Source organism: Balaenoptera borealis (assembly GCF_965194805.1).
Source record: "Balaenoptera borealis genome assembly, chromosome: 19".
NCBI classification, from domain to species: domain Eukaryota; kingdom Metazoa; phylum Chordata; class Mammalia; order Artiodactyla; family Balaenopteridae; genus Balaenoptera; species Balaenoptera borealis.
In genome coordinates this window covers 62607112-62749161 of record NC_138878.1, presented here as the reverse complement: position 1 = coordinate 62749161, position 142050 = coordinate 62607112, and the positions used below count along the sequence as shown (strand labels likewise).

At 47.1% G+C, this 142050-nt stretch overlaps 4 protein-coding genes across 28 annotated transcripts; 3 read left to right on the top strand and 1 right to left on the bottom strand.

The window, feature by feature from the left end:
• The first annotated feature begins 27886 nt into the window (after positions 1 to 27886).
• IZUMO2 (IZUMO family member 2) lies at positions 27887 to 45888 on the top strand. 4 transcript variants are annotated; one of them, XM_082367664.1, is made up of 7 exons: positions 27887 to 28708; positions 28908 to 28982; positions 33344 to 33430; positions 33670 to 33690; positions 34592 to 34672; positions 37398 to 37521; positions 39697 to 45888. In XM_082367664.1, exons 1-7 carry the CDS (start codon positions 28477 to 28479, stop codon positions 39737 to 39739), a joined length of 663 nt encoding a protein of 220 aa, XP_082223790.1. In that variant the 5' UTR covers positions 27887 to 28476; the 3' UTR covers positions 39740 to 45888. The 4 variants fall into 4 exon arrangements, with proteins under 4 accessions (XP_082223790.1, XP_082223792.1, XP_082223791.1 ...); XM_082367666.1 differs by lacking the exon at positions 28908 to 28982; XM_082367665.1 differs by lacking the exon at positions 33670 to 33690.
• Positions 45889 to 45936: 48 nt separating this feature from the next.
• On the top strand, positions 45937 to 68525 carry LOC309616723 (uncharacterized protein). Of its 3 annotated transcripts, XR_014237578.1 has the most exons (6): positions 45937 to 47905; positions 54165 to 54253; positions 55202 to 55328; positions 57838 to 57939; positions 61053 to 63150; positions 66650 to 68525. XR_014237578.1 is itself a non-coding variant. In XM_082367612.1 (5 exons), exons 2-5 carry the CDS (start codon positions 54221 to 54223, stop codon positions 62897 to 62899), a joined length of 2109 nt encoding a protein of 702 aa, XP_082223738.1. In that variant the 5' UTR covers positions 45937 to 47905; positions 54165 to 54220; the 3' UTR covers positions 62900 to 66643. The 3 variants fall into 3 exon arrangements, 2 of the variants coding, with proteins under 2 accessions (XP_082223738.1, XP_082223739.1); XM_082367612.1 differs by lacking the exon at positions 66650 to 68525 and having other exon boundaries at positions 61053 to 66643; XM_082367613.1 differs by lacking the exons at positions 45937 to 47905; positions 66650 to 68525 and adding an exon at positions 48076 to 49619 and having other exon boundaries at positions 61053 to 66643.
• Positions 68526 to 68619: 94 nt separating this feature from the next.
• On the top strand, positions 68620 to 135050 carry VRK3 (VRK serine/threonine kinase 3). 17 transcript variants are annotated; one of them, XM_082367621.1, is made up of 16 exons: positions 88801 to 88926; positions 90247 to 90309; positions 96982 to 97160; positions 98384 to 98520; positions 103635 to 103784; positions 105111 to 105305; positions 112917 to 112981; positions 114304 to 114370; positions 115723 to 115807; positions 116083 to 116188; positions 117840 to 117932; positions 120433 to 120565; positions 121772 to 121892; positions 128116 to 128174; positions 131735 to 131871; positions 134709 to 135050. In XM_082367621.1, exons 4-16 carry the CDS (start codon positions 98385 to 98387, stop codon positions 134727 to 134729), a joined length of 1368 nt encoding a protein of 455 aa, XP_082223747.1. In that variant the 5' UTR covers positions 88801 to 88926; positions 90247 to 90309; positions 96982 to 97160; position 98384; the 3' UTR covers positions 134730 to 135050. The 17 variants fall into 17 exon arrangements, with proteins under 17 accessions (XP_082223755.1, XP_082223756.1, XP_082223745.1 ...); XM_082367620.1 differs by having other exon boundaries at positions 88852 to 88965; XM_082367622.1 differs by lacking the exon at positions 88801 to 88926 and adding an exon at positions 88989 to 89005.
• ZNF473 (zinc finger protein 473) lies at positions 75169 to 88623 on the bottom strand. Of its 4 annotated transcripts, none has more exons than XM_082367592.1 (5): positions 88119 to 88621; positions 85319 to 85474; positions 83028 to 83154; positions 79744 to 79833; positions 75169 to 78463 (listed from the first exon to the last, which is right to left on the bottom strand). In XM_082367592.1, the coding sequence occupies exons 2-5, from the start codon at positions 85325 to 85327 to the stop codon at positions 75900 to 75902; spliced, it is 2790 nt and encodes a 929-aa protein (XP_082223718.1). In that variant the 5' UTR covers positions 85328 to 85474; positions 88119 to 88621; the 3' UTR covers positions 75169 to 75899. The 4 variants fall into 4 exon arrangements, with proteins under 4 accessions (XP_082223718.1, XP_082223719.1, XP_082223720.1 ...); XM_082367593.1 differs by having other exon boundaries at positions 88332 to 88621; XM_082367594.1 differs by having other exon boundaries at positions 88293 to 88307.
• Positions 135051 to 142050: the final 7000 nt, after the last annotated feature.

The window sequence follows — 142050 nt, the reverse complement described above, 5'->3', positions numbered from 1 at the left end:
CAAGCAGTCTGGCCCCAGAGCTTGGGTTGTGGATCCCTATGTGAAACCACCAGAATGTAGCTGAGACCCAGGAAACCAGGTCAGAAGGAGACACTCTGCTGCCTCAGAGCCCTCCATCTGGCCTCCATCCAAGTCTGCCAGAGAGGGTCCTCAGGATAAAACTTCAAACTCATTCCCTTGGCGGTCAAGGCATCCCCACCATTCATCCATCTCTTCACCCCAGGCACTGGGTTTGTCTCCACTAAATTGTGAGTCCTTGGCTATGAGGGACCAGGTCTGATTCCTCTCTGGGTCCCGAGGGTGCAGGATAAACTGCAGTAGAGAGGGAACTCGGAAAATGGGGATGGATAGAATACTGGGATAAATGTGTATAAGAAGAAAAGGAAATAGGAGTGTGGGAGCTTTCTCAGTTCCCAGCGGGATTCCTGCCAGCTGGAACAGCCCCATTATTCGTAACTCATAACTACCTTGTTATGCAGAATGTTAGTAATGGGCAGCACAAGTGTGGGAAAAAACCCAGCAGGGAGCTAAGTTCAGGTACAGAAACGAAACGTTGGAGCTGAGACGGGAGGAGACAGGAGAGTCAGGGAGGGGGCTTCTCTATGGAAGAGGGTTAGGGGGATTTTTTAAGTGAGAAAAAAATGGGGGAGCAGTTTCCATGCCTGGCAGGGGTTAAGGAGCCCCAAGTCTTAATAGAGAAAAAGAAAGGGACGAAGAGTGTGCCAAGTTTCTCTGTGGGTCCTGACTGTATTCCTGCCTGGGCAATTCCTCTGTGGCAAAGATGTGATTGGTTCCAGTATTTTATTTTTGGTCCCTGGGCTGTTGTTTTCCTGCATGTGACTGGAACTGGCTTTGAGACAAGAGTAATCTGGCAGCCTTGTGTGGGTCACAGATGAGTGGACAGGCTCAGTTATGCGACAACAAATATTTACTGAGTGCCTACTATGTGCCAGGGCTTGTTCCTGACCAGGGGTCTGCACACTTTTTCTGTAAAAGCCAAACTAAATATTTTCAGCTTTGAGAGCCAGATGGTCTCTGCTATAACTACTCTACTCGGCAGCAGAGAAGGAAAGCAGCCATAGATAATATGTAAATGAATGGGTGTGGGTTTGTTTCAATAAAACTTTATTTACACAAACAGGAAGTGGGAGGATTTAGCCTGTGGGCTGTAGTTTGCAGACCCCTGTTCCGGAAGCCGAGGAGATGGAGTGAACAAAGATGTAGTCTCATCCCTCAGAGAACTCAGATATTAATCTACTCCTATATGGCAGGCAGAAGAAAGCTGTTCACATCTGAGTTAGATCTTGTCCCTCCTCTGCTCAGGGTCTACCCCTGGGTCCAGTCTCAAAGTTAAAGCAAAGTCCTCACCAGGTCCCACAGGCCCTATACCAACAGGCCCTCTTTGTCCCCTCTCTACCCACAGCTCCCACCCTCTCCCCCTTGATTACTTTGCTCCAGCCATGCTGGCCTCCTCAATGCTTCTCAAATACACAGGGCTCAGCCCTGCCTCAGGACCTTTGCATATGCCATTCTCTCTCTACTGGAATGCACTTCCCTTAGAAAACCACTTGGCTCCCTCATCTCCTTCCAGTCTTTACTCAAATACCACCTCCTCCATGAGGACTTCTATGAGCAACCTCTCCTTTGGACCCCTGATACCCCTCACCTGTTCTGCATTTTCTTTGACCACAGCACTCAGCATTCTCCAACCTGCCAGTAATTTACTTATTACACTTATTGTTTATTGTCTGAAGCCCCTGACTAGAATGTCAGCTCTGTGTGGGTGGGGATTTTTGTCTGTCTTGTCCCCTGCTGTGTTCCCAGTGCCTACAACAGAGCCTGGCACTCAGGAGATCCTCAACAAATACTTTCTGGGTGGTGGACACAGACACCAAACAAGTGAACACATAATTACAGAGCACAGTGACAAGTCAGGGTAAGTGCTACAAAGAAATAGCAATGGAAAGTAAGAGAGGGAAGGGGTTGGGGATGTTCTTTCAGAAAGGGGGTCAGGGAAGGCTCCCTGAGGAGGTGACGTTTGGATTGGAAAGATCATATGACCGTGGACACTGATGAATAAACACATGAATGGATGGTTGTGTAACTGGTGGAATAAATGAATGAATGAGGGCATAGATGTTTGTTTGAATGGATGGATTAATAAATGAATGCATGGAGGTATACACAATGAATAAATAAGTGGGCAGATGGATGGAAGAATCAATGCATAAATGGTGGAACAGCTGGACAAATGGACGGAAGGACTGACGTCCATGGATGGACGTCATGGATGGATAGATGGATGGATGGATGCCTCCGTACCTTTGCACATGCTGTGCCTTCCACTCATTACTCCTTCTCTCCATCTCTTCACCCCAGGAAACTCCAGGTCAACTTCTCAAGGCCCCCTCTGTGCTGAGTGTGTAGAGGGCTTCCTGGTCTCACTGCATCCTATGCCCCACAAGAGTTTGCTCACTCTCCTGTTGATGCTCTGATCACACTGGATGGGAATAATGTCTGCAGGTACCTTTATAGACCAGCATCCTCCAACTCATTTCCCTAGCCAGATGTACCCCTGGTAATATTTTGGTGTGTGTTCACAAAAAGTTTACTATGTAATTTTATGAGTTTCCTGACCCACAGAAACTATGAAATGATAAATATGTGTTATTTTAAGTCACTAAATTTTTTGTTATACAGCAATATAAAACTGTCTTGGGTATTAGGCTCAGAGAGGTGAAGCAACTTGCCCCAGATCAAGGGGCAGTTCCTGCTCTGTCACCCAGCGCCTGGGGTCCTTCCAGTATAGCCTCTTCCCCAGGTGAGGGCACTCACCTGTCTATCTCCCCCGCTGGGCTGGGAACTCCTCAAGGACAGGGACCAGGGTCGGTTCCCCTCGGGTTCCTCAGAGCCCGACACAGCGGCCGGTGTCCCTCGGGCCTCCAGAACTATCTGCCCACCTGAACGAAATGCAGGTTGAGAGGGCAGATAAGGCAGGTGTATCATTAACGAATATATAGCAGGCTGTATATGATAATAGCCTGGTGACAGGGTGGAAGCCATATGTGCCAAGAGTCCCCATCTGGTTTCAACTTGCCTCCTGCCTCCTCGCCTCCCCCTCCTCTGCATTCCAGCCTCCTGGGGGCACACCGGTCCCAGGACCCACCTCTGAGCCCCAGCCTGAGCCCATGCAAGGACCTCTCCTTGGAATGTCCTTCTTTTCCCTTCTTCCATTCCCACTGTGACAGGTGATTCAGGCAATGCCCACACCTCACCCACATGAGCTCACCTTTCCACACCAGACAAGCCTTCCTTTGTCGTGGATCCCTTCAGCATCTGATAAAACCTACGGACTCTTTCTCAGAATAGTTAAGTTGGGTTTATGGAGGTATAATTTATAGGCAAATGTACAATCATATCATAGATATACGTATAATTTTCCTAGGAAAATTCATTCTTTCTAATGTATAGTCTGTGAAGTTTTGACAAATGCTGACAGTGGTGTAACCACCGCCACGATCAAAATACAGGGCAGATCCATCACCCCTGAAATTCCCTTGCCCCTTTTGTAGTTTCTGTTGCCTAGTTCTACAGGCAGCGCTACATTTGATCATATGTCCTAAAAATTTCTCTGTGTCAGTCCATTCATGTCTTTCTCATTCAAAAAAAAAGGCAGCACAGAATTCCATAACACAAATGCATCACGGCTTATTTTACACAATCCCCAGTTGATGGGGTTGATGGACATTTACATTGATAGACCTCCTTAGATTGTTTCCAGCGTTTTGCTATTATAAATAAGGAAATGGGAGAATGGTGAATGTTCTCATATATGTCTCCTTATGAATACAGAGCAATTGTTTCTCCCTAGTGGATACTAGTACTAGTACTGGTAGATCATAGGGCACGTGCATTGTTCCCTAATTTTTTACTACGAAACATTTCAAGCATATAGAAACATTGAAAACAAGTATGCAATGAACACACACTTAGATCCCACAGTTGTACCATTTTACTGTATGTGCTTTATTACAAATGTATCCCTTTTTCCTTCGCTCTATCTCAGTGGTTCTGAACCAGGAACAAATTTGCCCCTGAGGGGACATTTGGCATTGTCTGGAAGCCTTTTTTTATTGTCACAACCTGTGTGTGGTGGGGAGAATCTTATTAGCATCCTGCAGCCCACAGGACGGTCCCCCACAACAAAGCATTCTCTGGCCCCAAATGTTAATGACGCTGAAGTTGAGAAACATGGCAGTCTGCCCATTCGCTAAAATAATTTGCAGACATCAGTCCAGTTCATCCTACACACTTCATCACACACATTATCAGCTAGAGTTTGTTATTTCTTCAATGGTTCTTTCTTTGAGGTAAAATGTATATACAGCAAAAAGCACAAGTCCTAAGGATACCGTTCGATACGTTTTGACAAATATATACCCAACTATGAAAATATAGAGAACGTTTTCATGCCCCAGAAAGTTACCTCATGCTCCTTCCCTGTCAATCCCTGACTCCACCCCGCCCCTCACCGGACCCCAGGCAACTACTGTTCTGATTTTTATCACCATCGATTAAGTTTTATCTGTTCTAGACCTTTTCATAAACAGAAACCTACAGTTGGTAATGTTTTGTGTCTGGTTTCCTTCACTCTGCAAAGTGCTTTTGATATTCATCCATGTTGTTGTATGAATCCGTAGTCTCTTCCTTTTTATCACTGTGTGGTGTCCCATTGCATGGACGTACCCATTTGTTGATCCCTTCTCCTGCTGTTGGACACATATTTCCAGTTTGGGGTTATTATGAATAAAGCTACTATCAATACAGCTGCATAGCACTGGGAGATCAGCTCGGTGCTTTGTGACCACCTAGAGGGGTGGGATAGGGAGGGTGAGAGGGAGGGAGATGCAAGAAGGAAGAGATATGGGGATATACGTATATGTATAGCTGATTCACTTTGTTATAAAGCAGAAACTAACACACCATTGTAAAGCAATTATACTCCAATAAAGATGTTAAAAAAAAAGATACCCATGAAAAAAAAAATAAAATTATTATAGAATTTACCCCCCCCAAAAAATATTCTTTTACCAGTCTTTTCTGTGGGTACATGTTTTTATTTCTCTAGAGTGGAATTTCTTAGTCACAGAGTGGATGTGGGTTTAATGTCTAAGAAAATGCCACATCTTTTCCGGAGGTGGCTGTATTAGCTTCCTATTGCTGCTATAACAAATTGCCACAATCTTAGTAGCTTAAAACAGCACAAACTATATAGTTCTGGAGGTCAGATGTCTGAAATGGGTCTTACAGGTCTAAAATCAAGGTGTCAGCGGAAATGTGTCTCTTCTGGAGGCTCTAATCCATCCCTTAGACTGAGTTTTAGGATCATGCTGCCCAGTATGGTGGCCCACTAGTCACATGAGTCTGTTTAAGTTTAAATGAATTAAAATTAAATAAGATTGAAAATTCAGTTCCTTAGTGTCGCTAGCCGTATTGCAAATGCTCAATAGCCACACAAGGCTTGTGGCTACCACGTCAGCAGCACAGATCTGGAACTTTAATTTCCAACCCTTCTCAAGGCTGCCTTTATTCCCTGGCTCCTGGCCTCATCACTCCAACCTCTGCTTCCATCTTCCTCTCTGACCCTGACCCTCCTGCCTCCCTCTTACTAAGTCCCCTGTGATGACTTTCAGGACCCACCTGGATAATCCAGGATAATCTCCCCAACTCAAGAGCCCGAATTTAACCATATCTGCCAAGTTCCTCTTGCCACGTAAGGTAATGTTCACAGGTTCTGGGGATTAGGATGTGGACATCTGTGGGGGATATTACTCTGCCTGCCGTTTACATTTCCGCCATCAGTGAATGGGCATTCTGGTTGCTCCACCTCCTCATCAACATTTAACACTGTCAGTTATTTTAATATCAACCATCATGGCAGATGGGTTGTGTCTCATTACAGTTTCAATTTGTACTCTCCTGATGATGAATGATGTTGACCATTTTTCCATGAGCTTATTGGCCATTTGTATTTTCTCCTTCATGAAGTGTCTGTTCAGATCTTTTGCCCATATTTGAATTGGGTTTTTTTGTCTTTTTCTTTCTGAGTTCCAGGAGGGATATGTGCCTTTTTTATTTGACTGATTCAATTCACCCTCCTGTCATCCACTTAGAAAGTTCCCAATTTGTCCCTCTTTTTTATTCTTCTATCTCTCTTATCTCCCCTCCACTGCCACCTCAGAAGTCCTTGAGGCTTTCTGTGTCTTTGAGGAAAGCAGGGTACATTTTTACACTTCCTGGGGAATAGGTTTAGTTTTAGGACCACTTTGCCCAACATGGTCGCCACTAGTCACATAAGTCTGTTTAAGTTTAAACGACTTAAAATTAAGTAAGATTGAAAATTCAGTTCCTCAGTCCTGCTAGCCATATTTCAAATGCTCAATAGACACATGAGGCTGGTTGCTACCATGTTGGCAGCACAGACATGCAACATTTCCCTTTCGTGGAAAGTTCTAGAAGTATCTACAGGGAAATAACCTGTCTCTTGCAGAAGTGACTGCCTTTCTTAAGATTACACAAATGTGTTATTATGCCAGACAACTGCCTTCCCAGTGGGGGTGAAGAGAAGAAGAAATAAAAAAGTGGCAAGAATGAGAAAAAAATCCAACCATAATAATCATTGTCTGGCACTTTATAAGCACTCATTACATTAAAAAAAATACACACTTAATTACCATCTAATGAGTATTTACTGAGTGCCAGGTGCTTTCTTTTTTTTTTTTTTTTTTAAGATATATTTTTTATTTTTTAATTTTTATTTATTTATTTATGGCTGTGTTGGGTCTTCGTTTCTGTGCGAGGGCTTTCTCTAGCTGCGGCAAGCGGGGGCCACTCTTCATCGCGGTGCGCGGGCCTCTCACCATCGCGGCCTCTCTCGTTGCGGAGCACAGGCTACAGACGCGCCGGCTCAGCAATTATGGCTCACGGGCCCAGCCGCTCCGCGGCATGTGGGATCTTCCCAGACCAGGGCTCGAACCCGTGTCCCCCACATTGGCAGGCGGACTCCCAACCACTGCGCCACCAGGGAAGCCCGCCAGGTGCTTTCTTGACTAAGTTATCTGACATATGTTTATTCCCAGAGACATAAAGGAGGGGCAAGAGAGAAAGACACTCCAGCCAAGCCCTTTCTTTTCCAAATAGCAGAGGGATTAACTCTTTAAATTCCATACCTCTTGGGGCCAGACATCCTGGAAGGAAGTCTCTCATAAATGTTCTGTGCACTTACCCTAAAACAAGACTCATTATCTTTCCTGCCAAACCTGCTCTAATACCTGTATTTTCTCTCTTGGTAAATGGCTTCTCCATACATCCAGTTGTCTAGGTTAGATAACAGAGGCACCATCATCACTGCCTCTCTCCTCCTTGCACCTCCCCCACAGCTGGGCCCTCTTGCCCCCATCTCTTACCAAGCCTTTCTCTCCATCCCCATGGCTACAGCTTCAGTTCAGGCTCTTACCCCATCCTCCTCCCAGGCCTCCAGGTTTCCCCTCTGGCCTGTCCCCCATGTGGTCCCAGGTCTTTCTACACCCAGAACTCATCCTCTGCTCAGTCCTCCCAGGGCTCCCCAGTGCTTCTAGGACAACATCCCAGCCCTTCAATTTTCATCTCTGCATGAGCACTGCCCCCTTTACCCAGAATTCCCTCCCCCTCTCTCCCTGGTGAACTCCTATTCATCCTTCAACACCTAACTCAAATATCCCCTCTTCCAGGAGAAGAGACATGTGTCTGGAACTGAGAAGGAGGTTAAGTGTCCTAGAGATGCAAGGTTAAGATGTCTGGGTTAGGTGTCCTAGAGATGCAGCACCCTTTAATACTGCATGCCACAGCCCCATAAAACTAACCTGTGCTTTCTTCTCTGTGTAAGCCCAGTGGTTTCCTGCCTCCTTACATTTGCCCAGTCTGCTCCCTCACCTTGAATGCCCAACCTCTCTCTTCCACATATCTGAATTTTACCCATTTGTAGTAGTTTGCTAGGGCTGCCTAGAACCAAGTTCTACAAACTGGGTGGCTTAAACAACAGATGTATTGTCCCACAGTTCTGGAATGTAGGAATTCAAAATCAAGGTGTAGGTTGGGTTGGCTCCTTGTGAGTGCTGTAAGAATCTGTCCCAGGCCTCTCTCCTAGCTTCTTGTAGTCTCATGCATTCCTTGCCTTGTAGATGATGTTCACCATGTCTTTACATCATCTGCCCTCTGTATGTGTCTGTCTGTGTCCAAGTTTCCCCTTTTTTATAAAGACATCAGTCATATTGGATTAGTGTCCACTCTAATGATCACAACTTAACTTGAGCGTCTGCAAAGATCCTATTTCCAAATAAGATCACATTTACAGGTCCCTGGAGTCAGGACTCCAACATCTTTGGTGGGGCGGGGACATAATTCAACCTGTCAAGACTCAACTGAAATCCAGATTCCTCCTTAAAGTGTTCCCTCATTGCCTAACCCTCACTACTCTATCTCCTAAATCTCCAGAACCTTGTCCTCCAGACTCATTTCATGCAGACTTGTCTAGTTATTTTTGTCTGTATTTTGTAATTGTCCTCTTAGGATGGGAGCTCACCAAGGGCAGCATCAATGCCTTAGACACCCTCTCTGTCCACACAGTGCATTGATACAAAGAAAGTGCTCGCTCTACGTTTTCAAAATTAATGAATTAATTGATTCAACAAATATTTATTGAGCACCTACTAATGACAATCTCTGTGCTAGTCCATGGTGATGCAGGAGTGGACAAGACAAACAAAAATCCTTACCTTCATGGATTTTACATCCCAGTGGGGAGAGAATAAACAAGGTAAATAAGTCAGATGGTGATGCACACTGTATTTGTTTTCTGGTGTGGCCATTAAAAAATGGACCACAGTGGGCTTCCCTGGTGGCGCAGTGGTTGAGAATCTGCCTGCCAATGCAGGGGACACGGGTTCGAGCCCGGGTCTGGGAGGATCCCACATGCCGCGGAGCAACTAGGCCCGTGAGCCACAACTACTGAGCCTGCGCGTCTGGAGCCTGTGCTCCGCAACAGGAGGGGCCGCGGCGGTGAGAGGCCCGCGCACCGCGATGAAGAGTGGCCCCCGCTTGCCACAGCTGGAGAAAGCCCTCGCACAGAAACGAAGACCCAACACAGCCAAAAATAAATTAATTAATTAATTAAATTAAAAAAAAAAAAAAAAGGACCACAGGGACTTCCCTGGCGGTCCAGTGGTTAAGACTCTGTGCTTCCACTGCAGGGGTCATGAGTTTGATCCCTGGTTGAGGAACTAAGATCCCACATGCCATGTGTGCAGCCAATGTATAAATAAATAAATATTAAAAAATAAATAAAAGTACCACAAACTGGATGGCTTAGAACAATAGAAATTTACTGTCTCAGGACTTCACTGGTAGTCCAGTGAGTAAGACTTTGCAGGGGGCCCAGGTTTGATCCCTGGTCAGGGAACTAGATCCCGCATGCATGCCGCAACTAAGAGTTCACATGCCACAACCAAGACCTGATGCAGCTAAAATAAATTAAATAAATAAATAAATATTTTTTTAAAAAAAGAAGAAATTTACTGTCTCATGGTTCTGGAGGCCAGAAGCCTGAGATCAAATTGGCAGCAGGGCCATGTTCCCGCTGAAACCTGCAGGAAAGAATTCTTCCTTGTCTCTTCCTAGCCTCTGATGGCTGTCAGCAATCTTTGGCACTCCTTGGCTTGCAGTTGCACCCTTCCAATCTCTAATTTTGTCATCACATGGCATTATCCCTGTGCATCTCTGTCTATACATAGTGTTCTCTTTATAAGGACACCAGTCACATTGGATTAGGGGTCCACCTTGCTCCAGTATGAGCTCATTTTAACTAATTACATCTGCAATGACCCTATTTCCAAATAAGGTCGCATTCTGACCTACTGGAAGCTAGGACTACAACATACCCTTTTGAGGGGCACACAATTCAACCCCTCACACTAAGGCAAAACACAAACAGAGAAGGGGGACAGGAAATGGTGGGGTGAGGGGCTGTTCCCTTAGATAGAGTGGTCTGGGAAGGTCTCTCTGTCACTCGAGTCATAGCCTGAAGGAGAGGAGTTGACTGTGTTCTCCTATGAGTAACAAATACAAATTTCACCGCCTGGTGCTTATGACATTTCCCTTGGTATCTTGGAGGTGTTTAATTTGTTTTTTTTCCTGCTCATTTCCTGGTCTGAAACTGGTGAGATTAAGAGGGAGTAGACTCATGGGGGTGTGGCTCTCGTAAGAATCTGAGAATTTTTACACCGTGTCGAATTCACTCTGTCAGCGTTTCTGAGAAGCACCGACAGCTGTGAGCCTGCGAAGCCGTCAGATCTCTATTCCACTGAGAGGTCAGGGGGCCTCTAGTGAGTCCCAGCTGCTGTATCCCAGCCATTGCCCCTGCCAGCTTTATTTACAATAATACGCACACAAAAGGGGGGCTCACCCCATAGGTGTACAGCTCAATGAATTATCACAAAGCGAGCATGTCCAGGAAGCCAGATTAAAAAATCAGGATAGCCTTCCTTGTGCTCCTTCCCCCAAGGGTCACCTTTGTCCTCACTTCTATTACCATAGATTAGTTCCTCCTGTTCTTTTTCTCTTTTCCTCTCTCTCTCTCTCTTTTTTTTTCTTTCAGTTCTTCCTGTTCTTGAATTTCATATAAATGGAATTGGACAGTCTGTACCCCTTTCATTTAACATAATGTATCAAGGTTCTATGTTGTGGATTGTTTATTCTCATTGCTGTATGGTGGGTGTTGGCAAACTACAGCCTGGGGGCCAGAGCCAGCTTGTTGACTGTTTGTATAAATAAAGTTTTATTGGAACACAATCACTCCCATTCATCTACTGTTGTCAATAGCTGCTTGCATACCACAGTGGCTGTGCCAGAGCCCATATGGCCCAGAAAGCTGAAAATATTTACTATTTGGTCCTCAACAGAAAAAGTTTGTCAGCCCCTGCTGGATGACATTCCATTGTACGAATACAACACTGTCTATTTATTCATCCAACTGTGAATGGGTATTTGTGTAATTTCCAGTCGGGAGTATTACAATAAGGCTGCTAAGAACATTCTAGAACAAGAGTTGTCAAACTTTTTCTGATCTTTTTCTAATTAGATCAGTGATTCTCCACGGGGAGCAATTGTGTCACTCAGGAGACACTTGACAATGTCTGAAGACCATTTTGTTTGTTGCTAAGGTCTGAATGTTTGTGTACCTCCAAAATTCATATGTTGAAATCCTAATCCCCAAGGGATGGTATCAGGAGGTGGGACTTTGGGGCGGTGATTAAGTCATGAAGATGGAGCCTTCACAATCGGGATTAGTGCCCTTCTAAAAGGGACCCCAAGAACCCCCTTACCCTTACAACCATGTTTGGATATAATGAGAAGTCTGTGACCCTCACCCAACCGTGTTGATACTCTGATCTTCAACTTTAAGCCTCCAGAACTGTGATAAATAAATATCTGTTGTTTATAAGCTACCTGTCTATGGTATTTTGTTACAGCAGCCCAAACAGACTAAGACAATTGTCATGACTGGTAAGGAGCGCTGCTGGGTAGAGCCTACATCCTACAATGCACGGGGCTCCCCCACAACGAAGAATCATTGGCCCCAAATGTCAGTAGTGCAGAGGCTGAGAAACCCCACCCCAGAACCTTACTCTGGAAGTGCGATCCATGGACTGGCCGCATAGCAAACCTGAGAAGCTTGTTAGAAATGTAGACTCTCCAGCCCCATCTCAGACCTTGTAAATCAGAATCTACTTTTGAACAACCTCCCCCCAGAGGAGTTATATGTTCATTAAAGTTTGAGACCCAGCCTACATAAAGAAGTAGCCAGGGCTTGCATGGTTAACAATGTACGGATAACAATCAACATGAAAGCAACAGCTATAAACCCAGCCTGACACAGGGATATGTATGAAGTCAAAAACCAGGAGATACTTTGCTGTCAGACGTGGGATTTTTTCCAAAATGGCGGTCAACTCTTCTGATGTTCCCAGTAAGTGGAGCAAAATCTCTCAATTTACATGCCAGCCACATCCCTGGAACAGTTGGTATAACTCAAACTGAGCAAGAAGTATTTTGTGTTTATGGGCAAAACAGAGTTAAGTTCCAGGGTCAGATCATTATAAACAGGTTTTCCATCTACCCAAATTCTCTTCCCCTTGGCTGCCAGGACCCAGGAAGCTGATGTTCCCTGACCGAAGCCGCACCGCCAGGATTCTAACCCTCCATTCCTATCTTCAAAAGACAAGCACATGTCCTGGTTACTCCATTCCTGCATTTACTCATTCTTTCATGCATTTATTCATCATTCATCCAGTAAATATATATGCTGGGTATCTATTGTGTGCCAGGTGCTGGGGATACAGCACTGAACAAAACAGAAGTCCCTGTGATCCCAGGTGACCTCAGCCTGCAGCGGCTTGAAGCAGGATTTCGGTTCCCCAGCCAGAGATTGAAGTCAAGCCATGGCAGTGAGAATGCTGAATCCTAGCCACTAGAGCACCAGGGACCAGTGGCCAGTGCCAAGGCCCTGGCCCATCAGCTTTGTAGAAATGAATTCCCACAAAGAGACGGAAAGTAGTGAAACAAGTGAATTGTTTATTAGGAGGAAAAAGGGTACGTGTGAATAGACTCACATGGGTGGGCTCAGAGAGGGAGTCGCGCCCTCATGGTAGTTTGAATCACTTATATGGGGCAATTCTTCTAGGTTTCCTTGGTCAATCATCTTGCCTTGCCTGGCTCTGAGTCCGTATTTGGTATATCTCAGGGTCCTCCCCTGCGTGTGCGCACATCTCTTAGCCAAGATGGATTCTAGCAAAGAGGCCTATGGGTAGGTTGACATCACCTACTAAGGGAAGGCGCTCCCTCCCTTTTTGACCTCCGAGGAGCCTTTCTATGCATGTGTAGTTGGGAAGGTCTCCTTGACCTTGAGAATGAGAAATATGTGGTCTCTTTATCTCTTATCTGCCCAGGGCTCAGCTCCTCTCTCCTGCTATTATCTTCATCTTGGAGTATCTGTCCGCAGGGGACAAACTCCAGCTGCTTAGCCTGCAGCCCGGCCTCACCTGCGTGGTACGCCTTTCCTTATCTCGCCCCTGCCTTTGCCTAGAGCTGCAGCGTCCGGAAGATACAGAATGCAAGCCCCATATATGATTTCAAATTTTCTAGTAGCCACACTAAAAAATAAGTAAAAGGAAACAAGTGCCATTCATTTCAATAATATATTTTATTTAACCAGATAGATCCAAAGCATTCCCATTACAACATGTGATCAGTATAACCAATTATAATGAGATATTTGACACATTTTTTTTTTCACGCTAAGTCTTCGAAATCTGGCGTGTTCCTTCACTCACAATCCACCTCAACTCGGACCAGCTGTGTTTCAAGTGCTCAAGAGTGACAGATAGCAGGACTTCCCTGGTGGCGCAGTGGTTGAGAATCCGCCCACCAATGCAGGGGACACGGGTTCGAGCCCTGATCTGGGAAGATCCCGCATGCCGCGGAGCAACTAAGCCCCAGTGCCACAACTATTGAGCCTGCGCTCTAGAGCCAGCGAGCCACAACTACTGAAGCCCTCGAGCCACAACTACTGAAGCCCGCGTGCCTAGAGCCCGTGCTTCACAACAAGAGAAGCCACCGCAATGAGAAGCTCGCGCACCGCAGTGAAGAGCAGCCCCCGCTCGCTGCAACTAGAGAAAGCCCGCGTGCAGCAACGAAGACCCAACACAGCAAAAAGTAAATAAATAAAAAATAATAAATTAAAAAAAAAAAAGAGTGGGAGGTAGCAACTGGCTGCCACATTGGACAATGCAGCTTAAAAGTGGAGTCCTCTTAGGTCTGGACGAAGCTTCCACTCTCTTGGCTGGATTTCCTTCTCTTGGCCAAGGTTATTATCATTCTTTCTCTCCAAATCCGTCTCCTTCTCTCCCTTCACACCATCCCCAACCCATACTTCCTTTGCCAAAGGGCTTACATTTATCCCTTCCTCTCTGAGTCCATGGCTGTCAGTATGCATCCTTGTTATTTTTGTCATTCATACATTTGCTCATTCATTCACTCATCCAACAAATATTTATTGAGCGCCTACTGTGTACCAGGTGCTGGTCTAGATGCTGGGGGTACAACAGGCAGGAAGTTCTTGTCCTCATAGAGCTTCCTTCTTATGTAAAATCCCCTCCGTGCCGAGGGCTTCCATGGAAAAATGCATGATGCTCTGAGAATATATAACAGAGGGATCTGACCTTGTTGGGACCATCCAGAGTGCTTCCCTGAGGAGGTGTCCTCATTGAGCTTTGACTTGAAGAGTGAATAGGAGTTATTAGGTAGAATGGGAGGGAAAGGTGGTCCAGGCAGAAGGAACAACATAGGCAACGGTCCTGTAACAGGAAGATACAAGGTTCACGCAGAAGACAGAAAGGTCAGTGCAGCTGGAGAGAAGCAAGCAGGATGGGCTGTGAGGTGAGGCTGGAGATGTGGGCACGGCTCAGTGGTGAGGAGTGTGGACTAAATCCTGAGCTCACAGAGAGCCTCCGGACACTTTAAGCAGAGAGGACAGGATGGGATTTTGTATCAGAAGGGTCCCTACAACAAAGAATGGAGAATAGACTGGCGGGGGCGGGGTAGGGAGAGCAGGTAGGGAGCCGTTGATCACTCTGGAGTGACCGAGATGACTTCATTCATTCATTTGTTCACAACAAGACCTCTCCTCTAAACCCCAGACTTACTTACCCACCTATCCCCCTGACATTTCCCCATGGGTGTCAAACAGACATTTCATCCTTGTCCCGAACCGAACTCCTAACCTCTCCCCCTCTGTCTTCGTTCCCTGTTGCTGCTGTAACCGATTCTCACACATTTCATGGCTTCAAACAACACAAATTTATTTTCTTCCAGTTCTGGAGGCCAGAAGTCTGTCATCAGTCTCACTGGGCTAAAATCAAAGTGTCGACAGGGCTTGTTGGCTGGTTCCTCTGGAGGCTCTGAGGGGAGAATCTGTCTCCTGGCCTTTTCCCAGCTTCTAGAGGCTGCCTGCATACATTGGCTCATGGCCCATTGCAACCTCTGTTTCCATGGTTACATCTCATACTACTTACTGCCTTTGGTCCTCCTGTGTCCCTCTTATAAGAACGCTTGTGATGATACTGGGCCCATTCAGGTCATTCAGAATCATCTTCCCGCCTCAAGATCCTTCATATAATCACCACTGCAAAGTCCCTTTTATCATGTAAAGTCACATACTCACAGATTCTGGGGATTAGGCCCTGGCCATCTATGGGGGGGGCGTGTCATTATTCAGCCTACCCCACCATCCTTAGACCTGCTGCTCTCTGTCTCCCTGTCTCAGGGGAAGGAAGGTCCATCCTTCCAGGCCAAAACCTTTGGAGTCATCCTGGATTCCTCACTTTCTCTCACATCTCATAACCAACAAGTCAATAGATTCTGTAGCCTGTACCTTCAAAAATATGTTCCAGTTCCCACCACTCCCCATTACCCATCTGCCACCACCCTGGTCCAGCCCACCATCACCTCCTGATTTATCTATTGCCTCCTTGCTGGGCTCTCCACTTCCATCCACAGTCTATTCCCCATCTGGCAGCCAGAAGAATCCTGTTAAAACCTCAGACAGATCTCATCCCTCCTCTGCTCAAAAGTCTCCCAATATGGACTGAATGTCTGTGTCCCTCCAAAACACATCTGTTGAAGCCCAAAGCCCCCAGTGTGACAGTATTAGGAGGTGGGGTCTTTGGAGATAATTAGGTTTAGCTGAGTTCATGAGGCTGGAGCCCCCAGGATGGGATTAGTGTTGTGCCCCTATAAGAAGAGCAAGAGAAACCAGAGCTCGTGTTCTCTCTGCCGTAGGACAGAGGGAGAAGCCACCGTCTGCAAGCCGGGGAGACAGCTCTTACTGGGGAAAGTATCTGCTGACACCTTGATCTAGGACTTCCCAGCCTCCAGACTGTGAGAAATAAATTCCTGTTGTTGAAGCCACCCAGTCTATGGTATTTTTTATGGCGGCCTGAGTAGACTAAGATACCACCCAGCTCTGACCTCACTCAGAGTAAAAGCAAACTTCTCACCATAAGCCTTGTACAACCCACCCCATCTCCCCTCTGACCCTGTCTCGGATCTTCCACTCTTTCCATCACGCACTCAGTTGCTATCACACTGGTTTCTTTACTGTTCACTGAAAATGCCAGGCACGTTCGCACCCCAGGGCCTTTGCACTTGCTGTTCCCGCTGCCCAGAAAGCTTTCCCCTGGGATATCCCCATGACTCACTCCCTCATCTCCATCCAGACTTCACCTTCATCAATGAGGCCTCCCCTGGCAGAACTATGGAAATTATCAACACCCCCCCACACACTCTCATTCTCTTTTCCTGCTGTATTTACTTCTCTGTGGTGCATAAGACCATCTAATAGGTTACATGTTTTAAGTGTTTATTTTATTTATGGTCTGTCTCCCCCTTTAGAACATAAGCTCCAGGGGTTTGTGTCTGTGTTGGTCACTGTTATAGCCTCAGTGTCTAGAAGAGTGCCTGACATGCTCTGTCTCTATGAATGAATGAATAAATGAATGAATGGATGAATTCAACAAATATTTCTGCTGTGCCCCTAGGACAGGGGTGGAGGCTGGTTCTGGAGACCCACAGAGCTCAGATAAGGCTCCTGCCCTGGGAGTTCAAGGTCTGGGTGTGGGGAGAGCTGGACCCCTAAAGGGAAAGAGAAACCAATATCACAATATTGTCTGATAAAGACTGTGAGGGAAATGAGTTTGGAGGCTGGAGGGGCATACAAAGCCTGTAAAAATAAACAGTTGCCTCTTCTTCAATGCTAATACATGGGTCAACTATGACCCACGGGCCAGCTGTCTGTTATATTAAATAAAGTTTTATTGGAACACAGCCTCGTCCATTCTTTGACGCATCGTGCTTTTGTACAATGATAACAGAGTTGAGTCATTGCAAGAGAGACCATATAGTCTGCAAAGCAAAAAATATTTACTAACTGACCCTTTACAGAAAAAGTTTGCCAACCTCTGCCCTAACGTTAAAAGTTCACATTTTCTGAATATTTATATTTATATATATGGTTCCCCCCCTCATGTTTTGTTATGTAATCTTCACCTCAACCTTTGAGATTATGAATATCCCATTTTATAGACGAGGAAATGGAGGTTCAGGGAGGTGAGATGATTTTCCCAAGCTCACACAGCAAGCGAGGGAGGGGCAGAGCACAGAATACGCTTGATTTTGCACCTTGTGTTTTTCCCTTAGTAACATATTTGAAGAGAATTCTGTCCGTAATTGTGGGAAGCTATCAAATTTGTTTATTTTACAGCCTCCTCCTGGAATCTATCTGAAGTCCCCTCCTGATGAACATTTAGGTTATTTCCCCTCTAATCTGCTAGGATTAGCAGTGCTGAGGTGAATATCCATGTGCTTGGTTCTTCAAGTTCATGTGTGATTGTTATCTGAAGGCTGAACTCCTAGACTGGAGTAGCTGGTCAAAGGGCATATGCCAGGCTGTGACTCGGGCATGGAGTTGAGTCCACTGGGCAGGTGGGGAAGGAGAGAATGGGGAGGGCATTCTGGGCAGAGGGACCTGCCTGGACAAAGTCTGGAGCTGTGAGTCAGACTATCCCCGAGTGCCCACATCTCGTGGGCATAGGTGATATAGACGTGCAAGAGAGGGTGATGCCAGGTGTCTCCAATGAAGGGCTGGACGCTGTCCTGGGGCCACTGGGGAGTTATGAGAGGGCTGTGAGCAAAGGAGGGGCAGGATCAGCTCTGGGGTCCTGGAGGGAATGGGCTGGTTGGAGAGATTGGAGGCAGGGAGGCCAGGGAGGAGGCTAGGGGAGTGGACAGAGTCTGAGTCTTCCCCAATCAGAATTTCTGAATAGATTAATGGAATACCTCTCCTGCTGCTTTCAGCTTATGTTTATGGGGGTGATACTTGCATCTCGTGGATGGAACCCAGAGATGCAGCTGAACATCCTACAGTGCACGGACGGCCCCCACAAGATGAATCATACAGCCCCAAATGTCAGTAGTACCTCAGAAATGCTGATATTTATTGATAAACATAACAGTTAATACCATAGAAGTCTCATAGCTCAGGGTTAGGGGTCAGGCCAGGTGACCTGCATTCAAATTCTGGCCCCACCACTTACTCACTGTTTGATTTTGGGCAAGTCTAGCCTGTAAACCTCAGTCTCCTCATCTGTAAACTGGGGGCAATACCTTACCTCCTTTATAGGGATACTGTGAGGGGCAAATGAGTCGTTATGTCTTAAATCTTAGCCCAGGGCTTGGCGCAGAGTTGCCAGTGTTGGCTGTGATCTTGATTGAGCACCAGCTGTATACCAGATGCCCTTGGGACACGTGGTAACTCCCTCCAGCTTCACATCAGCCCTGCAAGTGCCATGGTACAGATGAGAAACTGAGGCACAGAGAGGCAAAGGCTCTTGCCCAAGGTCACACAGCAAGTGTGTGGCTCCCCGAACAGAGGTTAAAGGATGGCAGGAAGGAAAGAAAAGAAAAAGTAAGCCAAGAAAAAGGAGAGACACAGGAAGATGGAGATCTAGAGATGGAGGACAGAGACCAGACAAAGGGAAAGACAAAAAGAGAGAAAAACAGAGTGAGGGACAAAGCTTGAAGAACAGGAAGGACCTGGGGAGGGTGTGGGGCGCTCTGGCCCCAGGAGCAGCCTCGGAGCCAAAGTCTGAACAGAAATGTCATAGCCCCCCACCCAGCGTCGGTGACAAGAGTTGAGAGGAAGCTGGCCAGTGGGTGTGACAGTATTTGGAGCCTGGACCTTGTGGGTGTAACAGTGCCCCACCCCGTGGGTGTGAAACTCACTGAACCAGGGCAGAAGTGGCCCCAGAGATGCCCCAGGTGATGGACCCCAGCTCTGCCTCGGGGCAACACCAAGGCCCAGGCCAGGGTGTGTGTGTGTGTGTGTGTGTGTGTGTGTGTGTGTGTGTGTGTGTGTGTGTGTGTGAGAGAGAGAGAGAGACAGTGTGTGCACTATTAATTCAGCAAATAGCACTGCACATTAATTTTAATTTTAATTTTTAAATTGAAGTTCAGTTGATTTATAATGTGTTAATTTCTACTGTACAGCAAAGTAATTCAGTTTTACATATACATGTATACATTCTTTTTCATATTCTTTTCCACTATGGTTTATCACAGGATGTTGAATAGTGGTCCCTGTGCTATACAGTAGGACCTTGTTGTTTATCCCTTGTGCATATAATGGCTTGCATCTGCTAATCCCAAACTCCCAATCCTTCCCTCCCCCACCCCCTCCTCCTTGCCAACCACAAGTCTGTTCTCTATGTCTGTGAGTCTGTTTCTGTTTCATAGATAAGTTCATTTGTGTAATATTTTAGATTCCACATATAAGTGATATCATACGATATTTGTCTTTCTCTGTCTGACTTACTTCACTTAGTGTGATAATCTCTAGGTCCATCCATGTTGCTGCAAATGGCATCGTTTCATTCTTTTTTATGGCTCAGTTATATCCATATATATATGCCACATCTTCTTTATCCATTCATCTGTTGATGGACATTTAGGTTGTTTCCATGTCTTGGCTACTGTGAACAGTGCTGCTGTGAACATAGGGGTGCATGTATTTTTTTAACTGTACTTTTGTCTGGATATATGCCCAGGAGTGGGATTGCTGGATCATATGGCAACTCTACTTTTAGTGTTTTGATGCACATTATTTATTTATGAAGTTTTTTTATTGTGATATATAACACACATCCAGAAAAGGACATAACACATAATGTCAAAGCAATCCACGTTTGCTGATGGATGACTGGATACACAAAATGTGGTCTATCCAACCAATGTAATATTAATCAGCCTTAAAAAGGAAGAAGGGACTTCCCCGGCGGTCCAGTGGTTAGGACTCCACGCTTCCACTGCAGGAGACATGGGTTTGATCCCTGGTCGGGGAACTAAGATACCACATGCTGCTGGGCACAGCCACAAAAGAAAAAAGAAAAACAAGGAAGGAAATTCTGACACACACTACAATGTGGATGAACCTTGAGGACATTAGTGAAATAAGCCAGTCCCAGAAATGCAAGTATTGCATGATTCCACTTATCTTAGATACTTAGAGTAGTTAAATTCATAGAGACGGAAAGTAGAATATTGGATACCAGCGGTTGAGGGGAGGGGGAAAGCGGGGTTAGTGTTTAATGGGTACTGAGTTTCAGTTTTGCAAGATGAAAACAGTTCTGGAGACAGATGGTGGTGATGACTGCACAACAATGTGAACGTACTAGATGCCGCCACATTGTACACTTAAAAATGGTGAAAATGGTAACCGTTTGTGTTGCATGTATTTTACCACAATTTTTCAAAATGTAAGTCAGATCACATCATTTACTTACCCTTACCCTCAGAATAAAATATATAAATGAGTTTTTAACCATTTTCTAATTGAAGCATAGTTAATTTACAATGTTGTGTTAGTTTCAGGTGTACAGCAAAGTGATTCAGTTATACATAAATATATATATTCTTTTTCAGATTCTTTTCCATTATGGGTTATTACAAGATACTGAATATAGTTCCCTGTGATACACAGCAGGTCCTTGTTGTTTACTTATTAAAATAAAATATATAAATGATTTTGAAGATCATAATTTGCAGCTTCATTGATGACTATAAAATGAATCCCTGTAGTTGCTACCCAGTCAAGAAACATAGTCCCACCAGCCCCTCCGTCACAGCCCCACCCTCCTCACTTCTCCATCACTTGCCCGCTTTTCTCATCAGTTTATCATCCAAGCAATCTGCCCGACCCTGTCATTTGCTTTGGCCTGTTTTGAGCTTTCTGTCAGTGGAATCGTAGATCACGTCTTCTTTTGCGTGTGACTTCTTGGGCTTAACGTCATGCGTAAGACATGCATTGGAGCCAGTGTGCGTGTCTGGAGATCATGCATCCCACTGCTGTGCGAAAATCAGCAGATCGATGTGCCAGTGGGTTTGTTTGTTTGTTTGTTTGTTTGTTTTAATGATTCAAGGATTAAGTCATACAACCAAAACAGACCGCTCCTGCTGTTCATTGCATTAGCAAAAGCTCAATGGAAAAACACCCCACATTTCTGCAACTGTCAATTTAAAAAATTGTGTTCTAACCGTTGAAAGGTCCAACCCTGTATTCTTGCTACTGGATAAGTGGTACGGAGCTCTGTTAGCAGCAGAAGGGGGTTGACATCACAGATCCAAATGAACATCATTAGGCAGAGCGAAGACAGGAAGCGTGTGTCCATGTGGGTCTTGTGAAGAGGAGGGTCAGTAACAGTCTCAGTACAGAGCTGGTGATCTGGCAAGACAGTGATTTTTTTTTTTTTTTTTTTTTTTACATCTTTCGTTAGATTTATTCCTGGGATTTTTTTTTTTTTTTTTTAACATCCTTATTGGAGTATAATTGCTTTACAATGGTGTGTTAGTTTCTGCTTTATAACAAAGTGAATCAGTTATACATATAAGATAGTGATGTTAACAAGGTTCATGGTTTAAGAATACGGTATCTAAAATATTTTATAAAGACAATGTCAATGAAAAAATAATAATAAAATTAAAAATTTTCAATTAAAAGTATTTAAAAAAAAATTTTTTTTAAACCGTAAAGCTGCAACACCTGATTTTTACACCTAGTTACTAGAAAACAAAGGGAAGCACTTATTAGTTTTAACTGAAAAAAAAAACAAACATGAAAACAGCAATGCACTTTAATCTATCAATACAAAAAACCACAGTGGGTTTATCTAGTGAGTCTCCTGTTGACGGACATTTGGGTGGTTTCCGGCTTGGGATCCTCACAAAGAGTGGGGACTGTGGGCATTCGTGTCCCCTGGCGGCCGCGTGCACCCATTTCTCGCCGGTACACACAGAGGAGGGGACACGTGGACGGCCAGCTCTTGCAGATCCTGCCAAACAGTTTCCCAAAGAGCTTGTCCCAATTTCTCCTCCCACGGCAGCGCTAGGAAACAGGCCACTGTTTCTGCAGCCACGCGATGTGGACTGGGGAGGGGGCTGGGCACGGACAGTGGATGGTGGGAAACAGCCCCCCTCCCCCATCCCCACCCCAGGCGCTGGCACCGCCTCTTCTAATTCCACCTCCTCCTCCACTGGGCTCAAAGCCAAATCCCTCCAACCGTTTCCCTGGCATTCTTTTCTGCCTGCCTCACGCCAACGCCAAACACGGCCATTAGTGTTGCCCAGCGGGGCTCATGGTCAGGACCCCATCCTGGTTGCCCGGTCCGACTCCTGCTTCTGTCTCTACCTGCGCGACCCAGCGCAAGTGGCTTGACCCTGCTAAGCCTCAGTTTCCACATCTGTCAAATGGTGATTTTTTTTAAAAAAGAGGCATGCCCATTAAATGTGCTAAGTCATGCCTTCATTTGGGCAATACACTATTTTATGTCAATTACTTTACAAGGTTCATGGAGCACAGTAAAACCTCTGAAAATATCTGAGCAGCGGACACCATTTTCACAATCACAATGTGCGCATAAAGCATAAAGTCTTTTCTTTATAATACAGAGTTGTGTTCTAGAGCCTGGACCCTGGAACCGGACTGCCCAGATTCAAAGCCCAGCCCTCCCACTAATTAGCTGTGCCACCTTAGAATAGTTACTTAACCTCTCTGATCCAGTTTCCTATTTATCAGTGGGAGTCAAAACAGTACCTGTCTCACTGAGTCGTGAGATTAAATGAGTTGATATACGTAAAGCACTTAGGACTGTGCCTAACACTTAGTAAGGGCTCAATAAATGTAAGGTATTGTTCTATGACCTCGTGTGGTTGTCATGAGAATGACTTGAATTAACATATATGAGTAGCTAGGAAGATGTGTGGTACTTAACGCATGCTCAAGGGGAGATCAGATTTTGGTGGCAACCAGCAGTCTCTGCCCCATTTCCTTTGTGCCCCTGAGCCTATAGGACATTTATGAAGCCTTCTGATGGCCAAATGCACACACCACCATTCCACCATACGGCAGCCAGCGGTCGTTTTAGAACATATCCACAAATTCTTTGACCCTCGTCCCTTCAAAAGGTGGAGACTGATTCCCCTTCCTTTGAATGTGAGCCAGACTCAATGGCTTGCTTCTAACAGAATATACTAGAAGTAATGGTGTGTGACTTCAGAGGCTAGGTCACAAAAGACATGACTACTTCCTCCTGGCTTTCTCTTGGAATGTTCACTCTGGGGGAAGCCAGATACTATACTGTGGACCTTTGAGAAGCCTGTGGGGAGGCCCACATAACAAGGACACGAGGCCTTCTGCCAAGAGCCAGGGCCAACTTGCCAGTGAGCCATCTTCGAAGCAGATTCTCCAGCCTCAGTCTTGCCTTCTGATGGATGACTGCAGCCCAAGCTGACGTCATGAGACACTGAGCCAGAACAGTCCAGCTAAGCCACTTCCTAATTCCTGACCCACAGAAACTGTGAGATAACAAATGCTTATTGTTTTTAGGCAGTGTTTTTTTGCGGGGGGGGCAGTACTTTGTTACAGCAGTAGATGACTATTACACTACCCCACCCTGATGGCATGAGGGAACTTCTCTGACAGGTTTGTCTTCTTCCTGAGCAAGCCCCAGACTTTCAGGATGAGTTTTCTCAGCAATCAGGTCCCTAAGTTTAAAGAGGGTTTTGAGCTGGTCATTCAAGCTGCTCACAAATATTCCAACTCTCAATCCTTCTGGGCCCATAAAAGATCATTCTTCCTCACTCTTGTGAAGTGTGATGTGGCCTTGTGACTCAATTTGGCCAACAAGCAGGTGTCATTTGAGGGTGGAAGCATTTAAGAACAACTGTGGGTTCTCCTCTTTTTTCCCCGCCCCAGAGTTCTGACCAGCCAACCGTAATGACACAGCAAAAAAAAAAGTTTGTTGTTTTAAACCACTGAGATATTTGTGCTATTTGTTACAGCAGCATAACCCAGCCCACACTGAATAATACAGCATGCATCTTTCATGTCGTCTCACCTCTGCCAGACTCAGAAGGCCCCACATTCACATCCAAATTTTTTACTTTCTCTTTCTCGCATCTCTCTCCCCTCCAGCTCAGAGGGCCTCCCTTTTCCCTTACATTTCTAACAACCTCAGGTGCAGAAGATTAAGTAAATAATCTTCAGTTCTTAAAACGTATAAAAAATAGCCAGCAGTTAATAGCACTTGCTATGTACTATGTAAACTCTTTATACATTTTATGTTATTTCATTCTTGTCGGGACGACCCCGTAACGTAATGTCAGGACTCCTGTTATCCCATTTTATGGATGAGGCAGCTGAGGCACAGAGAAATTACCTAATTTCACTGAGGGCCCCCAGTAATTAAGAGGCAGAGCTTAATTTTAATTAATTAATTAAAGTGGGCAGTCTGACCCCAGAGGTACACTTAACCACCTGGTTTACACAAAAGCCAGTGTTAGTTTTATTTATTTCTTATTCATTTACTCCATTTTGCCCTCACCACCTGCTTCTTTTTCCTTCCCAGCCAGAGTCACTATTTTATCATGTTTATTGTGGTTCTTTCGTTTGTAGGTGCTCTTACACATTGTGTATTTTTGTTTGGGACATATGAATTTTACATTTATATCAACAGTACTGGGTTGTTTCTTACTATTTTCACTCAGATGCATTCTTGCTGTGTGCACAGCCTGGTCTGTTGCTTCCCACACACAGACTCCTCCGTCCTGGGCCCCCACCCTCCCCCGCACCTCCTCCTCCCCAGTGATGGACACCAGCTTGCCTTTCACCCTCTCACCCCCGCGCCCCCACTATAAACAGCACTGGGATGAACATCTTTGCCCCTGATGGGCGAGTGTGAGAACCTCTTCAGCCTCTTCACCAAAGACAGTGGAATTGCCAGGTTGTGAAATCTGCAGGTAATCAAGTTAACGAAGTTTTACCAAATGGCCCTTTAGCGTGGCTACATCATCAGAGAAACAAAACCGGTTCTGCTTCCAGATTCTTCCTGCCTCCCACCTGGACCTGAGGCTTTGGGGCTTAGAAGCGGAGGAATTTGCAGCCTTTGTTTCCCCACATTTATTTTCGGTCCCATTCTGACAACTCCTTACCTTAGGGCAAATAGCCCCTTGACTCACTGCCTGCCTGCGGCATGGTAATGGGGGAAGGGGAAAGGACGGGCAAGTTCATATCTCGGTTCGTATCTCAAAGTATGGTCTGCAGCGCATTAGCTATTATTATAAGTGGCTAATTCTGGGAAAGGTAGGCGAGGGCAGCGGGAAGCCAAGAGTGAGATTTCTCAGGTGGGAAAAAGAGAATTTCACTGGGGTGTGAGCACCCCCTTGTGGTCTAATCTCCCCATTACAACTTGAGTGATTTCCCCCATTAACCCCAATTACTTTAATCACACCTAATTCAATTCAAATGATACCTATTAGGCACCATCTATGTGCTAGACCAGCGATGTCCAATTTAAATATAATTCGAGCCCCACATGTGATTTCAAACTTTCTGCTAACCAAATTAAAAAGGTAAAAAGAAACAGGTGACACTAATTATAATATTTTCTTTAACTCAATAGGCCCAAAAAACTATCACTTCAACGTGCAACCAATATAAAAATTACTGAGATTTTTTTACCTTTTATTGTACTAAGCCTTCAAAATGTTCTCAGGACAGCCCAGGTCAATGCGGACACTAATTTTTTCACTAAAAACATTTGATCTCTATTTAAATTTCATAACATTTACAGTAGAAGAGGTAGATCCCATACTTAAGTTGTTCCAAACACGTTTAAAGGGTTCCCAATAACTGAATTGAGGCTCCATTTTTTAAAATCTAAGTTTAAATCTATTACAAATTCCCTCCTAGGGGTTGGGGACATACTGGTGAACAAGATACATGTGGTTCCTCGCCTCAAGGGGTTTATTGGATGATATAGGAGAAAGACAAAAAAAGAATTATAAATTGTAATTAAAGCTACGGCAGAAACTAACAGGATAATTAGAGTTAATGGCAAACCATGACTCCTCAGCTGAAAATGGCTTTTACATCTCTAAAGGGTTGAAAAAAGTCAAAAGAAGAATATTTTTTGACACGTGAAAACTATATGCAATTCGAATTTCAGTGTCTATAAATAAAGTTTTATCGGAACACAGCTGCATCTATTCGTTTCCATATTGTCAGTGGCTGCTTTCCTGTTACAGTAGCAAGAGAACTATGGACCACAAAGCCGAAAATATTTACAACCTGGCTCCTTACAGAAAGTGTTTGCTGATCCCTAAAATAGAGAATAAAGAGGCAGGCATGGTTTACAGGGAGGGCGTAATCTGGGAGGACGTCTCAGAGGAGGTGATATTGAAGCAGAGAAGAGTCAAGAGGCATTTACGAAAGTCTGAATATGGTTGAACCGATCAAGCCAGTGTTAAATATCCTGAGTGTGAATTTAACTACTCTAGAAACTCTCAATACCTCATATGAATGGAATCATACAGTATTTACCTTTTGTGACTGGCTTTATTTCACTTAGCATAATGACCTCAAGGTTCATCCATGTTGTCGCATATGTCAGAATTTCCTTCCTTTTTAAGACTGAATAATATCCCATTGCATGTATATACCACATTTTGTTTACCGATTTGTTAATTGATAGGTTGCTTCCACATTTCAGTTTTTGTGAATAATGCTGCTATGAACATGGGTGTACAAAGATCTCTTCCAGTCCCTGCTTTCAGTTCTTTTGGATATATATCCAGAAGTGGAATTGCTTCATCATATAGTAATTCTACTTTTAATTATTTGAGGAATGTCCATATTGTTTTCCATAACGGCAGTACCATTTTACATTTCCACCAACAGTGCACAAGGGTTCCAATTTCTCCACATCTTTGCCAACACATTATTTTCTGTTTTTTAGATAGTAGCCATCTTCATGGGTGTGAGGTGGTAGATCATTGTGGTTTTGACTTGCATTCCCCTAATGCTCAGTGATGTTGAACATCTTTTCACGTACGTATTAGCCATTCTTATACCTTCTTTGGAGAAATATCTATTCAAATCCTTTGCCCAATTTTAATAGAAATTAACAATCTCTATATAGTATATACATAGAGACAGAGAGAGAGATACAGTGGATGCAAGTGTTAATAAGGCATATTCAAGTGTTTATTGTACTGTTCCTGCAACTTTTCTCTAGGTTTGAAGATTTTTCCAAAAAAAAAAAAAAAAATCCAGGGAAAAAACAGTGCGTTTTCCTCTTCTGTGGATTCACTGAATTCGATAAATATTTTTTGAGCACCTAGGACATGTCAGGCATTGGACAAGGGCAGGGAACACAAACCCTGACCTCTGGGCACTAGCATACCGGGAACTCATGATATATCACATGGTTTATTTACTTCCCAGCACTGAATGCGGTTTGTCATGATCTTATTTACTAATCTGTTTACTAGGTTTTACATTTCTCTCCCGTGCACATCCTTCCACTCCTGCTAGAAGGAACCCCATGAGCAGGAACTGTGTCCATCTTATTCAGTCTGTCTCCAGTGCTCCGCTGGAGATAGTGGTTGCTCCATTGAGAGTTCTTGAACTGTAAACTCCACGTGAGCAGAGACTGTGTCTGTTTGCCTCAGTTCTCCATCAGGCGCCTAGGACAGGGCCCGGTACACAGTAGGAGTTCAGTAAATATTTGTTGAATTAAAGAATGTAAGTTCTGAAAAGAGCAGGGATCTCCTGTTTTTCTCAGATCTAACCCTAGCTTCTGGAGCAGACCTGGCACATAGTAGGTGCTCAATACACATAAGTTTAAAGAATGAATGTTGGGGCTTCCCTGGTGGCGCAGCGGTTGAGAATCTGCCTGCCAATGCAGGGGACACGGGTTCGAGCCCTGGTCTGGGGGGATCCCACATGCCGCGGAGCAACTAAGCCCGTGAGCCACAATTACTGAGCCTGCGCGTCTGGAGCCTGTGCTCCGCAACAAGAGAGGCCGCGATAGTGAGAGGCCCGCGCACCGCGATGAAGAGTGGCCCCCACTTGCCGCAACTAGAGAAAGCCCTCGCACAGAAACGAAGACCCAACACAGCCATAAATAAATAAATAAATAAATAAATAAAAAGACCTTATAATTCTCCTTGGGGCGTCGGGGAAGTTTGGAGGACTTTAAAAAAAAAAAAAAAAAAAGAATGAATGTAAGATCCAAGAAGGCAGGGCAGACCTCTGGTTTTTGAAATTCTCTCCTTAGCTCCCAGCTCCACGCCTGGCACAAAGTAGGTGCTCAGCAAACACGCGCCTGCGCACTCACGCACTCACGCACGGAGTGTTTCTCCCGCGGCCTCCTTGACTCCGCCCCTGCCTGGGGGCGGGGCCGACTGGGTTCTCTGTGAAGTCACAAAGGCCGTGCTATGCTTCTGGCCTTGGCTCTTCTGCTGCTCTTGGACCTGAGCGCCCGCCGAGGCTGGGGCTGCCTGCAGTGTGACCACTCGGTGCGGGAGGCCCTGAGCCAGCTGCGCGTCGCCCTCATCCCCGACCGCTTCCATCAGGAGCAGCTGCAGGCCCGCGCTCAGGCCCTGCTGCTGGGCATGGAGGGGCCTTTCTTCCGGGACTACGCGCTGAACGCCTTTGTGGGGAGAGTGGGTGAGTGCTGGGGAGGAGAGGGTGCCTAGCACGGTGGAGAAAGGGACCAGTGGGGTAGCCCAAGGCTGGGCCGGGAGACCGACGCTTTGGGGACCACGCCCCCAAGAGAGGGAGGGCGGGGCCACTCTCGGAGGGAGATGGAGGGGATCACGTGGCTCTCGCAGGGACCCACTGGAATTTCCTCCCCTCTCGCCCCCAGGGAAAGAGCACCTGGACCTTGTGGCATCCTTTATCAAGAATCAAACAAACAACTTAATGGTTAATTCTCTTAGAGGTAGGAGCTAAGAGGGAAAGCCTTTTTCCAGCCCCCTTTCCCTTCCTCCCTTTCCACCGGTTCACCACGCCTTCTCTTGATGTAAAAACAAAAGCAAACACACTGTACAGCCTTTACTGTGTGTCTGACAGAGTTCTAGAAAAGTCTAGGACAGGTCATCGAGGTGGGCGGTATTGTGATCTGCCCTTTACAGAGGGGGAGGCTGAGGCTCAGAGAGGTTAGGCGACATGCCCAAAGTCACACAGCTAGGAATAACAGAGCTGAGGATTTGAACCTGGGACATCCAGCTTAGACCGTTATATTCCTAACCGTCACCCCATGAGATGTCTCCTGGTTTTGTATTCAGCGGCTCCTGGGACGCCACTCTCAGGGTTGGTCCTTGGAAATCATTGTGGTCGTTAAGACAGTTCCCACGGGAGGGCAGTAGAGGGTCCCGTGGACTGGGGTGGGAGGACGGATCTAAGCCCCAGGAACCTCACCCCACTTTGAGGGATGGAGCAGGGAGAAGGGCACCACGGAAGAGCCCACCATTTTTTTTTTAAAGATATGAGATGTTTGTGTGTGTGTGGTTTGTATAAAGCGAGCCCTGAAAGAGGAATGGGGGTGGGGAGGTGGGTAGATTGCCAGAATACTGGTGTCGGTTGTCCTAGGATAAGGGAACAGAAGGTGATGTATGCTTTTCTTGCCTATGCTTGTCAAATTGCTGTGTATTTCAATTTCCTTTTCTTTTCCCCTCCCTCACCTTTTTAATAACGAATATGTAGTAGTCATAGAATCAGGAGGAAATAACAATCATTTTAATTACATTAAAAAATTAAATTTTATCTCAATTTTTAGAGCTGCCCTACCATTTAGTGAATATGAAATTTTAAAAAACAATGCATACTAAGGAGTGCAGGGCTTTTGGTGGGGCAGGGAGAGGTAATGAATATTCTAAAATTGTGGCGATGATTACATAACTCTGGGAATAATCTTAAAGCCATTAAATTGTGTACTTTAAATGGGTTAATTGTATAGTATGTGAGTTATGTCTCAGTAAAGCTGTCCAAAAAAAAATCCAAATGTGTATAGTCTCCTTTGACCAGGCCCCTTCCTGGGAACTTTAAACACTGGAAGTTCTGTTCTCAGCTGGCGGACAGAGAGGGAGGTTGTGTTCCCATTCTAGACCTTTGAGAGAGGTGTAGAAATTACAGTGGAGGTCCTGAGGGTAGACTGCCCTGGAATCAAAGCCTGGCTAACCTTCAGCAAGCTAGTTAACATCTTTGTGCCTCGGTTTCCTCATCTGTAAAATGGGAATAATAGCACTCACCCCATAGTCACTGAGAGCCATAAAGAGGTTTGTGAATGTGCATTTAGCACACAGTAAGTGCTCAATAAATGTTAGTTATTAAGATGATTATGCTGCATCTTGCGTCTCTGTCTAGAGCAAGGATTGGCAAAATATAGCCTGGGGGCCAAATCTGCAAATAAAGTTTTATTGGAACACAGCCACACCCATTCATGTATGTACTGTCTATGTTGCTTTTGCTCTCCAAGGCAGAGCTGAGTAGGAACAATGACCATATGGCCCTCGAAGCTGAAAATATTGACTGTCTGGACCTTCACAGAAAAAGCTTAGAGCAGGAGGTCTCAACTCAGGCTGCAGGTTGGAATCCCCTGGGGAACTTTTAAGACAATCCAGGAGCCCAGGCAGCAGCCCATGCCAATTAAATCAGAATATCAGGGGGCGGGCCCTGAACATCAGTAATTTTTAAACTCTCACCTTTTAAAAAAAAGTGATTTTTATATTTTGAAAAAATTCAAATGGATAGAAAAGTGGCAAGAGTAGTACAATAAACACCTATACACCATTCTTAACATTTCACTATATGGTAACCTATTGCCACATTTGCTATGTGTGTGTGTGTGTGTGTGTGTGTGTGTACCATTTGAGACTTAGTGACATTTCAACCCCAAATTCTTCAGCAGGCAATCTCCTAAAAACAAGGAAAGACATTCTCTTACACAGTGAGTGTACCTAGGAATTTAACATCGATTCCATACTATCCTCTATAATATTCAAACCTCATTAAAATGTTCCCAACTGTCTCAATCATGTCCTTCATGGCTAGTTTTCTTTCAATCCTGGATCTGTTCTGGGAGCACGCATTGCATTCAGTTGTCTTTTATGACGATGACACTTTTGAAGAGTCCAGGCCAATGATTTTACCAACTATTATTATATTATTGGGGTTGGTTACATAGGCAAGGAGCACCCAAGTGGCTGATCTCAGTTATTCTGTCTCCAGCCCCACCAGAGGTCAAGCTGCTACCATGTTGGCCCAAGGCCACCACCATGAATCACTTTGTTATCACAGACTACGTGGTGTGACCCAAGGCTTCCAAGTAAAGAAAGACACACTTAACAGGCAGGATATTCCAAGGACTTAGAGGTTACCTCCCAGGAGCCAGGCAAGAACCAAACCTTTTTTTTTTTTTTGGAATGTGCAGGGTTTGGAAAACTCAGACCTGCTGAGTTAACCCTTTACTGTACAATATAACATGTCAAATGGGAACAAATACTACGGAGAAAAAAATAAAGCAGGGACCAGTGGATGGAGAGTGCTGGGAATAGGGGCAGGGCTTGCAGGTTAAAATAGGACAGCCAAGAAGGATGTCACTGAGAGGTCAGCACGTGAGAAAAGATGCAGAGGAGAGGGGGAAGCAGCTATGAGAGGGTAGACGTCTAGGCTAGAAGGCTGTAGGCAGAAAGAACAGCAAGTGCAATGCCTGAGATGGGAGTGTGATTGGCATATTCACAGAACCTCGAAGAGGCCAGGGAGGCTGGAGTGGAGAGAGAGGGAGAGATGTAGAAGCTGAGGTCCTAGAGGTAAGGGGGAGGGGATGGGTAGGTTGGTACCCATCCACTGGAAGGGATTTATAATGGTAAGGACTTTTGGCTTCTGCTCTGGGTCACATGGGAGGGTTCTGAGCAGAAGTGTGAAGCTAGTGAGATGCCTGAAGTTTTACTGGGGTCCCTCTGGCTGTGGAGAACAGATCTAGCAGGGCAGCAGGGAAGGCTGGGGGACCAATGAGAAGGTTGTGACAATGGCCCAGGCAAGAGATGATGATGGCTGGCACCAGGGAGTGGAGGAGGTAAGAAATGTTGGATTCCTGGATCTCTCTTGACTATTCACGGACAGGATTTACTCACATGCATGTGGACAAGTTGCATGTGAGATGTAAGGAAAGAAGAATCAAAGCACCAAGGATTTTGGCTTGAGGAACTAGAAACATAGCATCTCCATCTATGAAGATGGAGAAGACTTCACTTTCTATGAAGATGGAGAAGACTTCACTTTCTATGAAGATGGAGAAGACTTCACTTTCTATGAAGATGGAGAAGACTTCACTTTCATAGGACGTGAGTTTGGAGGAGGATATCAAGGTTCAGTCTTGGACTCACTGAGTTTCAGCTGCTTATTAGACATCCAAGTGGAGATCCTGAGTGGATAGTTGGATATATGCATCTGGACTTCAGTGAGTGGTCTAGGTTAGTGATGCCAATGTAGGAGGCACCAGTGTGTATAGAACAGTGCTGTCCAGTGGAAATATGTGAGGCACAAATAGTCACATATGTAATTTAAAATTTTCTGGCAGTCACATTTTTAAAAAGGTAAACAGAAGCAGATGAAATTAATTTTAATAGATTTTATTTAACCCAATACCTAAAATATTACCATTTCAACAAGCGGTCAAAATAAAAATTATTGAGACATTGTACAGTTATTTTTTCATACCACGTCTTTGAAATGCAGCATACATTTTATATTAACAGCTGATCTCAATTCAGACTAGCCCATTTCCAGTGTTCAATTGCCATGTGTGCCTAGTGGCTGCCATATTGGACAGTGCCTTTCTAGATAATGTACAAAGCCATGAGGCTGGGTGAAATCATGGAGTGAGTGTAGACAGAATAGAAGAAAAGAGAGCAGATTAGGGAAAAGGAGAGGAGAGGTGACCGAGTGTACCCTTCTACCACTTACCAGGTAAGGAAACTGAGGCCAAAGGCTGGTGGTTTAGCCTGGGTCCCTGCAGTGGATCAGAAGGTAGATGTAGGACCTCCCTGCCATAGATTCACCTAGTGGACCCCGAGGAATAGCCAGTCTTGCTTAGAAAAGGACTTTCCTCATCACTTCTCTTTTTTTATTTTTTGGCTGCACCGCAACCAGGGATTGAACCCACACCCTCGGCAATGAAAGCGTGGAGTCCTAACCACTGGACCACCAGGGAATTGCCCCTCATCCCTTCTCTTTGAAGCTGCTGGTGGGGTGGGCTTGTTGGGTGCCTCCCACCCCAGGAGGATCCCTTTTTCTCCTCAGATGGGCCTCTGCTGGATGAACTGGTGACTCTTAGGGAGAGGGTGATCAAGGAACTCAAGAAAGTTTTAAGATCATATGAATTAAAAGGTGCGTCATTTCTCTCCACCAAGCCCCCTTCTCCCCTTCCCCGTTATCACTTGATCCCCTTCTCCCACCCTTTCTTCCAAACTCCTCTTTCACCTCCCCTATGACTCAGCCTTCTCTGCCTCTCCCCAAAATTCCCTTCTCTCCTTTTCCAGACTCTTTCCTCCCTCTCCCGGTCCCTTCCCATTAAATTCTCAAATTGCTGACCCAACTTAACTCACCTCCACTCTTTTCTCTTGCAGCCTGCGATCCCAAAATTTGCCGTGAGTCCTGGGTTTACTGTCTGTTCTTCCTTTTGCTACCCTCCTACCCCTTTTTACCTTGTCTCCCCCAAATCAAGCCCTGTTGTTACACCTACTCCATCTGGTGGTTCCCCCACCCCAAAACTATGGCACCGAGGGATATCTGATTTTTGAGGGCTTATGAAAGTGATTTCAACCTGCAAAAAAAGATTTTGGGGGGATGTTAGTCAGGCTAGGATAGGCTATGTTGCAGTGACAAATAACCCCCCACATCTCAGTTGTTTAACAAACGAAAGGTTTATTTCTCTCTTGCCAAAATTCCATTGGGAGTTGAACATCTTCCAAGTGGTGACTCCAGGATCCAGGCTGCACCTGTGCGGTGGCTGCTAGGCTAACTTCCGAAGGGAAAGTGAATAGGGAATCCTACAGGGCCTTTTGTAGCTGGCCTGGGAGTGACATACATCGTTCTGTCCACCTTCTATTGGCCAGAACTTGGTCACATGGGTACAACCAACTACAAAGGAGCCTGGGAAATGTAGTCTTCCTGTGTGGCGGGAAGCCGGGGAGACAGATGAGGGAGCAGGCAGCCAGTCTATGCCACAAGGGGCAGCAAAATAGGAATAGAGAAGTGTAAACATTCTGTTGGTAGACATTAAATTTAAAATTAATTTAATGTAATCACATGTCTACCAACAAAATGTTGGGTCAAATGCACAACTGAATTCCACTTTTCAGTGATTATATACAAATTATTTTTAATGTGAGTCATCAGTGCATTTTGCTCAGCTAGCTCTGCTGCACATGGACCTCCAAATTCAGGAGGGCCAAGGGACTCCCTCTCCTCTTTCCCCTCTGCCTTCCTCCCCCTTGCCAGTCCTCTGATATATGCCCTCATCCCACTTCTCCCTTTCCTCTTGTCCAGGCTTGCTAAAAGAAGAAGTCTTGGATTGTTTACATTGCCAGAGGATCAGTCCCAAATGCATCAAAGAAAAGTACTGTTTTGGTAAGTTCCTGGCATGGGGGAAGGCATGGGACAGGTGCATGAGAGGTGAAGACAACCATATCCCAGTGGATATGACTTTTGAGGTCTCCCACATGCAGCCTTAAACCCTGCCCTTTCCATTTGATTACACAGTGGCCCAGAAGTTGCTTCCACATTCTGAAATTCACTTTCCCCCTACTAACTGGAAGACCCCTCTGTAACTTTACAGTGCTTCTAAGGCCAGAATGGCAGGTGCTAGAAAAACATTTTATGCTTAGCCAGTGCCATACCAGGGGAGTCTGAAAGGATGTGCTGAATTCACTCATTCATTCAGAGGTTTTAAAAAACATACATCCTTATTGCACAGAGAATAATACAGTGAACCCCTATATATCCATCAAGATTGAATAGTCATGCTGAACATTTTCACATACTGTTCCCTCTCTCTGTCACACTGTTCCTCTCACTCCCTTACTTCAGTAAAGTCTTCAAGTCCCCCTCCTCAGAGAGAACTCCCTGATCATACTTTCTAAAGTATCACTTTCTTTTTTTTTATTTTTTATAAATTTATTTATTTATTTTTGGCTGCGTTGAGTCTTTGTTGCTGTGTGCGGGCTTTCTCTAGTTATGGCAAGTGGGGGCTACTCTTCATTGTGGTGCGCGGGCTTCTCATTGTGGTGGCTTCTCTTGTTGCGGAGCATGGGCTCTAGGCGCGCGGGCTTCAGTAGCTGTGGCACAGGGGCTTTAGTAGTTGTGGCTCACGGGCTCTAGAGCACAGGCTCAGCAGTTGTGGCGCACGGGCTTAGTTGCTCCACAGCATGTGGGATCTTCACAGACCAGGGCTCGAACCTGTGTCCCCTGCATTGGCAGGCGGATTCTTAACCACTGCTGCCACCAGGGAAGCCCTCTAAAGTATCACTTTCTATCAAATTATGTTGACAATGAACATACCTCCACATTTGCTTCACTTTGTTTATTGCCATCATATTTTAAAAGAAATCAGGCATCACAAGATTTCACCCATAGTGTGTACCTCTAAAAGGAACACTTCCTACATAACCACAATGCCCTTCCCAATGAACCTAACAATTCTTCAGTATCAAATAATTCCAAGTCCCTTTTCCAACTTCCCTAATTTCCCCCAGCATATCTTCACTGCTGATTTCATTCAAACCAGGATTCAATGAGAGGACTTCTCGTATCATTTAAGTGTTAGGTTTTTTTTCACTTTTTTTTTAAATCTAGAGGAATTTCTCTTACCAGTTGTTTTCCCCTATGACATTGACTAGTTGAAAAGGAAGGATTCATCTATTTGCTCTCTGAGGATGATGTTTAACTACAACAAATATTTTGAGCACCTTATAATGCCCCAAACTGAGGATCAGCAGAATGGGAGACAAATGTCTCATAGAGCCCACATTTTAATAGCGTGAAGGGTTAGCCTAGGTTTTCTCAACCTTGGCACTATTGACATTGGGGCTGGATAATTCTTTTTTCTGAGGCTGTCCTATGTGTTATAGGAATTTTAGCAGCCCCCCTGGCCTCTAACCGCTCAGCGCCAGTTAGTACCCTCCAACCAAAGTTATGACAATCATTTCCAGCCTCCAGACGTTTCCAAATGTCCCCTGGGAGGTAAAATTGTCCCCCGCTGAGAACCACTGTTAGATGATAATTACATGAACAAATAAATGGACTAATTCCAGACAGCGATAGTGCTCTAATGAAAACAGAACAGAACAATTTGATAAAAAGTGCCTGGGGGAGGGACGGTGCTACCCTAGAGAGTGCGGGTGGGGGGACCTCTCTGAAGAAGTGATGTTTGAGATCTAAAGGAAGTGAAGGCGTGAGGAACAGTGTGAACGACAAAGGGAACAGCAGGTGCGAAGATCCAACGTGGTTGAGTAATAAGAGGGAAGCTAGTGTGGCCAGAGGCGAGTGAATGAAGAGGAGGGTAGTAGGGTGGCCACATAGTGACCAGATCGTGCAGGGCCTGGTGGACCATGGTGAGGACTTGGGCTTTGATTCTAAATGAAACGAGAGCCACTGGAAGGCTCTGAGCGGAAGAGGGACGTGAGCAGACTTGGGTGTTATCGACGCCCCCTGGTGGCCAAATGGGGAACTGTAGGAGAAGCAGGGAGCCCCTTCCCTTGAAAGGAGTGATGATGAGAGCTGGACCAGGTCCGCAACCCAGGAGGTGGATCAGATGCTGGTTTTGAAGGTCGAGCCAAGAGGCTTGGCTGACAGAATGAAAGAGGTAGGGGAGGGAGCAAATCGAAGTTGCAGAATGGGACTCCCCAGGCCACCTTCAGGGTCACCAGCTAAGATGCAGCCTGAGATCGTCAGCATTTTGCATCCCCCTCTCACGTTTGTGGGTAGTTACCAAGTCCTCCCCTCCATCCCCGCCGCCCCCGCTCCCATCCCCATCCAATGAGATGCATTTGGCGCTGGGCTCTTCGCTGTCACTGTGCTGTGCTATGTAGACTGCTCCTTCAGGCCAGGGAGGTTTGCCAGCGGAGTTCCCAGCGGTATCCCAAGCACCTAGAACGGTGCCTGGGACACAGAATTTGAGGAACCGATGAAGGAAAAGTCAGACCCAGGAGAGGGCAGGGGCCAAGTAGAGAGAAGGGAGAGAGAGGCCCGACCCTGGCTGGGCTGCCGAGTGAGCAGGTGGGTGTGGGTACAAGCCCGGGGAAGGGTGATGACTTGGAAGTCGCGCTGGCTCCCACCCCCACTGTCCACTACCCAGTCGACGGGCAGCCCCGCATGGACCTGCGGTACCAGGACAGCGGATCCCCGCGGAATCGGGCCCTGTTCGGCAGCATCATTTCCGTGTGTTTGGCTGTCTTGGCCTTTGGTGTCATCGTGGCTTCGTGAGTCATCCCTGCCCCCTCCTGAGGTCCCCAAATGCCCCCCTGGGCCCCTGAAAAGTAGCATTGCCCTGGGTCCGTCACTGTGTCGTTTGGGAGTCTCCTCCCCAGTCACTTTATGCCTCTCTCTCTGTTTCCCTCTGTCTCTCTTTCTTTCTCCTTTTTTCTTGGTCTCTCCTTCCCTCTTGCCATCTCTTTTCTCTCTCTCTCTCTCTCTCTCTCTCTCTCTCATGTCTCTCCGTCCATCTGTCGCTCTCATCTCCTCTTCCCCCCACCCCCTGGGCCACATTATGTCTTTCCTGGGTCCTCATCACTTTGGCCTTCATGGGTCTCTTCCTCCACTGAAAAAACACTAAAAATTATATTTCATGTATGAAGACAGATATAATCCAATCTGGGCTCGTTATTATATATCCATCATCCTCATCATTGTTATATTAATTTATTTTCTCCTGATTTTCAAAGTGTTTATTTATTTACTTATTTTAATTGAAGTATAGTTGATTTACAATGTTGTGTTAGTTTCAGGTGTACAGTACAGTGATTCAGATACACATATATATATATACTTTTTCCGATTCTTTTCACTTATACGTTATTACAAAATATTGAGTATAGTCAAAGTATTTAAAATGAAAACATCTCCAGGGCCCCAAGCACTGAGCCCATGATGCTCCCACGAGGGGAGAAATCACCCCCACCCTCCTTTCTCCATCTTGAGCGCTCCCCCCGCCCCTGTCTGCTTGTCTCTGGTTCAGCCCCCTCTCAGCCCCTCTCCTCTTCTCTCTGCCTCCTCTATCTGCCCCTCACCCTCCTTTCCCAAATGCCTTGGTATCTTCATATTCAACTGGGGATAATCCCAGTACCTCCCACTTAAGGGTGGTGGTGAGAAGTAAATCAGCCCTTAGCCTAAGGAATCTCCCCTTCTCTCCCCCTCTCAGCCTCTCCCACTGGACTTTCTCCTCCTTTCCTCTGTCCCGGTCCCAATTCTGCCATCTCCCTCTTCCCCTTCCCTGCCCGCCATGTTGAATCTGTGTGTCTCAGTCTCTGTGTCTGTCTCTGAATGTCTCTCCCCATCTCTGGGTCTCTGTTTCTGACTCCCGTCCCTCCCACTCCACAGACTCTGTCCCTATCTGTCAACCTCTCTCTGCTTCTTTAAATCTCTCCCTCTGTGACTCCCCTCTTTCCCCTCCCACCTTCCCACCGTTCCCTCTCCATCTTCTGGTCTTCATTTCTGTCTCTGTCTGTCTTCCCCTCTCCCATCTCTGGATTTCCCTTCCCCATCTTGATTTCTGTTTCTCTCTCCCTCAGCCTCTGTCTCCCGTCTTGATCTCTCTAGAGCAGAACTCTCTCCCTGTTCTCTCCCCACTATCTCCCTGTGTATTAGTTTCCTCTTGCTGCTGTAGCAAATGACCACAAACTGGGCAGCTCAAGGCAACAGAAATTTATTCTCTCAGAGTTCTGGAGGCCAGAAGTCCAACATCCACGGGTTGGCAGGGTGAGTTCCTTTTGGAGGTTCTGAGAGAGAGTCCATTCCATACCTGTCTCCTACCTTCTGGTGGCGGCTGGCATCCGTGGTATCCCTTGGCTAGTGGCCTCCCTCCAGTCTCTGCCTCTGTCTTCAATGGCTTTGTCCTCAGTATCTGTGTCCCAAACCTCCCTCCCCTTTCTCTTGTAAGGACACCAGTCTTTGAATGTAAGGGCCAGCCTAAAACCAGAATAATCTCATTTTTACCTTAACATAATTATATCTGCAAAGACCCTATTTGCAAGTAAGGTCACATTCACAGGTACTGGGGTTTAGGACTTGGATATATCTTTGGAGTGGGGGGACACAGTTCAACCCAGTACACCTGCTTCTCTCTTTTCCTCATTTCTCTTTCTGTCTTTCTCATCTCTTTGAGTCTCTCTCCCCGTGTCTGTGTCTCTCAGAGTCTCCTGTCTTTTTCCATTCTTTCTGTTTCCACATTTCATACCCTCAGTCCCAGTCCCAACTTTTCTCTCCTCCCTCCTTATGTTCTGATTGGCTGAGAACCCTGGAGATCTTCCCAGAGACCCATGATGTCACTGGCTGAGCCAAATAAAGCCAATGATTGGAGGGAAGGTTTTGGGTGGTCAGTTGACCTGGAGGGGTCTGAAGTTCTTTTTCTAACCTGCAGACTTTTTCTCTCTGACCAGGGCTATTACATATAGGCGAAACCGAAAACTCCTGCTTCAGTAGGGCTCTGATTTTGAGGTTTGTAAGGGGAAAGGAAAAGAAGTTTAATAAAGTCTGTGACAGATTCCTCAGTGTCTGCATCAGTTTCTGGAGGACCCTGCCCCAATTGGTGTCCCGCTCTGGACACCTGACTGGGTGCTCCTCAAGGGGTGGGGCCACGTCTCACTCATCTGTAGATTCCAAATACCCTAATTAAAAAGTAGAAGTCGCTGACGAGCCAGGAGGTGGGAGGCGGGGGCCGCGCGGCAGCTGCTGCTGCAGTGGGGCAGGTGGCGGTGACTGGCGGTGACTGAGGTGGCAGTGAGCGATTTAACCCAGAGACTGACTTCACTATAGAAACACCCACAGTTGTATCAATGACTAGGGAAAGATAGTGGCAACAGGCAAAGGAAAAACATCTCTGACATACTAAGGACAATGAGTATGCTAAAACCAAGCGGGCTTAAGGCGCCTACCAAGATCCTTAAGCCTGGAAGCACAGCCTTGAAGACACCTTCTCCTGGTAATGCTTTATGTTTCTCCTTATTAACAGCAAGTTTTTAATCCTATGTGAAGACTTCTATTTGAAAAATTTAAAAAGACAATCTTATAAAACTTCATATTCTTGAAAATACTTGAAAAAGTTTCAATTAAAAGACATAGAATTTTAGAGGGGCGGAGTCAAGATAGCATACTAGGAGGACACAGAATTCGCGTCTCCTCACAACTAGGGCACCTACCAGGCACTGGTTGGGGACCACAGACACCTAAGGGGACGGGAGGAGCCCCCAGCAACTGGTTGTTTCAATTATAGTTTTATTTTTCCTAATATATGTTTTATCTTTCTAATTTTATTTTATTTTTTATTCTTTGATATTGTACTGCTCCTTTTTTTCTTTCTTTCTTTTTTCTTTTCTTTTTTTTTTTTTAAACTGTGCCACGAAGCTTGCAGGATTGCAAGTTCTTGGTTCCCAGGCCAGAGGTTGGGCCGAGCTCCTGTGATGGGAGCTCTGAGTCCAAACCGCTGGACTAACAGAGAACCTCAAACCCCAGGGAATATTAATCAGAGTGAGGCCTCCCAGACGTCCTCATCTCAGCACCAAGACCCGGCTCTATCCAACTGCCTGCAAACTCCAGTGCTGTACATCTCAGGCCAAACAACAAGTAAGACAGGAATACAGCAACATCCATCAAAAAAAAAAAAAAAGAAATGACAAAAAAATATGTTACAGACAAAGGAGCAAGGTAAAAACCTACAAGACCAAATAAATGAAGATGAAATAGGCAACCTACCTGAAAAAGAATTCAGAGTAATGATAGCAAAGATGATCCAAAATCTCAGAAACAGAATGGAGAAAATACAAGAAATATTCAACAAGGATCTAGAAGAACTAAAGAGCAAACAAACAATGATGAACAACACAATTACTGAAATTAAAAATACTCTAGAAGGAATCAATAGCAGAATAACTGAGGCAGAAGAACGGATAAGTGAGCTGGAAGATAAAATGGTGGAAATAACTGCCAGGGAGCAGAATAAAGAAAAAAGAAAAGAATTGAGGACAGACTCAGAGACCTCTGGGACAACATTAAACACACCAACATTCGAATTACAGGGGTCCAGAAAAAGAAGAGAAAAAGAAAGGGTCTGAGAATATATTTGAAAAGATTATAGTCAAAAACTTCCCTAACATGGGAAAGGAAATAGTCAATCAAATCCAGGAAGCACAGAGAATACCATACAGGATAAACCCAAAGAGAAACACACCAAGACACATATGAATCAAACTATCAAAAATTAAATACAAAGTGGGGCTTCCCTGGTGGCGCAGTGGTTGAGAATCTGCCTGCCAATGCAGGGGACACGGGTTTGAGCCCTGGTCTGGGAAGATCCCACATGCCGCGGAGCAACTAGGCCCGTGAGCCACAACTACTGAGCCTGCGTGACTGGAGCCTGTGCTCCGCAATAAGAGGCTGTGATAGTGAGAGGCCCGTGCACCGTGATGAAGAGTGGCCCCTGCTTGCCACAACTAGAGAAAGCCCTCGCACAGAAACGAAGACCCAACACAGCCAAAAATAAATAAATAAATAATTAATTAATTAAATACAAAGAAAAAATACTAAAAGCAGCAAGGGAAAAGCAACAAATAACATACAAGGTTATATGTTAACCCCATAAGGTTAACAGCTGGTTTTTCAGCAGAAACTCTGCAAGCCAGAAGGGAGTGGCAGGACATATTTAAAGTGATGATAAGGAAGAACCTACAACCAAGATAACTCTACCTAGCAAGGATCTCATTCATATTTGCTGGAGAAATTAAAACCTTTACAGATAAGCAAAAGTTAAGAGAATTCAGCACCACCAAACCAGCTTTACAACAAATGCTAAAGGAACTTCTCTAGGCAGGAAACACAGGAGAAGGAAAAGACCTACAAAAACAAACCAAAAACAATCAAGAAAATGGTAATAGGAACATACATATTGATAATTACCTTAAATGTAAATGGATTAAATGCTCCAACCAAAAGACATAGACTGGCTGAATGGATACGAAAACAAGACCCGTACATATGCTGTCTACAAGAGACCTACTTCAGACCTAGGGACACATACAGACTGAAAGTGAGGTGATAGAAAAAAAAAACATTCCATGCAAATGGAAATCAGAAGAAAGCTGGAATAGCAAGTCTCATATCAGACAAAACAGACTTTTAAATAAAGACTATTACAAGAGACAAAGAAGGACACTACATAATGGTGAAGGGATCAATCCAAGAAGAAGATATAACAATTGTAAATATTTATGCACCCAACATAGGAGCACCTCAAAACATAAGGAAATCGACAGTAACACAATAATAGTAGGGGACTTTAACACTCCACTTTCACCAATGGACAGATCATCCAAAATGAAAATAAATAAGGAAACACAAGCTTTAAATGACACATTAAACAAGATGGACTTAATTGATATTTATAAGACATTCCATCCAAAAACAACAGAATACACTTTCTTCTCAAGTGCTCATGGAACATTCTCCAGGATAGACCATATCTTGGGTCACAAATCAAGCCTTGGTATATTTAAGAAAATTGAAATCATATCAAGTATCTTTTCTGACCACAAAGCTATGAGACTAGATATCAATTACAGGGAAAAAAAAAACTGTAAAATACAAACACATGGAGGCTAAACATTACCCTACTAAACAACCAAGAGATCACTGAAGAAATCAAAGAGGAAATCAAAAAATACCTAGAAACAAATGACAATGAAAACACGACGACCCAAAGCCTATGGGATGCCGCAAAAGCAGTTCTAAGAGGGAAGTTTATAACAACACAACCCTACCTCAAGAAACAAGAAAAATCTCAAATAAACAACCTAACCTTACACCTAAAACAATTAGAGGAAGAAGAACAAAAAAACCCCAAAGTTAGCAGAAGGAAAGAAATCATAGAGATCAGATCAGAAATAAATGAAAAAGAAATGAAGGAAACAACAGCAAAGATCAATAAAACTAAAAGCTGGTTCTTTGAGAAGATAAACAAAATTGATAAATCATTAGCCAGGCTCATCAAGAAAAAAAGGGAGAAGACAAATCAACAGAATTAGAAATGAAAAAGGAGAAGTAACAACTGACACTGCAGAAATACAAAGGATCATGAGAGATTACTACAAGTAACTATATGCCAATAAAATGGACAATCTGGAAGAAATGGACAAATTCTTAGAAAAGCACAACCTTCCGAGACTGAACCAGGAAGAAATGGAAAATATAAACAGACTAATCACAAGCACTGAAATCGAAACTGTGATTAAAAATCTTCCAACAAACAAAAGCCCAGGACCAGATGGCTTCACAGGTGAATTCTACCAAACATTTAGAGAAGAGCTAACACCTATCCTTCTCAAACTCTTCCAAAATATAGCACAGGGAGGAACACACCCAAACTCATTCTACAAGGCCATCATCACCCTCATACCAAAACCAGACAGAGATGTCACACAAAAAACTACAGGCCAATATCTCTGATGAACATAGATGCAAAAATCCTCAACAAAATAATAGCAAACAGAATCCAGCAGCACATTAAAAGGATCATACACCATGAGCAAGTGGGGTTTATCCCAGGAATGCAAGGATTCTTCAATATACGCAAATCAATCAATGTGATACACCATATTAACCAACTGAAGGATGAAAACCATATGATAATCTCAATAGATGCAGAAAAAGCTTTTGACAAAATTCTACACCCATTTATGATTAAAACTCTCCAGAAAGTAGGCATAGAGGGAACCCACCTCAACATAATAAAGGCCATATATGACACAACCACAGCCAACATTGTTCTCAATGGTGAAAAACTGAAACCATTTCCTCTAAGATCAGGAACAAGACAAGGTTGCCCACTTTCACCACTATTACTCAATATAGTTTTGGAAGTTTTAGCCACAGCAATCACAGGAGAAAAAGAAACAAAAGGAATCCAAGTCGGAAAAGAAGAAATAAAACTGTTATTGTTTGCAGATGACATGATGCTATACATAGGTAATCCTAAAGATGCTACCAGAAAACTACTAGAGCTAATCAATGAATTTGGTAGAGTAGCAGGATACAAAATTAATGCACAGAAATCTCTTGCATTCCTATACACTAATGATGAAAAATCTGAAAGAGAAATTAAGGAAACACTCCCATTTACCACTGCAAAAAAAAAGAACCAAATACCTAGGAATAAACCTACCTAAGGAGACAGAAGACCTGTATGCAGAAAACTGTAAGACACTGATGAAAGAAATTAAAGATGATACAAACAGATGGAGAGATATACCATGTCCTTGGATTGGAAGAATCAACACTGTGAAAATGACTCTACTACCCAAAGCAATCTACAGATTCAATGCAATCCCTATCAAACTACCAATGGCATTTTTCACAGAACTAGAACAAAAAATTTCACAATTTGTATGGAAACACAAAAGACCCTGAATAGCCAAAGCAATCTTGAGGAAGAAAAACGGAGCTGGAGGAATCAGGCTCCCAGTCTTCAGACTATACTACAAAGCTACAGTAATCAAGACAGTATGGTACTGGCACAAAAACAGAAATATAGATCAATGGAACAGGATAGAAAGCCCAGAGATAAACCCACGCACATATGGTCACTTTATCTTTGATAAAAAAGGCAAGAGTATACAATGGAGAAAAGACAACTTCTTCAATAAGTGGTGCTGGGAAAACTGGACAGCTACATGTAAAAGAATGAAATTAGAACACTTCCTAACACCACACACAAAAATAAACTCAAAATGGATTAAAGACCTAAATGTAAGGCCAGACACCATAAAACTCTTAGAGGAAAACATAGGCAGAACACTCTATGACATAAATTACAGCAAGATCCTTTTTGACCAACCTCCTAGAGAAATGGAAATAAAACCAAAAATAAACAAATGGGACCTAATGAAACTTAAAAGCTTTTGCACAGCAAACGAAGTAACTGACAAAGGATTAATCTCCAAAATATACAAGCAGCTCATGCAGCACAGTATCAAAAAAAAAAAAAAAACCCAATCCAAAAATGGTCAGAAGACCTAAATAGATATTTCTCCAAAGAAGATATACAAACACATGAAAAGATGCTCAACATCACTAATCATTAGAGAAATGCAAATCAAAGCTACAATGAGGTATCAGCTCACACCAGTCAGAATGGCCATCATGAAAAAATCTACAAACAGTAAATGCTGGAGAGGGTGTGGAGAAAAGGGAACCCTCTTGCACTGTTGGTGGGAATGTAAATTGATACAGCCACTACGGAGAACAGTATGGAGGTTCCTTAAAAAACTAAAAACAGGGCTTCCCTGGTGGCGCAGTGGTTGAGAGTCTGCCTGCCAATGCAGGGGACACGGGTTCGAGCCCTGGTCTGGGAAGATCCCACATGCCGCGGAGCAACTGGGCCCGTGAGCCACAATTACTGAGCCTGCGCGTCTGGAGCCTGTGCTCCGCAACACGAGAGGCCACGACAGTGAGAGGCCCGCGCACCGCGATGAGGAGTGGCCCCCACTTGCCGCAACTGGAGAAAGCCCTCGCACAGAAACGAAGACCCAACACACCCAAAAATAAATAAATAAAATTAAACTTTAAAAAAAAAAAAAAAAAAGAGAAGGACCTAGTTAGAATGGTAAAAATTAAAAAAAAAAAAAAAAAACTAAAAACAGAACTACCATATGACCCAGCAATCCCACTACTGGGCATATACCCTGAGAAAACCATAATTCAAAAAGAGTCATGTACCACAATGTTCATTGCAGCACTATTTACAATAGCCAGGACATGGAAGCAACCTAAGTGTCCATCGACAGATGAATGGGTAAAGAAGATGTGGCGCATATATACAATGGAATGTTACTCAGCCATAAAAAGAAATGAAATTGAGTTATTTGTAGTGAGGTGGATGGACCTAGAGTCTGTCATACAGAGTGAAGTAAGTCAGAAAGAGAAAAACAAATACCGTATGGTAACACATATATATGGAATCAAAAAAAAAAAAAAAAGGTTCTAATGAACCTAGGGGCAGGACATGAATAAAGACACAGACGTAGAGAATGGACTTGAGGACACGGGAAGGGGGAAGGGTAAGCTGGGACGAAGTGAGAGAGTAACATTGACATATATACACTACCAAATGTAAAATAGATAGCTAGTAGGAAGCAGCTGCATAACACAGGGAGATCAGCTCGGTGCTTTGCGACCACCTAGAGGGGTGGCATCAGGAGGGTGGGAGGGAGACGCAAGAGGGAGGGGATATGGGAATATACGTATGCATATAGCTGATTCACTTTGTTATACAGCAGAAACTAACACAGCATTATAAAGCAATTATACTCCAATAAAGATGTTAAAAAAAAAAAGTAGAAGTAGACTTCCCTGGTGGCGCAGTGGGTAAGAATCCGCCTGCCAATGCAGGGGACATGGGTTTGATCCCTGGTCCGGGAAGATCCCACATGCTACGGAGCAACTAAGCCTGTGAGCCACAACTACTGAGCCCGCTTGCTGCAACTACTGAAGGCCACATGCCTCGAGCCGGTGCTTGGAAGCAAGAGAAGCCACCACAATGAGTAGCCCGCACACGGCAAGGAAGAGTAGCCCCTGCTCACCACAACTAGAGAAAGCCCGCTCACAGCAACGAAGACCCAACGCAGCCAAAAATAAATAAATAAATTTATTTTTAAAAAAAAGAACATAGAACCTAGACTGGTTGAAACCAGAAGATTGATGATGCTTGAAACTTCACCTTGATGCCAAGCAATCCGAGAACTGTCCACAAGCTGATCACGCCCTGCTCCTTGAACACTATAAAACTCCTCATTACCCCCTCCAGGGTGGGTCACACAGTCTTGAGGGCATTAGCCCCTTATGGCCCCTTTGCCTGGCAAAGCAATAAAAGCTACTCTTTTCTACTTCACCCAAAACTCTGACTCCGCATTTCTATTCAGCACCGGTGAACGGAGTCCGAGTTTCGGCAACAAGATTTTATTATTTTGATATATTAACAGACGAATTTATAATAACCCAATGCATCCTTGCATTCCTGGCCATCTCCAGCTCCCACTATAAGGGTTTGTTTCCTTTACCACGCTGCCCCTTAAGAGGTGATGGATGAAACTGAGCCAAACAGGAAGGCGGTTGCCCAGGGAAATTGAATAATTAAGTAACAGAGGCTCGATTCATTCACCATCAGTTTAGGTGGTGTCTTGAAAACTTTTGCTTTGGTAGGAGAAATTTGAGTTAGATGGGTTAACTGGACTATGACGTCGCCTCCTGTGGAGGGCAGTGAAAAACTTTGGCTATAATGGAAATATTCACGGTGCCAGTACAGCCATACAGTTGCCAAATACCATGTTTCAGCCAGCTGCAAAGTAGCTGTTTACAGCACTTTTTCTCCCGCCCCACTTTCTACTCGTGGACTCCATTTCCCAGCATTCCCCTGCCCTCAGAGACCTTAGGCCTAGAGGAGCGTGAGCCGCAGTGGTTTCTGGGAAATGCAGTCCAGCTGCGGAGCGCAGTTTAAAGTATCAGGACTTGAGGTTCCGAGACAGCGACCGCGCAGGCGCTTTCCGGGGCCCGAAGGAGGGCGGGAAGGCATGGCCGCCGTGCACCACCCGCGGGGGCGCACAGGTGAGTTCCGAACTGGCGGACACGAGAGGTTGCTGTTGGGTGTGGGCTGACCGAGGCAGGCGCGCAGGAGGCGGGCCGAGTCTGCCTGGGTGGGAGGGGAAGGGTGCTGTGGGCGGCTCCCCGCCCCCTCCTGTCACTCGTGAGGCTGCCTCAGAGCCCCAGTGCCCCAGTGCCATCGACTCAGCGCACAGGAATTGGGCACCCGCTGTTTTCCAGGAGTCTAGCCGAGTGCGGATCTGCGGCCATTTCCCAGGAGGGAGAATGTACCTTTTCCTCACTTAGCAGGTGAAGAAGAAACAGGCAAGGGAGATTCATGGCTTCTTCCAGATCACAGTGCCGATGAGTTGTCGACATGGTGTGAACCCAGGGATGTCTGACCCGAAAGCCCTAGCCCCTCTCTCTGGGTCTCATCTCCCCTCTCTAATCTCCCACCACCACCCCAACCCCCATTCTGCCTCTCTCTCCCTGGGTCTCTGCTTCTCTTTCTCTGTGTCTGTCCCCTTCTCTCTGGGCCTCTGCGTGCCCCCAGCCTCCATAAGTCTCTGTGTTTTTTCTAAAAACAGTCATTTTCTTCCAAAACCATTGCACTATGCTCACATCAGGAAATGAACATCCATACAATACTATTGATTAGCTAATCTGCAGGCCTTTTTCAGATTTTGCTAATTGTCCCAATAATGTCCTTAATGGCAAAAGAAAATCCCGTGTCATGCACTGCATTCGTTGTCGTCACTTTAGTCTCCGTTAACCTGGAACAGTTGTTCAGTCTTTCTTTGACCTTCATGATCTTAGCAATTCTGAAGATTGCAGACCACGTACTTCTAGAATGTCCCTCAGTTTGGATGTGTTGGTTGTTCCCTTGTAATTAGATTTAGGCTACATGCTTTTGGCAGGAATACCTTAGGAGTGAGATGTGTCCTTAACAGAGCAGGAGCCTGTGATGTCCGCTTGCCCATCACTGGTCACATTGGCCTCAATCACTTGGCTAAGGTGGCATCTGCCAAGTTTCTCCACTTTAAAAAGTTATCCTCTTCGTTTTGTAATTACAGTAGATCCCATTATCCTCGGAGGGTACATTCCAAGACCCCCAGTGGATGGCTGAAATCTTGGATAGTACTGAACCCTCTATAAACTGTTGTTAACCTAAAGAATAAAGCAGCGGGTTATTTTTACCAGCAAAATGGGCTTATTCAGGAACAGCAAAGAATTGCAATTCGGGACAAGCAGGCTATAGCAAAAGCCATAGGAAGTCCAACAAACAATAGAGGAACTTTATCTTATGGAGAAAAAAAACCCAGGAAATTGAGAGGAGTTCTTTTGAATGAAAGTCCATTGGAGAAAAGTGAGAATTCAGAGTGGTGATGGTTTCTCATTGGCCTAGTTGCTGCGGTAGTTGATTTCTTGTAGGGGATGCAATGTACATCTTTTCTGGTTGGGGCCTATAATAGATGGTTCTTTCCTGCTGAAGCTTCTTCCATTAGGGCCTGTGATGGATGTGGAGTGGTGCTGCTTGAGAACTCCCCCTCCTGGCCTCCCAACTCCACTTTTTAAATAATCTAATCTAATTTAATTTAATTTAATTTTTGGCTGCGCCACGCGGCATATGGGATCTTACTTCCCTGAACAGGGATCGAACCCGCGCCCCCTGCATTGGAAGCATGGAGTCTTAACCACTGGACCGCCAGGGAAGTCCCCCAACTCCACTTTAAATGAGGTTCGCCTTTATTAATTTTCACACTGTTTTCTTCTAAACACTTATACCTATGATAAAATTTCATTTACAAATTAGACACAGTAAGAGATTAACAATAATAACTAATAATAAAATAGAACAATTTTAAGAATATACAGTAATAAAAGTTATGTGAATGTGGACTCTCTCAAAAAATCTCATTGTACAAATTTAATGCCTCTTCTGTAAAGCACTTATGCTTATGTGCTGTGGCTATAACTTTTGCAGTTTGTTGGGGGTTTTTCGTTTTTTTGTTTTTTTGGCCACGCGGCTTGTGGGACCTTCCCCGACCTGGGATTGGACCCGGGGCCATGGCAGTGAAAGCGCTGAATCCTAACCACTGGACCGCCAGCAAAGTCCTGAATTTCTTTTTCTTTCGTCGCAATTTCACAGACAGACGATGCATTCTTACCATAGATCTTAGCAACCTCAGCATATGATTTTTTTTCTTTTGTTTTTTTAATTTTATTTATTTTTGGCTGTGTTGGGTCTTCGTTGCTGTGCGCAGGCTTTCTCTAGTTGCGGCGAGCGGGGGCTACTCTTCATTGCGGTGCGCTGGCTTCTCATTGCGGTGGCTTCTCTTGTTATGGAGCATGGGCTCTAGAGCGCAGGCTCAGTAGTTGTGGCGCTGGGGCTTAGTTGCTCTGCGGCATGTGGGATCTTCCCGGACCAGGGCTCGAACCCGTGTCCTCTGCATTGGCAGGTGGATTCTTAACCACTGTGCCACCAGGGAAGTCCCGGCAGGCAGATTCTTGACCACTGCGCCACCAGGGAAGTCTGATATTGTTTTCTTTCTTTATTGAGGACTTTTACCTTTTCACTTAAAGGAAGCACTTTACAGCTTCTCTTTGGCATATTCGAATTACCAGCATCGCTACTCTTGCACTTTGGGGCCATTACTAAGTAAAATAAGGGTTACTTGAACACAAGCACTGTGATACCGCGACAGTCCATCGAGACAACTACCTAAGTGACTATTGGGCAGGATACGCTGGACAAGGGGATGATTCATGCCCCAGGTGGGATAGAGTGGGACGGCGCAAGATTTTATCACGATACTCAGAATGGTGTGTGATTTAAAACTTGTGAATTGTTTCTTTCTGGAACTTTCCATTCAGTGTTTTTGGACCACAGTTGACCTCAGGTAACTGAAACCGTGGAAAGTGAAGCCGCGGATAAGGGGGCGCTACCGTAGTTAGTGACTCATGAGGAGGTGGTTAAGCCTCTGTTCCTCATCAAAATTTCACCCACTGGTTTCAGCCCTCAGGTGGGTGCGTTCCTGTGTAGCTGGGTGTACGTGCAGCTGTTTGCCTGGAGGCACGTGAGGCTCTGAGTCTTTATTTCTGGACCGTGTTAGTTTCCCATTTCTGCTCTAACAAATTACCAGAAACTTAGTGGCTTCAAACAACACAGATGTAGTATTCTCTTACAGTTCTGGAGGCCAGAAGTCTGAACTGGTTTTCACTGGGCAGCAATCAAGGTGTCATCAGAGCCATGCTTCCTTCAGAGGCTCTAGGGGAGAATCCGTTTCCTGGCCTTTTCCAGCTTCTAGAGGCTGCTTGCATCCCTTGGCTCGTGGCCCCTTCCTTCAGCTTCAAAGCCAGAGGCGTAGTGCCTTGCCTCTCTGACTCTGCTCCTCTTTACTTCTGTCACATGGGCTTCTCCTCCGCGTCAGATCTCCCTCTGCCTCCCTCTTCTAAGGACACTTGTCATTGCATTTGGGGTCCACCCAGACAATGCAGGATCATCTTCCCATCTCAGGATGCGTAACTTGAGAGGCAGTGTTCCAGGCTGGGATTACAGTCCTGCCCAAAGACTCAAACTTAGTGTTTTTATCTACCTTGCAGTGTATGGGGCTTTCCAGAGCCCACAAACATCAGTCCCTCCAGGCAGCCTGTGGAAAGCTCACATATTTAACTTGGTTTTTCTAAGAACTTGCTGGGGCTCTGAGCTCACAGCCTGGCTCTGTTACAAATGTTACAAGTGGTTGTGATCTGCACACAGCCCGCTCTGCTCTGAGTCAGGAGAGGCTGGCTGCATTCAGGAACTCACCACCCCCCAAAAAAAGCAAAAGAAAGATGCTTAACTTAATCACATCAAAAGTTCATCCCAGGGCTTCCCTAGTGGCGCAGTGGTTAAGAATCCACCTGGGGCTTCCCTGGTGGTTCAGTGGTTGGGGGTCTGCCTGCCAATGCGGGGGACACGGGTTCGAGCCCTGGCCCGGGAGGATCCCACATGCTGTGGAGCGGCTGGGCCCGTGTGCCACAACTACTGAGCCTGCTCTCTAGAGCCCGCGAGCCACAACTGCTGAGTCCACGCACCACAACTACGAAGGCTGCCTGCCTACAGCCCGTGCTCCGCGGCAGGAGAAGGCACGACAGTGAGGAGCCCCCGCACCGCGGCGAGGAGTGGCCCCCACTCGCCGCGGCTGGAGAGGGCCTGCGCGCAGCGGCAAAGACCCAACGCAGCCAAAAATAAAAACAAACAAATAAATAAATTAATTAAAAAAAAAAAAGAATCCGCCCGCTAATGCATGGGACACGGGTTCGAGCCCTGGTCCGGGAAGATCCCACATGCCGCGGAGCAACTAAGCCCCAGCACCACAACTACTGAGCCTGTGCTCTAGAGCCTGTGAGCCACAACTACTGAGCCTGTGCGCTTAGAACCCGTGCTCCACAAGAGAATCCACCAGAATGAGAAGCCCACGCATGCAACAAAGAGTAGCCCCTGCTCACCGCAACTAGAGAAACCCTGTGCACAGCAACGAAGACCCAACAGCAGCCAAAAATTTAAAAATTAATTAATTAATAAAAATTTTTAAAAAGTTCATCCCAGGGATATCTTTTGGGACCATTATTCAGCCCACCACCTGGTCTATGTCCAGGCCTGTCTCCCTCACAGGCAGGAAGTCCCTCGAGGGCAGGATCACATCTCACTCATCTCTCTGCCCTCAGAACCCCAAATGGAGCCTGTTACTCACATGGGGTACAGAGCATGTTTGACGAATGAATGGGGGTGACCACAGTCTGAGCACCAACTTCTCTTTGTAAAGGATTCTTCAACTTCATCTCAACAGCTGGAATCCTCCTTTAAATGACATCTTAAGCAGGAGTCCAGGATCCTTGGATACTGCTTGGATTTTAGGACAGATAGAAGGAGCTCTGCAAAATGTGGTCCATCCACACAATGGAATATTATTCAACCATAAAAAGGAATGAGACACTGATTACATGCTGTAGCATGGATGATCCTTGAACACGTTGTGCTGAATGAAAGAAGCCAGACACAAAATGTCACATATGGTATGGTTCCACTGATATGAAATGTCCAGAATAGGCAAATCCATTGAGACAGAAAGGTTAGTGGTTATGGGGGGGGGGCTGGCATTGGGGAAGGGAGATTCAGGGGTGACTGATTAAGTACAAGGTTTCCTTTTAGGGCGATGATGAAAATGTCCTGCAAGTAGAAGCAGTGATGGTTGCACACCGTTGTGACTGTATTAAATGCCACTGAATTGTATATATTCAAATGGTTAAAATGGTATATTTTCTGTGTTTTACCACAATTTAAAAATTATAAGACACTACTGTATATAAGATAGATAACCAAGAAGGACCTACTGTATAGTACAGGGAACTCTACTCAATATTCTGTAATGACCTATAAGAGAAAAGAATCTAAAAAAGAATGAATATATGTATATGTGTAACTGATTCACTTTGCTGTACACCTGAAACTGACACAACATTGCAAATCAATTCTACTCCAATAAAATTAAAATTATTAAAAATAAATAAAAATTATAAGAAAAAAAGGGGTTGGCTCTGGAGGCAGACTTCTGGGTTCGAATCTCACTCTGACACTTGATGTCTCTATGACCTTGAGCAATGGCCATGGCCTCCTGTGCTTGGATTTCCTCATCTGGGGATAACTGTAGTTACTTCTCTGAGAGCTGCTGTTTGGGTGCAGTGAGCTGAACCCCTTGATTGCTAGTGGTGATCGCTACAGAATGGGGGCCTCGGTACTTCCCTGGTGGCGCAGTGGTTAAGAATCCCCCTGCCAATGCAGGGGACGTGGGTTCGAGCCCTGGTCCGGGAAGATCCCACGTGCTGCGGAGCAACTAAGCCCGTGCGCCACACCTGCTGAGCCTGCACTCTGGAGCCCGCGAGCCACAACTACTGAGCCTGCGTGCCTCAACTACCGAAGCCCACGCACCTAGAGCCCGTGCTCCGCAACAAGAGAAGCCACCGCAATGAGAAGCCCGCTCACCGCAACGAGGAGTAGCCCCTGCTCTCCCCAACTAGAGAAAAGACCGCGCACAGCAATAAAGACCCAATGCAGCCAAAAATAAATAAAATAAATTTATTAAAAAAAAAAAAAAGAAGGGGGGCCTCAGGCACCCTGCCCTGATCCTTTGCTTTGTCTCTCAGGAGACCAGGGTCCTCTCTGTTATGAGGCATCTTTGGCAAAGTGTCTGTCTGTCTAGGCCAGAACTGACCCCCTCTCTGCTCCGTCTTCCTCCTGTAGCTTTGTGGACTTAGGCCTGGTCCTTTCTTCTGGAGGTGCATGCCTGGGACCCAGCAATGGCCATCAGGACCCTGACGGGCAAGGGCCAGGTGAGTCTGGGCTCCCTCTTCCCCAAGATGACTTTGTGGACCCCAGACGGCTTTCCCCGTCTCTGCCTGTGCCCTCAAGTTCTTCTGCCCCTCCCAATACCGGGAGAGATGCGGTGATGGGAGTTTCTCTGGGACTGGGAGGTGCGGGGTCTGGGGGCAGGATGCTCTGAGATGGGACATTACGACACGGTCTAAAAATCAATCATCTAACGCTCAGCAGCCTTTTGGTTACCAGGTGAAGTGGGCAGTGGATGGTTTTGCTTCATCCTGAGCCTTATTCTTGGAGTCAGGAGTGGGGGTTGGGATCAGAGTTGGAGTCTGGGATGGAGTGCGACTTAGGAATAGCTCCGACACACAATGACTTGGTAGTTTTTTTTTTTTTATGGCCGCGCCGTGCAGCATGCAGAACTTCCCCAACTAGGGATTGAACCTGTGCCCCCCTGCACTGGAAAAGTGGAGTCTTAACCACTGGACCACCGGGGAAGTCCGCTAGTTTTTTAAAAGTGTTTCTCAGGGCTTCATATACAGGTGTGTAGGTTACGTACTGCACAAGGGTGCCTCATCTCAGTGGCATGATTTGCATCTTCCACCTCCTACATCGGTATATTGATTATAGCAATTTACACGCAGATGGCAGTCAACTGTCACATGCTAGAAATAATTGGTGTATTATAACAATTTTCTGACAGATGGCAGTAAAGAGTCATGTGAATGCCGGGGGGGGGGGGGGGGCCTGTTCTACTTTCTACCAAGGTGCCTGTGGGCTAACAGCTGCCCTACCTAGACTTTTTACATTCCCATGGGCCGGTTTAATTCAGTCATCCCAAATCTGCCAAGTCAGAACGTTCCAGCGCAGGGAACAAGTGGTAGGCTCTTGACTCATGACCTGTCCCACCCCAGAGTTCTGGAAAGACGTGCCTGTCCATGATATAAAATTGGCCCTTGCAGGAATCGGTGACCTTCAAAGACGTGGCTGTGGACTTCACCCTGGAGGAGTGGGGCCAGCTGGGGCCTGGCCAGAGAGAGCTGTATCGGGATGTGATGCTGGAGAACTACCAGAACCTTCTCTCGCTGGGTGAGGCCCTGCCCCCTGCCCTCCCAGGAAGAGGCAGGATGCCCCCTTCAGCCCTCATCTCCTCCGTGCCCACTCACTGCTTAACTGTGGGCATTCACAGGGGTCCTCTCTGCTCCTCTCACCGGACCCTCCTGGGCGGCCCCTGTCCATCTCTCTGTCTCTCCGCTGGCTTCTCCCGGAGTCCCAGCACCCCCGAGGGCCCCAAGTCCTCTGCCTGTCCCACAGAATCTTCAGCCTGTGCCCCTGCCCTCTTCTTTTTTTTTTTAAATTTTATTGAAGTATAGTTGATTTACAATGTTGTGTTAATTTCTTTTGTATAGCAAAGTAACTCAGGTATACATACATATATATTCTTTTTCATGTTCTTTTCCATTATGATTTATCACAGGATATAAATATATTATTGAATATATTTCCCTGTGCTATACAGTAGGACCTTGTTTATCCATCCTATATATAATAGTTCGCCTCTGCTAATCCCAAACTCCCAATCCTTCCCTTCCCCACCCCTCCCCCTTGGCAACCACAAGTCTGTTCTCTATGTCTGTGAGTCTGTTTCTGTTTCGTAGATATGTTGATTTGTGTCATATTTTAGATTCCACATATAAGTGATATCATATGGTATTTGTCTTTCTCTTTCTGACTTACTTTGCTTAGTATGAAAAACTCTAGGTCCATCCATGTTGCTGCAGATGGCATTATTTCATTCTTTTTTATGGCCGAGTAGTATTCCATTGTATATATGTACTGCATCTTCTTTATCCATTCATCTATTGATGGACACTTAGGTTGCTTCCACGTCTTGGCTATTGTGAATAGTGCTGCTATGCACATACAGGTGCATCTTTTTTTTTTTTTTAATTTTTATTGGAGTGTAATTGCTTTACAATGTTGTGTTAGTTTCTGCTGTACAGCAAAGTGAATCAGTTATACGTATACATACATCTACTCTTTTTTAGATTTCCTTCCCATTTAGGTCACCACAGAGCACTGGGTAGAGTTCCCTGTGCTAAACAATAGGTTCTCATTAGTTATCTATTTTATACATAGTAGGGTATGCGTGTATCTTTTTGAATTAGAGTTTTCTCTGGATATATGCCCAGGAGAGAAACCACATTGTTTTGAACAAACAGTTCAGGCACAGGGAGCCCCTCTTATCAGTTAGAGAGTTCTGGAACCCTCCTGAAACCCAGGTTCCCAGATGCCAGCAAGGGCAACCTTGCAAGCAGGCCTTGCCAAGGAGAGCAGTCAGCCTGCTGTGTTAAACCCTTTTCTGCACAATCTGCACATGCAGATGAGGTCCCTTCAGTCTGTCCCCTGAGCTTCAATCTGTGCAGCTGGTGGCCTGCAGAATGACTCCCTGGGGAGATCCCGGCCCCCATGTTCCCTGTCCCCACTGAGCTCACCATATCCCCCTGGACCCACTCCTTCTCCGGTTCCCGCATCTCAGGGACAGTTTCCACCCATCCAGTCACCAGGCCAGTCCTGGGCGTGGCCTGTACCCACTCCTTCATACCCTTATGTGACCTGGCCCCTGCCAACCTCCTCAATGTTATCCCCTTCCATTCTCTTCCTCCTCCCACTTCTCCATTTAAGGTGGGAGCGATTTTTCAGCATGTTTGCTCACAGGAATGATCATTAGGGAGTATGTTTGTTTCCTAGGGCGGCTGTACCAAATTATCACAAACCTGGGGGCTCACAACAGCAGAAATGTATTCTCTCACAGTTCAGGAGGCCAGGTGTGCAAAATCAAGGTGCAAGCAGGGCCGGGCTCCTTCTGAAGACTCCTGGGGAGAGTCCTTCCTGGCTTTCTCCAGCGTCTGAAGACTCGCGGCATCCTTGGTGTTCTTTGCCCTGTACCCGCATCACCCCAATCTTTGCCTCCATCTTCACCTGGCCTTTTGCCCTCCAAATATGTCTGTGTGTCTCTCCTCTTCTTATAAGGACACCAGTCATTGGATTTAGGGCCTACCCGAATCCAGTAGGACCTCATCTTAACCATTTACATCTGCAAAGCCCCTCTTTCCAAATCAGGCCACGTGCTGAGGTTCCTGGGAGCGTGATATTCCCCCACTGCAGGAAGAGAGGAATTAGTGATCTCAAAGACAGCAGGCCTGAAAAAGTCAAAAGAAACCGATGAGATGAATCTTAGTAATCTATTTTGTTGCACCCAGCCTAGCCAAAATATGATCATTTAGGCACATGTTGACATCATAATCAATCTATGAATTATTAGTGAGATTGTTTCCTTTTTTCTCCATATCAAGTCTTTGAAATGCTATGTGTATTTTTCACTCAACTTGAACACAGAGCTGGAGCCTTAAACAGTGATGTCAGGGCTCAGGTTCTCTCTAGAATGTAGTAGGCACTCAATAAACGAGTCTTGCAGATCTTCTAATCATTAGGTGTCCAGTGTATGCATCTCCCCTGCAGACCCAGGGCTTGAGGCCCAGCCCCGAGGCCTCCCTGTGACTGCGGCACCCATGGCCAAGTCTCGCATCTTTTTCAGGGGCAGGGCTTCCTGAGTCCAAACCCGACGTGATCTCCTGTCTGGAGCGGGGGGAAGAGCCCAGGATGGAGAGGAGAGAAGACCGGCGAGTTACCTGTTCAGGTGGGTGAGGCTGTCCAGCAGGTGCGAGCTGTCTTCCTACCCTCCATGTGTCATGATCAGTGACGGTCGTTCGAGAGTGAGGGAGTGTACCATACCGGCCATCACTGTGGGTACTGGGTTCAAATCCCATCTCCATCGCTTCCTGGCTGTGTGACCTTCAGGCAAGTCATTTAGCTCCTCTGTGCCTCAATTTCCTCATCTGCCAAATGGGGTCAATAATAGCACCTGGGGTTGGGAAGAATAAGTGAGTTAATACATACAGAGGGCACCCAGAACCCCCTGCTCAGAATAGGCTATGATGGGGAGTTCCCTGGCAGACTCTGGGCTTTCACTGCTGTGGGCCCAGGTTCAATCCCTGGTCGGGTAACTAAGATCCCGCAAACCGCGCAACGTGGCCAAAAAAAAAGAAGAGGCTACAATGGTTATCGTTATGATTATTTATTGGAAATCACTTGTGTAAGAGACCCAGAAGTGGGATCTGTCCTGACGTGTTGGGGGACAGGAAGAGGCCAGATTTCTGCCCCTACTGGCCCGTGACCTCATCAGAGGAGGGAACTGAAGCATCCTTTTTTCCGTCACTTGTCCATCCTGTTGTGGGGCCAGTACTTACCCCCTCCTACCCCCTCACTCACCATAGCCCATAAGGCTCCAGTCTTGTCCCTCCTGCCCCCTCTGCCCGTCCCCCCCACCACGCCCCGCCAACAGCCCTGGCTCAGCGCTCAGCGACCCTCACCTGGACCCTCACCCCAGCCTCCTCCCTGGCCTCCCAGCCTCCAGTCTTCTGGTTCATCTCACACACAGCCCCAGATCCCGTCCCTCCCCTGCTCATAGCCCTCCTGTGTCTCCCCAGTGCCCCTGAGACAAAGTCCTAGCTGCACACCTGGCACTCAAGGCCCTGCGTGATCCAGCCTACTCTGTCTCTGGCCTCATCTCTCATCACCATCCACCCGTGTTGGTACCCCACGCCCTGACCTCACTCCCTGAAGTGCCTGTTCCTCCCTGAACTTGAATGTGCGTTCCCACCTTTGGGCTTGTGCACATGCTGTTCCCTCTGCCTGGAACACCCTTCCCTGCTTTGTCTGCCTGGCAGACACCTTCATGATCCTCAAGGCTACAGGTCATCTCTTCCAGGAGGCCTTCCCTGACTTCCAGGCTGAGTGACCTGCCCCTTCTCGGTGCTTTCACGGCTCCTTGCTTGAGCTGCTATTACTGCACTTGTTCATGTGGCAGTTAAGAGTGTGGGCTCTGGAGCCAGACTCTCTGAATTCAAATCCCAGCTCTGCCACTGTCAGGCCATGTGACTGTGGGTAAGTGACTTAAGCTCTTGGTGCTTATCTGTAAAGTGGGGACATTGACTGGGGACACTGATAGTACCCACTTCACTGAATTTCTTTTGGGGACTGAATTAGAGAACTCTGGACTCTAAGACTCAAGTGGATTTCCCTGGGTGAAGACCTCTCCCATGTGTCTCCGAAGTTCACATCAGTAGAGAAAAGCACATCCAAGTGACCCTTGCAGAGAAAGGCTGACATGGAAGCCCGCACATGATCTCTCTAACCTTCACCTACACACATATTTGTTATATACTTTGCTGTAAGAAATTTTAGCTGTGCGTACAACTTGTTGTTGAGTCATGTAGATCCTTCCAGAAAAATCACCAAACTAGTGGATGGTTGTGGGATCACTCCAAACAGAGACATAACAACTAAATGCTCTGCGGGATTTTGAAAATAATTCTGTTGTCATTGGATTAGGCAATGGTTTCTTAGATATGACATCAAAGGAACAAACAAGAAAAGAAAAAATAAATTGGACATCATCAAAATTTAAAACTTTTGTGCTTCAAAAGACAATATAAAGAAAATGAAAAGGCAACCCACAGAAAGCAAGAAAAATTTTGTAAATTATATGTCTGATAAGGGACTGATCCTTCTTACAACTCAATTATAAAAAGACAAATAATCCAGTTAAAACTGGGCCAAAGATCTCAATAGCCGTTTCTTCAAAGACAGACAAATGATCAGTAAGCATATGAAAAGATGCTCAATATCATTAGCACATACCTGCTACATGACCAGCCGTGGTGAAGAACCCAAATCAGGCACCAGATGGGCATCATGAATCTTCCATTTACAGTAAACAATGCTGGGACTTCTCGGGCAGTCCACTGGTTAAGACTCCGTGCTTCCAATGCAAGGGGCACGGGTTCAATCCCTGCTCGGGGAGCTAAGATCACACATGCCATGTGGCCAAGAAAATATTGATTTTTTTTTTAAATCCCAGCAAATTATACAGTAAACAATGCTGACAGCCTAGTACATTTTGACCCATGGTCTTGAGCACACCGAAAAAGATCATTAACCAGTAATTATGTAAAATACCAGGAGTTCAATTCTCAGAGCTTAGCTAAGGGTCATTGCCATGGTTACAGAGATAAACAAAAACTGAGTAAAGTGGACCTTACTGTGTTAACTCTTTCCCTGCACATGTCCACCAACATAGTGTGAGAATGCTTCTACCATGCTCGTTTGCCAACATTGGATATTTTTAATATTTTCCAATGTAAAAAGTGTCAAATGGCATCTGAGAAATTTGACTTTTTGGACTATTACTGATGTTGAGCATGTTTTTCACATATTTATCAGCCACTTGTTTTTCTTCTGCAAAATGTCTATTCACATTCCTGCTTCACTATTTCATTAGATTGTTTCTCTTTTTTTATCGATTTGTGAAAATGTATTACACATATGGCTAAGAAACCACTGTGCATATAAACTGCTTTGCAACTCATTTATTTGCATGTTTAGAATATACTGAGACCATTCTTCTGTGTCACAACATGAATCTATCTACCTCATGCCTTTAGAACTAGCAATATAAACTTTGAAATCTTTCTTTTTAACATTACAATGTCAGGGAATTCCCTGGCGGTCCAGTGGTTAGGACCCTGAGCTTCCACTGCAGGGGACACGGGTTCAATCCCTGGTTGGGGAACTAAGATTCCACAAGCCGCGCGGCCAAAAAAAAAAAAAAAAAGATTACAATGCCAGATCTAAATAACCAGCTTCTTTTGTCCTGGGACAGATGAAGTTCATATTTTCCATTTCTTTCAGACTTGGAGACAAGCTCTGAAACTACTCAGGAGACACTTCCAAAAAAGAGTATTTCCGAAGAGGTGGCTTCCCCAATGGGAAAGATGGAGGGCATTTTAAGGGCAGTGCTTGGAGACACCAAGCTGGGGGACTCCTGGACATGCGGCCGTCAACTGGAAGACCAGGGAAAGCAGGAGAGGCGTTTGAGGTGGTTGTTTGCTACTCCCGAGGAAAACACCCATGGCGAGCTGAGACACTTCAGGCGGACCTCAGCTTTCGTTGGGAAGCAAAGAGTGCCTGGGGGAGAGGATCCTCAGAAGTGGACCAGGTCAAGAAAGAGCCTGAAACACCAAAGGAAACCATTTAACTGCACGGAATGTGGGAAAGCCTTCATCTACCATTCGGACTATGTCCTACACCAGAGAATTCACACTGGAGAGAAGCCCTACAAGTGTAACGAGTGCGGGAAAGCATTCAGCAACAGTTCATATTTCATCCAGCACTACATCATCCACACAGGAGAGAAGCCCTATGCCTGCAACGAATGCAGCAAGACCTTTACCCAGAGCTCATCGCTCACCGAGCATCAGAGGATCCACACTGGAGAGAAACCCTACAAATGCAAGGAATGTGGGAAAGCCTTCACCCAGAGCTCCTCCCTCATCAAACACCAGCGATGCCATACCGGGGAGAAACCCTATAAATGCAACCAGTGTGGGAAGTTCTACTCCCAGGTGTCCCACCTCACCCGCCACCAGAAAATCCACACAGGGGAGAAGCCCTACAAATGCAGTGAGTGTGGCAAGGCTTTCTGTCACACCTCCTCCCTGACTCAGCACCAGACAATCCACACTGGTGAGAAACCCTACAAGTGTAACGAGTGTGGGAAAACCTTCAGCCACAGCTCGTCACTGACCCAGCACCAGCGAGTCCACACTGGAGAGAAACCTTACGAGTGCCCCGAGTGTGGCAAAGCCTTCAGCCACAGTTCGTCCCTGACTCAGCATCAGAGAATTCATACTGGTGAGAAGCCCTATGAGTGTCATGAGTGCGGGAAGGCTTACACGCAGATCTCCCACCTCATGAGGCACCAGAGCGTTCACGTGGGGGAGAAACCCTATATATGTAATGAGTGTGGAAAGGCTTTCGGTCACACCTCCTCCTTTACTCAACACCAGACGATCCACACTGGTGAGAAACCCTACAAGTGTAACGAATGCGGGAAAACCTTCAGCCAGAACTCCTCGCTTATGCGCCACCAGAGAATTCACACCGGGGAGAAGCCCTATGAGTGTACAGTTTGCGGGAGAGCCTACACCCAGATTTCCCACCTCATCCAACACCAGAGGACTCACACTGGAGAGAAACCTTATGAGTGCAGTGAGTGTGGGAAAGCCTTCAGCCGGAGCACCCATCTCATTGAGCATCAGAAGATCCACACGGGCGAGAAACCCTATAAGTGTAAGGAGTGTGGGAAAACATTCAGTCACAACTCATCCCTAACTCAACATCAGAGGATTCACACCGGCGAAAAACCCTACACCTGTAAGGAATGCGGAAAAGCCTTCAATCAAAGTATCCACCTTATTCAGCATCAGAGGATTCATACCGGGGAGAGGCCCTACAAATGTAAGAACTGTGGGAAAACCTATGCCCAGATTTCACACCTCATTCAACACCAGAAAGTTCATATGGGTGGCAAGCGCTATGCGTGTAAAGAATGCGGAGAGGATTTCAGCTGGGGTTCACACCTGGCCGAACATCAGAGACTTCACACTGTGCACGACGGCTACGTCTGCGGTAATTTTGAGAAAGCCTTTGCTTGGAACATGCAGCTTAGTGATCATCAGAGAACTCATGCTGACTAGAGAGCCTGAGAATGAAACAAACTGGTGATTCTGCTGCTGGGTTCCGTTCAGCCTTCATCAACAGTAGAAGCTTCTTCCCAGAGAGGAGCCGTAACACTATATATTGAGAGAGTTGGTTCCTTTTTTGCCTCCTAGAAGGAAGATGGCACTGTTTATCACCAGCGGAGACAGCTTCTGATCATTTAAAGGGCTCCCCCCTAAAATCTAAGCTTCCCCCCCATCTCTCAACCCTACAATGTCCCTGGATGGTGGTAGGTATGGGGTGGTCTACATAGGATGCAACTTCATCTGGAATCTTTAATAAGGTCTCTCTGAGCTTTTTAAATTTATTCATTATGTGTTAAATTGGAGCCTGGAAATTCAAGAAAAAACAAACACAGCTGGAAAGATTCATCTGTTAGAGTAAAAGTCACAAATATATGTAACTAAAGATAAATGCCAGGCGATTTTAGTTTCCTTTAAAACTTTAAGCTACAAATTTCACTGAAAAATCTGCAGTTGGCTTAAACATGGAATATGTTTCACATATTTCCAGCCATTTTTTATGTCCTATTGTTTCTGTCTTTTCCACTTCCAGGGATTCTGCTTTACAAAGTAATTGCCCTGTTAGACATCATTTTCTGATTTTATTCATGCCCAAAAGGAGGTTTTTATTTCCTCATATTTTTGAAACAGTATTTTCTATTAGAAAAATAATACATACACTTTTATAACAGGAAAATTTTTTAAGTAGAATAAGATAAGCTTATTGTAAAGGATAATTTGAAAAGTGTAGAGAAGTATGAACTAAAATACCAATTCCCCATAATCCCACAGCCCAGAGAGACCCACTAGTCATTTTTGGGTGTATGTCTTTCTGGTTTCGTTTCACTCTGTATTCCATATCCATATATTTTAATGTTGAAAATTTTGGATCATAAAACAAAAAGCTATATACTCACCTACAACTTGGCCACCCTCAGAAGTCAGGTTGTTTTGATTTTTTTCATCTTTCCTTCTGAATATCATTTTAAAATAAGTGTTACTTTATTTAATTGTAATCAGAAACAATTTTGGCTTCTCTGTTTTGCCCTCATTATACCATGACATTGTCCTTTGTCACCACGTAAACTCCATCCTTATCATTATTAGGGCTAATGATGTTTCACTGGTGGGCATAGAATAATCTACAAATCCATGCCCCCATTTAGACTTTTCTCTAAGCCCCCGATTGACACAGGTTATTCACCAATTTTCCCAATTATGAATCATGTAATAATGAGCATTTCCATGCTAACTTCCTCTCTCCTTTTGGGGGGATTATTTCTCTAAGTCAAATTCCCAGGATGGGAATAACAGAATCAAGACTCTAACCATTTTCTTGGTTCCTGGAACATATTGTTAAATTGCTTTCTAAAGGGGCTGGACCTAATCTACCTGGAGCAAGCTGGGAAGTGAGGACTACAGTTCTGTTACATTATAACCAGCACTGAACATCAATCATATAATGTTTTCCCATGTCAAACATATAAAATGGCTAGTGATTTCAGTAACTTACTGTGTGCCAATTTTGTGCTAAGTCCTTGGTACGTGTGAACTCCTTTCATTCTTCAAACAGCCACATATGTTCAGGGCTGTATTATCCCATTTCACAGATGAGGACACCGAGGCGTGCTGATGATGTAGACAAAGCCCCACAGCTATGAGGTCATGGAGCCTGAACTCAAGTTCAAGTAGTAAAGCTCCAGGAGCTATGCGCTGAACTTCTATTGGGATTGAACACATTCCACATATAACATTTCCTTCTTAAAATAATGTTTATTATCTTATTATAAAAACCAATACATGCTTTTTATAAAAAATTTACAAGATCCAAGAAATCCAGAAGATTTTACGCAAAGTCCAGTGCTACCCAGAGATAACATTTTGGTATACTTCTGCTATTTTTAAAACTTAATCACAGTATTATAACGCTTTAATAAATCTGGGACATAGTTAATATACAGTTTAGCATACTTCTATGTTTACTTAACTTTATATCACAGGCCCCTATCATTAAATATGATTTACTGATATCATTAAATACCCACGTCATTAAATAATCTTTAACAACTTGATGTTTGGGGGCTTTGCATAGCTTGTGTTTAGTAGTAGCCCTTCGCCTGTTGGATATTTTGGTTGCTTCCAGTTTTTGACTTTTTTTTTTTTTTTAGGAATTCCTTTATTTTTATTTTTTATTTATTTATTTATTTATTTATTTATTTATTTTTGGCTGTGTTGGGTCTTCGTTTCTGTGCGACGGCTTTCTCTAGTTGCGGCATGCGGGGGCCACTCTTCATCGCGGTGCGCGGGCCTCTCACTATCGCGGCCTCTCTTGTTGCGGAGCACAGGCTCCAGACGCGCAGGCTTAGTAATTGTGGCTCACGGGCCTAGTTGCTCCGTGGCATGTGGGATCTTCCCAGACCAGGGCTCGAACCCGTGTCCCCTGCATTGGCAGGCAGATTCTCAACCACTGCGCCACCAGGGAAGCCCAATTTTTGACTTTTATAAACATCCCTTCTGCTGAAGTCTTAGGCTGAGCACCCCACCAGTTCCCAAGTAAAATCCTGGCAGGGAGTCTGTGGGGTCAAAGAGAGAACATTTTAATGACCCCGTGCACGTAGCTAATGGCTTCCTGAAATTTCTGCATCTGATTGGCAGTGGATGGGACTGCATCTCACCAACATCATCACTGGTAGTTAACATGTTTAAAAGTCTTTGCTCAGGTATTTCTTCTTATCTCCTGTGACTTCCTTCATGGTTGACGAAATACTCGTTTATTGTGAATAATTCAAACAACACAAAAATGAAGAACACTATGGCTCTCTATAAATCTTCATTCCAAAGATTCTAGACTCTTTTCAAAAATTCTAGACTGTTTGCTGTTGTTTCTCCCTTTCTGTTGGTATGAAATATATATGTACATAAAATATTATTTATATGGCATAATCACAGACGTGATTTTAAAAGTGACTTTTTTCACTTGATATAATATGAATATTTTCCCATGACAATCCAAAATATATATATAGTACATATTGTACAAAAATATGTACACATGTATATATGTATATATATATGTATCATCATTTGCCACTTTTAACAGCTGCATAATAGTTCATGCTAGAGTTTCTTGAATTTACTTAACCAAATTCTATTAATGGGCATTTGGGTTGTTTTATTTTCTTTTCCATCATTGGACATATATTATTTGACACTTGTGCAAATTATCTCCATAAGATGAATTCCTAGAAGTAAGCTTGTGGGATCATAGAATGTCCATGTTTAAAATTTTGATAGTTATTGCTAAATAATCCTCCAAAAAAGGATGACCCAACTTACACAACTCCTGAAAGTGTACATGAGTGCCTATTTCTCTCCACTTCCTTCACAAATACTGTATTAGTCTTTTATTATTTTTAACATTTCTCATCTAATAAGTAAAAATGTCCTATTGGTAGGGAGATTAATGATCTTCTTATGCCTTTATTGATGTTTTGCCTTCTTCAAATTGCTTATTTGTATATTTTGCCCATTTTTAATTGGGCTGCCTTTTTGTATTGATTTATAGGAGCAAGTCTATGTATTACATATACTAACTCTTTGGTATATACATTACTAATATTTTCTGCCAGTTTATTATTTCTCTTTCAGTTTTGTTTATGGTGTATCTTGCTATACAGAATTTTAAACTTTGTAGGTATTCAACTCTATCTGTATTTTCTTTTATAGTTCTTGGACCAGCTTCACACTAAGAAAAGCCTGCCTCACCCCCCAGGATTATGAAGAAAGTCCTCCTATATTCTAGTACTGTTACGATTTTTTAACAAGTAAATATTTATTCCTTCTGCATTTTTATGGCTTATGGTATAAAATTTCAGTTCCTAGAGGCCACCTGCATTCCTTGGCTTGTGGCCCCTTCATCCTCAAAGCCAGCAGTGTAGCATATTTAAATCACTCATCCTAATATATGCCACCATATATGTAACTTTCTCAGCACACTTGGTCCACTCCCTTCTCGAAGATTCACCCCTCCTGTACTAACATACTGACGTAGAATAATTGAATTCTTAGTCTAAGAGAACCTAATTTTGAATCTTGCCTTTGCCATTACCTTGCTGTCTGATCCAGTTTCTTCATATTTTAAATGAGAATAATAAGCTATATTACAAAAGATGTTTTAGGTTTCAAATAACAGAAAACTTAAAAGAGTTCAAACAAGAAAGACAGTTTACTAGCTCAAGTAGCCAAAAGGACCAAAACAAGACATTCATCTTGTTTATCCTAGTGCTTCAGGATGCCTTCAGTGGCAAGTAAGAGAAAACCCCAACTCAACCTCACAAACACTAGGAAGAAGAAATCTACAGGAAAGGCAAGTTCCACCTGCTATACATTAATATTTCCCTACAATTCACTTGAGATTTATAGGGTTTTTATTTCACAATTATCTTCTCAAATAATTGTATTGCCTGATCACCTTTTCATTCCTATCTCAGCCCCTTCCCTGTTTACTTCATAGTACTTATCATAATTTCCTACTATAGGTCCCCTATTTACTGCCTGCTCTGACTCCCTGAAGGCAGGTCCTTTGTGTCTGTCACCACTATATCTCCAGCGCCTAGAGCACTGCCTGGAACATGGTAGGTTCTCAGAAAATAGTCACCGACTGATTGACTGATTTATTTGAAAGCTGAGACATTCCCATCCCCACTTGCACGGTAAGAGAATGTTAGTTTCCCCACTCCCTCAAGATAGTATATCATACAGCTTTAAATTTTGGCCAGATAGATAAATAAAGATAGCATTTTTCTTTTTTCTCTTCCTGGCGCTCTCCTACACATCCCTCAAAGCCTTATTCAACACCCCTCCCCTGAGAAACCTTCCTCACATCAACTCTTTCAGTCCCGCCCTACCCAGTTTTTCTCCCTTCTTTGTGCTGTAACACGTTTTTCATTAAGTTTTATGAGCAAAGCACGCTGTTTTGTTGAGCATCCCTACTACTTAGAAACGCCTTTAAAGAGGACCCCTTGGGACCTCCCTGATGGTGCAGTGGTTAAGAATCTGCCTGCCAATGCAGGGGACACGGGTTCGAGCCCTGGTCTGGGAAGATCCCACATGCCGCGGAGCCCGTGCGCAACAACTACTGAGCCTGCGCTCTAGAGCCCGCGAGCCACAACTACTGAGTCCGCGTGCCACAACTACTGCAGCCCACGCGCCTAGAGCCCAAGCTCTGCAACAAGAGAAGCCACCGCAATGAGAAGCCCGCGCACCGCAAGGAAGAGTAGCCTCCACTCGCCGCAACTAGAGAAAGCCTGCGCAGCAACGAAGACCCAATGCAACCAAAAATAAATAAATAAATTTATTTATTTTATAAAATAAATAAAGAGGGCCCCTCGCCTAGCGTCAGTGCTTAGACAGTTGCCATGGAGACAGGCTTCCGGGATTGACGGTTGCCCTGACAACGGACGCGCGGTGGTTAGCTTTCAGAACGCAGCCTGTGATTGGTCGAGAGGAAACAAACTGTGTAACCACCTTCTCCTTCTCCACTCCGCCTACGGAAGATAGAAGCCTTTGACACCGCTGTACCCAAAGCGGAGGCCGCCCCGGAACTCCAGGGTTTCCTCCGCCTTTGCCCTCAGAGGACCGTCGCCCTGAGGAGCCGGAATCCCGCGGGGACCTGGGAAATGTAGTTAGGGAGTCTGCGCAGGCGCAGAGGCATGCATCGCACAGGGGCTGCGCACTCCGCGGCGCCGCCTTCCTTCGTGGGGACTATCTGTGGGGGACCCACTCGAAGTCCAAGACCCAATTGCCAGGTACTTCAGGATACGAGTGTTCATGACACTCATTGTGTCCTCCCCGTCTTTGGCCAGAAGAGAGGCTCGGAGCGGTCTCGGAGTCTTAGGCCATCTATAGCAGCGGTCCCTAACCCTCTGGCCGGTGGACCCACCAGTCCGTGGCCTGTTAGGAACCGGGTGGCACAACAGGAGGTGAACAGCGAGCGAGCAAAGCTTCATCTGGGGCTCTCATTACCGCCTGAACCATACCCCACAGCCCGCCACAGGTCAGTAGAAAACTTGTCTTCCACGAAACCGGTTCCTGGTGCCAAAAAGGTTAGGGACCGCTGCTCTAGAGTATAGAGAGGAATGAAGCTGGGTGAGGCTGGGGCATGTCGTCAAGGAGCCTGAGGCTGGACGGGGGGCGGGCTTAGAGGCGAGGCGGTTGTAGGGGCGGGGTTATGAGGCGTGGTTATGAGTAGGACTAGAGCGGGAATTGGCTGGAATGGGCGTGGACAGGAGGGTGACCCTGGAGAAGGGGCGGGACCTCAGGTGGGATTGAGCCAATGAAGCTGGAGTAGGCGGAACTCGCTGACTGTCCTGAGAATCCTCCTATCCAATATCCTTCTTGAGTCCACTGGCGAAAGTGAGGCTCAGAGAAGAGTGGAGATTCGTCCAGGCCTGTTCACTGATCTTTCATTCTTGGTTTAGGGACTCATTGGCTGAATTAAATGGTGTTGAACTAGTTCAGTTTCTCAGTTTCAGTTTCTAAGCTAACTATCTAAGGAAGGTAATTAGTAAATGTTTTGTAATAAGAAATTTATCGTTATTATTGTTTTATGAGTAATACAAGACTGAAGCATGTGTCACTTTTTGGCTCTCACTCCTTGTCGTAACGGTGTAAATGATCTCTCAGGAGTGGAATGGCCCAAGCCTTGTGACGCCGTGTTTTCCTGGTGAGTTTATCAGGTCTTTCTGTCTCTCTGTAACAGCTGAAATTTATCAAGCACGGAAGTTTTCTGACTCAGTGGAGATCTGCTTTTATGCAGCTTATGGTACAAAGGGAACAACTCTTTTCTATCTTGTTGGGATTTCTTTCACCAGCAGATAGGTAGGCCTACCCATAATTTTCAAAGCCAAGCGACGAAATGCTATTAGACAAAAAAAAAAGTCCTCATGTAATAAAGAGTAACTCCATTATTTTTTTTACTTTTTTTAAAAGATTTTTTTGATGTGGACCATTTATTTTTAAGTCTGTATTGGATTTGTTACAATATTGCTTCTGTTTTATGTTTTGGTTTTTTGGCCACAAGGCACATGGGATCTTAGCTCCCCGACCTCCGTGCATTGGAAGGCAAAGTCTTAAGCACTGGACCGCCAGGGAGGTCCCTTTTTTCTTTCTTTCTTTCTTTTTTTTTTTTTTTTTTTGTATTTTTTGCCCACACCACGCAGCTTGCGGGATCTTAGCTCCCCGACAAGGGACTGAACCTGGGACCACAGGCAGTGAAAGCACCAAGTCCTAACCACTGGACCGCCATGGAATTCCCAACTCCATTTTTTTCTATGTTTGCTGAAAACACTGAGCCTCACCCCTCCCTTTTCCCGTGTCCCACATCTGGGGAAGCAGATTGGAAAGCCTGGCTGTGCCCTCTTTTGGTGCCAGTGGGAAGTTCAAGCCAAATGCAGGAACCCTCACCCTGGCCCCACCCATTAACCACTATACTAACCCCAAGCCGGTCCTTGCTCTCTTTCAAGCCATTTTCGAACCAGCTTGGGAAGCCTGCCTGCTCCCTAAAGAAAGTCACATTGTGTGACTAGTAAGTCGTTTCATACCTTCTTGCTGTGTGTGTGTGTGTGTGCCGACAACACTCTGGATGTTCAAAGCAAATTTGTGGGGGGGGAGGGCATCCTGTCTGGCCATAGTTCTTCAGAAGCTCCATACTTGTAACATGGTCCAGGAACAGAGAGCCTAAGATCATCAGATGGAGCACAGAAGTGTCATGTCCTGCATCCTCATGGGTTAGAGCTCAGGAAAGCTGAGCTGAATGACAGGTTGGATTATTGCTCACGTGGTGCTCATTTACACTTAATGGGTTCCCAGCCCTCTTTGCAGATGCTTGAGCAACCGAGGCTGTTATGTCCCACCTGCTGGCCCCAGCCCTGACCTGACCCTTGTGAACTGGGTTCAGACACAGTTCAGACAGTTGAAAGTTCAAAACGTGGGGCAAGATCTCCCACTTTGGAAGGGCTTCCTGGGGAAGATGACCCCCAGAGGCTGCCTCCAGGGTAACAAGCCTTCAGTGATGGAGGGTGAAGCACATTTCTTCATTCACAGCACAGATAATTAGTATATTCTCAGAGTTGTGAAACCATCACCACAAACAAGTTTAGAACTTTTTTCTTTTTTTTTAACCATGCCACGCGGCATGCGGGATCTTTAGTTCCCTGACCAGGGATCGAACCCATACCCTCTGCAGTGAAAGCATTGAGTCTTAACCACTGGACCGCCAGGGAAGTCCCAAGTGTAGAACATTTTCATCACCCTAAAAAAGAAATCCCTTAGCCGGCCTCTCTCGATCCTCCCGTTCCCCAGCCCCTGGCAACCACTAATCTACTTCCTGTGTCTTGTGGATTTGCCTATTCCGGACATTTCATTTAAATAGAATCATACAGTATGTGGCCTCTTATATCTGATCTTTTTACTTAGCATAATGTTTTCAAGGTTCATTCTTGTTTTAGCATCTATCAGTACTGGATTCCTTTTTATTGCAAAACAGTATTCCATTTTATGGATTATACCACATTTTATTTATCAGTTCATCAGTTGATAGACATTAGTTGTTTCCACTTGGGGGCTATTATAAATGATGGTGATATGAGCAATCAGGTACACGTTTTTATGTGGACATGTGTTTTCTTTTCTCTTGGGAAATACCTAGGAGTATAGTTGCTGGGTCACAGGGTAAGTCCAGGTTTAACCTTTTGAGGAACTGCCAGACTGTTTTCCAAAGTGGCTGCACCATTTTACAAGTCCACCAGCAGGGTATGAAGTTCCAGTTTCTCTACATCCTCACCAATACTTGTCTTTTTGATTATAGCCATCCTAGTGTGTAGTATGTCATTGTGGTTTGGATTGTATTTCCCTAATGACGAATGATGTTGAACATCTTTTCATGTGCTTATTGGCCATTTGTGTATTTTCTTTGAAGAAATCTATATTCAGATCCTTTGCCATTTTTAAGTGGGTTATTTGTCTTACTATTGAGCCGTAAGTGTTCCTTATATAGCCCAGCTACAGGTGCTATATCAGATATATGCTTTGCAACAATTTGTCCTCATTCTTTGTGTTGTCTTTTCACTTTCTCCATGTTGTCCTTTGAAGCAAAAAAGTTTTTAATTTTGATGAAGTACAATTTATCTTTTTTGTCTTTTTTTGCTTGTGCTTTTGGTGTCATATCTAAGAATCTATTACCTAATTTAAGGTTATTAAAATTTACACCTATGTTTTCTTCTAAGAGTTTTATAGTTTTAGCTCTTACATTTAGATATATCTCTGATCCATTTAATTTTGTCAATTTTTTATTGTGGTTAAATACACATAAAATTTACCATCTTAACTATTTGTAAGTGTACAGTTCAATGGTATTAAATACATTCATCACTTTGTGTGGCCATCACTACCACTCATCCCCACAACTATTTTCAGCTTGTAAAACTGCCCCTTTCGCCAGCTGCTTGCAACCACCATTCCTAGGTACGATTTTCCTAGAACGGTATCTTCTCAACATTAGGCATCCACATCCCACCTCCTTGGTTTATGCAGAGTGACCCCTTTCCATCCTCCTAAGACGCCACCGCATGTCCCAGGATTCTCCTATTTATTTCAGTCCATGCCCTTTGAAACTTTCAACCGCGACTGCGACTGAACAATCGGTATCACTTGCCATGAATGGAAGTTTGCTGTAAAAGTAAATGCAACGAAAACTGCTATTTGCACATTTTCAGTGGATAGCATTGCCCACCCAAAGGGCAGAGTTTGGGGTCCTGGGGAGAGGCTAAGTGTTAAAGCTACTTTCTCATTGGGGTGACCAAGAGGGATTAACAGACTCAAAAAGGGAACACTGGTCTCTCGGGTTGGACAGAGTAAGATGCCAGCCCCACCCCATTCCCCACCTCTGCCAACCCACAGTGGACATGTAGCATGACATGAGGGAAATAAACAGCTGCCGAAATGTGACACACAACTGTGTGGCCATAGCATAATCTAGTTCATCCTCATGGATACAATTAAGAGTCCATTGGCAGGATGCTAGGCCTTAGCCGAGTGTTCCCCAACCTCATTCGATGACATACCACTGTCAATTTGTTTTGCTGTAGTTGTGTGCCATGCATTTTCCTTTAAATCAGCTTTAAAACAAAACTTAAATCAATTTATTTTTAAAGAGGACTTCCTACCACTACCATGAGTGGGAAACTGGTATCTCTTGTCAGTAGAGGAAAAAGGGGGAGAGGTGAAGTAAAATAAGTATCAGGAGAGCAAAACAATATTAAATTCTAGCAACAACTCTTGCCTGAGCCTGAGGCCTACTGTGTCTTTGTAACTAGAGAGGAATAAACATGCCGTCCACGCTTCCTCCTTGATCAAGTAGGATTGCATGAGAATGGAAAAGTGCCGGTTGATGACGTGCTAAGGACCAACTGAAATTGAGTGGTTCCCTGGTGGTCCTTGCCCCTCCCAGACTTTGGGAAAACAGATTTAACCATCTCATCGTGGGGTGGTTTTCACCATTAGGAGCCCTCCCGTCCTAGAATGTGAGCACTTGGCAGGTAGTGACTGCGCATGCCCAGCCTCTGGCCGGGTGTGTGGCACTGAGCTGAGAAAAGCAACCAACGCTTAGAAACTCAAAACTTTAATCAGAGAACCAACACGCAAACATGAGGGCAGGTGTTTCTACACTGGCCCGCAGAACACAGGTCATTAGTAACATAGATCCTCCACCCCCGCCCCCCCCACGCCCACACACACAATGGCTGCCAACTTTCTACAAGGCCTCTGACCTCTATCTGTGGTGTCAAAACTCTTGGTTGAACATACTTATCAAGTTGAGTTCCCGCCCCTGCCCTGCCCTGCCCCTTAGGTATATATCAGGCCTGTTGCCCAGATACAACAGGTGGGGAGTTGGACGTTTCCGCCATTTGAAAACCAGTACACTCCCCACTGTGGTGTGAACGGTCAGCCAACAAGGTCCCAGTTTCAACGACAAAACCAACCAGCACAACTCAAGGTGCAAGGTTTGAAAATCCTAAGGGCCCAGAGCACAGACTCCTGAACTTTTTTTAGTACCAAAAATATGAAAGAATATTTAAAGTGTCAAGAGTCCAGTGTCTTTGTAAGACTGTGCTTCAGCAAAGAGGTGACTGGGTCACTTAGCAGGTGGGACACAAAAGCTCAGGGCCGAGGAGGTGCCATCAAGAGAGCTGGTGGTGTGGTTCCGTGAGGTGAGACTCAGCTGTAGAACAAGCCTGGCCAAGGTGAGCAGTGAACTTTGGGGCTCCAACAGGAAGGACTGTGTCCTCACCGGGCTTGCCAACAATCCTCGGGGGACTTGCTGTGACATGAGAGAATGTGTATTTTAAGACGTCACTTGGCAATGGAAACGAGGCCATCCATTTCCCTTTGATTCTAGAAGCTTCAAGGCAAGGGCAGGGCTTACCGTATTGGCGTTCCCCACCCTGGAGCCTAGGGTGGCGCCTGGTGAGTGACCAACTTGGACAACTGGTAGAGGAGGAACATTGCAGCAGTCGTTTCTGTGCATCACAGTTTTTGCTACCAAGCACATCTTCTGTATAAATGGTGTGAACCGTGTGGAGACAGCAACATCCAATGCAGCTTTCCTAACTGAATCCAGCTGTTTATGGTATTAACTCTCACGATAAATTGGGTCTCATCATTTAACCAACAACTTTAAATGGGAGGAGATTATAGGAAGGGATGGCATGTGGATATGGGAGGGGGTCCTTTTGAGTGAGAGGTTTGGGAGGTTAGGAGTGGAAAGTTCTTGCCATGCGATGTTAGTTTACGTGTTCTTCTTGGCTTTTTGCGGGTTAAGAAAGTACTAGGACAGGGCTTCCCTGGTGGCACAGTGGCTAAGAATCCGCCTGCTAATGCAAGGGACACAGGTTCGAGCCCTGGTCCAGGAAGATCCCACATGCCGCGGAGCAACTAATCCCGTGCACAACTACTGAGCCTGTGCTCTACAGCCCGCGAGCCACAACTACTGAGCCTGTGTGCCACAACTACTGAAGCCCATGCGCCTAGAGCTGGTGCTCTGCAACAAGAGAAGTCACCGCAATGAGAAGCCTGTGCATCGCAACAAGAAGTAGCCCACACTCGCCGCAACCAGAGAAGAGCCTGTGTGCAGCAACAAAGACCCAACGTAGCCAGATAAATAAATAAATTAAATAATTTTTTAAAAAAAGAAAGAAAGAAAGTACTAGGACAGAGCTGAGAAATGGAGGGAAGAAAAAGGCTAGGCTTTTTTTTTGTTTTGTTTAAGAGCAAAGTACTGGGTTTTTGGATCCAACGAAGCCAAGGATATTTTGGTGGAAAACTTTAAAAATAAAAGCCATGCACATTATTAGTAATAATGTTAACTGCAGTGAAATAAAGATAGAGGGTTGCTTAGTTTTCTCTTCCTTTTAATGTAAAAGAGTATATTTGTTATATCTGATGCACGTTTGTAGCTCACACTTGGTGAGTACTTACTATGTGCTGGGCACTTAGTTCTAAAGTGCTTTACATCTCTTTATCCTCACAACAGCCCTATGAAGTAGGTAGCTATTATTTTGCCCATCTTACAGATGAGGACACTGAAGCCCTGAAAGGTTTCATGACTTTCCCTAGGTCACTTAGGTGGCAGATGGCAGAGCTGGGATTTAACTCAGCAGACTGGCTCCAGTCTACCTCTGACTTCCAAAGCTCCACAGCTTCTCAATGTTTGTGTTTTCACTGTTTTAATGAAACTCATGCGTGCAAATTTTCTAATCAATCTTTATTAATAAAGAGATTTATTACTCTTGGGGGGAGGGGCTTACACTGGGATGGTTTCAACTTTAGGCCTCGGATGAACACATTCTCAGATGTCTGGGATCCGCTGCCACCCAGCAGCCATGGGCAGAATTGCTACCTGTTACTTTGGAGTGTGAACTCACTGATGTCGGCTGAGACCTGAGCAGCAGCACAAGGCTTTCTGACAATGTGGACACTGATGTGGTTTCTCCTTGGTGTGAATTCTCTGATGCTGACTGAGATGGGCTCTAAGGCCAAAGGCTTTCCCACACACATCACAAGCATAAGGCTTCTCCCCAGTGTGAGTTCTCTGATGCTGCATCAGATTTGCTTTCTGGGCAAAGGCTTTCCCACATACGGCACACACATAAGGCTTCTCCCCACTGTGAACTCTCTGATGCTTAGAAAGGCATGAGCTCTGGCTGAAGGCTTTCCCACATTCCTGACAAACATAAGGCTTTTCTCCAGTATGAATCCTCCGGTGTCGGATGAGTGCAGCACCCAGGCTGAAGGTTTTCCCACAGTCGCCACATTTGTAGGGTTTCTCACCTGTGTGAACTCTCTGATGCTTAGAAAAGCACGAGCTCTGGCTGAAGGCTTTCCCGCATTCCTGACAAACATAAGGCTTTTCTCCAGTGTGAACTCTCTGGTGTCGGGTGAGTTGAGCGCCCAGGTTGAAGGTTTTCCCACAGTCACCACATTCATAGGGCTTCTCACCTGTGTGAATTCTCTGATGCTTGGAAAGGCACGAGCTCTGCTGCGATGTTTTCCCACATTCATTTTGCTCAAAGGGCTTCTTTCCTGCCTGAGTTCCCTGATGCTGAACAAGGTGGTTACTGTAGGCAAAGACTTCGTCACACTTGTTAGGTTTAAAGGGCTTCTCTGCAGTATGGATTAACTGATGTTCTGAGAGACATGCACTTTGGCTGAAGGTCATTCCACATTTGTTACATTGAAAGGGGTGCTCACTCTTATGGGTGGACTGATGTTTGGCAAGGGAGGCACTACGAACGAAGGCCTTTCCACAGTCCCCACATTCATACGGCCTCACTCCAGAGTGGATCCTCTGGTGGCGGATGAGCTGTGAACTTTGGCCAAAGGCCTTCCCACACTGGTTACACTCAAAGGGCTTCACCCTGGCGTGAATCCGCTCATGCTGAGTCAGGTATTTGCTGCAGCTGAAGGTTTTCTCACATTTGTTACACTTAAAGCGCTTATCGCTGACCCTTGGAGGCTCTCTCTGCTCTGGGTTCTCATTCAAGATCTTCCTGCTCTTGTCGAGTCCTTGTTTTTCTCTGGTGTGAATGCTCTGGTGGCAAGTTAGGGTCGAATGGCAAATAAAGCGCTCACCACACTCCTGACATTCATAGGGGGTTTCCACAGCATGGATTTTCTGGTGCTGAACAAGGTGTTCGTTGTGGCTGAAGGTCTCCTTGCATTCAGCACAGCTGTAGGGCTTTTCTGTGGCGTGAATGGACAGGTGTCGATTTAGGTGGGAGGGCCGGGTGAAACTCTTGATGCATTTGTGGCACTTGTGGGGCCTGTAGCCCGTGTGAACCCTCTGGTGTTCATTAAGGTGAGTGTTCCGGTAAAAGGCTTTCCCACATTTGTTGCATTTGTAAGGCTTCTCGCCCCTGTGAACCCTCTGGTGGGTCTTTAGGGTCAGGATATGGCTGAAGAGTTTCCCACACTCATCGCACTTATAAGGTTTTTCTCCAGTGTGAACAGACTGGTGTTTGACAAGCAAGGAGCTTCGCCTGAAGGCCTTCCCACACTCCTGACACACAGCGGTCGTTTTTGCAGCATGAATTTTCTGATGTTGGAGGAGGTATTTCTTAAAGTTGAAGATCGCCTTGCATCTGGCACATTCGTAGCGTTTCCGAGTGTGGGTTTTCTGATGCCGGGTGAGATGAAAGGTTTGGCTGAAACTCTCGCCACATTCATTACATTTGTAGGATTTACCACCTGGGGGGGGTTTGTGACGCTCAACAGGCTGTGAGTCGTGACCTGCTGGACCATCACTGTCTTGACTCTTACATGGTTTTTCTTCACTGTGAATGTTCTCATGCCACAGGAGGTGTGTATTCTGACTAGAAGTCTTCCCGCACTTGTTACCCACATAGGACTTGGAGCCTGTGTGAGTCACTGACTGCACAAAAAGGCAAGAACTCTGGTTGACATCTTTCTCATACTCTTGAAGCACAGTGGGGTCCTCCCTAGTGTGAAGAATCCAGTGCTGGATCAGACGGTAGCTCTGGCTGAAGCTCTTCTTACACTGACTACATTTATATGGTTTCTCCCCTCCCTGGATGTTATCCTGCTGGCTCTGGTCTGAGTAGCACCCAAAGTCATTCCCACTTTCCTGAGACTTAGCTGGTGTCAGGCTCCTTTCAGGAAGATCAAGAGTCACAGAACCCGCTCCTGGGAAAAGGAGGGACTTGGGACCAAGGCCTCTCTTGAGTTTGTGGCTCTCGAGTTCATCGCTCTTGCATTCTGTGGGACTTTCCTTGCTGGTAACAATATTGGACTTCAGAAGACTTTCCGGATCTCCGAGCAAACTATCTAACCAGCTCTGGCCTATGCAGGCTTCTTCCAGATGGGAGTTCCAGAGGCCATCCTTGGAAAACATCTCGGTAATCTCCTGGGAGAGTCCTTCTTCCAAGAAGTCCTGTGGCAGAGGAGAGGTCTTGCCCTCAGCGGTGTCTGAAAGAGAGGGCAAGTGCAAATGTCTCCTGTGCCCTGGGGGTTAAAGATGGGAGCTGTACGCTGAGAGCAGACAAAAGGGAGAACAGGTGATGGGTCCTGAGTCAGGCCTATCTGGCAAGGGGATGAAGGAGACAGGGCCAGAGTGGTGATCCAGCTGGAACTGGCATCACAGGAAACAGAGCCCATTTCCAGGAGGATTAAGAGGGAAGCTGGGCAACCTCGAGGGTTCCACAGAGAAGTGGAGGCTCTCAGTGGATATCTCCACCATCACCCCCATCAGCTAAGGCCCACTTCCTAGAGAAGTGCACTCAATGGAAAAGAGGTATAAATGATAACAATGCAATACGATTGTTACCACGTGGTTATCATTGTAACCACATCCAAAGGTGGTTTGCACGTGGTTACACATGCTTGGAACCAGCCTGGATGTTAAGGTGGCAGAAACAGAAATCCACAGTTGCAGGAGCCTGGGCCTACGTGAAAACACCTGTGCGCTCAACGGGAGGCTACAGAAGGTCCATGTTCACAAGCTCACGAGAGGTGAGCGGAGAACAGAGCTCCATGCTGATGGCTGCGGTGCAGGCTGAGACTGAGCCGTGCAGCCTCCACTCCGTGGCCTCTGGTTCAGGGGTCCTTCTCCTCATGTTAACAGCCTAACAATGAGAAAAGCCTCCAGTGCCCCAGGCAGGGCCCTGCCTCTGCTTTTTCCTCCTGGGGATGTCTCGACCAGTGTAACACCTGGGAATCCTCACTGCTTGACTGGATCCCCTGGAGAAACCATGGCCTGGAAGAGGGCAGACCTAAGGCTCTTGGCAGCATTTAGGCCCAGGCTTGAGTTACTAACAGATGGGCCATCTGCTAGGCCCTGTGGACCAGGAAGGAAGGATGGGCCTGAACGAAAGGGGGGTGAAACAGGTAGACAGGGGGTCCACAGTGCTCAAGGGGCACAAGGCAGGAAGGTGGAGAGACCAACTCAGGGAATGTAAGGCCGACCCCTGCTGAGTCTGGAAGGATGTGGAGGGGACAGAGGAAGGGCACCAGGACAACCACGTGCTGAACACAGCGGCAGGTGGAGATAAGGCATGCAGGGTGAGGGTCCTGGACCTAAAGCCAGTGCGAGGCAGAGTGAAGCCCAGAAGCAGGGAATCAAGCTGTCTGGGTAGACAAACTGGGTGGGATGGAGGTCCCAAAGATGGAGGGCCCACAAAGGGCCATGCCCCACGATCCCTCCACCCTCCCGCTCGCTGGGTGCTGGTGGGCCCTCTCTGCCCACTCACCAGGTCCTGTTGACTCTGGGCTTCCTTTCACCAGGGCTGCCAGCTCTTCCCCATCATCTGGATGGGAGGTCAGGTTGGGTCTGGGGGGATCTGAAGGGAGAGAAGAGCACTGTCACCAACCAGATGACAGCAGCATGGAGGGCCATCTGGCCGCTGAGTGGGAAACTCCCGGCTCTCCTGACTATTCAGCACCTTATCCAGCGCACGGCTCCCAAGGGCCAGATGCAGCACTGGGTGACTCCAGGGACGCCTGCCCTACAGGGTTCCCAGTCCAGTGGAGGAGAGGGACCCGGACAGTCACAATCCAGAGTGATCAGAGCTGTGACAACTGGGCCTGGGAACACAAAGGATCTGTAACAGCTCTTGAGGAATGAGCAGAGTGGCCGGGGAGAGGCAGGTACTTCCTCGGCCATCTGCGATTCGTTCATTCACCCATGGACCACACACGGCCAGAGGCCTCCATGGGCCACGCCCCGTGATGAAGTGTGTTGGGGTCCCAGAGCTCAATCCCACACTCTACCCCCTGCAAACTTCCTCAAGGAAGGGAGCACAGAGTTATAATCCCTGGGGAAATGTGCTACAGTGGGGAGAAAGCCACTGCTAACTTCAAAGATGAGAGGCCATGAGCCCAGCAAGTAGGCTTCATCTTTTAGCTGAAAGAGGGCAAGGAAAGAGATTCTCCCCTACAGCCTCCAGAAGGAACCAGCTGTGCCCACACCTGGATTTCAGCCAAGGCAGACCCACTTCAAACTTCTGACCTCCACGGGGCTTCCCTGGTGGTGCAGTGGTTAAGAATCCGCCTGCCAATGCAGGGGACACAGGTTCGAGCCCTGGTCTGGGAAGATCCCACATGCCACGGAGCAACTAAGCCCGTGCGCCACAGCTACTAAGCCTGCGCTCTAGAGCCCGCAAGGCACAACTACTGAGCCCGCATGCCACAACTACTGAAGCCCACGTGCCTAGAGCCCGTGCTCTGCAACAAGAGAAGCCACTGCAATGAGAAGCCCCCGCACCACAACGAAGAGTAGCCCCGCTCGCTGCAACTAGAGAAAGCCCGTGCTCAGCAATGAAGACCCAACTCAGCCAAAAATAAAATAAATAAAATAAATTAATTAAAAACAACCACAAAAAACATAAAACTTCTGACCTCCAGAACCATCAGTCAGTGTGTGCTGTTTTCAGCCACGATTGTGGCATCTGCAAGAGCAGCCATAGCAAACGATTACACCACTCATATATATACACACACAAACGTGTGCCAGGGAGTCAAGGGAAACACATTTCTACCATGGATTGTAATTTAAAAATTGCAGACACTGAGATTTGACCTCCCACAAGCTGCTTCTGTAGCACATTGAGCAGTTTGGAGAAAATCTGCCCCAATGCAATAAAATTACATGAAATGATAGTTTTCAGTGTGTAATCCTTCTTTTCCTTTCTAAAAATCTTTTGGAATAAATTATTTTTTCTGCTTTTGGAAAAGAAAGAAGCAAGGAACTTGAGAAGGGGAAATGAGCTGATCAGGATGAGGTGACACGGATGAGGAGCAGCAAGGCTCCACCTAATGTCTCAGCCCTGCCGTTCCCTCCCTGTGTGACACTGCTGTTCACAGCCCAGGGAAAACGGTTAGCACCGCAGGCTGCCTGCTCTCATTGGAAAGGCCTGCTCGCCAGGCTGGCCCTTGGCTGGTGTCTGGGAACCTGGATTTCGGGGGTGGAGGGTTCCAGCCTTCCCTAACCAATAAGAGGGGCTCCCTGTGCCCAAACGCCTGCTTCCCTTCGGTGAGTCTAGGATTTGGGTACGTGGCAGGCAGAGGGTGCCTATGCGACCAGCCCCCGGTAAAGAACCTGGGTGCTGGGTCTCTAATGAGCATCCTCATAGACATTTCATATGTGTTGGCGCACCTGGTCGCTGGGGGAATTAAGCATGTCCCATGTGACTCCATGGGGTGAGGACTCTGGAAGCTGGCACCGGCCCCCCCGTACTTGGCCCCCCGAGCCTTCCCCTTTTGCTGGCTGTGCTCGCACCCCTTCTCCGTGGTAAGTCATGGCCGTGAGTAGGACCATGCGCTGAGTCCCAAGAGTCCTCCTAGTCAATCACCAAATGTCGGGGTGCTCCTGGGGACTCCCACAGAGCTGGGAAGGTGACTTCCCCTCTTTGAACCTCAATTTCAGGAGGATCAAGAAAACAGGGAGTCAGACTTCCTTGCAGGGTGACTGGAAGATGGGAGGAGAGCATTGTAAGCGCTTGGCCAGCACAAAACCCAGCGCCTGACACAGCGGCTCTTGCTGCTCACTCATCTATTCGGTGAGTCCCCATAGCGGGTACTGGCCGTTCCGGACACGCGGGCTCCACCAGGGAGCAGCACGAGTCCCTGTCCGCAGGAAGCTCCCATCCTGGCAGAGGGAGACAGACCACAAAACGAGCGGTCAGAACATGAAGGAGCAGTGGGCAAGCCAGGCAGGGGAAAAGCAGGGAGTGCTCCTGGGGTTGCAGTTTGTCTTAAAAAAGGGAAGCCCCATGGTGGTGCAGTGGTTAAGAATCTGCCTGCCAAAGTGGGATCCCAATGTCGGCTCCTCCCGGACCAGGGATCGAACCTGGTCCGGGAAGATCCCACATGCCACGGAGCAACTGAGCCTGTACGCCACAACTACTGAGCCCGCAAGACACAACTACTGAGCCCACGTGCCACAACTACTGAAGCCCACGCACCTAGAGCCCGTGCTCCACAAGAGAAGTCACCACAATGAGAAGCCTGTGCACGGCAACGAAGAGTAGCCCCCACTCGCCGCAACTAGAGAAAGCCCGCACACAGCAACAAAGTCCCAACGCAGCCAGAAATAAATAAATTTTTTTTTAAGGGAAAAAAAAAAAAAAGGGGGAAGCCCTGAGTCAGGGAGGGGACAGAGGAGAGCAAATGCAAAGATTCCTAAGTGTCAGCTGGAGGAATTCCTCTACCATGATGAAGAGGAAAGGCAGGGGCCGGATCAGGGTTTCTCAACCTGGGCACTACTGCCATTTGGGGTCGGATAATCCCTGCATTCTGGGATATGTGGCAGCACCTCTGGGCTCCACCTACTGGATTCCAGGAGCACACCCACCACTGCCAACTGGTGACAATCAAAAAGGTCGCCAGGCATTGCCAATGTTGCAGAATCGGCCAGCTGAGTACGCTGGTCTGAGGCGCTCAGGAGGCAGGGGCTCATTCCATGGGTGACAAGAGAGCCACGGGTGATCACCGAGCAGGGCAGTGACAGGCCCTTGGGGCTGGGGTGGACACTCACTCAGCAGGAAGAGGTCCTGGTAGTTGTCCAGTGCCGTGTCCCAGAACAGGTGCCCCTGGTCCAGCCCCAGCTGCTCCCAGTCCTCCAAGGTGAAGTCCATGGCTACGTCCTTGAGGGTCGCAAATTCCTGGAATGCAACACACTGTCAGTGATGACTGCAGGGCTGGGGTCAGGGAGGGGCCAACGGCTCACTCAGCACCCCCAGCCCCCCATGCGCCAGGCCTTTGGCAAAAGTCATCTTGTGAGAACCTTCAGATGTAAGAGACTGGGCATCCCCGTATTTTCTAGGCAAGGACAAGGAGTCTTGAAGAGGAGACGTGAGGTTCCCTCAAGGTCAAAGAGGTGGGTCTCTCTGATCCTGACATCCATCTACCTTGGCTTTTGGTTTTTTCAGTTTGTTGAAGATTTTAAGTTTTCTTTTTTTTAATTTATTTATTTTATTTATTTATTTATTATTTATATATTTTATTTATTTATTTATTTATTTATTTTATTTGGGTCTTCGTTGCTCCACGTGGGCTTTCTCTAGTTGCGGAGAGCAGGGGCTACTCTTCGTTACGGTGTGCAGGCTTCTCATTGCAGTGGCTTCTCTTGTTGCAGAGCACGGGCTCTAGGCGCGCAGGCTTCAGTAGTTGTGACACGGGTTCTAGAGCGCAGGCTCAGTAGTTGCAGCGCGTGGGCTTAGTTGCGCTGCAGCACGTGGGATCTTCCCGGACCAGGGCTTGAACCCGTGTCCCCTGCATTGGCAGGCGGATTCTTAACCACTGCGCCACCAGGTAAGCCCAAGATTTTAAGTTTTTTAAATTAAAAAAAAATTTTTTTAAATTATAGTTGATTTACAATGTTGTGTTAATTTCTGCTGTACAGCAAAGTGATTCAGTTATACATATACATTCTTTTTCACATTCTTTTCCCTTATGGTTTATCACAGGATACTGAATATAGCTCCCTGTAGGGCCTTGTTTTTTATCCATTCTATATAAAATAGTTTGCATCTGCTAATCCCAAACTCCCAACCCTTCCCTCCCCCACCCCCTCCCACTTGGCAACCACAAGTCTGTTCTGTGTCTGTGAGCCTGTTTCTGTTTCATTTACTCATTCCACAAACACCTGGAGGAACTTCCCCGGTGGCGCAGTGGATAAGACTCTGCACTCCCAGTGCAGGGGGCCCAGGTTCCATCCCTGGTCAGGGAACTAGATCCCACATGCATGCCACAACTAAGGAGCTGGCAAGCAGCAACTAAGGAGCCCATCTGCCACAACTCAGACCCAGCGCAAACAAATAAATATTAAAATACAAACAAACAAACAAAAAATATCTTGAGGCTTCCTGTGTGCCAGACCGGTGATGGTCCCTGGGGACCCAGAGATAAGTCCCAATCAGTACCTGTCCCCGTGGAGCGCCAAGTCTGGTGGGGCTGACAGATATGGTCAGGGACACCCCATCCGGGTGGATTTGTGCTACAGCGGAGGCAGCAGGGGTGATATGGGAGACCAGAGCGGGGAGGAGCTGACGCTGCCGAGGGAAGGTGGGGGGAATGAGCTGGGTCTTGAAGGCTGTGGAAGACTCACCAGCCAGAGATGGTGGGCGGGGTATATTCTAGCAGAGGGAGGAGCCTGACCAAAGGCGGGAAGCTGGAAAGTACAGAGTAACATTTTACCACCAGGCCAAGAAGGGAGTACGGCGTGTGTGGGGACACGGAGAAGACAGGGTGGAGGGGGGCAGGACCCAGGTCACGCAGGGATGGGCTCAGAAACCTGGATTTTATCCTATAGGCAATAAGGATTCCTGGAAGGATACTGAGCAGCAGAGCGACAGTGTGAGGGCTTTCCTTTAAGAAGATCGAGTTGGGGGACCTCCCTGGTGGTGCAGTGGTTAAGAATCCACCTGCCAATGCAGGGGATACGGGTTTGAGCCCTGGTCCAGGAAGATCCCACACGCCGCGGAGCAACTAAGCCCGTGCACCACAACTACTGAGCCTGCGCTCTAGAGCCCTTGAGCCACAACTACTGAAGCCTGCGCGCCTAGAGCCCGTGCTCCGCAACAAAGAGAAGCCACCACAATGAGAAGCCCGCGCACCGCATCGAAGAGTAGCCTCCACTCGCTGCAACTAGAGAAAGCCTGCGCACAGCAATGAAGACCCAACGCAGCCAAAAATAAATAATTAATTGATTTTTAAAAAAAAAGATCGAGTTGGGGACCATGATAAGACAGTGAGCCAGAACAAGGCAGGCCAGCTGTGCAGCCTTTGGGGATGATGGGTTAGGATAGGGAGGGACCCTCGACTCACCTCAGCCATAGCCAGTGGGGGCCCAGCAGCCCAGTCCTCCTTTAAGCTCCCCGTCCTGGGAGAAACTGTCCTTTCCTCCTAGGGCTGACTCTGGCCATGCTGGAGGAGCCCCCAAAACGTCCAGAAGCAGGAGGAGGAGTCAGAACATAAGTCTTCCTGCAGGAATCACAACAATTGTATTTATTGAAACCACCCCAGCCCCACGTTTCCCCTGCGCTTCAGAGCCTGCAAGGCCACTTCACAACCCTTCTTAGCACTCACAGTCAGTAAATACAGCCAGTAAATACCCACTTGGGAGAGGTGGAGATTCAGATCTATCACCGTGGCGGAACCTTCTGTCTTGCTCCCCACTGTGTGCACAGTGCCTGGCACACAGTAGGGATTTTTAAAATATTTGTTGACAGAACACATGTGTCTCTAACTGAACCCCTGGGACGATGCTTCTGATATTTCTGATTATCATCTCTAAGACTTGAGTCCAGGTGAGCCTCCAAGACTGTTGATGTTTCTTCAACCTTTTTTTTTAAACCATGACCCACAGTAACACAGACAATATATACCATGACTACTCATTTGCATACATAACTGAACAAAAGCTTCATGAAACAATACTTCATCTTACAAAGTAGGATGGCCTGGGATGTTTACCATTCTGGTTGCTTTTATTTTACTTCATTACAAAAAATTATGGTCACTGCCCCCCGAGTTATTTTCATGACCCATAGTATGCAAAACACTGTACCACTGGTGCGGCCACTGTGTATTTCCTAAGTAGCATATATCTATGGGGTGTCGAAAGCATTCCATATCATGAATCAGCAACGACACAGGTCCACAATTCTTAAGTCTCTGGGGCCAAGTATGCTTTGAATTCAGAAATTTTCAGATTTTAAAAAGATGATCCAGGGACTTCCCTGGCGGTCCAATGGTTAAGACTTCACCTTCCAATGCAGGGGTTGTGGGTTCAATCCCTGGTTGGGGAGCTAAGATCCCACATGCCTCATGGCCAAAAAACCAAAACATAAAACGGAAGCAATATGGTAACAAATTCAATAAAAACTTTAAAAAGTGGTCCACATCAAAAAAAAAAACTCTTAAAAAAAAAAAAAAAAGGTGATCCACCATATACATGGTGTATTTCATTAGAATCCCAATGCAGTGGGGCGGGGGGAGGATGCTGGCGGGAGCATTTCATAATTGAATACTTTGATATTTCTAGAACAGAGATATCAATATTCACTCTAGGTAGGATAATTAAAAGTAATAGATCACAGCAGTTCTAGTCAGTTGTGGGCACCAAATCCATGGAAGAAAATGTTTGGTTTTCAGAGCATTCTAGATTTTTGTGACTGCAGATAAGGGAATGTGGAAGACCTATAATAAGTGCTAACATTTTACCCAATGAGGATTTCCCTCACGACAGAGGTTAAGCCGTGACTTTTTAGTATAATTTGATCCACAGATTTTTAAAATTTTATTTTATTGAAGTAAAGTTGATTTACAATGTTGTGTTAGTTTCTGGTACACAGTAAAGTGATTCAGTTATTTATATATATGTACATACAGTATATGTGTGTATATATATATATTCTTTTTCATATTCTTTTCTATTATGGTTTACTACAGGATATTGAATGTAGTTCCCTGTGCTACATAGTAGGACCTTGTTGTTTATCCAGTCTATATATAATAGTTCGCATCTGCTAATCCCAAACTCCCAATGTGTCCCTCCCCCAGCCCCCCTCCCCCTTAACAACCACAAGTCTGTTCCCCATGTCCAATCCACAGATGTTTTATCTGGTCTAAGTTGGCATAGAGTGTTTTGACAGAAAATTCTTTTAAGTAATCCCAAACTTAAAAGCTGGGAGATTTCACCTAAAAATTTGATTTCCAGCTTCTGAAAAATCCTAGGATTTGGCCACATGGGGTCTGCATTCCCACGAAGCTAGTTTGTTGGAGGCTGTTTAGAGCTACCCCCGCACCCCGCTTTAGATGGGGTGAGCCCTCCCAGATGCCCCACAGCCCTCACCCAGACCTCTTCTCTCCTTTTCCTTATCTGCCTGACGCTCATAGACATCTGAGTTTGAGAACTCTACGTACAGTTTCCAGATCCCGTTCTGTCCACATCTCATACACTCTCAGCCCTGGGAGGGAAGAAACTGGAGCCCTGATGCAAAGCTCAAGGTCACCCAGCCTGTCATAATAACTTGAGACAAATGGGACTGGAAAGCCTTAGGCCCTGAGTCAGGGAGTCTTGCCTCTTCCTGGTGTGGGACCATGGCCAGATCATTCACCCTTTCTGTGCCTGTTTCTACATGTACAAAATGGGGCAGATACAACTCATCCACAATCTCTTGTCTACAATTCTGAAAACGTAAGGCTCTGAAAACCAGAACTTTATTCAAAAATTGGCAGCCAAACTGAACCCGAATTGCCACAGGCTATGTATACTCTTTATTCCCCTCCAGTGTGAATATTCATGCCTTTTCCGGCAGAAATACTCGATTTCCAAGAATTGCCCCAGATCTCGCTTGGGGGTGTTGCCTAATTATGAAACATGCACCCTATTAACTCTCTAAATTCTGAAAAATTCTGATTCCCGAGATGATCCTGGTGGCTGCGGAGCTGACAAGAGAAAATGCGAGGACAGAGCGGCGTCTGGCACACAGAAAACGCCCAAATAAATGGTAAATATCTTGACTTTCTAAGGAACTCCCATTCATTCATCCCTCAAGATCCGACCCAGCTCTGCCAAAGACTTCAGGCAACTCACCCCCTCCTTCAGCCTCAGTTTGCTCACCCAAGAATAAAATAAAATAGAATCGATCCTCTCAGGGCTGCTGGTGAGAGATGGAAACCACTTCAGCAAGATCCTGGCTCGTAACTCCGAACAAGGACTAAAGACTCCACCTAGATACCCACAGCCCAAGGCGACTCGCCCAGTGCCGAAGTCGCCCCAAAAGCATTCCGTCACCTCTCGTCTTCAGCGATCCCAGCCCCGGCGTCTCCTCACCTCGAGACTGCGGTCAGCCGGGTTAAAAGACTCGACCCCAAACGGGTGGGAGCGGAAGACCCAACTCCTCTGACACGCGCCTCCCCGCAGCCACTTCCGGTGCCGGGAGAATCTCTTCAGAGCTACTCCCCACCCAGGAGCCTCCGCGCCAGCCCCAGGACCCTGTTTCCCAGAGAGTTATGCGGACGCCTTATCTTGTCTTCCCATCTCCACCCGCTTCTTCGTCCTTAGAGGCCCCGCTGAGCACACTGCGAAATAAGAGTAGAAAGAGACTCGGCATCAGGTGGCATCTGGGTATTTAGTTCATCCCTCCTTACGATTGGCTCCACGTTGGCATATGCGCAGTAGAACCAGGAAGCGTTCCACAGAAAGTGGAATGGGGTTGGGCGATGAGGGAATAATCCCTCCCCCAGCCCTGAGTCAGAGGGCTGGTCTGCCGCGAAGGTGCCTGGGAAATGGAGTTCTCAGGCAGGCACAGCCCGCGGGCAGTCCGGAGGTCTGTGTAGGCTGCGCCGGCGCAGTCCTCCCGCGAGGGAGAGGATGCGCGCGCAGCGCCCTCCGCCCAAGCGGAAGTTTTCGCAGGGCAACTGAAAAGGTGAGTCCCAGTTCCCCTGGAGGGTCCGAGAGTTTAGCTGTAAGTATGTGCTTCCGCACTACGCTCACCAAATCTAGAGGTGAGGGGAAGGAGAAGCGGAGCAGGGAGAGGTCTCCTGATACTCTAGCCAGAGTTCGGTCGTGGTGCCTGTGACGTCAGCGCGACTTTTTGTGGGAGGCGGAGCCCCTGGGAGCGGGGGTCGGGGGTCGGGATGAGAGAAGCTTCTGGTCTCCGAAATAACCTGACGGCTTCAAGTGTCCCCAGCTTCTTCGGGCTCTTGGTGACAGGCGTAGCTACGACGGAGACGGGCGGAGCTAATGGGGAGTTCGACAGACGCCCCGCCGTGGTACTATGTCATCCCTGGTTTCCGCGGAGGACGGGACCGAGGCGAATCCCGTCACCTAGATGATTAGCCCTCCTGCCCTAAGTTAGAGTATAATCTTTAGCTCTTCCAGGAAGGGCACAGTATTTAACACATAGCAGATATTCAGTAAATGTTTGTTGAGTAAATAAAGAAAATGGGTGAATGAATGATAAAGACTGGCCTGAGTGTTGGAGCTTTGGCTTTGAGTCCTGAGCTAGCCATATGACCTTGGACCGGTGACTTCAACACTGAGACTCCCTTCTTTCTTCCATACATATTTATTGAGAGTTTAGTATAGCTCTACTTCCACGTGACGTATTAAACAGTTGCTTGCTTATGTGATTATTAAACTTGCCTTCCCCCCACTAGAATGAGCTTTGTCGGTCAGGAGCCTTGTTTGTTTCCTTTGCTGCTGTATCCCCAGTAGCAGGCACATATTAGGAGTTCAGTGAATAATTATTGAGCGAATGAATGAATGAACAAACTTAGGACATGTTGGCTACATAGCCAATGCTCAGTAAACATTAACCATTATCTTTTTAAAAAATAAATATTTATTTATTTATTTGCCTGCGTTGGGTCTTCGTTGCTGCACTCAGGCTTTCTCTAGTTGTGGCGAGCAGGGGCTACTCTTCTTTGCGGTGCGCGGGCTTCTCATTGGGTGGCTTCTCTTGTTGCGGAGCAGAGGCTCTAGGCGCGCGGGCTTCAGTAGTTGTGGCACGTGGGCTCAGTAGTCGTGGCTTGTGGGCTCTAGAGCACAGTCTCAGTAGTTGCAGCACATGGGCTTAGTTGCTCCGTGGCATGTGGGATCTTCCCGGATCAGGGCTCGAACCCATGTCCCCTGCATTGGCAGGCGGATTCTTAACCACTGCGCCACCAGGGAAGTCCCAACCGTTATCTTTTACTTACATGTGCAGCAAACCTGAGTCAGCCTCTCCATCTCTTTTCACTTACAGGACACAGTTAAGATGGAGTTTCCAGCCCAGTGAGTCTGAGGGCCAGACCGTGACCCCATAAAGGTACCATCCCCTGGGGCATATGCCCCTTAAGTCCTATTCCCCACCAACGGCCTGCTCCTGCTCCATTTCCTGTGTGTTACTGCTCGCAGACTTCACTCCCAGGAGAAAGGTTATCAGCGGCGTGGCAGTGGTCCAGGCACTTGCCCATTCCTAGAGGCCGTCTTTATCCAACGGCACTTGGCACCTGGGGAAATTCCACTGAAACTGCCTCAAATTTTCAAACTTTTATTTACATAAGTAACCTAGCACAGTCTTAAGTGTATTAGTCAGACTAGGCTAGACCATGCTGCAGTAACAATGACCCCCAAATCTCAGTAGCTTAACCCAGAGAACAGTTTCTCACTCATACAAGATCTGGAGCAACTCTCCAGGGTAGCTGTCCTCTAGACAGTTTTTTGTTTTGTTTTGTTTTGTTTTGTTTATTCTATTTTAGAAAGTTACTACTTGTTAAAAAAAACACCCACCTGAGGAAAAGTTTGGATATAGAAACCAAACAGATCAGGATTTGACTTTTGATTCTGCCTTTTCCTGTTTGTAAAATGTCCTGCAAGCCATTGAATTTCTTTGCATTTCCTCATATGTAAAATAAGGGTAATAATAAAGAATTGCAGAACTTTTGTACTGATTAGAAATAATATGTGTTAGAAGGTAGACATTGATGAAGTGCCGGTTACATAACTAGATCATGAACTGCCAGGGTGTGGAGGCTAATGGAGATTCCTATTTGACTGGGGCTATCACAGTTCGCCCAATTATCCCATGGTAATTACTATTAGCACCGCTTATCATTCTCAAATCCTTTGAGTTGGATGATAAATTACATGATGGCCTATTATAAGCCATGCTAAGGACTTTGGACTTTGTGCCAAAACTGGTAGGATGATACTGAGGGTGAAGAGTGTGCCCCGGGGTAGTACGGCTTCTGAAATTTTCACCGACCACAGGGAATGTCTGCATATGTAGTTAGGTGTGCCTGTTTCAAGAGTAAACAGTGGTACAAACCTAGAAGAAAGAGACTCAAATGGTCTAAGGAAGCACTGAAAGATGAGTCTGGTGATGAAGGGAGACAGGTATGAAGTGAGGCCACCATGGAGCTGAGCTTTGTACAGCTGCCTGCCTCTCTTCTGTTGCTGATTTGTTTGCTTTTTAAATTTCAGTACTGACAAGTATAAAACTGTTTGAATATTCCCAAGAATTCAGATTAAATTGGATTCACTAGCTAATACAGTGTTATTATTAGGGACTGAATCATTCACTCTGAAACCATTATCTGATGCATTTCAGAAATAAACATTTAGTAGATGTGCCACTTTTCCTGTTTTTATTCGCTGGATGAATTTCAAACTTCAAAAGGTCCTATTGCATGTGAAATAGAGGGCAGGATCATCCCTATGCACATAGGCAGACAAGAAAGGGCATCCCCAGGTAAAGATTTATTTCCTCTTTGATTTCTTCAGTGATCTCTTGGTTATTTAGTAACGTATTGTTTAGCCTCCATGTGTTTGTCTTTTTTACGTTTTTTTCCCTGTAATTCATTTCTAATCTCATAGCGTTGTGGTCAGAAAAGTTGCTTGATATGATTTCAGTTTTCTTAAATTTACTGAGGCTTGATTTGTGACCCAAGATGTGATCTATCCTGGAGAATGTTCCGTGCGCACTTGAGAAGAACGTGTAATCTGCTGTTTTTGGATGGAATGTCCTATATATATCAATTAAATCTATCTGGTCTATTGTGTCATTTAAAGCTTCTGTTTCCTTATTTATTTTCATTTTGGATGATCTGTCCATTGGTGTAAGTGAGGTGTTAAAGTCCCCCACTATTATTGTGTTACTGTCGATTTCCTCTTTTATAGCTGTTAGCAGTTGCCTTATGTATTGAGGTGCTCCTATGTTGGGTGCATATATATTTATAATTGTTATATCTTCTTCTTGGATTGATCCCTGGATCATTATGTAGTGTCCTTCCTTGTCTCTTGTAACATTCTTTAGTTTAAAGTCTATTTTATCTAATATGAGTATAGCTACTCCAGCTTTCTTTTGATTTCCATTTGCATGGAATATCTCTTTCCATCCCCTCACTTTCAGTCTGTATGTGTCCCTAGGTCTAAAGTGGGTCTCTTGTAGACAGCATATGTATGGGTCTTGTTTTTGTATCCATTCAGCCAGTCTATGTCTTTTGGTTGGGGCATTTAATCCATTCACGTTTAAGGTAATTATCGATATGTATGTTCCTATGACCATTTTCTTAATTGTTTTGGGTTTGTTTTTGTAGGTCCTTTTCTTCTCTTGTGTTTCCCACTTAGAGAAGTTCCTTTAGCATTTGTTGTAGAGCTGGTTTGGTAGTGCTGAATTCTCTTAGCTTTTGCTTGTCTGTAAAGCTTTTGATTTCTCCATCAAATCTAAATGAGATCCTTGCCGGGTAGAGTAATCTTGGTTGTAGGTTCTTCCCTTTCATCACTGTAAGTATATCATGCCACTCCCTTCTGGCTTGCAGAGTTTCTGCTGAGAAATCAGCTGTTAACCTTATGGGAGTTCCCTTGTATGTTATTTGTCGTTTTTCCCTTGCTGCTTTCAATAATTTTTCTTTGTCTTTAATTTTTGCCACTTTGATTACTATGTGTCTCGGCATGTTTCTCCTTGGGTTTATCCTGTATGGGACTCGCTGCGCTTCCTGGACTTGGGTGGCTATTTCCTTTCCCATGTTAGGGAAGTTTTCGACTATAATCTCTTCAAATATTTTCTCTGGTCCTTTCTCTCTCTCTTCTCCTTCTGGGACCCCTATAATGCGAATGTTGTTGCGTTTAATGTTGTCCCAGAGGTCTCTTAGGCTGTCTTCAATTCTTTTCATTCTTTTTTCTTTAGTCTGTTCCGCAGCAGTGAATTCCACCATTCTGTCTTCCAGGTCACTTATCCGTTCTTCTGCCTCAGTTATTCTGCTATTGATTCCTTCTAGTGTAGTTTTCATTTCAGTTATTGTATTGGTCATCTCTGTTTGTTTGTTCTTTAATTCTTCTAGGTCTTTGTTAATCATTTCTTGCATCTTCTCAATCTTTGCCTCCATTCTTATTCCGAGGTCCTGGATCATCTTCACTATCATTATTCTGAATTCTTTTTCTGGAAGGTTGCCTATCTCCACTTCATTTAGTTGTTTTTCTGGGGTTTTTTCTTGTTCCTTCATCTGGTACATAGCCCTCTGCCTTTTCATCTTCTCTATCTTTCTGTAACTGTGGTTTTTGGTCCACAGGCTGCAGGATTGTAGTTTTTCTTGCTTCTGCTGTCTGCCCTCTGGTGGTTGAGGCTATCTAAGAGGCTTGATGGGAGGCTCTGGTGGTGGGTAGAGCTGACTGTTCTCTAGACAGTTTTGATCTTGTGGCTGTAACATCACACAAGGGTTTCTGGTTTGTCATGGCCTGAAGGGAGAAGTGATGGTGACTCTTCTAACTTAAAAAAATGCTCACCAGTATTTATATCTTTGAAAAGCTAGAGATGTCCGTTTAAGTGTTATTACCAGGAGAGCAAATGATTAAGTCTCACGACCGATCAGGATTACAACCTTAGAGGCTAAAGAACACTTGGCGACAGTTTTGAAATCATATGTCTTACACAACTTGTGTAAAATAACAGAAGGGCAGTTTTATGCCACAGCATGGTTTGTGCTCTTCTGCAGGCCAAGGGGAAGAGAACCCTTTTCTCCTCTGGTTGAGATTTCTTTCATGGGCTGTTTGGACGGCCTGTGTGTTTCAAGGGCAAGCACTGGAATTCCATGAGTTAGCACCAAGAGGAAATGGAGAGACCTGAGAGGCTCAGAACTTAGGATGTGGAAAGAGAAAAGGGAGGAATAGAACCATTAACAAATGGAAGATGATAAGTGGGATACAGGGCATGATAGGGTAATAACAACCACTAACATAAAAGGCTTTCTGTGGGCCGGGCCCCTGTTCTTAGCAATTGATAGAAATGTATTGCATTTAGGCCACCAGCCACTCTGTCAGACAGGAATTGTTAAAAGCCCCGTTTTACCATTGGGCAGACTGAAGCATAGAGAGGTTAAGTAACATGCCCAGCAAGGAGCACATCTGGAGTTCAAATCCAGGCAGCCTGGGACCAGAGCCTGTAATTTTAAGGACTCTACTGTTTGCAGTCGCAACAGAAACCAGTCTTTACAGTGAATAAAGGAAAAGGTTTTAATTAGACTGAGCCAGACACAGAAAGATAAATATGGCATGATCTCACATATATGTGGAATCTAAAAAAAAAGTGTCAAACTCATAGTAGCAGTGAGTGGAGCGGTGCTTACCAGAGGCTGTGGGGGAAAAGAGATATTGATCAAAGGGTATAAACTTCCCATTATAAGATGAATAAATTCTGGAGACCTAATGTATAGCATGGCAGCTATAGTAAATAATAACTAATTGTATACTTGAAATTTGCTGAGAGAGTAGATCTCAAGTGTCCTTACCACACACACACACACACACACACACACAAATTGGAACTATAAGAGGTGATGGATATGTTAATTAGTTTGATTGTGGTGATAGTTTCATAATGTATACTGTTAACCAGACTTTCAGAAACGGAGACTGACTGAAATAAAGAGGCATTCATTTGGGGTTTGTTGGGACTGCAGCCCAGGAGGCCCAGATTCAAGAAGTACTTGAGGGCATCCTAATAAAGAAATAACATATATACGTATTACAATTAAAAAAAAAAGAAGAAGAAGAAGCAACTTGAATTGTGTTCCACTGGACTACAAATGAAGGAAGCTTCCAAAGGCAAAAACTGCAAAGCCACAATTAGTTACATTAGTTGTTTATCAAAAATTATAATTAGATGATACAGCCACTATGGAGAACAGCATGGAGGTTCCTTAAAAAACTAAAAACAGAACTACCATATGACCCAGCAATCCGCTACTGGGCATATACCCTGAGAAAACCATAATTCAAAAAGAGTCATGTACCACAATGTTCATTGCAGCACTATTTACAATAGCCAGGATATGGAAGCAACCTAAGTGTCCATCGACAGTTGAATGGATAAAGAAGATGTGGCACGTATATGCAATGGAATATTACTCGGCCATGAAAAGAAACAAAATTGAGTTATTTGTAGTGAGGTGGATGGACCTAGAGTCTGTCATACAGAGTGAAGTAAGTCAGAAAGAGAAAAATAAATACCGTCTGCTAACGCATATGTATGGAATCTAAAAAAAAAAGGTTCTGAAGGGGCAGGACAGGAATAAAGATGCAGACGTAGAGAATGAAATTGAGGACACGGGGAGTGGGAAGGGTAAGCTGGGACGAAGAGAGTGGCATGGACATATATATATACACTACCAAATGTAAAATAGATAGGTAGTGGAAAGCAGCCGCATAGCACAGGGATATCAGCTTTGTGATCACCTAGAGGGGTGGGATAAGGAGGGTGGGAGGGAGACGCAAGAGGGAAGAGATACGGGGATATATGTATATGTATAGCTGATTCACTTTGTTATAAAGCAGAAACTAACACACCATTGTAAAGCAATTATACTCCAATAAAGATGTTAAAAAAAAATCAAGCTGGCAAGAAGTAGGGTGTTTGTTAAGCAAGGATTGGTTGGGGTCAGAATGGTTGCATCTTTACAAGGGGGAACAACCCTGAGACACAAGGTTCCAGGTAGCAGATGTTGTTTTAAAAATGGTGGGTGTCCTTGGGTTAGGTCTAGTTCACAGAAAGTTCAAGTTCTCAGTGTTGCAGGGAAGTCCTGAGACCAGATCCTCAATGGCTGCCCAGTTCCATTTTTGTATGTCTGAACTGTGATCACTCCATTATAATTTTAATTTGTCATATACACATATATGGCAAATTAGAATTATTTATATATATATATATATACACACACATATATAGACAAGTTGTACACTTTAAATATAGACAGTTGTTAATTGTCAAAGATAAATAAAAGTAAAAAGAAAAGAACTTTGTCTTGCAAGGCAAAATGAAGTCACGAGCACAAGTTTATTTTGACTTCGATTTTGATATCCCAGCTTATAACTGGGACTGTACACTGAATCTTAGAATAAAAAACAAATAAAATAATTTTGCTTTTTTCTTTCGCTATTTAAAATATATTCATTGGAAATGCCTATTGCACTGTCATCCCTGTTGAGCTTCTCTGCTTCATTTATGAACTAGTTTCATCCTGCTCTTATGGGCTAAGTTGTATCCCTCAAAAATTCATATTTTTAGGAAACCCTAACCCTGAGTATCTCAGAATGCGTCTGTATTTGGAGATAGGGCCTTTAAAGAGGTAATTAAAGCGAGGTCTTTAGGGAGGGCCTGCTGTGGTCTGAACGTTTGTGTCCCCCCCAAAATTCATACGTTGAAATGAAATGCCCAATGTGATGGTATTAGGAGGTGGGGCCTTTGGGAAGTGGGTAGGTCGTAAGGGTGGAGCTCTCATGAATGGGATTAGTGCCCTTATAAAAGAGACCCAGAGAGCTCCCCAGCCCCTTCCTCCATGTGGGGACACAGGGTGAAGTTGTCAGTCTGTAGCCCAGAAGAGGGTCTTTACCAGAACCCAGCCACAGTGGCACCTTGATCTTGGACATCCCGGTCTCCAGAACTGTGAGAAATAAATTTCTGTTGATTGTAAGCCACCCAGTAGTCTGTGATATTTTATTATAGCCACTCAAACAGACTACGATGGGCCCTAATCCAATAAGAAGAGGGGATTAGAACACAGACCGAGGGACAACCGTGTGAGGACACAGTGAGAAGGCAGCCATCTGCAAGTCAAGGAGAGAGGCCTCAGAAGAAGCCAAACTTGCTGATACCCCGATCTCGGACTTCTAGCCTCCAAAATTGTGAGAAAATAAATTCCTGTTGTTTAAGCCACCTAGTCTGTGGTATTGAGTTGTGGCTGCCCAAGCAAATGAATACACCTGCTGTATCCTCATTTGTTGTAGGTCTATGTGTGATTTTGCCTTTGATTTTTTAAAGTATTAGGAAGTATTCCAGAAATACACAAGGCTTAGAGGATAATGTAGTCAACACCCGTTATCCCTCTAAGTTAGTCAGGATAGGGTAGGATGTGCTGCAGTAACAAGTAAACCCTGAAGTCTTAGTGGCTTAATACAACGTTAAGTTTATTTGCCCATCATGAGATTGCGACGTGGACCAGGCAGCCCTGCTTCATCTTGTACCTATGCCATCTGGAGTATGGACCATCTGGGCCATCCCTGCAGAGGACGGGTGGACAGAGGAGGTACTCAGGCTCTTAACTGCCTCAGCCGGGAAGTGACTTCCATTCACACCCTATTGGCCAGAAGTAGCCAAAACTAGTGGCCCCAATCTCACTGCAAAGGATCCTGGGAAGTGAAGGGGAGGATGTGGATATCTGGTGAGCACTAACGGTCTCTACCTTCCCCATAATGTGGTTCAAGAAATGAGCATCACAATTACAGTTGAAGACCCTCAGTGCTTCCGTGATTGGAGCAGTTCTGCAGAACTTTTATTGACCTCAAGGCATTCTCATATCTTTTGTGAGCTCTGCAGTTTCATTCTGCATTTGTTCTGCTTTGTACCTTCCCTGGGCCATTAGGGAGAGACAGGTGGCTAGAGGCTGGACACGGGCCGAGAACTCATTTTATTTTATTTTTTTCCCCTTGGCCACGCCATGCGGCATGCGGGATCTTAGTTCCCTGACCAGGGATCAGACCCGCGCCCTCTGCAGTGGAAGTGCAGAGTCTTAACCTCTGGACTGCCAGAAAGTCCCTGAGAACTCATTTTACAAGTGGCCACTTTCTGGGACTTCCCTGGCGGTCCAGTGGTTAGGATGCTGCACTTCCACTGCATGGGGCACGGGTTCGATCCCTGGCCAGGGAACTAAGATCCCACATGCCGTGTGGTGCAGCCAAAAAAGAAAAAAAAAGAAGTGACCACTTTCTGAGAGACGGTATTCCAGGTATGCTAACTTTTCTTCTTTCTGTAATCTCATCATCGTGGGGAACTCAGGTGACTACTCATCGGCAGTGGATTAAGTTTTTCTTTCAGCTTCCTGTCCCCCCACCCCACTTCTGTTTTCTAGCATGGTCTTCTGTCCAGACTGTGGCAAAGGTGTTGAAGCAACTTTCAAATTCTGCCCCTACTGCGGAAAACCTTTGCCTACAGAGGAGCATGAGGGGTCCCAGACCTTTGTCAAGCCGTCTCTGTCATCCTCCCAAGGTAAGAACCAGGGCTTTATGCTTCTCCCTTTAGGAGGGGTGATGTGTGTGCGTTTGGGAAGGAAGGACAGACACCTTTGCAGTCTGCCTGACCCTGCGTGGATACCGGAGAAGCCCAGAGCTCAGGCTCTCCCTATACAGAGTTTCTTGGCATTTTATCGGGCTCCTGGCTCTGAAGTTGACAACTCATGCATTTCTGTCTCCAGCTTGGACTCCTCCCCTGAAATCTACATTCATATATATCAGACTGCCTGCTTGACATCTATTTGATGTCCCTTAAGTGTCTCCGCAAGCCCAGAACTAAGCTCCTGATATGACTGCCACCCCCCACCTGCCCCTTCCACAGACTATCCCATCGAGGTAACAGCAGTTCAGCTTATTCAGTTTCTCAGACCATGGAGTCATCCTCAAGTCCTCTTTCTCTCCCACCCCATGACTGCAGCCCTCCAGCAGATCTCATCAGCTCTCCCTTTAAAAGTCAATGCCGAGGACTTCCCTGATGGCACAGTGGTTAAGAATCCACCTGCCAATGCAGGGGACACAGGTTCGATCCCTGGTCCGGGAAGATCCCACATGCCGCGGAGCAACTAAGCCCGTGTGTCACAACTACTGAGCCTGCGCTCTAGAGCCCACAAGCCACAACTACTGAGCCCATGTGCCACAACTACTGAAGCCTGTGCGCCTAGAGCCCCTGCACCACAATGAATGGTAGCCCCCACTCGCCTCAACTAGAGAAAGCCTGTGAGCAGCAACGAAGACCCAATGCAGCCAAAAATAAATAAATAAATAAATTTATTTATTTAAAAAAAACTCAATGCCGAATCGGACCACTTCCTGCCACCGCCCTGATCCATCTCACCCTCACCTCACTGATATTGTAGAAGCTTTCTTCCCATGGTCTCCCTGCTGCTGCTCTGTTCCCTACAGCTCTCTTCAAGTGGCAACCTGATGGACCCTGTTAAAACAAAGTCAGACCCTGTCATTCCCCTGCTCACCACCTTCCCAGGTTAAGCCTGACATGATCAGCTCCCTGTTGTCTCTCAGAGCTCATCTCCTAACCCTGGACCTCTAAGCTGTTGCACTTGCTGTTCTCTCTCTCTGGGTGGTTCTTCCCTCATCTGGTGCATGACCCCCTCTCTCACTTTCTTCAGGTCTTTATGCAATTGTTGCCTGCCCAGAGAGGCCTTCCGTGACACCTCTAATTAAATTGCATCCTCCTACATGTGACAGCCCCTGTCCCCTGCCCCTGCTTTATCTTGCCTTTCGGTACTTGTAAGTATCAACTGTATTAAATGTATTATTTTACTCATTTATATTTTAAATAAATTTATTTATTTTATTTTATTTTTGGCTGTGTTGGGTCTTCACTGCTGCACGCGGGCTTTTCTCTGGTTGAGGCGAGCAGGGGCTACTCTTTGTTGCCATGAGCAGGCTTCTCATTGCCGTGGCTTCTCTTGTTGCAGAGCATGGGCTCTAGAGCACAGTCTCAGTAGTTGTGGCACAGGGGCTTAGTTGCTCCGCGTCATGTGGGATCTTCCCGGATCAGGGCTCGAACCCGTGTCCCCTGCATTGGAAGGCAGATTCTTAACCGCTACGCCACCAGGGAAGCCCTACTCATTTATATTGCTCCTCATCTTTAAGCTCTGTAAGGATAGGAGTTTATCGTGGTTTGTAAGCTCTGTTGATTGTGGTTTGTAACCTGTTGTTTGCACAGCATCCAGGACTGTGCCTGACACAGAGTTGGGTGCTGAGAAATCTTATTGATTGGTTGACTGAATGAATGAAATATCAGCAGTAGGTCCCGGCCAATGGAAAGCCCAAGCACAGATCCTACATTGGTAAATCGAAGTGGATTTGCTTATCTGAAGGCCACAGAAGGAAGTTGGCATACGTGGCAGAAAGTTCAGCAACATTCATTTTATCATTTGGGATGGTGTTTGGCTGCAAGTAACAGAAAACACTACTTAAAGAGTTTAAACGAATGAATGGGTTTGTTTTTCTTTCTAACAAAAAGTCTGGAGGGGACAGTTCAGTGTAGGGATGGTGTCCCCATGATGCCACAAGGGACCCAGGCTCCCCATGATGCCATAAGGGACCCAGGCTCCTCCTGTCTTTCTCCTCATCCTTAGTGTATGGTTTTGGTTCCCATTTTCATTTCATATTGGAGTATAGTTGATTTACAATGTTGTGTTAGTTTCAGGTGTACAGCAAAGTAATTCAGTTATACATATATATATCCATTCTTTTTCAGATTCTTTTCCCATATAGGTTATTACAGAATATTGAATAGCGTTCCCTGTGCTGTACAGTAGGTCCTTGTTGATTATCTATTTTATATACAGTAGTGTGTGTATGTTAATCCCAAACTCCTAATTTATCCCTCCCCCACACATATTTCCCCTTTGGTAACCATAAGTTTGTTTTTGAAGACTGTGAGTCTGTTTCTGTTTTGTAAATAAGTTCATTTGTATCATTTTTTTATATAAATTTATTTATTTATTTTTGGCCGCGTTGGGTCTTCGTTGCTGCGCGCGGGCTTTCTCTGGTTGCGGCGAGCGGGGGCTGCTCTTCCTGTGGTGTGCGGGCTTCTCATTGGCTTGTCTTGTGGAGCTCGGGCTCTAGGCGCACAGGCTTCAGTAGTTGTGGCACACGGCTCAGTAGTTGTGGCTCGCGGGCTCTAGAGCGCAGGCTCAGTAGTTGTGGCACACAGGCTTAGTTGCTCCGCGGCATGTGGGATCTTCCCGGACCAGGGCTCAAACCCGTGTCCCCTGCATTGGCAGGTGGATTCTTAACCGCTGCGCCACCAGGGAAGTCCTGTATCATTTTTTTTAGATTCCACATGTCTGGTATCATATGATATTTGTTTTTCTCTGTCTGACTTACTTTATTTAGTATGATAATCTCTAGGTCCATCCATCAGAGCCTGAGTCCTTAACCCCAGCCTTCCCTAATGCCAGCCTTGGGCCTCATTCATTGTTCATTCACCCAGTCATCAGGCAACAAACATACCTGGACTGCCTATTGTGTACTTAGGTGCTGTGTTTGTTTCCAGGGATGTAGTAACAGGTGAGATGGACCTGGTTTCTGGTCTCTCAGAGATTTTGGTGGCTGGTAAGGCAAACAGACATTGAATAAACAATTGTTAGTTGAGTGCATGATAACAGAAGGGCAATGGATGGACCACAGAACACACATAAGGGAGATGTGTTTCTGGGAGGGTCAGGGAAGGCCTCCCTAGGTGGGTAATGTTTGACCCGAGATCTAGGGATGACAAGAGTTAGCCAAGTGAAGACTGGGGGCAAGGTGAGGGGGTTGGAACAGGAATTCCAGGCATCGAGGCATGGTATGGGAAAGAGCCATACCTGTTGGAGAAGTAAAGAAGGACAGCTGTACTGGGGGCAGACACGTGGGGCCTTGTAGACCATGGGTAAGGAGTTTAGTAATCACTGATGTGGTGAGGAGCCGTGGAAGAATTTCCGCCAAATGGGAGACACAGTATGATTTGCATTTTGAAGAGACCTCTCTGAATGCTACGTGCGGAAAGTAGATTGGAGGCATGGAAACCAGTTAGGAGGCCATTCCAGGAGTCCAGAGACCAAGTATGCTGGCTGAGGTAGTATCAACTGAAAGAAGACTTCTGGTTTTAGTAATACGGCAGACTAGATGATAAGGAAAAGTCCCTTATGGCTCAGCACACCACAAAATGCTGGATAAAATACAAAGAATATCTTTATATTCATAGGGCTGAATGGTAGGAAAGTAAGGTAGTTACATGGAAGTGAGCAACAATAAGAAAACACCGGCACTTCCCGGGTGGTCCAGTGGTTAACAATCCGTCTTGCAATGCAGGGGATGCTGGTTCGATCCCTGGTCAGGGAACTAAGATCCCACATGCCACGGGGCAACTAAGCCCACGCGCCGCAACTACAGAGCCCACGCGCTCTGGAGCCCTTACGCCACAACTAGAGAGAAGCCCACGCGCTGCAACAAAGAGGCTGCGTGCTGCAACGAAAGATCCTGCTTACCACAACTAAGACCCAATGCAGGCCAAAAAATAATTAATTAATTAAAAAGAAAGAAAACACAGACCCACAGGGCTGAGCAAATGCTATAGGTGGTACTGGTCCTGGGCTGTGTGCTGGTCATTGGTGGCCTTGAGCCTGGGTCTTAATGGGGTACAGGAGACAAAGCACAGGGCCTGAGCAGCACAGGGGTGAGATTGGAAACCTCCTCTAAAATCTGGGACTTTTCAGTGGTAAAAAAAAATTGCTCCACAGAGAAAATATGTGGAGACATTTGTCTGTCTCAGCCTTGATTGTGAGTGAAAAATGTCCTTTCTGAGAATTCCTAACCAAGAACTCACATCCTTACCAGTTAGGGGCCAGAATTCATACTGATCTGTGTGGCCCCCCAAAAATCCAAGCAGAAAAGTTAGTATAAAGTGATGAGATGTGGGCGCCCGCTGCCCCAGCAGAGGCAAATCTTTTCTAGTGGAACATCCTTTAAAGACAGAACTTAGACTTCCAACAGGCCCATCAGCTCCCAACCAATTAACAAAGATACCAGGAAACAAGCCACTGCCGGGAGAAACACAAACTAGAGAATCAGACCTGCAATGACCAGAGACCTTGGAATTAACAGATGAGAATATGTACAAAGCACATTTATTATGTTTACGGAAATAAAAGAAGTAACTGAAGGTACAGTGAAGGAACAAAAGCTAGTTAGAATTGATTAGGCAGGTTTTAAAAGAACCAAATAAAATCTTTGATGATAAAAATAAATATCATCATAGCAATCAGAAACTCATCGGATGGTTTAAACTGCAGACTAGACACAGCTGAAGGAGAACAGTGACCTGGAAGACAGATCTGAAGAAATTACCTAAAGGAGACCACACTGTGATAAAGTGCTTGAGGATATAAAAGAGAGGCTAAGCCTCTCTTAGGAAAGACTGACTAAAACAAAGGAAAGTGTGCTTAGATTATTTAGTAAAACTTGGCTGTGAGGGTCAAAGGGAAGAGAGTGTTGAATATGACCTCAGGGTTTCTGGTTTAATGGTTCCTGGAAAGGACTTCTGTAACTCCAGTCTGCATTCGGTCTTCCTTTCTCTAGGCTCAAGGAGAAAGACGAACTCCAGTTCTGAAATATCTCCCAAGAAAGTGAAATGGCTCAGCTGTACTTCCTCTCCCCCATCATCCCTTCTCTCAGAAGGTAACAGTTCTGAATCTGAAGTTACCTTGAGTCCCTGTGAGAAACCCAAAGGTGAGAGTTACGCTCAATATGGGGAAAAGGAGGGTCATCTGACAATGTTTGAGGCATCATGCCTGTGCTCAGGCATCACATACGCCTGCTTGGACCCTCCTCCCAAGATCCTCCCCCACCTTCCAGCCGCAGGCTCCCCGTCCAGCCCATCTCTACGTGGCCAGAGGTGACCTCACCCCTCCCTGCTCACAGCTCCCTCCCGTCCCCATCGCGCCACTGTCTGGGCTCTTCAGCCTGACCACTGAGACTGTGGTCTGGTTCCTCCTTTAGCTCTCACCACAACCCTGTACACAGAAAACTCACTTTTGGAAACACTTTCTAGGGTTTTCAGCTTCTGGTCTTGGCTAAGTCTGTTCCTTCAGCCCAGGGGCCTCTCTTCTTTCCAGCACTCAGGGTCAGATCTCTAGGAAGCCTTTCCTGAATGCCATAGGCTGGATCAAGTCCACCTCGTCTCCCTCCAGAGCCTCTTTGTCTGGGCTCCCACAGTGCCAGTGATGTCCTCACTTGAGTTCATGTCTCCTCCAGGCTCCATGTCCCTTTCTGCCTCACTTGCTCTACTGAGGGTCCCTCGTGGACTCATTTGTGTGTGCCCTGTGCCAGCCAGCGAGCAGGGAAGCGTGAGGACCATGTGCCCGTCTCCTTCCCACCAGGTCTTTGGATCTGAGGTCACAGCCCTTCGGTGTCTCCTCTTTCTCCCTTGTTTTTCTCTGGGCCCCACGGCCTCTTCCCATCTGTGCCTTGGGTGGGTGGCAGGTGGGAGGAATGAAGCAGGGAATATCTTTTCCTGTGTCCCTGTCTCACCACACCGCCCACATTGTCTTGCTAGTCTAGGAGCCCCTCAAGGGCAGGGCCCCAGTCTAACAAATGTCTGGTCCCTCTTCATGCTCAGCACAAAGCCAGGTCCTGTTTTAGGATGTTTTGGGTTGAATGTCTGGAATGGTTTTTTTTTCCTCCCTGGCAAACTTCTGCTCGTCCAGTAGGACCCAACTCAAATGTCCCCTTCTCCAGAAGCCTCCCCTGACTTTTGCAGGCACAGTCAATCTCTTTCTCATATTCCTCTGTACTGCCCTGTCTCAGACTCAGTTCTGACCAGCTGTGTCCAGGTCAGTCTCCCCCACCAAATTAGAGGCTCCCGAGGGAAGGGTCCAGATCCGACTCATGTCTGGGTCCCCAGCTTCAGCACACAGGATCCGTGAAAGGTCCCAGGAAGCTTTTGTTGAATGGACAAATGAATAAATGAACAGTATTATGAGCACCGTCTGATTACCCACCCAACTTTTCTCTCCCGGATGCCGCCTTCTCTTTCTTCTGACCATCCTCCTGCAGGGTGCTGGAGCAGATCCCCAACCTCCCAGAGCAGCCCTCAGACAACCAGGCAGAGCCCTCAGACGCTGAAGCGGAGCCGGATGACCACCTCGCTCAAGGCTTTGCCAGTGGGGACGGTGCTGACAGACAAGAGTGGGCAGCACTGGAAGCTGAGATGCCTCCAGAGCAGGGATGGCCAGGGCATTCTCTATGAAGGTACACTCTGTCCACAGGTGGGCAGGTGCTGGGCTGGGCTGGGCTGGGTCAGGCCATCTTGGAGCCAAGGCAAAGGGGGAGGGAACCACTTTCTGAGAATGGAGATGGAGCCGTATCCCAACTGCAGACCTGCCTCGAGGCAGCTTTCTCTTAGAGCTGGGACTACAAACCTATGCACCTACAGCGGCTGGGAAGGTAGAGTAGATGAGTGCAGGATGCTGGGAGTCAGGCGATTGGGAGTGGTGGGGACTGTGGCCAACCAGAGCACATGTGCCCTGGATAAAGAGGACACTCTTCTCCACTGCCACCTACTGTTGTCACGTGGGAGTGCAGGCCCAGTGTGGCCGGAAGATAAGGACAGTGATGACTGTTCTGTCTGTCCTGCAGAGATAGGATGGACCCTTCCTCCAAATTTGGTTTGAATGTTGAGACCTATGAGGATACGAAAGGTTTACTGCTTGCGTGATTGAGATCGCTGGTGGGGGGAGAAGCTCTGTGAGAACAAGGAAGAGCACCTGGCCCCGGTTTTTACTGTGGTTAAGGGGTGGGGCTGGGGTGAGGGTTCTGCCTGGGCCAGGGCCTCATGTGGTTTGAATCTCTGCCGTCACCAAAAGAGGAAGCTCCAGGCTTTCTTATCAGTGGGACGGGAAGAAGCCGGGCTGGGCTTAAAAGTTAAACAAAACAATAGTTAAACAAGAAATGCAGCAAGACAACTTGTTACAATGAAGGAAAAAATAGCTGCACTGGAAATGTTAGTATTAATCAAACTAGCATTAACTGAGTGCTTACTCCAGGCCAGGCCTTGTTCTCAGCACTTTATGTGGTTTTATGAGTCACCACCATCTGGTTCCAGAGTATTTCTGTCACCCCAAAAGGAAACCCTGTACCTTTACCAGTTACTCTCATCCCTCTCCCCCCAGCCCCTGGCAACCACTAATCTACTTTATGTCTCTATGGATTTGCCTATTCTGGACATTTCACATAAATGGAGTGATACTCTCTCTGGCCTTTTGTGTCTGGCTTCTTCCCCTCAGCACGATGGTTTCAAGGTCCAGCCATGTTGTCACCTTCGTCAGAACTTCCTTCTGTTTTATGGCTGAATAAGATTCCAGGGTGTGTATATATCACATCTGGTTGATCAGTTTATCAGCTGGTGGATGTTTGGACTATGTCCACTTTGGGCCATGATGAGTAATGCTTCTGTGATCGTGCATGTACAGGTTTTCACGTGGACACATGTTTGCTTTATACTTCTTAACCCGTTTAATTCTCACGACAGCCTCATGACGTCAGCAAGGTCATTATCCCCATTTTCTAGATAAGGAAAACGAAGCCCAGGGGTGTTAATGACTAGACAGAGATGTGGCTCCAGAGAGCTTCCAAGCTTGCAGGAGAAGCCAGAGATCGGGATTTTGAGAGGAAATCTCTGATTTGGAAGCACCGGCCGGCCAGACACGGGTGCAGGCAATTTCGAGCCTCAGGTTGGCCATCCTGCGTTAGAGCCCGGGCAGGAGGGCAGGGCAGCCACATTTGAGACAGACCCAGGCGGGGACTTCCCTGGCGGTCCAGTGGTTAGGACTCTGCACTTCCACTGCAGAGGACCTGGGTTCGATCCCTGGTCAGGGAGGTAAGATCGCACGTGCTGTGCGGTAAGGCCAAAAAAAAAGAAAAGAAACAGACCCAGGTGGAGTCGTGACTTGGCTCTGGCACACTGAGTGAGCCTGGGTGAGCAGCTCTGCCTTGATGTCCCTGTTGGAAAAGTGAGAGATGGTGTCCTGCCCACCTCCTGGGGCTGTTGGTCCCAAATGGTGAGAAGGGACAGAGGCAGTGAGCTTGGAAAACGGTAGAGGGATCTTCTCAGGCCGAGGTAGGTAGCATTAGTCATGGAGGGACAGAGGGCGAGGGAGGGAGAGAGGAGAGCATAAAGCGACACTAGGGAGCACTCACTCCATGCCAGGCGCTGTTCCGGGGCCCATTTAATGCTCCCAGCCACGCTAGGAGGGAGGCACTCATGTTACTTCATCTTACAGCTGGAGCACAGAGAGGGGAAGCCACTCGCCCAAGGTCACACAGCCTCAAAAGTGACAGAGCTGGGATTTGAACCTAGGTGTAATTCGTAACCATTACACCACAAGAGAGGGAGGAGGAGGGAATCGGGGTGAGAAGGAATGAGAGGAAGAGAAAGGATAGAGGGGCAGAACCAACAACAAGAAAGGCTGGGGAGAGAGAAGGATAGGGAGAGGCCCAGAGGGCCGGGAAGGAAGAGGGAGAAGAAAGGCAAACAGGGCAGGAGGCATCTGAAGGAAAAAAACCAGCCGTGTCCTCACATCAGAAACCCACAGTGCAAGTTTAGGAAGGAAATGCTCTGGGCCGTGTGTCTTCACCTTTTGTGTCTCGGGTTGTTTGATGAGACCCCTTCCCAGCCTGCCAGCATCATTCATTCTCCCGCAGATACCTGCCCGGTGCGAGGCCCGGGCGCTGGCTCGGGCACAGTGGGGAGGGGCTGCATGTGGATGTGCCTCAGGGCGGCGTTACCCCAGGACGGGTTGCCTTTGGCTTCTGCCAGTTTGCACCAGTCGGGAAGATGTAGTTGAAAACAGTGAGAGTAAAACAGCAGCAACCAGAATGGTGATTTTTATTATAGCAGCTGACACTTCCAGCCCACTCTGGGCCTCCCTCCACTCCCCGCTAAGTTCTTTATGTCTGTTAACTCACCTGATTCCCATTACAGCCCTGTGAGTTGGCACTCTCTCTTACTGTGTGAAACACTGAATTATAACGTCACCCTCCCGGGTCTCCCTGGCCCAGTTTGGGAGACCTGTCACCGAGGCAACCATGTAAATTCCTGCAGCTGTGGTGTGCGTGGAGAGTTGTTTCTGAGAAGCAACGGGGATTCAAGTCCAGGCCTTCCCCCCTGTGGATGGAGGTTCGGGGCTTGTATTCATTGCCTGTGGCCGCCGTCACAAATCACCACAAACTTAATAGCTGAAGACAGCACACATTTATTCTCTTCTAGTTGTGGAGGTCACAAGACTGAAATCAGTCTCACGGGGCTAAAGTTAAGGTATGGGCAAAGGGACTTCCCTGGTGGTCCAGTGGTTAAGACTCCACACTTCCACTGCAGGGGACACGGGTTCGATGCCTGGTCAGGGAACTAAGATCCCACACGCCGCACGGCGCAACCAAAAAAATAAAATTTAAAAAAAAGAGAGAGATGGGTAGGGCTAGTCCTTCCAAGAGACTCCAGAGGCAAATCTGTTTCCTTGCCTGTTCAGCTCCCAGAGGCCACCTGCATCCCTCGGCTTGTGGCCCCTTCCTCCATCCTCAAAGCACGTCACCCCAGGCTCTGCTTCCACCATCACATCGCCTTCTCCTCTTCTGTGGTCAAATCTCCCTCTGCCTCCCTCTTTATAAGGACCTTTGTAGGATTACGTTAGGTCCCCCTGGATCATCCAAGACAGTCCCCACAGCACAGGATCCTTAATTTAATCACACCTACAAAGACCTGCCATTGGTTCTCTCCACCTGCAGCCCCTTAACACGACGTATTTCTCCCAGCGGCAGCCCTGAGCCTCTCCCTGGTCCTCGGTTTCAGCTGCTCTGGGAGAATGGTTGCCTCCCTTTTCGAGGGGTCCCCCAGGGATCCTTTAGGGCTTGTTTTAAGTACACAGTTAACTCTCGGCCCCGACCCCCTTGGCGTTCATTGTGGGGGCCGTCCTGTGCACAATAGGGTGTTTGGTGGCATCCTCGACCTTTACCCATCCCCTCTCCCAGTCGTGACAACCAAAACTGTCTCCAGACATGGCCAGATGCCCACTGGGGGGCAGAACCGCCCACGGTTGAGAACCACTGAGTCAGGCCGTCCCAGACGTGCCCTCCAACGATGGAGAGACCCTGTCAGCTGGTAACTGTCAGGTGGAATCACTGTTCTTTTATTAAGCGCCTTTCAGCTGTGCCCACAACAAAGGTTGGGCCAGAGAAGGGCAGGCCAGACAGAGGCACGGCACAGGCAAAGACTCAGAGGCTGGAAACACGCGCAGGAAGCGTCAGGATCCTGGTGTTGCTGACGGTGGGGCGTGGGATTTCCGGGGTCCCCAGCCGGGTTTGGGGAGGTGGGAAAGCATAGGCAGACCAGTTGAGTTAGGCTTCTGCCTCTGCCGGCAGCTCGGCAGCTCGTTGTCTGATCTTCCTCGAGGGATGTCATGACCTTGCGCCTCAGTTTCCTCACCTGCAAAATGGAGAGTGTCATAGCACCAACCTCACGGGGTTGTCGTTGAGAGAGTTAAATGAGTAGAACGATGAGCAGGAAAATAGCAAAAGCACCGTATCAGCGCTTCCTGTTATTCTGGTTATGATGGCTCCCAGCACAGCATTGTTGCTCCAAGTTCAATGTCGCCTGTCTCTTGGCCATCCGAGGCTCCCACCTGCCTGCCTGCCACACCCCGTCTGCATTTGTCACACGCAGGGACTTTCCATACACGTATCAGGTTTGCATCAAGCAGGGGTCTCCCAGGTCGCAGGGTCTGGAGCCACATTTACAGCCCGGCTCTGCTGAGGCCCTCGGCCAAGCCCACTGCCCTTCCTCCCCTGTCGATTCCTCTCTGTAATGGGAATTGCCCAGCTGACTCCCCGACAGTCGGTGGGAGGGCCAGTGAGAAGAGTGGAGGGGGAAAGCCCTTCATAATCCGCAGAGCAGTGCAGGAAAAGCATATTTAAATTGCCAGCTGTTCTGCCTGCCTCTGAGTGTCAGGCATGTGGTTCTTTGGTGCTTTTCCTTGGACCTTGAGGTAACTCTGTGAGGCAGGTACTGTTTTTATGCCTGAGAGGTGCCCCGGCCATTTCCTGCATGCCCCTCAAAGATCCCCCCCAAACCCCCTACCCACAGGTGGGAAGGACGCCTCTCTCCCCCAAGATCCATGATCTTTCCACATTTCCCTCCTTTAGGGTAGGCTCAGGTCACCTTTGGCCTTAAATCTGTAAGCCCTGGTTCCTGCCCGGCTCCAGCTGGAGCTTTTTGAAGGCAAGGGTGGCTTCTAGGTAACTTTGTCACCTCCCTGCCCCTTAGCTCCGTGTCTCAGACAACACCAACCTGGATGGTTAGGAAGGGTGGGAAAGAGAGAAAAGGAAGGAGGACGCAGAGAGCCGGCTGGGATGGATGGCGATGGTTCGGTTCATGAGCTCCTGGGAGTGAGCTAGGAGACCTAGGCCAGTGCCGCACTGCCACTTACCAGCTGTGGGCCCTCGGCTGATTATATTTTAAAAGCTGCCACACACTGAGCGCTCCCGGGGCACCCAGTGTGATGCTGGGCTGTGGTGGGGGCGTCATTGAGCAGCTCATACAAAGGGTGAAGCTGGGGACTTCCCTGGCGGTCCAGTGGTTAGGGCTCCGCGCTTTCACTGCCAAGGGCCCAGGGTCAGTCACTGGTCCGGGAACTTAGATCCCACAAGCCACGCAGCATGGCCAAAAACAAAAACGGGTGAAGCTGGCTGTGATTCCTGCTCAGCTGGTACTATTGTTATTCCTACTGACCCCTCTGAATCCTTACATCCAATCTCAGAGGTGGGCTTCATTAGTCCTACTTTACTGACATGGAGCGGAGGCCCAGAGAGGTTTAGCACCTCACACCAAGTCACGGAGTTGATGGAGGGGCTGGGCTTGAGCCCAGATCTACGTGGCACAAAGCCTCCCGTGTCACTTGGCCTCACTAAGCTTCAGCTTTCTCGTCTCATCCGTCAAGTGGAGCTAACAGGGAACAGTTCTCAGAGCTTTCTGAGATGCTTTTCCCAGGTTATAATCCTCAAATTTGGCTCAAATAAAATTTTCCATTTCTCTCTTAAAAAAAAAAAAAATGGAGCTAACAACCACAGCCACCGTAATAGTAATAACAATAACACTGTATTAGACCTTCCTAGGGCTGTCCTGAGCATTAGAGGAAACAATTTGTGTAAAGCCCACACTTAGCACGGGGCAGCAGACTTTGCAGGGTTTGTGATTAAGCAGAATGGGGCAAGCATGCAGGGTGTTCATGAGGAAGTGCCCCAGGGATCAGCACCTGCAGAGGGGAGGGGAAGGGAGTGGTGGGGCGGGTGGGGGGAGAAACAGAGCCGTGCGGCCCAGGGAGCGCCTCGGCTGGCGCCGTGGGGGCTCTGGAGCTGAAGTGGTCCTTCAGTGTGGTTCTGAGTTAGGCCAACATGGCTGGGCCTTTATATCCCCCTCCATCAGCCTTTGGATATGGGCCGCCCTGGGACTTGCAGCTGAGGGCATCCCTGAGGGGCTGAAGGCTGCTGCAGTGGCCTCCCCGGGTTGCGTGGGGCTAGGGGAACAGGTCCTCCTGCAAGGGGATCTGCGTCCATCACACGGTATTTAGGCATTGTTCAAAGACGGGGATATTGAATAGTATCCCCTGAGCTGAGAAGGAACTTTGAGATCGAAGAAAACGAAGTGGACAGCCCCATAAAAAAGTACAGTTACGAAGTTTATTGTGGGTACCTTACATATGGGTAGGATCCGGCGGACAGCAATCTGGAAGCATTTGCAACTGCACTCTGTGCTGCCAGAAGGGGTACAGGGGGATTTAAAGGGGCCAAAGCTAAAGATAGAATCTGACTTCTAAGGGAGGACCACGTCTGCGCCAACAGGAACCGGGTTTTTCCTCCCCCTGGGGGGGTCTCATAACCATTATTCCTCGTGGACTGTGAACCATCTGCGTCAGCAAAAGTCATTCTTCCAGTTTTCAGAGGAAGGCTTAAAGTTAATCAGGAACTTATCTGGCTTGGGTGCGTTCCTCATGAGTAGGCTAGAGCTCTGTCACGCAGAAAGGGGAGGGGGTAGGACAGTGGGCCTGAGATGACCCTGACGAGACGGAGTCAGTGTGGTTCAGCCACACACCCATATATGCAGACAAATGCATACAGCTGCTGAGTCAGGGGCCCCAGGACCACCCCTGGGCTCAGTGATTCACTGGAGAGACCCACAGGCCTCAGCCTATAGTCATACTCATGTCCTAATTTATTACAGCAGAAGGACACAGCACAGTCAGCAAAGGGATAAGGCACGTGGGGTAAGTCCGGGGGAACCAGCGCCAGCTTCCAGAGTCCCCCTCCCCTTGGAGTCACACGGGATGCGTAACAAGGTGTGACATCACACATGAAATGCTCGTTAGAGGGACGCTCATTAGAGACTCAGTGCCCAGGGTTTTTATTGGATGCTGGTCACACAGGCACCCTCTGCCTGGCAGGTACCAAAATTCTACTCTCAGAAGGAAAGCAGGTGTTCAGCATAATAGTTTGGGCACCGGGAGCCCCTTCTATTGGTTAGGAATCCTAGAACCTTCCCAGCTGATTCGCAGACACCAGCCGAGTTTCAGCCTTGCGCGCAGGCCTTTCCGAGGAGAGCAGTCTCAGGGTTAATTACTCTTTGTGCACAGTTGTGTATTAACAGAGAGAGAAAGAAAGAAGCTGTTTGACAATAGGAAGGAGCAGGTCATGAAAGTGGAGAATGCACTTGACCCTGTGGGAACCCGTTGACCGCAGCGGCTGCTTGTCACTCTGAGGACAGTGACCCTCACCTGCCCTCTAGGTGATAACCTTGTTCATTTCGTCCGTCCACAGCTGAGCCCAGCTCCGCCTTTGCCTGCGAGTCAAGTCCCCAGAAACAAAGATTCTCACTGAAACTAGTGAGTGGCCCCCGGGGGGGGCAGCACTGAGGGGAGGGCCTGGGGCGTTAGCAAATGCACCATTGACCTCTGAGCCCCTCCGTGGGCTGGGCAAGCCAGAGAGCACGGCCGTGGCCTGCAAGGAGCGGTGGGACCTTGGGTGGGGCGCGTCCCCCTCTGGGCCTTGGGTTCTTCTACATGGGGCCCCTCAGAAACTGCAGTCGGGTCCACCCATGAGCCCTGGCTCTGATGCTTTCTGGCTGTGTGTCTGGGCAAGCGCCGGAAACCTGGGACGGCTGGGTCGGGTGCCCTCCCTTGGCCCTAGATGGAGGCCGTGTGAGTGGTTCGGAGCGAGTGCTCCTGAACCAGGCTCGCAGATGAGTGATAGCACCTGCTTGCTGAGAGCCTGTCCTGCGCCCAGCCCTGGGCTAAGAGTTTCATAATCAAACCTGTGGGGTGGTTACCTCGTTTCCCATTTAACAGATGAGGAGATAAAAGCTCGGTCGCTTGCCCAGGGACGCCCATTATGCAAATTGCTTTGTTCACTGCTGTATTGACAATGCCCAGAACAATAGTAGGCACATAATATGTGCTTTATAGAAAGAATGAATGAAGGGCAGAGCTGAGATTTGAACCCAGTTCTCTTTGACCCTGTGCTCTTAAGAACCCAGCTGTACTAGTTACGTTTAATTAAAATATTTGGTTTGACTGCTTGGAAAAAATGACCCAATGTTAGTTATGGCTTAAACAAGTATATTTTATTGCTTTTCCATGTAACAGCCTGGAGCAGTGGTCCAGGGCTGATATGATGGTTCCATAAGCCAGGGGCTTACTTTCCTTCTCTCTTGTTGCCCCAGGCCCCTCAATCTGTAACGTCCGTCTCATGGGCTGAGATGGCTGCTCCACCTCCTACCATCTCATCTGCATTCCAGCCAATTGGAACAAGAAAAGAGGAAGGGGAGAGCCTGCCCTAGCCCTTTAAGGGCATAAACCGGAAGTCGCCCGTATCTCTTCTGCTCACATCCCCATTGGCCAGAACTGGGTCATTTGGGCATTCCTCACTGCAAGGGAGACTGGGAAATGTAGTTTTCAGCTGAAGGGTGTGTGTCTAGGGAAAACTTGTAGATCCTATTGTAAAAGAAAAGGAACCCAGGCAGTGACTCAAAGTCTCTGATATGTGTTCACATGGAGCACCCTAGGGAATTTGGTTCTGATGTGCAGGACGTGGGGAACCTGAGTTATTGCTGGCATTACCCTGGGGTAATCCATGGCCAGTGATGACCTTGGAGCCCTTGCCTAAGAGATGCCAGTGTGACAGCTTTTCCCCTCTCCTCCTCCACTAGGATGCCAAGAATGGGCGCTTGTTCATTGAGCAGCACTTCTTCCAGCGGGCTGCCAAGCCTTTGCAAGGTATTCCTCAGGGAAGTGGGCAAGTGGGGGAAGAGTTGGGGGTACCAGCTTGGTCAAAACAACTGGCTTCTCCCTGAAGGTGTGGGAAGGGTGGGGATTAAATTAAAGTCCCATGTTTGCTCCCATCACCCCTCGGGCCTCAGGCTCCAGAGGACAGACAGCGGACAGTGGGCTGAGGCTGGCTCGTCGTACCAGCTCTTGAGCACCAAGTATTAAATTTTCACAAATACTGCAAGCCAGTTATTAAAACATAGCCATCGGACTTCCCTGGTGGTCCAGTGGTTAAGACTCCGCGCTCCCAATGCAGGGGGCCTGGGTTCAGTCCCTGATCAGAGAACTAGATCCTGCATGCCACAACTAAAGATCCCACTTGCCACAACGAAGATCCTGCGTGCTGCAACTAAGACCCAGCACAGCCAAATAAATAAATAAATAAATAAATATTTTTAAAAAAAATAAAATTGCCCTCCAAGCTTTCAGTCATAGCCATCTTAAATAAATAAATAAATGAATGAATGAATAAAACATAGCCATCATAAATTAATTTTATCAATTTACAGTCAAATTAAGAGCAAGGGTAATAAATACTCAAAGCTCATCCCTTCCTAATTATTTGTCTACATTTTCTATCAGCTAGACTTTTTTTTTTTTTTTTTTTTTGGCCATGCCTCTTGGCGTGTGGGATCTTAGTTCCCCGACCAGGAATTAAACCCACGCCCCCTGCAGCGGAAGCGCGGAGTCCTAACCACTGGACCGCCAGGGAAGTCCCTATTATCTATATTCTTGAGGTTGTTTACATTCACCGTGTCTGTGTGGTGGAAATACCATGTGAGGGCACGCTACTGCCTCTCTTTCCAACTCCGTCTTCCATGATACCACATTGGTAGCTTGAAATTGGCCATGCTGGGAAGTATTTACACCACAGAAATCGGCAAACGCGACAAATCAGGGCTATCTTTCCCCAGACAACCAGCTGTTAAACTTTTATCAGCACACCGCTGGATCTGTACCATCCAACTGAGATCCTGGAAGGTGGGCGGACATGTAGTGACACTGTGACCAGTTTAGACACTCCCCGATCTCATTAGCTCTACATGGGAATTCAGAGGTTACGCTGTCGCTCTTACCCCTTCCGCTCACTCCAGATTTGTCAGTGCTTTCTCCCATGTTCACAACCCCTGTCGTCACCCCCCTCGCCGTCACGCACCCACAGAGGCGACGTCACCAACCAGGAGACCCAGTGTGTGGCCTGGGCTTGGGCGCGCTCTGCTTCTGGTCTGAGAACGGGCTGCTGTCCATTGTGGGTGCAGGGCCAGGTGGGCCCTAACCTCTCAAGCCCCTGCCTCCCACAGTGAACAAGTGGAAAAAGCGGTACTCGACCCCCCATCTGGCCATCCCCACCTGCGTCGGTTTTGGCGTTCACCAGGACAAGTACAGGTAAGTCACTTCACTTGCCACTCGCCTCACTGGCCCCTTCCTTTCTCTCCCTGTCACATGCCCAGGCATGGCTGGGACCCTGGAGCCATTGGCCAGATAGTTGCTTCCTTCCTTCCCCCAGCCTTGAGCCAGGCTGGTCCCCCACCAATCCGAACCCTCCATCTCACCCAGGACCGGGATCTGGTAGCCCCCAGCCACACCCCATCCTTGGTGGCCTGTATTCCATCCCCTCCCCTGTCATCTCTCCCACTTGCTGGGACACTCATGTCTTCCAGGTTCTTGGTGTTCCCCATCCTGGGGAGGAGCCTTCAGTCGATCCTGGATGACAACCCGAAGCATGTGATGTCAGTGAGGTCTGTGTTCCAGATGGCCTGCCGGCTGGTAAGCACCTGAGGGTTGCAGGCTCCTGTCCGGAGGATGGCCCCCCGGCTCCTAGTTTATCGGTCTGTTTGCTCATTGACACGTTCAGCCCGCACCTCCCTCTGCTGGGCACTGGGCGAGCACGGTGACCAACACAGCTGAACACCAGGCTGTTAGAACCAGAGTGACAAGTGGGACTTCCCTGGCAGTCCTGTGGTTAAGACTCCGTGCTTCCAGTGCAGGGGGCGTGGGTTCGATCCCTGGTTGGGGAGCTAAGATCCCGCATGCCGTGCAACACGGCCAAAAAAAAAAAAAAAAAACCACAGAGTGATAAGTATTGTCATGAGGGATGTTCAGGAGACAGTAGCAGTTGGAGGAAGGGGCCCAGCCTAAATTGAGGGGTTCAGTTGAACTTCCTGGTAGAGGTCATTTCTAAATCAAGAGTGGGAAATAGCAAGGTGCTGGGTAGAGTAGGAGTGGAGATGCATGGGGAGAACATTCCAGGCCAAGGATATAGCTTAGGCAAAGGCTGGTGTGGGAGAGAGAGCACAAGACTTTCGTTCATTCATTCCTTCCTTCATCCATCGTTTCATTAAATATTTATCAGGTCCCTGCTGGGAATCAGACACTGTCCCAGGGGCTGGGAGTACCATGGGGGGCAGCACAATCATGGTTTTTATGTCTAGTGGGAGAGGATGATATTAAGTCACAGTTGCACAAATTGTGAAAAGTGCTTTGACTAGAAGTGACGAAGAATAAGAGGACCCAGTGTAAATTGCTGGAGGGATGGAAGTGGCAAGGGAGTGACACATCAGGTGAGTCCCGAAGGTCATTACGCTCAGTGTCTGCAGCGTGACGTGAGGAGGGGAAAGGTAACAGCTGAGGTTGGTGTGGAGAGCTCAGCAGTGACCAGGTCACGCAGGACCTTGAACACCAGCCTGGGGGGCCGAGGGCGCCTCTGTCCCGAGGGAGCCGGGGAGCCACGCGAGGATTGGGAATACGGGAAGGACAGGGTCAGCTCTGGGTGTAGAAAGACCCTGTGGGCCGTGTGGGGACGGGCTGGAGGGGGTAGATGGAGGCTGGGTGAGGTCAGCACAGAGAGGACCAGGCCTGAGGAGGAGCTGGGCTGTGGGGATGGAGAGTTTGAACAAGCAGAACTTGGTGGGCAGTAGAGCCTTGGAGTCGACGGGGGTTTAGGTTGTAATCAAGATGTAAGAATACCTGGGCAGTTCAATATATGAGCTCAATGGAAAAGTCAGAGCTAGAGATCAAAATATAAATTACTTAACTAAATGTATTTCTGCTCCCTAGGGCGAATGAGACAAAACCTCTTTGATGTACATGAGTGCTGGGTTTTCTTTCTTGCAGGGGGTCAATAAGTAACCCGCTTCTTCCCCTCCTGAGATCAGCTAAGAGATAGACAGAAGAGGTCAATGGAAAACCAAATATCAGCTTTAATGCTGAATTTTTCAAAGGCTTAATTAGAAGACATGCTTAGGTGTGCTGTCAGGGTGGGCTTCCTGATGCTTCACTTAGGAGTAGTCAGGCTTGAACCACCACCCCACCCCCATCACAAGTAGCACCACGTGACCCCAGGCCCAACAGTGGGGGTTCCCTCCGGAGCTTTGTGTCAGCCTGCTGCTCATGGAGATGCTTGCTTTCTTCCCCCCAGCTGGATGCGCTGAAGTTCCTCCATGAGAATGAGTACGTTCATGGCAATGTGACAGCTGAGAATATCTTTGTGAATCCAGAGGACTTGTGCCAGGTAATAGCCAGGTCCTCCCCCATCCTGGGGGCTCTCTGGGCTCAGGAGCTCACCTGTCTCAAAACCTGCATTTATTTCACAATGCTTACTGCAGACAAAGAATTGCTATCCATCACGTATAAAGAGTTCCTTCAAATAAATAAGAAGAGATAAGTAACTTAGTAGAAAAATAGACAAAGGATAGGAAAAGCAGTTCGTAGAAAAAGAAATCCACAGGTTAGTTAAATGTATGAAAAGATGCTCAACCTCCCTAATAGTCATAGCAATTAAACTTAAAATACACTATTTTTACCCTTTGGGTGGACAAAATTAAAAATAATATCTCTTGCTGATAAGGATGTAAGGAACTAGGAATTCTTTATATACTATTGGAAGTATGAAATGGGCAACCTTTTTGAAAGGTAATTTGAACATAGCAGTCAAAATTTAAATGCATATGTTTTTTGATCCACCGGGTCCTCTTTTAGGAACGTATCTTATCCATATATTCGGAGATACATGTACAAAATGTTCCTGACAACATTGATTGTGACAGTAAAATTGGAAAACCTCAAATATATACTCCCAGCAGAGTACTAATTAGTATTTTAAAGTAAATTCTAATTACTCCTGCTAATGACAGAAACCCAATTTAACATGCCTTAAGCAAAAAAGAAAAAGGAAAAAAAAAAGTTTAGAAAGGGCCAAGTGCAATTTATTGCTCCATGGAGTGGAAAAATCTAGGACTTCACTGGCTTCAAGCATGGCTGAATCTAAGAACTCAGGCCCTGTCATTGGGAAGCTGGCTCTTCCATTCCTGGGCTCTTGTGTTTGCATTGCTCATAATCAGGCAAACTGTCTTCCCTATGGTAACAAAATAAATACCAGCAAATGAGGCTCAAATCCCCTCAGTTTAGCAACCCCAGTGGAAATATAAATCAGGTGAACCCCACCTCAAACACATGGACTGAGAATTGGAGAGGGGTGATCCCAGAGAAAAATCCTGGGACCATATTAGTCAGAGCTCTCTAAAGAAACAGAACCAATAGAATGTGTATGTGTGTGTGTGTGCGTATATATGTAAGAGAGAGAAAGAGGTTTATTATAAGGAGTTGACTCAGACAATTATGGAAGCTGATCTAGGGACCTAGATGTGCAGTCGCCAAGCTGGAGACCAGGAGAGCTGCTAATGTGGTCTAGTCAGAGCCCAAAGGCCTGAAAGCCAGGAGAGTTGATTGTGTGATTTCCAGTCTGAAAGCTGGCAGGCTCGAGACCTGAGAAGAGCCAATATTTCTGTTCACATCTAAAGGCAGGAAAAGGCTGATGTTCGGCTCAAGTGGTCAGGCAGGAGGCATTCCCTTTCACTCAGCCTGTGTGTTCTGCTCAACTGATCCGATGAGGCCCGTGCACACTAGAGAGGGCGGTCTGTTTTATTCAGTCTCCTGATACCAGTATTCATCTCATCCAGATACACCCTCACAGACACACCCAGAATAACCTTTGGCTACATGTCTGGGTACCCTGGGGCCCAGTCAGGCTGACACATAAAATTAACCATCACAAACTGTGACCAGCAGAAAAAGATGCAGGTCTCACATGGCCAAAGCCAACAGTTGTCTACTCTCCATTCGACAGAATAAGATGCAGCCATTAGGGACTTCCCTGGTGGCTCAGTGGTTAAGAATCCGCCTGCCAATGCAGGGGACACGGGTTTGAGCCCTGGTCCAGGAAGATCCCACATGCCGCAGAGCAACTAAGCCCATGCACCACAACTACTGAGCCCGCATGCCTAGAGCTCATGCTCTGCAACAAGAGAAGCCACTGCAATGAGAAGCCGCTCACTGCAGTGAAGAGTAGCCCCCGCTCGCCGCAACTAGAGAAAGCCCGCGCACAGCAACGAAGACCCGACGCAGCCATAAATAAATTAATTAATTAATTAAATCTTTTTTTAAAATGCAGCCATTAAAAAGCTGATGTGGCTAATTTTGTGTGTCTAGTAGATACGGACTTTTTGTTTTAAACTCAGGTAAGCCTCCTAACAACCCTGCAAGGTGAGGACTATCATTATCTTCATTTTCCAAATGGAGAAATCAAAGCACAGAGAAGTTTCATAATTTAACCAAAGTTTATGGCCACTAAAGGGCCAAGCTGGCATTGGAACCTGGTCTGTCTGGCTCTAGAGTTAACACACTATTAAAGTGCAGTGAGCTGTGTGCCCAGCAGGAGGCAGAGTGTGATCCATGTGTGGGAAACTAGAGCCCCTCCCCGTCCACATGTGTTTACTGATTATTTAAAGAAAATGATGTGAAATAACACATAAGCATCTGTATTAGTGGTTGCTTCTGGACAGTGGGTTTAGGGGGGCTGAGCAGTGATGGGGGACAGTTGGTTTGTGTTCTTTTCACACCCTTCTGTACTGCTCGGCATTATGTTTCAAACTGCACCCACGATTGAAATCTCTGACTCCAGAATCCGAGCTCCTAACCTTCAAACTGTATGGCTTCTCCCCACGTCCACACAGGTGACCCTGGCAGGCTACGGCTTCACCTTCCGCTATTCGCCAGATGGCACACACGTGGCGTACACCGAAGGCAGCAGGAACCCACATGAGGGGGACCTTGAGTTCATTAGCATGGACCTGCACAAGGGATGTGGTAAGAGGCCAGAGAAGGGGCTCGGGACCGTGGAGACATGCTTCTCGGACAAGGGCAGCTGTAGGTTTTCACAGCCACGGACAGCAGATGGCCAAACACAGGAGTCAGGCTGAGTGGGGGAGCCACAGTAGGGACTCAGGACCATGGATAGCGCCCCCACACATTAGGGCACTGTGGGGCAGTAGCCCAGCACCAAGGACACTGAGCGGTTGGCTGCAAGGAAGCCCTGCAGGTCCAGAGGTTCACGTTCAGGATCTGTGTAGACTTGGAGCGTCAGAGTTGCCCAAGAGTCATCTAGGAGGGGCTGTTGAGTAAGCAATTGGCTATCCACGTCTGCAGCACAGGAGCGAGGTCTGGATGGAGACTCAGATGTCAGCAGTATCTCAGGAGTTGTCAGTTGAAGCCCAGGGATGGGAATGAAATTATCCAAGGAAGGTGTATGGGGAGAGAAGAGAGCACTTTGAGAAGAAGATTCCTGGAGGAGGTCTCGGCCTCTCTTTCCCAAACCCCTTGATATCATGACCATCCATGTGCCTGCCCGCATCCTCCCACTACTCTAAGCTCCCCCAGGGAAGCGATGGTACCTGTGCCTCCAGCACCAGAGGGCGAAGGTCTGGCACAGTCAACTCTCCGTGTTTGTTGAATGCTTATATGGAGTGTTGTCTACATCATGTGATTTAGGAAGCATAAGAAAAATCAAACCCTGCTGTCTCCTTTGCCCTCCCCTACTGAGTGAGGCTGAGTTCAGTGCCCATCCTTCTGCGTTCCCTTATGCCCTGTTCTGTCTCCTCTATAACCCAGGTGATCCCACGCTATAACTGTCTCTCCACTGGACTGTCAAGGACTGTCAAGGGCTGGGACCCAACCAAACTCTTACCTGTGTTTTAAGAATGTGGGAGGGGGCCTGGCACACAGGGCTCTGAGGACTCATTGAACAAATAGGTGCATGAATGAAAGACAAGTAGATGAGGGAGTGAGCTAGTGAAAGCGGGGATGAAGGGATGGCTGAGGGAGTGAATGAGTAATTGAGAGACACATGAGGGACTGAGAGTAGGTGAGGGAAAAGTGAATGAACAGACGGGAGCCTGTATGTTTGGGTGGTTGAGTGTGTGAGCCCGTGCTTGAGTCCATGAGAGAAAGGAAGGGGGGGGTGTCAGTGAGCAGAACATCTGGACTGAGCCGCCACCTCCTCCCCTCCCTCCCCAGGGCCCTCCCGCCGCAGTGACCTCCAGACCCTGGGCTACTGTCTGCTGAAGTGGCTCTATGGGACCCTGCCATGGACGAAGTGCCTTCCCAACACCGAGGAAATCATGGAGCTGAAACAGAAGTGAGTCTGGGGGTCAGCAGAGCCCAGCACTGGCCCAGCACCCCTGCAGGTGGGGCTGAAGCCGAGAACCCAACAGGGAACAGAAAAGAGGGGGAGGTGGCATCTGGCAGAGTCAAGGCCTCTGCAGTTCTCGGGAATCTGCTCTACCGTCCATTCCAGCAGACAGGAGCGTGGGCTCTGGAGCCACACTGCCTGGGGTCAGACTCCAGCCCCATTGCTGCAGGGTGTTGGGTGGGCAGCTTAACCTCCACAAGCCTCAGTGCCCTCCTTCAGGTGGGATCCTATTAGCACCCACCTCAGGGGGCTGTGGAAGGATTCGGGCGAGTCAGGTACACAGCACTCAGCACAGAGCCTGGCCTGTAGAAAATGCTCACAGTGTACAGGACACCATGATTCATTCACTCCCACGGGGACACACGGGCAACCGGAACAATTTGGCCTGGGCCCTGCCTCAGCATCTGGCAACACTGGCCTCTTTTACATGCTTCCCTCACCTCTGCATGTAAAAGCGCCCGGTCCTGCTAGTTCTGTTTTAGACGTTCAGCACCAAGGACGGCGGGGTAAAACCGGAAGAGCTGGGTGGTGTGGTTCAGCACCAAGGACAGGGCACCTCCGTGCTAAGGGAAGTGCTGCTCAGCACCAAGGACAGAGGGCAGCTGGGCGCAGAGGGAAGCGAGCACAGGGGCTTTGGTCTTCAGCACCAAGGACAGAGGGCAGCTGGGCGCAGAGGGAAGCGAGCACAGGGGCTTTGGTCTTCAGCACCAAGGACAGTAGACAGCTAGACACAGGGAAGCTCTGCAGGTCCACATGTTGGGATTCAAGATCTGGTATAGCCTTGGGGTGTGAGAGTTGCCCCAAGAGGAGTCATCCAGGAGGGGCCATCCAGGAGATGGTTGGCTCTCCCATCTGAAGTGCAGGAATGAAGTCCAAACGGAGCCTTAGACCCCAGCAGTGTCTCAGGAATTGTCAGCAGAAGCCCTGGGAGAGGGTGAGAGATTATCCAGGAAAAGTGTGCAGAGTGGGAAGAGGGAAAACTCTCCAGTGAACAGCATTGAGTCTGTCGTACTTTTCAGTTCTCAGTTGTTGGTTCGTGTTGAGCCTCTCTCTCATTTTATTTTGCCCCCTTTATTATCCCCCAACTTCCGATCTCTCAACTGTGGACACACATACTTGCTGAATATATGTCCTACCGATATGCTTGTGTAAATGTACTTGTATCCTTAAACTTGCATGACGGTGGTGGCACTGTGTGTATTTGACTTGCATAAATGGTATTCTGTTCTGAATCTCACCTGTTTCTGGCTTTTTTCACTCAGCACTTTAACCCCATCATTACACGTGCATCAACTTTACTGCTTCTGACTACTGCTTTCAAATAAGTTTGTATAGACACGTGTATGTCCTTATACAACATATGATGAGTGTATTTAACTTGCATAAATGGTACTGTGCTCTAAATTTCATTCTCTTTCTTTCACTCAATGCTGTATTTTTTTAACTTTACATTGTTAAAGAAGCTCAGTGCTTCTCCTCAATTAATTTTAGATGTAGCTGTGTCCTTGAAGAACATGTTGTGTTTGAAATATGTTATGTTTGATTTATGCCGATGGAACACACACCCAGATGCCATGCCCCAAATCTCACCCTCCTTCAGGTTTCAGCTTAGTCGTCACTCCCCAGGGAGCCCTTCCCTCGCCCCCACTGCATCAGGTCTCCTGCTTGTTCACGCTCAGAGGAAGGGACGCCCGTCACATTGGCCTGCCCGTAATGACCTGTTCAAGGCTGACCTTTATCGTACACTTTCCTGTGCCGGGCAGTGAGGGCAGTGCTCCCCTGTGTCATCCTCAGAGCAGCTCTGAGCTAAGTGTGCTCATGATCTGAAAGCACAGAGACCTTAGGTAATCAGCCCAGGTCACACAGCTGATTAGAGTTGCTCCCAGGTCATTTGACTCCAGAGGAGGCCCTTTCACCTGGAAGCTAGTACCTCCCAAGTACGGGAGGCGTATCGCACGTGGATTGGTGGTGTTTGGGTGCAGCCGTCCTCCACTCACCAAATACTCGTGGAGCACCTCCCATGCACCAGGCTCTATTCCAGGGCCTGGGGATACAGGAGTAACTAGGACAAACATCCCTGCCCTCAGGGAACTCGCTTTCTAATGGGGGAGATAGACAGTACAGAGACAGTGAAACACACAGCATGGCAGAGGTCAGACGGTGGGGGCCATCGGGTCGGAACCCTGGGTAGCCATCAGGGGGGCTGTCAGGGTGTGGGCATGCCTGCTGTATTACGTTTAAAGGCCAGGGCAGGTCTCATGGCAGTGGTGACAGATGAATCACCTCCAGAAAGGCAGGGAGGCAAGTAGGAGGTCCCACTTCGGTGCTGATATGCCCCGACACCTCTGCTGAAGGACGAAGAGACGACAGAGAAAGAGCAGCTTTCAGCTCCCAGGTTTCCTCTGCGTCAGAACCTGCCAGAACATAAGCCCACTTCCCTGCTTAATTTCTTTCTGCACTTATTGTCTAGTTTTCCAGTAGTTTTCCATTTTTGCATTGAAGCCAGGTGAAAACGAGTCACAGAATTAGCAACACAAGTAGTCGGAGGCCACAGCCCAGCCGCTAAAGCGGTTAAGTGAGGCTGAAGTTTGTGAACTGCTCCTTGAAGCGCTCTGCTGTGTTAGTGAGGAGGCTGAGTTGCTCTTACGAGGAGACCCCGAAAGACTGCGGCTCAAAGGAGGTAGATCTTGACTTCCTTCTCACTAACAGTCCCGAGGTAGGAGACCAAGGGTTGTGGAGCACCTCGGCCCCCCTCATACTGGGTGCGAGCTCTAGTGCCACTGACTCCCGTTGCTTTTAGAGGGCAGGACCGGAAATGACATGTCTCTTGGTCCCGTGGCCACCCCAAGCTGCAGTGGGGGCTGGGAAATGTCTCCAGCCCGTGGCTGCCGACCCCTGGGATTCTGCCATCGCAGGGGAGGAGTGACACGGGGTGCCAGGTAGCGGACTCCTCCGCAGTGCCCCCTTTAGTCGGATTTCTCTGAAGGCAGGGACCGCGTCTGCTCTCTTGTCACTGTGTTGTTCGCAGTACAGCGCTTGGCACGTTGTGGGTGCTCATGAGATAGTTGCAGGATGGATGAACGACTAAGGAAAGAAGGCGGCGTGAACCTTCTTCACACCCAGGCCTGGGCTTCCGCGTGGGCACACGGGTCGGGCAGATGCAGCCCCAGGTTTGGAGTTTCCCAGGCCCGGGAGGAGACACGCAGGCAGGAAGTGGGCGGTGCCTGTGAGGGTGGAGGCAGCCCCGGGGCATTGTGGGAGCAGGGGGGAGGCACGTGACCTGCCTCGGGGCTGCTGGGAGCCCTTACCCAAGAGGCGCCTGACCCGGTCGGCCGAGGAGCTTCCCAGGCAGGCAAAGGGGAGGCAAGATTTCTGGGCAGACAGCGTGTCACATATGTGAACCCTCTGTTCGTTCATTCGTACATTCTGAACCTGCTTCCTGAGGCTCCACTGGGTTGGATCCTCCCTCCCTCTACCTCCTCGAACTCCTAAGAACAGTCTTATCTCCCTTTTCACCTCTCTCCCACCTTCCCCTTCACAGGAGTTAATCAAATGTGACTGTGAAATGCTTCACTAAGAGGCTCTGCCCTTGCCAAGTCGGACGCAAGAGTAAATAAAATAGGTCTTAGTAATCATTTTCATATCAGTGACTTCAGAATAAGTAAGAGTTCCTTCCAGAACCCCAGATCCCAGTCACGATCACAGAGGGAGGGCGGGGAACATGAAGATGCTCCACAGGGAGCATCAGTGGTGATGTGGGACTCATTCTAGACACCCCCAGCCCAGCCTCTGTCGGTTGACTTGAGGCAGTAACCAAAGGGCCCACAAGGGGGCAGTGTTGCCACATGCACGTTTTCCGGAGCCCTAACCTGTCCTCTCCGAAGTCTTACTGGTGTGCGTGGCTTTTTTCCATTCACTCAGCAAATATGTATTCATTTTTTTGAAAGTTCTAGTTCATGACAATGAATGAATAAAAGAAAGAGGAAGGCAATTTGATTCCCCATGGCTTACTGTTGTGCAAGGCTCCCAGCTGGGAAAGCACAGACCACGGTCGGAGTTGGGTCCCTGCTCTCAAGGCTGCCGCTGGGCGGGGAGGTCCCACGAACACAGTGACAGCCAGTGATGGGAGAATTGCTCACACAATTTACAACGTCCTGAGGCTGGCACAGCTCTTTTCTGCCATCACTCGCTCGCTCAATCATTTACCACATACATCCTGAGGCTGCTAGGGAGAGACGAGGGTCAGACCCAGCCCTTCTTGTGCACATATGACAGTAGCTGTAGGGGATCCGTGGACCTATGCGCAGGGTGTGCAAACACTCGGCAGGGATCCGTTTCCTGCACCTGCAGGGGTCCAGGGGAAGCTTCCAGGGGACCAGCCCTCAAGCCATGTCCAGAAGGGAGAGCAGCCACGTACTGGGGGTCAAGGTGGGGAAAGGCTGCCAAAGGCAGAGGAGCAGTATGTACAGAGGCCAGGAGATGTGGGTGGATGTGTGACCTGGTTGGGGGACTAGAAGGAGTTTGGTGTGACTGGAGCATGAGACGGGAGGGAGGAAGTCAGGGAGACAAAGCCACAGGGGCTGGTGGCTTTGGTGCCAGAGGTTTCCCAGCAGGGCACTGGGGAACCACAGGAGGGCTGTGAGCAGGGAGGTGCAGGGTCCACTTGGGCATAGAAAGACTCTCTGGGGCTGTGGGGGGGGGGGTGCATGGAAAACTGGGGAGGAGGCTGGGGTCCAGGGAGAAAGGGTGAGGCCTGAGTTGGGCTTAGAGCCGTGGACAGAGAGGGGGATGGGGCAGAGAGTGTTGGGGAGCAGGAGGGTGGGGCTTGGGGACTTCTGGGCTGTACGGGAGGGGAAGGGGAATAAATTTATTTTATTTATTTATTTTTGGCTGCATTGGGTCTTTGTTGCCGCATGCAGGCTTTCTCTAGTTGCGGAGAGCAGGGCTACTCTTTGTTGCGGTGGGCGTGCTTCTCATTGCGGTGGCTTCTCTTGTTGCGGAGCACGGGCTCTAGGCGTGCGGGCTTCAGTAGTTGTGGCACGAGGGCTCAGCTGTCGTGGCTCACAGGCTCTAGAGCGCAGGCTCAATAGTTGTGGCGCACGGGCTTAGTTGCTCCACGGCATGTGTGATCTTCCCGGACCAGGGATCAAACCCGTGTCCCCTGCATTTGCAGGCGGGTTCTTAACCACTGCACCACCAGGAAAGTCCCCAGCATGTTAGTTTCATTATACAGCACAGTGATTCAGTTATATATATATGAATATATATATATGAATATATATGTGAACATATATATATTCTATTTCAGATTCTTTTCCCTTATAGATTATTACAAAATATTGAGTAGAGTTTCCTGTGCTATATACAGTAGGTCCTTAACCTCCTTGTTTATCCCTCCCCCCCCAACTTTCATTTTTCTTGAGTGGTCCAAGAGGGTGTGTGTGTGTGTGTGTGTGTGTGTGTGTGTGTGTCTGTGTGTCTGTGTATTTATACATGTATATGTATACAAATGTGTGTGGATAGACAGTTGATCCTCATTATTCACAGATTCTGTATTTGTGAATTGACCTCTTCCCTAAAATGTATTTGTAACCCCAAAATCAATACTTTGAATGGCTTTCAAAGTCATTCTCAGACACGCAGAGTGGAGAAAATTTTGAGTTGCCCGATGCACATGATCCTAGCCGAGGTTGAACAAGGCAACACTCTGCCTTCTTGTTTCAGCTCACAAGTGTCCTTCATGTGGTCTGTTTAGTGCCACATTTTCCACACTTTTATGCTTTTTGGGGGGGATTTTGCTGTTTAAAATGGCCCCAAGCATAGTGATGAAGTGCTAAGCGCAAGGAAATACGTGTGTGAGATAAGCCTCCTTCAGGTGTGAACTATAGTGCTGTTGGGCCAGAGATCCATGTGAATGACTCAACATTATATTAAATAAGATGTCTTTAGGCACACAGGTAAAACCAGGTGATGTATTGATCAGTTGGTAAAAATGTTGGAATTGGAAGCTGTGCTTCTGGTAAACTCCTGGCTCAGAATTTGCTCCTTCAGTGTCCAAGGCATAACTACCGTGAATAATGAGAACTAGGGCACATCTACCAGACATCCAGTTTCAGAAGGTTGCTGTCCTTCCCTAAAAGGCCTTTCACATGTACCTCTGCCCTCTCAGGTTTCTTGACAACCCAGAAGGCCTCGTGGGACAGCGCAGTCGCTGGATCAATACCTCAGGTATGTCCCAAGAGGAGGGAGCCGGCGGGGGCCATGGAGGGACCGGGGCTCAGGCGCATCCCAGATGCCTCTCTTTACCACCCCTCTATTTTCCTTCTTTGAGTTTTCCAAATCACACATGTATTTGTGCCCCTTGTAGAAAAACAAAAATCTTCTCCCAAATTTCAGAAGTGTGTCTGAACAGTAATAACAGCAACACACACACACATGCAACCATACACACATAATGTGTGGGTTTTTTTAATGGAATCATATTACGTATATTGGTCTCTGACTTACTTTTTCATTTAAGACGGTGATACCTTAGAGATTTCTGTGTCAATACTTGTAGAATTTTATGGGTATTTTTTTAAATTGTGGTATAATACACTTAACGTCAGTTAAAACTACAGTTCTGACTCATTAGTCAGTCCTGAAATCCGTTTAACGGGTCAAAAACAGGATTTTTTTTTAAAATTAATTTATTTATTTATTTATTTATGGCTGTGTTGGGTCTTCGTTTCTGTGCAAGGGCTTTCTCTAGTTGTGGCAAGCGGGGGCCACTCTTCATCACGGTGCGCGGGCCTCTCACTATCGCGGCCTCTCTTGTTGCGGAGCACAGGCTCCAGACGCACAGGCTCAGTAATTGTGGCTCACGGGCCCAGCTGTTCTGCGGCATGTGGGATCTTCCCAGACCAGGGCTCGAACCCGTGTCCCCTGCGTTGGCAGGCAGATTCTCAACCACTGCGCCACCAGGGAAGCCCCCGAAAACAGGATTTTTAAAAATTAAAAAACAGACAAAAAAATATGAATGCCTTACAGAAGTTAAGGAAATGCCATATCTTCAGTGATACATATTTATACTCATATATATGTATGTGAGTAATGGGTTATAATTAGAAATACATCTTATAATATATTTATATTTTATATTATAAAATGTATTTCTAATTATATCTATTTCTGTTTTGTTTATAATTTCATTTGTATCTTTTTTTTTTTTAGATTCTACATATAAGCAATATCATATGATATTTGTCTTTCTCTGTCTGGCTTACTTCACTTAGTTTGATAACCCATGTTGCTGCAAATGGCATTATTTCATTCTTTTTTTGGCTGAGTAATATTCCACTGTATATATATGTGTATATATATGTGTGTGTGTGTGTGTGTGTGTATATATATATATATATATATATATATATATATATATATATGCCACGGCTTCTTTATTCATTCATCTGTCAATGGTCATTTACGTTGCTTCCCTGTCTTGCCTACTTCAAATAGTGATGCTATGAATATTGGTGTGTGTGTATGTTTGTGAATTAGAGGTTTCTCCAGATACATGCCCAGAAGTGGGATTGCTGGTTCATATGGTAATTCTATTTTTAGTTTTTTAAGGAACATCCATACTGTTCTCCATAGTGGCTGCACCACTTTACATTCCCACCAACAGTGTAGGAGGGTTCCCTTTTCTCCACACCCTTTCCAGAATTTATTATTTGTAGACTTTTCGCTGATGGCCATTCTGACCGGAGTGAGGCGATACCTCATTGTAGCTTCAATTTGCATTTCTCTAATAATTAGCGATGGTGAGCATCTTTTCATGTAAACCATCATTTTTAAAGCCAATCCCTATTATTGAAGATTGAGGCTGTTTTTGTTTTGTTTGGGGGAGTGGTTTTTTCCAGCGTCCCTGCTATAGGACGTCTACATTGCTCTCTAAACATGAGGCAGAAAGACAGCCGGAAAAGTATAGTTTATCCCCTCCAGCTCTGTAAGGACTCATTTTTAAATTACCTGACATCCCTGGATTCAAATCATGTCTCTGCTGCTCAGGTCACTCTCCCCTCCAGCCTCGGGCTCTTGCTCCGTAAGAATGAGCTCCATTGGGAGTTCCCTGGTGGTCTAGTGGTTAGAATGCCAGGCTTTTACTGCCCAGGTCCCGGCCAGGTTCAATCCCTGGTCGGGGAACTGAGATTACGCAAGCTGCGCCAGCATGGCCAAAAAAACAAAAACAAAAACAAGGAGCCCCCCGGTTAGTTTATTGCAGCTCTGAGATTCTAAGCCAGTCACGGGGAAGCGGAGCCAGTGGCGCCAGTGGGGCTGGTGGGTCCGGGCTTGGGGTGGGCGGGGCCAGAAGGAAGTTCAGCCCCAGGTTTACAGCCTCTCTGAGCCTCCGCTTCCCCACGTGTAAAATGGGGCCAATAATAGCCCTCACCTCCCGAGGTTTGTCCCGAGAATTCAGCGTAGAACTGGGCCCAAGGGTGCTGCCTTAGCTTCTGCTGCAGCCCTAATTAAACGTGCTCAGAGCCAGCCTGAGACAGACATTGCTCAAGTGGGAGCTCTTATGATTATTGGTTTCATAATTGGCACTTTTAAAAAGTGTAATAATGGCATTGTGCTATTTAGGGAAAACAGACAACAAAAAGGCTTTATCTTTCAAAACAGCCTCTATCTTTTAAACTCCGTCCCTGGGGCAGCCAGCCTGGTTTTGTAAGCCAGTGAACTAAGTTTTTGTGGGGGTTTTTTTGGCCGCGTACCCTGACTTGCGGGATCTTCGTTCCCTGACCAGGGATCCAACCCGTGCCCCCTGCAGTGGAATCACGGAGTCACAACCACAGGACTGCAAGGGAATTCCCCTAAGAATTGTTTTACCTTTTTTTTTTTTTAATTAATTAATTTATTTATTTATTTTTGGCTGTGTTCGGTCTTCATTTCTGTGCGAGGGCTTTCTCTAGTTGCGGCAAGCGGGGGCCACTCTTCATCGCGGTGCGCGGGCCTCTCACTATCGCAGACTCTCTTGTTGTGGAGCACAGGCTCCAGACACGCAGGCTCAGTAGTTGTGGCGCACGGGCCTAGTTGCTCTGCGGCATGTGGGATCTTCCCAGACCAGGGCTCGAACCCGTGTCCCCTGCATTGGCAGGCAGATTCTCAACCACTGTGCCACCAGGGAAGCCCTGTTTTACCTTTTGAAATGGCTGGGGAAAAAAGTCAAGAGAAGAATATTTTGTGACACATGAAACCTGTCTGAAGTTCAAGCTGCAGAGTCCATAAATAAAGTAGTCTTGGTGCATAGCTACGCCCATTGGCTTCCTGCCTTCTGTGGGCCTTTTGTGGGAGAACAGCTGAGTTGGGTCCTGGCCACACAGACTCCCGGCGTACAAAGCCAAAAATATTTATTCTCTGGCACTTTACAGTAAAAGCTTGCTGGCTCCCATTTAGAGATACCCACCAAATAGTTAGAGATAAAATCGTATAATCAGCCTGGATTTGCTTTAAAACAATACAGGAGGGAGAAGGGGTAGGGGTTTTGATGAAACAAGATGGGCATGAGTTGACAGCTGATGAGACTGGGTGACGGGTATGCTGCTGTTCATGGTACCGCTCTCCTGTTGCTTATGTTTCACGTTTTCCAAAAAAAAACCAATTTAAATCTAAGTGGCCGTGGCCATGGCAGTGCCAGGCACAGAGGAAGCACTGAGCAAATGGGCACCATTGTTGAGACCCTCTAGGCAGAGCCCCTCAGGTTCTGGGTTGGGTACCCCTCTCAGGCTCCTCCCGTGTCTTGACCACAGAGACCCTGCGGGAGTACCTGAAGGTGGTGATGGCCCTCAAGTACGAGGAGAAGCCGCCCTACACCGCCCTGAGGAACAATCTGGAAGCCCTGCTGCAGGATCTGTGGGTGTCGGCCTATGACCCCTTGGACCTCCAGGTGGTACCCTAGGTGGGTTCCAGTGGGAAGAGTTTGTGAGGCTTAACCCTCTCCCCAGCTCCCACCGCTGTTTCCACCCATGCCATTTGATGTTTATACTCCAGGAGCCAACTTCCCAGTGAGCTGCTGCCTTTTTCCACAGGATTCTTGAACCTTCCAGCCCCCAGGCATCACAAGTAGCAGGAACTCGACTCAAACTGGCTTTAAGGAAAAGGGCAATTGATTGGCCCTTGTCACTAGAACATTCCGAGGGGGAAGCTTTAGGTGTGACTGGATTCGGGGCCTGGAAGTTAGCACCGAGATGTTGGCAGTCTCTGTCTTTCTCTGTCCCTTTTCTCTTCCCTCCATCCCTCTACCCATCCACCTGCAGTCTCTGCTTTCCTTTGGGTCACTCCCCCCAAAACCCCATCTCTCCCCCACCAAAACCCCTGGCTCTGTGTCCAGTGCCTCACCTTGCTCGTGTGTGTGTGTGTGTGTGTGTGTGTGTGTGTGTGTGTGTGTGATGACTGTTTGACTACAGTAAGCATACACATACAGGAAGTAGGGGAGCTAACGCCCAGGAAGTAGAAAGGCCACACCGTACAACACGTGGACGAACACATTGACAAAACATTCCACATCTTTATAAAAGGGGCTGTATTGGTCCTTTTGCCTTTTTCGTTGTTGTTCCACTGAGCCCATATGGCCGTTCCTTGGGATAATGGGGAAGGGCAACTCATACTGTTTGGTTCCTTCCCCCGCAGTCTTGCAGCGCTCCCATGGCGGGGATGAAGGATGCTCTTTATAACGCCAGTGGCTGGGTGTTTGCTTGCTTTGCCAGGCTTTTGTTTTCCAGACAAAACACCTTGAACACCCGTCTGCATACAGGCCTGAGGATGGATTTCTTTTGAAGGAGATAAGCAGATTGCTCCACCTGGGGGCTGTACTCACTCATTTACACTCCCCTTAGCACTGAGTGAGAGCGTACAGGAATCTGTGGAAGGTCAAAATTATAAACTCAGTTCACTTGACGGTTCATTTTGGCGAGGCGGCATGGATGGGTTCTGAGGAGAAGCTTCCCCAAGGCCCTCCCCTGTCCGTGGGGTTGTCATTTCTCTCACATGTCTGTCTGGATTCAAAGCTCAGTGTCTGTCCAACTCAGCGGTTCTCAGACAGAGGCAGTGTTCCCCCAGGGGCCATTTGGCAGCGTCTGGAGACATTTCTGGTGGTCACGCCTGGGGAGAGGTGCTGCTGGCACCTCAGGGGTCGAGGCGGGGGACGCTGCTCCCTGTCGTGCGACACACAGGCCGCCCTGCTCTCAGCAGTGCCATGGCCGAGGAAGCAGGCCCACGTGCGTCTTGAGGAGCATCTTTGTGGGTGGCAGCCTGTCTCCCACAGTGGTCTTCTTCCGTTGGCACCTTGACAACAGGTGCTTCTTCAGCCCTGCCACCCTTGCTCACATCCCAGAGCTGAAGACACGAGATAACATGTGTATCCAGCTCTTCACACAGTGCCTGGGTGCAGAGCGCTCCAAAAATGCCAGGTTGTTTGTTTGTTTGTTTGTTCAGTAACCTAGCAGGCTCCCTGCCTTAATCACAGACACTCTCCAAAAGTGAAGGCGTGAAGTCTTTGTGTCCCCCCAACCCCCAGCTGTCCCGAGAGACCTCTGGGTCCTCCCACACCCCTTTCTGACCCCAGCCCTGTCCCTCCAGGCGGTTGCTAAGTCTCTTCTAGCCCTCTCCTCCAGGGCTCTGCCTCTGCCCAGTTCCCCCGAGTGTGGTCACCTGCTGGCGGTGAGCTCTGGGAGGGCCGGGTCATGTCTGTCTCTGCATCTCTGTGTTTCCCACTCACGTCACTGGCCTGGCTCATAAATATTCCGCCCATATTTACCGAGTGGGTGAGTCCAGCCTTCCCGTCAGTGCTGGCCTGTCTTACAGCATCTCCCTGTCCCCCACCCTCCGGTACCATGGAAATTTAAAAGCTAAAGACCGAACGGCCCCTTTCAGGATCATTACAGCTCACTCTCTGGGGACCACTTACTCAGTGGCAAGTTTGTCCCTTGGTTAGGAACTTAACGAAGAGATGCTCCTTAAGGAGCCCAGGGACTTTGGAGTACCTTGAGGATCATCTTGCCTCTGCCTTGGCCCGAGTGCCCAACTACCCCTCAGATTCTAGGCCAGGCCGAGCGCAATCCTACCTCAGGACCTTTGCACTTGCCATTCGCATGGTCTGTGACGATTTTCCCCTTCTTTTTTAATTAATTAATTAATTTATTTATTTATTATTTTTGGCTGCGTTGGGTCTTCGTTGCTATGCACGGGCTTTCTCTAGTTGAGGTGAGCAGGGGCTACTCTTCCTTGCAGTGCGCGGGCTTCTCATTGTGGTGGCTTTTCTTGTTGCGGAGCAGGGGCTCTAGGCGCACGGGCTCAGTAGTTGTGGCTCGCGGGCTCTAGACCACAGGCTCAGTAGTTATGGTGCATGGGCTTAGTTGCTCCGCAGCATGTGGGATCTTCCCAGACCAGGGCTCGAACCCGTGTCCCCTGCGTTGGCACGTGGTTTCCTAACCACTGTGCCACCAGGGAAGTCCCTCCCCTTCGTTTTTGCATGACCGGCTGCTTCTCATCACTGCCTCTCAGATCCCGAGGCCTCCCCTTATCGCCTTCTGGAGGGAACATGTGTTTAATCTGTCGTGTCTCCACGCTTCTCCTCCAGATTGTAAGCCCAGCAAAGTCTTCTTGTTCCTCTTGTTCGTGGTGGTATCTCCTGTCCCTAGAAAGTAGAAAGCCCCTATCACACAGTAGGGCTTAAGGGTGCTCTTTGAATGAATGACACTGACAGCCACTTTTATCGTCTTCCAGAACTTTCAGCCTGCAGTTTGAAATAGAAAAAAACAAGAAGACATGTGACTCAAGGCCTGCTGTAGAATCACAGACAAGCTTCTAGAAAGATCCCTCGAATGTGTATCCTGCCACTTCTTTAGATCATCCGTCTAGATCAGCCTCAGGGAGCCCGTAAGTTAGGCTCAGACACTGTGAACTCCCTCCTTTGACCTTCCCTCCCTTCAGCCGTTGTCTCCCACCAGCCACTGGCGTTTTGGACGGAGAAGACCCCCAATTCACAAACGGGGGTTGGGCTGGTCCTCTCAGTGAGGACGCTGCCATTGGCACCACTATGCTTTAACAATAAATTGTTTCATTGGAGCTTGGAGGGTTGAGTGTCTGCAAAAGAAGTTCCTTTTGGAAAAATTTAGCTCATGTTTTTTTCTCCCACCTACCCATCCCTTCAACCTTTCACCCAGCCATCCACTCTTTCATACATCTATTCACACTTTCAGGCAGACACTCATCCATCCATTCTTTCACTTATCTATCCATCCATCCCTCCATCCATCCCTCCATATACTTGTCTGTCCATCCCTCCATCCATTCACCCTTCGTCCGTCCATTCATTTACGACTCATTCTCCCATCCACTTACCCTTCTTCTCTTCCATACATTGACCCTTCCTTTCATTCGAGAAATATTCAGCAGGCACTTCTTGAGTACATGCTATGTGACATGCATCATGCTGCGCAGAGGATTCCGATGAACCACATATACATGCCAAGGTCCTTGAGCTGATGGAGCCTACAGTTGAGCGGGAGGAGACGGTGTTAAAGGAGACGACTTCAGGTGGTGATCGGCACTCTGAAGACAAAGCTCGGGCTGTGATGGAGAGGGAGAGGCCTCGGGACAGGAGGGCACCTTTGGGGAGAGCCTGGACTCAGAGGGACCGGGAGGAAGCTGTAGGATGGTAGTTAGAGGAAAGGAGGGCCTGGGGAGAGATGTCAAAGGCAGGCTGGCCAGCAGCATGTGGCAAATGATTAGACTGGGAGAGGTTAAGAAGGAGGAGGAGATAAACCCGCCTCCCCGCATCTGACCTTGGATATCTTAAACCATCCACCCTGCTTTGAGATGGGGAGAATCAGAGGCCGGACGGGGGAGGAAACTGCTCTGAGACGCCCTGATTCTCTCCCTGCTCAGGAGAGGAAAGGAGATTAGCAGACTGATGATCATTTCCTGGCTGAAAGGAAGTGTGTATAATTCTTTCCAGAAGGAGGTATTCCTTAAGGAGAGAGAAAACCCATCAGAAAATCTCCTACTTACAGCCCCTCTGTGTTTATGAGGCCACAAAAGAAGAGGGACGTCAGCCACGCTTCAGGGCCCCAGATCAGGCAAGAGGGATGGTCACAGTCAACACCTGCCCCTCCCATCATCCTGCCCTCGGTGCCCTTGGCCAGTCCAGCGTCGAGGTCCGGCAGCCCCCTGTCCTCCACCCTCCTCTCTGAGCGAGCAAAGGCAGCGAGACCCAGCGCTGCTGAGACAGTGGGAGAACCCCACGTCCGGGCGGAGCAGCGAGAACGTGGGCAGTTTCCCTCCCTGTCAGTGAGCTGGCTTTAATCTGTCTCCAGAGCCCAGGTTTTGGCAGCTCATTCCCCAGCCTCTGAAAAAGGAGGGTGTGGTCATGGGCATTAGATGAGAATCCCAGGGCCCAGGGGAGTGGAAGTGACTCACAGGCCGCCATGCGGCCGACAGTGGCTGGAACCTGCCCTCTGTCCCCTCCACCCCACCTCTGCCCCAAAATGAAACCCTGGCTCAATGTTAGTCAGACATTTGTGGTGCTGGGGGTGTGGGTTTTTAAATAATTTTTACTGTAGGGCACCTCTGAGCCTTCAGTAAACTCAAGTTGTTACCGGAAGGGGGACCTCTTCCAGGGCCCGAGAGTGAGGTCTTGTCTAACACTCAGAAATGAATTGTCCAAGGAGACACATTTGCTGACAAAGCAAGAGACTTTATTGGGAAGGGGCACCCTGGCGGAGAGCAGCAGGGTAAGGGAACCCAGGAGAACTGCTCTGCCACGTGGTTTGCAGTCTCAGGGTTTATGGTGATGGGGTTAGTTTCCGGGTTGTTTCTGGCTAAGCGTCTTGCTTGTGCCCATATTTGGTCTGACTCAGGGTCCTTCCTGGTGGTGCACGCATCTCTCAGCCAAGATGGATTCTAGCATGAGGATTTCTGGGAGGTTGGCAGGACATATTACCAACTGGCGTCTCCTCCCTCGTTTTGGCCCCTCCTGAATTCTCCCGCAAGGACCGTGTTGTTTATCAGGACCTCCTGTCATGAGACAACTCATGCAAGCGGTTATTATCATGCTTGGCCAAGGCGGGCAGTTTCGGTCAGTGGTTCCCTAACAAGGTGTGGGGTTTCATCTCCAAGAGGGGCCGCCCAGTAGGCAGCTGGGAAGGACAAATCACTTCCCTTCCCTTGTGAAATATTTTTCTTGTGAAAAAGGATTGCTTCTAAGGCTATTGCAAGTAAAATTCCTTCCGGATGAGACCTCAGAAACAATAGCAAATGTTTGCAGAGACTTTCTTATGGATGTTAAACAGAATTCAGCTGAGTGCCTTTTGCAGATCTAATTATCTCTGTTCAGTGATTCCTGAACTAAGCGGCATCCTGTCGAGCAGATAGAACGGATCTTGAAAGACTTTTAGAGGCAGAAGGAAGCAAGAACAAGGAAGTTCTACTAGGCAAAAAAATCAGGTTGGCTATTGCAAACTTGCTCTTCTTCAGGGGACGGCAGGGGTCTGTCAGGCACATGGCTTAACTAATTCTGATCAGACAATTCCTGATTGGTGGTTTAAGATGCCATTTCCGGAAGAGCCGACACTGTCATGGAGTCTCTGTTTGGTGACGTGGGGCGTAGCATAAGCAACTCCATTTTGGGCCTGTTGTCTTATTTTTAACACCCAGTTGGAAGTTAATGGGGAAATTTTTACTGCATTGGTGGAGAGTCTACAAATGCAAATTATGATGGGTGTTTGTGAAAGACGTAGATGATATTTTTTTTAACTGAGTTGCTATTAGTTTATTTATTTTTTAAATTTATATTATTTATTTATTTTTGGCTGCGTTGGGTCTTCGTTGCTGGGTGGGCTTTCTCTGGTTGCGGCGACTACTGAGGCCGCGTGCTGCAACTTCTGAAGCCCCCGTGCCTAGAGCCCGTGCTCCACAACAAGAGAAGCCACTGCAATGAGAAGCTCGCGCACCGCAACAAAGAGTAGCCCCCGCTCACCACAACTAGTGAAAGCCTGTGCACAGCAACGAAGACCCAGTGCAGCCATAAATAAATAAATAAATAAATAAATAAATAAATAAATAAATAAATAAAATTTATAGAAGAAGATAACAATAATCCATGGGAATTCCCTGGCAGTCCCGTGGTTAGGAATCGGTGCTTTCACTGTTGAGAGTGCGGGTTCAATCCCTGGTCGGGGAACTAAGATCCCACAAGCCACATGGCACATCCAAAATAAAAATAAAAATAAAAAAAATAAAATAATCCATGGGGGGAAGCATATTTTATTGCTTACTTATGATTTCCAGGGTCTGTTTAGCCATAGAATTATGCAAATTAAAAGAACAGAGGGCTTCCCTGGTGGCGAAGCAGTTAAGAATCCGCCTGCCAATGCAGGGGACATGGGTTCAAGCCCTGGCCTGGGAAGATCCCACATGCCGCGGAGCAACTAAGCCATGCGCCACAACTACTGAGCCTGCGCTGTAGAGCCGGTGAGCCACAACTACTGAGCCCGCGTGCTGCAACTACTGAAGCCCAAGCGCCTAGAGCCCATGCTCTGCAACAAGAGAAGCCACCTCAATGAGAAACCGTCACACCACAATGAAGAGGAGCCCCCGCTCGCCGCAACTAGAGAAAGACCGCGCGCAGCAACCAAGACCCAAGACAGCCAAAAATAAATAAATAAATAAAAAGAACAGAAAAGAATGTTAAGTGCTCTGTTGTTTATAAGAACTTGTTGAATGTGTTAAAGAATTGATGGAAAATTTCTTTACGTGTCAAGGCTATTCTTAAAAGAGACATGACTTAGAACAGGAAAAGAAATTCTTTTTTTTAATTTGAAATATAGTTGATTTACAATGTTGTGTTAGTTTCAGGTGTACAGCAAAGTAATTCAGTTATACATATATACATGTAGATTCTTTTTCAGATTTTTTCCCTTATTAGTTATTACAAGATAATGAATATGGTTCCCTGAGCTATGCAGTAGGTCCTTGTTGTTTATCTCTTATATATAGTAGTGTGTATCTGTTAATCCCAAACTCCTAATTTATCCCTCCCTGCCTTCTTTCCTCTTTGGTAACCATCTGTTTGTTTTCAATGTCTGTGAGAAGAAATGCTGACTTGAAGTGGATAATTACTGTGGCATTCCCATGATGATATTTTCAAAAAGATTTCATCCCTTGGAGAATGTGATTCTTTTACACAGATGTTACCAAATACTCTGCCAGCACGAGAACACATGGAACCATCTTGTGTCATGTTGAGGAAGGGGGTAGAAAGTGGCAACCATGCTCTTGTTTTGTCGGTGGACACCATTTTTAAAGGTCATTGATCAAGAGATGCAACACGATCCTGAAAAATGGCAAAGCAAAATCTGCTGTGAAAGATGGAATTACATGCTTCAACACCTCCAATTTGAAGAACAGTTCTCAGCATGAAGTTATTAACTTTATGCCAAAAACACATTCCCTATCTTGGCTCATAATGCTGTTGTTGGGCGTGTTTCCTCATGAATGGAAACAATGGAAAAAATTAAATGGACACGCAATGGAAAAAAGAACAAAATCAGTTGGATGTGACCCCCGTAAAAACTATGTTACAATGTAAATGGACCCACACTGGAACTGCAAGGAATTTTTTTTTTTTAAGTTTACTTTCTTTTTATTTATTTATTTATTTATTTATTTATTTATTTATTTATGGCTGTGTTGGGTCTTCGTTTCTGTGCGAGGGCTTTCTCTAGTTGCAGCAAGCGGGGGCCACTCTTCATCGCGATCGCGGCCTCTCTTGTTGCGGAGCACAGGCTCCAGACGCGCAGGCTCAGTAGTTGTGGCTCTCGGGCCCAGTCGCTCCGCAGCATGTGGGATCTTCCCAGACCAGGGCTCGAACCCGTGTCCCCTGCATTGGCAGGCAGATTCTCAACCACTGTGCCACCAGGGAAGCCCTGCAAGGAATTTTATAAGCAGATTCTGCAAAACAAGAAACTTAAGGAGAACCAAAATATCAAGGACACAGAATTCCAGAGGTACCCTTGAATCATTGATTTCAGATAATCAGTGAATGATTTTTTTTGTCTGAGAAAATACACAAATTGAGTTTCCAGGAAGCAGGCTCAGAGAGAGGCCAGTATGCAATGTGTTGGGAGGAGGAAGTGCCCCAGGGGTGGGTCCCTGTGGAGGGGAGGGGGAGGGGGCAGGTGGGGCAGAGGGACGCGATGCAGCCCAACGACAGCCTCAGCCGAGTCTTTGGGGAGCTCTGGAGCTAGACAGCCCTGCAGAGTGGTCTCCATTTGGGCCAGGATGCCGGACCCTTATCCCAGGTGGGCTGCCCTGGGAAGAGGTTTGACCTTGGGCACAATGCCCTCTGCACATTCACGGGTGTGGGACACTTTACGTCAATTACCGCCTTAACACCCCACGACAACCCTGCGAGTTAGGTTTATTGTGTCCGTTTTCCAGGGGGGTGACTGAGAAAGAAAATGCTTTGACTCATTCTCATCATCGGTGTCGGGGGTGACATTTGAGCCCGGTTCTGCCCATCACTCCACCAGCGGAACCCCCAGACACTAGTTTCCAACTGGAAAACTATTCTCTGATGTCTCCCTTCCCCGAGAAGCCCTGGGCCCTCCAGCCGGAGGTCTCCAGAGCTGGGGGTCGTCATTTATGGATCTTGATCTCAGCATATTCGGTGGTGCTGGTGGCCTCCTGGTCCTGAGGCTCCCAGGGCCTCAGCGCATAGAAACTGAGGGAGGTGTAATGGAGCTCCTGTTCCTCCCCAGAGGTGGAGGGCGGCCACCACTGGTGGGGGGAGGTCCAGGGGGCTGCCTGGAGGACACTCATGCTGGTAACCCTGAGTGGAGGGAAAGAAGGGGGTCAGATTAGGATAACAGGGCTGGAAGAGAGCAAGGGGGGTCCACAAGTAAACCTGAAAACTGAACATTCAGTCTTTCATCTATTCATTCCAGACATTGGCTGAGGCCCCCATTCATTCATTCATTCATTCATTCAACAAATGCTTGAGAGTAATAATGCCTGGCCCTTGGTAATTAGCTGCCAGTCTCCTAGATTCCTCACAACAATCTACTTGGGAGACACTGTTATCCCCATTTATCAGGTGGAGAAATCGAAGCTAAGTAAATATCCCCAAATCACACATTTAGTCATTGGTAAGGTCAAAATTTATGTTAGATCTTTCTGACTCCAGTGCTGCCTTATGGAACAGCTCCCCTGGTGCCAGGCTCTGGATATTCAGTGAGGAACAAAGAAGACACCATTCCTGACTTCCTGCAGCTTGCGGGGAGGGCGGGGGGGGGGGGCGGGGGGGGGGAGACGGCGGGGAGCAGGCGTTAAAGCAGTAGTCAATTATGTTACTATATAATTGCACATTAAGATGGGACAAAAATGGGATGGATGGTGTGAGTACAGGGATTTGCTCAGACCTGGATGGCCCTTCAGGGACCACTCAGCATTTCAGAGGTTCAGGCAAACACAATCACCCAATTGCATTATGAACCCTAAAATCAAAGGATCTTGTTGTGCCAGAAAGGGTTAACCTTGCCCAAAGAAAGTTTGACCCTTTGCCCCAGCACCTGGGAGGGAACCTCTAAGCCCTTGAAATGTCTTGCCTGATTAGAGTGTCTTTGTTCACCTGGGTCTTGGCCCACACTAGGTGGTGTAACAATGTGACAGATGGTGGGGGCCTTGGGTCACACAGTATCACACCTCTGCAGAGACTGGACACTAAGTTAAGCCATGTGGGCAGTCAGCCATGCCAACGTAACCAACTCCCAATAAAAACGCTGGGTATGGGAGAATTCCTTGGCCGTCCAGTGGTTAGGGCTCCTCACTCCCGCTGCAGGGACACGAGTTTGAAGCCTGGTCGGGGAACTAAGATCCCACAAGCTGCTCAGTGTGGCCAAAAAAAAGAAAAAAAAAAACAAAACTCTGGATGTAAAGGCTCAGGTGTGCTTCCCTGTCTGGCAATAGCCCATACATGTTATCACACATCATTGCTGGGAGAATTAAGCACTTTCTGCACAATTCCACTTGAAAGAGGCAACTGGATACTCACGCCTGGTCTCCCCCG

What these genes read in the sequence shown, in the direction of transcription:
- IZUMO2 (XM_082367664.1), top strand. Translation starts at nt 28,477, where the DNA reads ATGCTTCTGGCCTTGGCTCTTCTGCTGCTCTTGGACCTGAGCGCCCGC. An exon ending in CGCCTTTGTGGGGAGAGTGG is followed by an intron (nt 28,709 to 28,907) that starts GTGAGTGCTGGG and finishes TCTCGCCCCCAG; the next exon opens with GGAAAGAGCACCTGGACCTT. An exon ending in TTTGGTGTCATCGTGGCTTC is followed by an intron (nt 37,522 to 39,696) that starts GTGAGTCATCCC and finishes CTCTCTGACCAG; the next exon opens with GGCTATTACATATAGGCGAA.
- LOC309616723 (XM_082367612.1), top strand. Translation starts at nt 54,221, where the DNA reads ATGGCCATCAGGACCCTGACGGGCAAGGGCCAG. An exon ending in CCCTGACGGGCAAGGGCCAG is followed by an intron (nt 54,254 to 55,201) that starts GTGAGTCTGGGC and finishes TGGCCCTTGCAG; the next exon opens with GAATCGGTGACCTTCAAAGA. An exon ending in CCAGAACCTTCTCTCGCTGG is followed by an intron (nt 55,329 to 57,837) that starts GTGAGGCCCTGC and finishes CATCTTTTTCAG; the next exon opens with GGGCAGGGCTTCCTGAGTCC.
- VRK3 (XM_082367619.1), top strand. Translation starts at nt 68,635, where the DNA reads ATGCATCGCACAGGGGCTGCGCACTCCGCGGCGCCGCCTTCCTTCGTG. An exon ending in GTCTCTGTCATCCTCCCAAG is followed by an intron (nt 98,521 to 103,634) that starts GTAAGAACCAGG and finishes TCCTTTCTCTAG; the next exon opens with GCTCAAGGAGAAAGACGAAC. An exon ending in TCGCTGGATCAATACCTCAG is followed by an intron (nt 128,175 to 131,734) that starts GTATGTCCCAAG and finishes TCTTGACCACAG; the next exon opens with AGACCCTGCGGGAGTACCTG.
- ZNF473 (XM_082367592.1), bottom strand. An exon ending in CCAGGACCTCTTCCTGCTGA is followed by an intron (nt 79,834 to 83,027) that starts GTGAGTGTCCAC and finishes CTCTCCCTTCAG; the next exon opens with ATCCCCCCAGACCCAACCTG. An exon ending in CCCAGAGTCAACAGGACCTG is followed by an intron (nt 78,464 to 79,743) that starts GTGAGTGGGCAG and finishes CCTCTCTTTCAG; the next exon opens with ACACCGCTGAGGGCAAGACC.